Genomic DNA, 121,077 nt, shown 5'->3' with positions numbered 1-121,077 from the left:
TAGTTTTCTAGGATGTCTTCACATTTCATACTTAATTATCCAGTTTCTAAAGTGAAAAAGTCTTCAGTTCCTTAGCAGTGTTTGAAGTTAGATATGCAGGTGTTTGTACTGGGTGAGCCAGGACTAAAATTCTGTCTTGCCAAAATCAAAGGTATTGTATTTGCGTGAGTATTTAATGATACAAAAATTGTTCTTTATTAAAAAGCAAATCTCCTGAAATCCAGTTTGTTGGCCACAGAGAACTTGCTGCTTTTGTCTATCTGCAACATGCAGCTAAATCTGTAGTGCACTTAACAAGTGTGTTATCCTCTAATATATCTCTCTCCAAGGAAATAATATTTATTCGGTTTAACAGAAAACCAAACACCTGTGCAGGTATTACACAACATGTAATTTTTCAGATACCACCTTACAGGTACATATTTACAATCTACTCTAAATCTAAGAATTATGGTTTTTAATTTATATTATAAATTCTGTATCTTTATAGTAATGCTGCAGTGTATGTAAAAAAAATAATCCTCTTCAAAAACACATAAGACACCACTGCTGTCTGTAGTAGATTTTAACAGGCTACTAGTAATGTGTAGGGTCTTCTGTGTCCTGAGACCAAATCAGTACAAGGCTCCTACAATGTATGAAATGTGTGGAAGGTCCCATCGTACTGTGGATTTGAATTCAGGCACACCCATCAGCTGGATAATTCCCTCATGAACTTTTCTTACAGTTTCTTTGGTAGTTATACAGGTAAGCATTGAAGGATGATTTATAATTTATTTTATTACAGGATTCAGAAACAGTCCTTAGGGCTCACAGCATCTTTTACAAATGTTTAATATAATGTTTCATTGTGTATGAAAGAACTGACAGATCATCTGGTTTTATGTTGTTCTTGATTAAGTTTCCCATGTGGTCTGGAACATTTACCAATATTATTTCCCTTCCTTAAACTTTGCCAAAATGTAATGTTTGTGAAGGTTTTTAATCTCTTATGACTGAACTGCTATAGAAATGCAGAGTATGTGTTACTAATTCAGAGAGACAGAATACTTAAACTGTGTCTTCATACTTGATGCTCCTGCCTCTCAGTTGCAGAAAACATCCAACCATAATGTTACACTAATAGTGCCTTCATACCATAATTAATTCAGTTTAAAATTCACATTGTTTTTGATACATCACTTTGAGCTATCCCATGCTTTTAGTAACCTAAAAAAGTTAAATAAAGTTGCTTTGAAGTTGATTTAAGAGGTATTTTACAAGCTTCACTGGATTTTATGTAATAGATTATAAATATAAGCTAAGAATATATAACTGCAGTAAAGAGTTGTGAAAGCTATTTTTCTACACTTCCCTAGTCAGACCTGAATTTAGTACATATGCAGTAACCTCTGTTGTGCCTCTAGTCTTAATCAACTGAAACAAATACAAATGAAGACCACATTCAATAATGGATGAAGTGATGGCTACTTTATTTCTTCTATCAGAACTACCAGGAGCACATCAGTATTCGTTATATGATTCAACTGAAATGAACACACTGTATGAACTGTATCACTTTCATCCATGCACCTAATATCAGTCCAAACTGTAATGGCTTAGGCAACTAAAGCAAAATACACTAATAGGGACAGTGCCTTTGTCATCTGCTCTTCACTGTCACCTGCCTTTCTTTATCAGCTCAGCAAAGACCATCTTTGTGACCCACAGCTTTGCTGTCTAGTAAGTACCTGAGCATAATTCTTCCACTGGTTTAAAGGAGATATATCTACAAGGTAGAGGTAACCCAAAACCCACGCATTTTGTGATTTACCAGTCTGAAAACATTTGTCACTAATAAAAAATACCACTTCCTGTGTTTATTTCTCAGAAGCAATTAAAAAAAATTTGTCAAGTGGAAATTTTATAAGGAACAAGCAACAACAAAGTAGAGACAAGAAAATAGATGCATGTAAGTGGTGTTTGAGAACCATTCTCTCCTTTAATAAAAAGCAATTCTCACTGTAAAGTCTGCTTTTGAAATAATAATTAGTGAGAAAATACATCTGTCTGATGGTGTTAATAGCATCTCCCTTGAGATTTTGGGTCAGACCTACACATTGTATCACCATATCTTCACTGACTTGTGGTGGCATTGCAGCATTGTACAGCCACAAAAGGTTCATCCCAGAATTTCACAGAATCACAGAATTGTCTAGGTTGGAAAAGACCTTGAAGATCATCCAGTCCAACCATCAACCCAACAATGACAGTTCCCAACTACACCATATCCCTCTGTGCTATGTCAACCCGACTCTTAAACACCTCCAGGGATGGGGACTCCACCACTGCCCTGGGCAGCCCATTCCAACGCCTAACAACCCCTTCTGTAAAGAAATGCTTCCTAATATCCAGTCTAAACCTTCCCTGGCGCAACTTGAGGCCATTACCTCTTGTCCTGTCGCTTATTACTTGGTTAAAGAGACTCATCCCCAGCTCTCTGCAACCTCCTTTCAGGGAGTTGTAGAGGGCGATGAGGTCTCCCCTCAGCCTCCTCTTCTCCAGACTAAACAACCCCAGTTCCCTCAGCCGCTCCTCGTACGACATGTGCTCCAGACCCTTCACCAGCTTCGTTGCCCTTCTCTGGACACGCTCGAGTAATTCAATGTCCTTTTTGTAGTGAGGGGCCCAATTTATGTAAGTCTGTTTTGTTGCAGCAACATCCCACCCTCCTTCACGTGGAGAAGACAGAGAACTGGCATCACTATAGCTTAGAGCAACTGAAAAAATGTTGGAAAAAGGGAGTAGGAGATATGAAGACATGCCCTGACTGGAGACCTGGCAGGTGAAACAGTACCACCCATTGATTACACTGGCAGAGTTACCCCTGCAAACAGCCATTGTGCAGCTCAGTGCTGGTTTATTTCAGATGTAGGTAAAGACATGATGAGGAACTGCTTGAAAAGTCTTAGTTAAAAGCTATTCACATAGACACAGCATTTTGGTACTTGAGCCACTGCTCAAGGAAAGCATAGGTTGCCATCCTGTTAAGGAGATTACTTTTGAAATGTAAGTCACATATTTCCCTGTGGCTCTTCATCTTCCAATGGCGTATAGAAACACAAATTGGACAAATAGTTGGACTTGATAGCCTGTTGGCATGGTTTCTCTATCAGAAATAAATGTTTAAGAATTTTAAGATTTTTTTTTTCCCTTTTGGGAAGTGCTGTTGTGCTAAATCAAAAATTATCAGTTTTGACTAATGCTTTTGCTGGGAGGTTCCTAAAGTCAGGACAGAATGTGGACAAAACTCTTATAATAGGGATATCCCTTAGAAAAGCCAGTAGTCTGATGGTTGAAGTACTCCATTAAGAATAGTAAACTCAATTTCAATCCTTGTTCTGCTCAGTTCTGTGAAGAGAAGACCAGTAATCATTGGTCTTCTACATGCCCAGTGATTTTCAAGCCATTATATCATTTGAAGGTGAATGCACTCAATTTTTTTTCTTTTTATGAAACTGTCATGTCTGCAGCTAAAAATCTCTTTGAGCTCAGTTAATTTGATCTTGCTGACAAGAAGACAAAAAAAAAGGGATTTCCTTTGTTTGCATTTAAGTCTGAAAATTGGTGTCAAGGTGTGCTGGAGCATCCACTTCACACTTGTGCATTCACTCATTATGTTACCACTTCTGCCTTCCTACCTATGAGTTTCTTCTTGCTGGTGTCATTCAGCAATGCTTTTTCTACCTCTTGTTCTGCCTGACGGTTCTTCCCATGTTCTAGCCTATCTCCACTGGTGCTTTCCAGGCATTCTGCCTGCCCTTCTTTTATTTGCAATGCTCATTTTTGTCCTAGACATTTTAAATTTTTTTTTTACTTGAAGCCACCGATCTTCTTTTATACGAAACCCCAGTTCAACAATTTCATAGCTCCCATCTGCCCTTCCTCTGGACTGCATTTTCAAGTATTTTCCTTTTGAAGAACTACAGCTTTTGTCTTCACAGATATTTGGACACCCATTTCTAATTAAAACCAATGGGAGCTTGGCAAACCTGTAAGAATCCAGTCTAGTCACAAATAATCTGGAGGACAATATTTTTTATTAAGACTTTATTCCATATCTGGATTCAGCTCTGGTTCATTCCCTTGCCCCCCAGTATCTCTTCCAAATTATTTTAAACATGGTAAAAAGTCATCTTAAACCTTTAGCAGTATTTACCAGGATTGTCCAATACTGCTAAATACCCTAAAGGTAAATGTGACGTAGTTCTTTTTCAAAAATCTTAAAATCTAACTGTGAGCTATGTAGAAAAAATGTGTATGTGCATAGTTCTGCTCAGTCTGCCTAAACAGGTCAAACTGCTGAATTGAATCATTATGTATGACAAGTTACACCCACTTGTATTGAGGCAGACGTGGAAGGACATGTGTTTTCACAGGCTAAAAATGTATATAACTTAATGATTCTGAATAATTTAAAAGTTATCTAAATCTAAAAGCCAGCCAGTCCTGTTCCCTTGCATAGCTGTTATTCTGTCAACATCAATTATGCTCTACCTAGTATGGTGATACAGAACAATGATGCAGCTTTTACGCCAGTCCCATGGTTGTTCTCATCCACCATATGCTGGTATTCGTTTCTCAAAGCAGTTTCAGTGTACGTGAGCCAGATTCCTCCTGGAGGAGCCTAACTTTTCAGTTTCCCTTCAGACACATTCAAAGGCTTGAGGGGTCTGACCCACATGTGAACCACGCCACCACAAAGTCCTGCAGCATGTCTCTAACAAATGCCAATAAGAGGTTCTCAAGCAGGGCAGAGCTCTCAACCACTGGATCCATCTGATGTCCTAGAGAGCCAAATGCCATGGGAGCATTTGCCTCAGCTGCCAGCTCTCAACTCTTTCTTGAAACTCTGCTGATTCTTCCTCAGTCATTCACAGTCCTACTCCTTGTGCATAGTCCTTTCACATCTTTACCTCCCTTACTTCCCGTTACTCTTCCCCATTGCTGAACCCTTTATTTTTTTATTACCTTATTTTTACATTCTAGTTCAATCTCTTTAAGTTTCCTCCTGTGTAAAATGCCTTCCACTTCTCAGAAATCCACTAACATTACTTGTTAAACTGAAAGGGACAAAGGTATCACAAAAACAATAGGATAACTCAGCAGCAGTGCCAGGAGGTTGCTAACCTCAGGATTGCTACCAAATATAAGAGGATCACTGAGCAATAATTTATTAAATTTAAAGAAAAGCAGATCGTCTTCTCAAAGACATTGAACACTCCAGGGGTGTGTGTCCTGGGATGGGCACTGAATAGTGATGTGGATCCCCTCAACACTCTCTCACTTTGTGGGAACTCAAAAGGACCAAAGGACAGAGTAAGTTCACTGGAACCATTATTCAAACAAAAAGTGTTTCACAGATGGCCTTGAAGACTTTGATCACTGTTTTGCCCACAATGGACTTGTCTATGCAAACCTGGTTAGCCACTGATTAGTAGGAGTTGGGGGTTGCAAGACTCCACAAGGCAGTGGGTACCCTTTTGAACGCAAGAATGGATTCCAAAATATTGTGCAAGAAGGGTAAAGGAATGGAGCCAGCTCAGAGACACCTTCAAAAGGTGCACCTCCACATTTGAAAATTTCACACCCATTGCTGATTATCCCATATGTTATGATTATGCAGTTCCACAAGCCTGAGGTCACCTCCCATCCCCATGAACTTCCAGTCAACCATGGGCAAAGAAGCTGGAGCAGCAAGTTTTTCAGAAACACATTCTTCCATTGTTTCCTCAGTGACAAGGACATGCCTGAGGATCAGAAGCCACTTGGTTCATGGTGTCTTCCTAGCATTGCTGCTGCATGGGCTGCATTAAGTCTATTCTTCCCCATGTCTTTCCTGTAGTGTTGTTCAAACTTGGACAGAGGAGGTAGATCAGACAGCACAAGCCCTTGTGCCACCTGGAAATGGTACAAATAATATCATTTAAAATGCTTTCATATGCATTTTTTAATACTAGTGATAATAATAAGGGCGCTGGTGTGTTAATGCCATTGGCATGTTAAGTGAATGGAGAGGTTGGTGTTTCCAGAGGGACGCACAGAAAGGTTTGTAGGCTATCTTCCTTTCAGACAGTTTCAAACTACAAGTGTAATAGAGTGTGCAGCACTAGGCCAAATTATATCTCATCCAAAATAAACTCCCCAGATCAAGTACACTAGAGATATCAGAAGCCTGAACACTCACTATTTTCAATATATTCACCCTTTCCTGAATTACTTGCTAAAGTAGAGAGTAAACACACATCAAAAGTAGGTCATATGTAATAAATGTTTACACCACTAGAAAAAGACAGTTTTGCTGCAACAGAAAGCTATCCTGGAACATAAGCCTGTCTCTGGGCATATAATGCCATCATAAAAGTATGTCAAACTGAGGAAATGGGAGACTAGAAGAGATGGACTTCTATCTCTGGAAGTATCCCAGAATCTCAAAGAGAAAACAATATAGAGATGATTTCACCTAATCAAAGGAACTGAAATAAATAGATGACTACACATCAAGTGTCAGTTTCCAAACAATAAAAAATCTTCACAATATCACTGTCAGTCTGGGAACATTTGTTAGACTTGTTAGGCATGTGCAAAAATAAAGCATAGGAAAATCCTTTGTAAAGGTTCACAGACTGTCAGTGATCAAGACAGGGAATAGAACTGATTCAGCAAAGCATTTTATCATAAACCAACAGGACTAATATGTTTAGAGTCAGGCGCTTGCAGAAGTTTGCTAAACTGGGATAAGAAATTGATATAGATTCGTGAAGCATTTCTCTATACCATGGCTTCTCAGAGCTGTTTCCATTAGTACTCAAATGTGTTTACAAGCTTTATGACAAACACAGTCCTTGTTCTGAAGTTACAGATGGGAAAGGAAGATGATAGTTCTATCTGGTATAAGTTCAGTTTTGCACAGCATGCGAAGTGTACAAAATTCTTAACTTGAAACAAAATTGATCCGTACTTTTTTAAAAAATTGGCATGCCCAGTGAAATAGCAAATCAATTCTGAAATGCAAAGTAATACTTTGGGTACTCTGAAAACGTGAAAACATTTAAGGATGTTATAAATAACTTTAATTGGTGTCATTGTCCTTGGATAAACTGTATTGACACAAAGCTAAAGCCTATCCACACATATTTAATAAACTTAATATTTAAAGCATCATTCTGTGTTCTGTTCTTTTCAGTGAGGCAGTTGGATATTTATTTTTCATCATTTGTTGCTTTATAGCCACAATCCAAATCCTGCTATAAATAGTTTTCCTACAGTGTTAATCACTGACATTTTTGAGTGCCTCAAAAATGTTATGAATTCATCTGTATAGTAATTCCTGTAGTATGAAAATGATTGTTTGCAATTTGTTCGGTATTTTCACAGGTGACTACTAATTTTGTGTGCTCTACTTAAGATGGATATTTACCTGCAGTATTAACACTTTTCCTTCTGTTTTTTGTAGACTACCTAATGACACTATCAGCATAAAATTTTACAGTCTATTTTGTCTTTTTTATGAGTATGAATATTATTCAAAGCCCTTGCAAGTAGCTATACCTAGTACAATGTTAACAATGTTTACAGATTTTTAATTTCATGTATTTAACAGTATTTTGTCTTCAATCAGGTTTTGGTTATTGAAAAGATAAATTTCACAATGAAGAATAAAAAATACTTAAATTAGTATTTAAGTTTTGAGCTATATTATTCCTAATGCATTCTATCAAGCACAAAACTATAAAGGCAACTGATAAAAAGCAGGAATATTCCCTTAAGTAAATATATGTATAGATATAAATTCTTGTGGAGTATTACAAAGAAAACACAGCATAAAAGTTCATGTCTTTCTCCTGTAATAACCAAGTAAAAGAAAGTAGTAAAAATCAAGATCATCCAAGGGGTCCTTTTTCCTTCACTGTTGTATTAATTGTAAGACAAACAATACTTGCCTCCAAAGACAATTTTAATAGCTTCATCTGTTTTTAAAAACCAATGGCCAGCTCATGTTATCTTTTTTCTTATCTCTACTATAAACAGTATTTCTTATCCTGTAAAAAAGTCTATGGAGGGAGGTGAAATGGATTATTCCATGGTCAGATCAGCATTTCCCATTAATTTTATACCACTAAGAAAAAATAATAGCATAACAAAAACAGAGCTCTCACAAACATGAATAATGTTTTAAGCAGTGAAGAACAGAAAATCTACTTCTAAAATCTTTATGAAAATTTCACAATTTTATGCTGTATTATGGCAAATCTACAAAATTCTAATGTATTCCTAGGAAAAGAATGAATTTAAAAGTGATTAGCATGCTATGTACAGTAACATGCTATTATCTTCAGTTTGTCATACTGCCTTTAATCATCTCACATTCCTGTCTCCTATTAAATCATATTTATTTTTACTTCTAGACTCTGCGCTGGTCGTGCTTTGCATCCTATAGATCTAGGTAAAAGGTAAGAAGAAACTCTTCTTCTAAATATTGGGCAGCTTATAATTCTAACAATTTTTTTCATTTAAACTTCTCAGATTTTTCTTATTTCAGGTATATATTTGTATGGAAAAGTGTGGGGAAGAGCTTTCAGTTCTATTTGTCTCAAGCAACTGTTACTTACCATTTTTTTTATTATCAAGTTTATCAATATAAAGGTGTGAATGAGGAATGCTGGTTTTTTATAAGTAAAAAATGTTTATGAAAAGTATGTATTATGTGTATTAAATATGCACAATACTCTTCTTACTGCTTCAAGATGGCATTTTAAGTACATGAATTCTAAATTCACAATATTGTAAACATCTAGATGGGCATTTAAATTTAAAAAACCCCAAACTTTTGCCCATGAAGTGCTGTGATTTTTTTTTTATTCCTGCAGGACCTAGTAAAAACAAAGGGCAACATCTAGAAAAGAGGACTGTTAACATAATATTTGGGCCAATGACAGTAACTGATGTAGACAATACTTTAAAGAATGTGGCTACTTTTTTCAGTTTCTAAATGTAGAAAGAAGTCTAACTTTGGGTTCCTTTCTTTTTCATTTTCTAATCTACTTGTAACTTTTAATGTATTACCACGTAACTGCAGGAAAATTTGTTGGTTTCATATAATCAAAAATACTGGAAGAGGGATGTATGAAACCACATTTAACAGAAGACTCAGAGCTGAAAGAGGAATCAAAGCCAGTATTATTCATGCAATGATTGTTACAGATTTCATGACTAGAACCACTCTTCTCACGACAGGCACTGAGAGCAGTACTCTTGCTTTTCTTGTTCCTGTGATCTCCAGCAGCAGCAGCATCTCTGGCTTTAAGCCAAGATGCAAGGTCTGTGGATAAGCCAGTGCAATGGCCTGGCATGTCTCTCTAAATCAGCACAAGTGCTATTTAACACAGGTATGGGATCTATGAAGGAAGCTGAAGGGTCCTTCAAAGTTCTGCAGCCTGCCCCCTCTTCACACCAGCTTGTGTGTTACCATTACTCATGGTTCCACAGTTGTACAGTCCCACAGATGACAGCCAGGGCTGTATGATTCCTGCCTCTCCACCAGAAATTCCAGTATCAGTCTGCTACAGTTTAGAAAACAAAAAGTAATTAATACATTAAATAAAGGAATTTATTGCAGTTAAGGGTGTACTTGAATGAGTAAATATATGGGAGTTGGTTACACATGAACAAGCAGCTACTTGTTCAGCCACCAGTCTAAGTAGAGTTGATCTTGTACTGGTTGAAAAATTCAGTTACTTAGATTCTGGTGGGAGTATCTAGCAACGTCGCATTGGTATTATCCTTCGTAAGGTGTGCTGTTCTTACGCAGCAGCCCCGCTACTGAACCCCTGATTTTTACATTTCAAATCCAGATCTCAGATGTAGATTTAATAAAAATTTAGGAGGTAGAAGGAAGATCATATATACCAAACTCAGTCCTGCTGTTTGGGGCTCTCTAGGTCAGAAAAAACGTGGGTGTTTCCAGTCTTAATTACCACTAAAGGGCGATGAGCTCGCAGGGCCAGGCCCCAGCCTGGCGGTGCGGCCTGCGGCGTGCGGCCGGGTCGGAGGGCCCAGCCCAGCCCGGCCCGGCCCTGCCAGCCGGGGAGGCGGCCGGGCTCCGCGCAGCGGCAGCCGCCTCTCCTTGCCGCGGGGCAGGGGCCGGGGGAGGCCGGGTTACAGCGACGGGCCGCTACGGGGGGACGGCAGCGTCTGCCGGAGGGACGCGGCCCCATCCCCGGACCAGAGAGGCCAGAAAGTCTCCCCTGAGGGGAAAACAGCCCGAGCAGGGCGGGCACAGCTCGGGTACAGCCGCTGCGCGGGCCGGGCCAGGCCGGGCTTGGCTGCGCCGTGCCGGAGCGCAGAGCGCCTCCTCGCTGCCCGCTGAGGCGCGGAGGCCGGCGGAGCATGCGCGGAGCGGCGCGGGGGCGGGATGGTGGCGCCGCCGGCGGCGGGTCGGGAGAGCAGGTCGGTGGCGGAGCCGGGTGAGGGGGGAAGGCGAAGTGGGGCCTTCGGCCACCGAGCGCCGCGCCGTCCAGCCCGCAGTGGGCGGGGGGTGGCCGCAGCCGCCGCCCCATGAACGCCTCGGTGCCTCCTAGCAGCGCCCCGCGGTGCCGGGGGCGAGAGGCGGCGGCGGCGGCGGTGGTGCGGGCCGGGCCGCGCCGGGCGGGAGGAGGAGGAGAAAGAGGAAGAGGCAGCAGCATTAGCAGCGTTAGCGGTGTCTCTGATGCGCTGCGCCTCGTGCTTCCCCGCCAGGTGTTCTCCCTCTGGCTTCCCATGTCCTATTACCAGGAGGATTTCTTCAAAGAGTACCTCAAGATGATGGCGAATATTATCGTCCTGAACTTGCTCATTTGTATTTCTCTGGTGTTCTGGATCGTGTCTATGACTGCAAGTACGTACTACGGTGAGTCCAAAGGCCGGGGGCGGGGGAGAGGCCGGCACGGCATGGGGAGGGGCGAACTGAGCCCCCTGCCCTCCCCTCCCGCCCCTGCAGGCTAGAGATAGAGAATGGGAAGAGGGGTGTGCACAGCCCCTTCCGTCGTCAGTAGAGCTGAAAACCTCAGCAGTAGCTGATAATGGTTTAGAAAGTGTTAACAGCCACTGTACCCTTCTTTGCAGCTCTGCCCAGCGATCCCGTTGAACTTAATAGTATCCTTCGTGATTTGTCTCCCGGAAGAGGAGAGTGAAAGAAAGAGGGAGCTGCTAGAGGTCTTTCTGTATCAGGGGAAGTAGTGACAGCACGGGAGGAGCGCGTCAGCTTTCAAAACAGTTTTAGGAATGCACATGCAGTCTTTGAAGAGGGCATGCAACAAGAATTTCTTGGTCAAGGAACAGAGAAACAGGGGAAATGGTACAAGAAGAGAGGGATTCTCGGACATGGGTGTATACAGTCAGCTCTTGACAGCTCGGGCAGGCTGTGACTTAAATGTGTGCAGTTGCAGGGACAGTAGTACTTTTTGTGGTCTGTAATTTCAGTTCTAGGACCATCTTTACAGCAGTGTGCAAAAGCAGCAGTACTGCCTTCAGCATCAGTTCAAGCCTAGAAGAGGTTAACTGCTTTTCCAGGACAAGTAAGACCTGTCCTTAAGACCTCAGCCAGTTTCATGCAGGAAGAACTCCTTCTGTGTCATTGCAGTGTTGCTCAGAGTGCCTAGGGATGCACTGTGAACACCCTCAACTGCCTAGCATCACCCTGGATCCAGAAGAAGCTAGAATAAATATCCCACCAGTATAAACTGACTTTTGCAGTGGCAGCTGGATGTTTCTGCTCAGTGTTTTTCAGTGCTTTGGGTACTAGGATGGGATATTAGTTCTGGTACAGCATTAAATCTGTGTTGTCTGGACACTACTACTTTGGCTTGTAGAGAGATGGCAGACACAATAGAAGGTATGCAGAAGCAGGCTTTACAACCCTGTTTTGTTTGTGTCATTTAGATCTAGGCAAGTTAGATTTAAACACAACTTCGTTTGTGCATGTCTGATCTCTATAGGTACAGCTCTCTGGGTTTTTCTGCTAGTTAGGATATTCCAATCCTTGATGTCTAACCTGTTGAGAATTGACCGTGTAGAGTGGAGAGGCCTGATACGAAGTAAATCAGGATAGGGGCTGATACAAAGGAAGAGACTGCAGACAAATCCTCCTTTTTGTAGAGAATTATGATGGAACAAGAAGGACATAGGACTTTTGTCGTCCATTTGCCTGAGGCTATGGAAAGACCTTGGCTTGAGGAGGTGAATGAAGTGTATAGTGGGAGGCAGATAAGTTCAGCCCATGAAAGTGATTCAATTTAGTCCTTAACCATAAATATAAAAATACTACGAGTGTGCGTTTATTAATTTACAGTTTATAGTTCATAGTAATGCTTGGGCACCAGTGATGAAAACATTGATAAAATGGAAGTGTTAAAGAACCTGTAATAAACCAATAAATGTGTTCTATCTTAGTCTTAACTGCTTACATCTAGTAGTAATGTAGTACTAATACTTTTTTTTTTCCCCCCAAGGAAATACAAAGAGGTCAGTTTAAAAATGGCCTTAAAAAGGTGAAAATTCTGTTAACCAACCAAAAAGACCCCCTTTGTGTTCTGGTACTGCTCACACTCAAGTTAATACCAGGAACTTTCTTGGTTTGTGGTTAGCAATACCAGACTACAGCACTGGAGATTTCTTCATACATAGCTGGTGCTGCTTTTGAGTTTTTGAGTCAACCATTGGCTGCAAGACTCCCTTGCACACCTCCTACAGCATTGCAGCTTTTTAGTACTGTTCTGGTTTCAGGTGGGACAGAGTTAATTTTCTTCCTAGTAGCTGGTACAGTGCTGTGTTTTGGATTTAGTATGATAATAATGTTGATAACACACTGATGTTATAGTTGTTGCTAAGTAGTACTTATCCTAAGTCAAGGACTTTTCAGTTTCCCATGCTCTCTGCAAGCAGGTACACAAGAAGCTGTGAGGGAGCACGGCCAGGACAGCTGACCTGAACTAGCCAGAGGGATATTCCATACCACAGGGCGTCATGCTCAGTGTATAAACTGGGGGGAATTGGCAGGGGGGGTGCCAATTGCTGCTCAGGGACTGGCTGGGCATCAGTCAGTGGGTGGTGAGCAGTTGTACTGTGCATCACTTATCTTTCTTGGGTTTTATTTCTCTTTTTTGTTATTTTCCTTTTCATTACAATTATTACTATATCTTATTTTATTTCCATTTTTAAACTGCTCTTATCTCAACCCATGAGTTTTACTTTTTTTTCTTTTTCAATTCTCCTCCCCATCCCACTGGCAGCGGGATGGGGTGCAGGCGAGTGAGCAAGTGGCTGTGTGGTGCTTAGTTGCCAGTTGGGGTTAAACCACGAGAAGAACATGCAAGAGAGATTTTCATCTTGTGAATCTTTGTGCTTGCAATGACAAGTGTTTTATTGTGAAATGTGTTTGTCCTACTTTGCACCAAGGAGCCTGTATATCTGCAAAGCTCCAGGTACTGCTGACACAAAAGTTCTTGTTGAAAGCCATCAGGTTTAGTTTTCCAGCAAGACAAGCTGCTGTGCCTGTGTGAAATCTTTCTTCTGTGGGATTGAGACCTAATTAACGCTAGACTTGTGATGTCTTATATTTGTATAGTAGATATGATAAATAACTTCTCATGATTTTGTATGTTTTAGCTCAATACCTACATTAACTGTTGGCTTTACTTTTTAAAAGTTTGTGGGGTTTTTAAACAAAAAATGTCACTTAAAATCTTGCAGAGATAGTCATCAACTTAAAGTATATTTTTGAGAGCCTTACATTAAGTTCAAAAGAATCGATGTTTTAGAAGGCAGTCACACCACTTTCACCTAATAGACTGGCTTTCTTGTCATTTTTCTGGTAATGAAATTGTCAGAGTAAATAGTGTAGTTCAGGTTATAATCAATAGCTTTCTTGTCTCTCTGACTGCAAAAATGGAAGACTTTTAAACTATAGCATTAAGGAAGAATTTATTCTCAGACTTCTGGTTTTCAGTATTCTAGAAGATGTACTTCTGGTGTCTTTTGCAATTAAATTTGTGCCATCCAATTTAAAGTCAAAATGAGCTGATAGAATATAAAAGTTGTAAGAATCTTACTGCTAAGGCAGTATTTTGTTGAGTCAGTTTTATGATTAAAATAATATAGCTTTTAACTAGACAATAATGACTCCTTTATTAACTTTATTGACTGCTTTTAATAAGTGTTCTGAAATTTTAGAAGGAAGCAAATATGCTTAGGACATTCATAAATTGTCTCCTTAGAAGATAAGTTGCTATGGATACTAATGCTTTATGGAATGGTGTGGAATTATGACAGCTGGGTGGGATATTGTTTTCTTGTTCTGTGAGCTTGTTTAAATTCATATCATAGTGACTTGAATGACTAACTAAGGGTAACAAACTGGGAACTCAAGAAAAAGATTTTTAGAAGGTTCTGTAGATATTTTGATGAGAGAATAGCTTAATTTTTTTGTATTCAGTTTTGTCTGTAAAAGTAAACCATTTATAGTTTTGACATTTTGCCAGCATTTTTTTGTTTGCGAGTTGTTCAAGTGGTCTGTCTTGGCAGTTTAAATTTAATAATTGTCAGTGAAGAATATCATTAAAAGCCATCCTTTCTTGTAAAAAGTTCTGGGTTTGACTAATTTCTAGTTAAATATTTCAAAACATTCTAAGTTGGGTTTATTTTCTGAGTAACAAGGAGGATAACAGGTGAGCCATTTTTGCAGAGATGTTAATACTATACCTGAAATAATTTATATTCAGTTCCCAAAAAGCAGTATACTTTCCAAATACAGAAGCTTTGATTATATAGAATTGCTTTCGTAAGAAAGCAAGGAATCAATAGATTAAAACCATGCAATATATTGCAATTGCGATGTATTGCAATTGTTAGCTCTGTGAGAAAACCAGTAAGCTACAATCAGATATTTGAATAGCTGTAACACAGGAAGCTCAGTTTGATTAAATTATGTGGACCAATAAATAAAGAGGAAGCTCAGAGCTGTCTTGTTAATTTTGCTACCCCTAAACTCACATGTGCTGTTTACTTAGCAAATAGGTGAACCTAAAAATCCATACTAATGTTAAATCGCAAGGCAAGGCTTGAGTAATGTGGCAATTCTGTTGCAGCTGCTGCCACAGAACAAAAATCAGTGGAAAGATTCCCCCACTATGTGGGACACGTTCTCTCATAGAAAGGGAAGGGTATCTTCTAGGTTAAATATCTGTTTTCAGTCTATGCTGAATATACCATGCTATGAAGACAATAACTTCTCATGCAAACATGCAAATGAAAAGAAATTCTTGTCACTCCATATGTTTGGTTGCATTGTTCTAGATAAAATTGAGAAAAAATAACAGGGAGGACAGCAGAATGCAGAAATGGAAAAGGATTAGTCTGGAGAATCCTCAGAGAAGAAAACATTTTTGAGTAAATATGTATTGCAAGACATGAAATTGTTGGACGCAGCTTGACATGAAATTGTTGGATGCTTTTCAGCAAGTCTCTGCAATGCTCCAGACCAAATTGTGCAGGTAGTTGTCTATACTGCTGCCAGGTTGGGAGGAGACTGTGTGTGCATCCACATGCAGTGGAAAGGGACTATGCAAAGCAAAGAATAAGGAGTTTAAATCACCTGTGATTCTCAGCTAAGCCAAATTTTCTGTAGATTAGAGAAACAGACAGGATAAAGAAAACTGTACTATATTACTTCAGGTTCATTTGAGGATAAATACTCAGGTGGAAACCAGACTATATAACACCTGACTTGTATGTCACATGGCTTTCCTTAAATGCAAAATTTATAGTGTATGTTGTTCTTTCTTTAAAGTCATTTGGGGAACCCAGTGGTTTGCTGAAATTTCAGTTTCTTAAGTGTTCCCAGTTACCTTTGCACGTTTCTAGGACCAGCCCTTTTGGTGAAAAATTTAGGGTTAATAAAGTCATAAGAACATCCATTGTAAAGATAATGGATGTGTTCTCAGGTCCTGAAGGATGTAAATTCTTACTGAGTCATGGTGGAGAAAGGGACCCAAGAGCTTGGTTACCATGAATAAAGGCAATCAGATAGTAATGCAAAAAAAGATGATGATGAGAGCAGGGGGCAGAGGGGCAAATACGTGTTTTACACCACAGCTGTCTGCAATTGATAACGTTGCATGACTGAAGAGGTCAGTAGCCTGGTTCAGTACAAGCAGACTATTGGGGAAGGCAAATTACACCATCCAGGTTACTTAATATATTCTCCTCTTTTTTTGGAAATGAAACACCCTTCAGTCAGCCAAAAAAAATCAATAGATTGTTGGAAGTAGTAAAATCTTACTGTGTCTCTGCTGTGAGTACTGCATGCACTTGCAGTCACCCCATTTCAAAATGCTCATAGTAGAATTAGGGACGGGGAAGGCAGCAGGGATGATCAGAGCAGGTAACAGCATCCATCTGAAAAGGACTTATATAGGTAAAGATATTTCAGCATAGAAAGGGGACATCAATATAGGTCATGAATGGTAGGAAGAATGTGAGTAGGAAATCGTTATTCAGTAGGTGATAAAATTTAGCATATCTGGTGAAACTTGAGGCAGCAGAGTCTTTCTTGTTTGGCTTTTTGAAAGGCCTTTTTCAGTGCATCTGTAATCAGAATTCAGTTCTGTGGGTGGTTGTGGAGATGAAAATGATGACCGTGTTTTTAAAAATGGATTGGACAAATATATGGGGGATTTTAGAAATGCCCAACATAAAAGTTCCCACTAAAACAAGGAAGATCAGTCTGTATCTGTTCCTTGTACTCCTTTTCTTGCACATGTGGAGCTCACCACTGCCAGATGGGATTCTGAGTCAAACAGATGTTTGGCTTGATCCAGTTTGGAAGGCCTCATATTTTCAACCAAGTATAGTGTGGAAACAATCAGGACGTTTTGGATACCAACAAGAGGAGTGTTTCTTTGCTAAAACTGTGAAAGAAGGTCAAGCATCTAAACTTCCTTTCTCACATCAGTGTAAATTATCAGTGATGCTGTGATTAAACTGATAATTTGTTCACAGACCAGCAGAAGGATGGAATCAGTGTACAAAATAAATGTATATACGAACTGTAGGACTTCCTACTAGTTTTATTAGATAACATCAAGTATCACTGTAGCTCAGCTAAGCACTTAAATATATTACAGAAGATATAAGTTTTCCAAACTAGAATAAAAAGGATATGGTAATATTAAAGCTGTAGAAACATAGCCATTAGCTAGCTTATATGCCTGCTGACGTCTTCTCTCCACACAGACATGATACTACTTCTGAAGTCTTCTGTCAGCCAAGTAGCAGCAGTTCTTCTATTAACACAGTGTAAAATTCTAATTGATGGCGTAGACAACAAGTGACAACATTAGGTACATCCTAGGAATAACTCAGAATACACAAATGATGAAAAAAGTTGCCTGCTTTTCATAGCCAAAAGCTACCAAGCTAAAACTTTTGATGAACAAAAAATACTTTTCCTAAAAACTGGTATTTGGGATGGCTTGAAAAACGAGGTAAAGCTTCCAATACATTGTTCTAATTTTCCTTCCATTACAATGCTGAAAAGCATTAGTGACCAAAGACAGTGTTGTTCATTCCTTTTACTGCTGCCATATTTTCTGAAACTTCATCAAAAAAAGAATCATAATAAAAAATTCAGATTTGTTGTTGTAGTTACCAGCGAATCAGTCATGGCATAATCTATGAGGAAGCTCTTGCACTAATTTATTTAGTTAAAGTTGCTTTGCAGTCTCTTTACATGTTTTGTTAACTGGTTAGTTTGAATCTTACTCATATTTGAAACTGAATTCTATATAACTTACTGTGGATGTATGGGTTTGTTTTTTCTAAAACCTGAAATTATTTGTTCTATCCAAATCAGGTTTCAGCTGGTCTTAACATTTTGAATATTAATTTTTGAAGTTTATAAATCCCTTTTAGAATGGAAAATATCACCATGTTTATTTCTTGACACATTTGCTATTTCTTTGTAATTCATTTTAGTTAATTCACTGTATTTTCTTTTTTCTGTGAATGCTGAATAGAAAAATTGAGTAGATAATTGCAAATATTTTGGTGTTCCATTCATAAGAATTTATTTCTTATAAAGAGTAAAAAGTTTAATCTCTATTAAGATGAGATTTTAAATATATACTAGAAGATAATTACTTTTAAGATATAAAGGCATTAAAAAGGCTTGTAAGGATCATCTGTAACCATTTTATTTGATTTATCAGGTACTTTACGACCCATTTCTCCCTGGCGCTGGCTTTTTTCAGTCTTGGTTCCTCTAATGATTGCTACACAGGGTTTTAAGAAGAAGAGTCTTGATCACAGTGGTGCGTTGGGAGGTATGCTTTTTCTGAGACTATTCAGCTAAACATTTAATAAACTAAATTAAGGTCCTTTTTATTGTACATAATTTTCTTTTAAGACTTTCCTACCTAGTTCTATTATAATAAAAGTATAAATATAAGCATGTATACCTGAATTCATACTGATTTTTTTCTCACGCCTTTTTAAATAGTCTGTTTGTAATTAATTTGATTAATGTTGTCATTGGATTTATATAAACCTGTAAGATTGTTTTAAACTTCAGTACAGCAGTTAAATCACGTTTCTGTTTAACATATAGATTAATTCACATAGAGATAATGAAATGACAGAGGCAGTGATAAAGAAATACCATAAACCTGAGCCATGTCAGCAGCTTACCTGCCTGGTAGGAAAAACAGTAAAGGTAACATGGTTCTCCTTTCTGTAATATGAGCCGTTCTAGGCATTTTTTGCCTCCCAAAACCAAGAAGAAAATTAAATCTGCACTTCACTGCAAGCAAATGACTGTTTCAACAAAGTTTTTCTTGACCGTGTGAGAAAAAGCCCAACGTAGTGTACAGTAGCATTCCTTGGAATCTGATGCAAGATTTGCATGGGAGGTGATTCACCCTTGTCTTGTGACACTGTCTGAATTGGCAGTTGATGGAAAGAAACAGGACCTCAAATCCTTTCCTCCCATTTCACCCATTTTGGAAATCTTGTTCTGTTTGTGAGCTAAGGGAAGTATTTTCTAAATTTAAAAAAAAAAAAATCTTTGCTGCTATGTTTTTACCTCTTAACAGCTCTGCTAGCCAGTTTGTATTGTCGTTTGCTTGAACTGCAGCCAATTTTCTTCAGTCATGAAGAATTGTAATCTTATGGGGGGGCAGTGAGAATTAGACCTTCCCTGTGAAAGAGGAGATGATAAAGCAGCACATCTGGGAGCTCAAATACTTAAGAAAATTACAGAAAGACAAAGATGGCATAAAAATCGGCAATGGAAAAAGACAATTAAGAACATGAGGGAGTAGCAGCATCCGTTAAGATACGGAGGAGGGTTATCCAGGTTATCTTAGAGACCTTGGGGGATGAATTTGATGCCCAAACTGAAGATAAACTTGCTGATATAGCCACAGCTGTATATATGCTGCTTATACAAATAATCATATTCTTCAGGCAAAGTACTTAAATTTCTATTATATATCCTTTGGCTTTTTTTTTATGTTGTTGTTCTGTCTTTTATTTTTGGACAGTATTACTGATTTGTGGCAAGAGGTGGTCTTAAAAATCACATGCTTTAGTGGTAACAATAAAATTAGCAATTTAGCAATAAAATTTAAGAGAAAATGATAAAGTTAACTGATTTTTATTTTTTTTTCAGTCAAGATGTCTGGAATTCTCATACAGGCATTGGGCACTTCAGTAATTCTTTTACTGCATGATTGTGTTAGTTTTGTCATGAAGATAGTCTTCATATTCAAGAGATTCAAAATACTTAATTGCTTTGCAAAGCAGTCATTGTTACATGAAAGAACTTCATGTACTTTTTTTTGCTTCGTAGGATTGGTGGTTGGATTTATCCTCACAGTTGCAAATTACAGTTTCTTCACTTCTTTGTTTGTATTTTTTGTTACTTCTTCAAAACTTACTAAATGGAAAAAAGATACAAAGAAGCAAATAGATTCAGAATACAAAGAAGGTAAGCCATAACATTTTTATTCTTTCAGATCCCTTGTGGAGAAGAAATACTGTATATTCCTCTTTCTTTCAAAGGGTCAGATGAGATGTAACATCTGGAGTAGGGAACACTGCTGCCATGCCTCCCCTCCATTCCCACCCCTGTGAACATTAGCAAGGGACTTACCTTTTGCTTCTGTTCTATTTAATAAATTTCTATCTAGTTTCTGTTTTGAAAGTGTGTCTTTTTAAATTTGACTTCATATATATGTATTTTGCTTTTGTCTCATGCTGTTGTCTGTCAAGGTATTTTGCCTGAAAATACTAAAATTTAGTTTTTGTCACTTCAGGTGGACAGAGGAATTGGGTGCAAGTATTCTGTAACGGTGGTGTTCCTACTGAGCTGGCTGTCTTATACATGATAGAAAATGGGCCGGGTGAAATTCCTATCGACTTCTCAAAGCAGTACACAGCATCATGGATGTGCTTATCCCTTTTGGGAGCTTTGGCATGCTCTGCTGGTGATACATGGGCTTCGGAGATTGGTACTGTTATGAGTAAAAGCAAGCCAAGGTTGATAACAACCTGGGAGAAGGTTCCAGTAGGTAAGGTGTTACCTGTTCTACATGTTCTTAATATTTTGCTAATCTGTCTTGAATTATGCATCCAACTTGAAAAGTTCAAAAAAATCCCCAGAAAAACAAACATCAGAAATCTCCGATTAAAAAATGTTAGCAGCAATGCATTCTCTGAAATGTAAATATACTCAGTTGTGTTTCTGCTGCATCTCGTTGTCGAGCTACACCATTATAGCATCCAGGGAGCTAAAATCATTCTTAGTGAATGCTGTCGCTTCTCATCTCTGGCACTAGAAGTGTTTATATTGCCAATAATATAAAGAGTACAAGTTATCAAGTGATTTTTTCAGACATTAAAATTTTAATCAGTAGAAGAATATATATTTTTAATACAGATGCTACAAAAAATTAACTTCTTAACCAGATTGCTCATTTCCTTTAATATCTTACCAAGGGTGGGTAAAGCAAACCTTCTGTCTGTTCAACCTTGTCTAAACAGTGGATGACATTAAAGCAGTGTGTCTTTTTCAAGTCTTACTGGCATGTTGATCTGAGTTTAGATCTTGTGGGATAGGATTTAAATGCAGGGCATTTTTTTTTCTCTTAATAAGCATTCTTTAGATTTTTATTCAATGAGCTGTTAAACATCTTCCTTTCTATGGGTTTTGTTCTTTTAAATGTGCTGGTGAAATATGTCTTGGTATACTTTTGAAAGAGTCACTGCTTTAATAACAGGCATATCTCAAGCTGGGTTTTTTTGGCGGGGGCGGGGGGAGAAAATGTCTTTTTCTTATCCTGCCTCCCACACCTTACAGCAGACAAATACCAGGTGATACTGAGAGGTGTGCTATCTGTTTTTATTTAATTTTCTGCTACTGAATATTTCTAGGTAGCTAGCCTTAGAGACAGGAAAAGTAATAGGCTGTAACTGTACAGGTTAAGCTGCTCAGCAGCATAATGGGAATTGTAAATAAAAGCTCTGGTAGTGAAGCCTTTTGGATATAAGGGGGAAAGATCACTATGAACATAGTTTTGATTTCATGTAAAACGTGAACAAATACATGTCTTTAAGAAAAAGTTTGTAAATCAGCTTGGTTTTGTTTGATTTAGGTACTAATGGAGCAATTACTTTAGTGGGCCTGCTCTCAAGTTTGCTTGGGGGCATGGCAGTAGGTATAGCCTACTTTATAACTCAACTCATTTTCGTGACTGATCTGGAAATATCTGCTCCGCAATGGCCCATTATTGTGTTTGGTGCAGCATCTGGCTTACTGGGATCAATTGTTGATTCATATTTGGGAGCTACAATGCAATACAGTGGTAAGATTCTTCTTTTTTTTTTTTTCCTCTTTTTTTTTCTTTTTTTTTTTTTTTTCTCCTTACCCTCTCCTAATGCAACCTAAAAATGGACTTGAATTTCCAGAAGGGCTGAGGATGTGATTTTTAAATGGAAAAAATACAGAAGTAGCAACACTAAGGACAAAAGGAACCAAAGTGATGGACATGATAATGAAAGCAAGAGCAAGGGCAGTTGGCCCTTTTTCACTTTTTGATTTGTTTATCTTAAGTTCTGTCTTGTTGATGGCTGAACGAGACCAGAGATCTCCAACATGGTTACCTTGGAAAAAGCAATTGCTGCCCTCTCCTTTTCTATATATCTAATTATGGTAACATTTTATAAGAGAAAATGTCAGTTTAATTTTTATCCGTTCATTCAGATTAAGCTGTCACTGCAGAAGCTTCATTTCTAACTCTGAAGACTTAGCAAGTCTCAGCTTTAAGAATTAAATAAGAAAAGCTCCAGGAAAATGTGCACAGTGGTTTATGTTCTGTTTTTTTTTTTTTTTTTTTCACTGCTTAATAGAGTACTGTTTTCTATAAGTTAAGTTTATTACAAACTAGCTGTGACTTTTTTTTAAAATGGACTTTTTTTTTTTTAAATTGTTGGCTGGCTGATTCTAAGTGATTTCAGTATTTATTTACTCATTGCCCTTAAGGATCATTGTCTGTGAATAAACACTACAGACAACCTTTAGGCTAAACTGTAAACTTACCCTATGTTTAAAAATTGTTTAAAAACCTTATTTGATATTATTGTGTTTAAGAGCTGATTTATGGAGAGAACTTAAGTTTTCAGATTTTGTTGTCAGTGTATTTATTTGTTGGAAGTCAAGGTTTGAATGTGCAGATGAACTGCCTGAGAGATAAAAGTCCTTTAAATCTACCATCACAGTGAGAGCTGCAAACTGTTGTTGATGCTGTGGATTTGGCTTTCCAGCAGTTTTTATGCTCCCTGTAGTTCTGGGAAAGTCCAAAATATAATGGAGTGTTTAACCATTTAAGGAATTTTTAGATATTTCTGTACTGAAGAGGAAACACTTAAGCACTCAGACAATGTTTCATGCTCCTAGTGAGGCAGATGCATTAAGGGAACGTGGTAAACCGAGCTAATGCATGCCTACATTTAACAGCATCTATTTCTTCTTCACTTCAGATGTTCTTCCATGCTCAGCAACTTCCTTTGCTAGCTACAGCAGGGACAGTATGAGAGTTCCACAAATTATTTTTATAAATTCATAAGCACTGCTGGAGTTTGTATACTATATACACATATGTGCTAGGATGTGTATATATATGTTGTGATACAGATGAAATAGTGCTGCTCATGTGGTGCACACTGTTAGGTTTTGTATCCCTCCTTAGTTTAACCCACTTTTCCAATCCCTATTCAATATGGTCTCATAAGAAATACTCCAAACTCTCTGCAGTGTCTTGAAAAACAATAAATAAATATGGCAGTGGTAATAAAGAACTGTGTCTCTTTTTGCAAACATTATGCCACCACTGCTAATCCCTTCTGTCAGTGTTTTTTCTGTTGGTAATCTTCCTAGTTTTGGTTTATGTAATAGTCTGTGATACCCACTGTTACTACGAGGAAGTCCTTCCCTGTCCACACATTTATTAAGTAAAACTTTGTCTGCGCAGAATTAGATTCAAATTTTCCCATGTTACCAGTCTGAAGTTACACCTATTCTCTAAATAACAAAGCTAATGGAAAGAGTTACTGTTACTTTTCTCACTTGTTTATGCTCTGAATCTACACTTTGTGTGCATATGCATATATATGCATATATATTCACAAAAACTTATTCCCAGTTTTTTCTCTCAAGAAAATTTACGACTTTCTGAAACACAGCAAGTGTTGAGAGTTAAACTATCAGGCTTTCAAGTTTGATTTTTCTGTAGCATTACTCAAAGCTAGGTTTAAATGTGTGATTCAAAGGTAACAGCTATATACCCACCAAGCAGGATTGTTGTGTCGGGTTTTTTTAAGTTTTGTCTGAGGTGCTGAAAATTTTTTTTGTAATGAAGGAGCAGCTGAAAATGAAATTTCCATGTTGTGGGTATTAGCAGGTATTCAAATATAGAGAGAAGAATAATGTTAATGTAAAATGTACTGATTTGGTTTGGAATGTTTCTTTGTCAACCTTAAATGTGTGCATATGTACATACCCAGTTATACTTCACTACAGTAAGTTGGCATTAAAATCAAGCATGCTAGAATTTTATGCTTTTATCAGCATATAAAATAATGCAGCTGGACAAAACATGGGATAACGATGTGTGTAACAGCTAATAAAACACAGTGCTAGAGTACTGATAATACAGAGGTAAAGCAGGAAATGGCTTAAGTACTAGGAAAGAAATCCAGCTGCTGATAGTATAAAACTGCTGTGTAAATACAAATGATAAATTCAGTCTCTGTAAGGAGCTTGTTTTGTCAGATCAAGTTATAATGTTAGTTCCATAATTTTCCTTTGAAAAAAATATACATCATCTTGACAGGAAATACATGTTGCTAATCAGTTGTTTCTGTTCTGTTCAAAACAGCATCCTTTGCTTTAGAATGGCTTTTGGAACAGCTTTTTCCTCTCCTGATTTAGCTTGTTTCATTCCTTTCTTTGCTATGAAATTACATAAAGAGAGAAGTAGACCTGACAGAAGTGTAACTTCTCAAAAGAAGTAACTTCTAACGTAAAGTATTGCATTTATATCCCATTCTTTGAAGCTACCAGATGAAACTAACGGTAATTTAGTTTAGTTTGTTGGTGTCTTTTCTTACAGAGGTTTAACACCGTAATGGTAAACTAAATTTAGGAAGTTGCATATACTTGGTTACTAAGTTTCTTTTCAGCTTGGTTAGCTTTGTAAAATGAAGTCTTTATCTTTTTCCCAGGTTTTGACCAGAATATTGGCATGGTTGTCAACCACCAAACGAAAGACTCCAAGCACATATCTGGAAAACCTATATTAGACAACAACACAGTAAATCTTTTTTCTTCTATAATCATTGCCTTGGTGCTTCCAGGCGTGGCGTGGTTTTTCTGGCCCAGGGGTTGACATGGTTTAAGGTTTTCTGCATGTGATTCATTTATGTTCAGTCTTACTCAAAGACTCTGAAGACTTTTCTTCAAACTCTCTTGAAAAGAGGGATCTGAAACTTTCAGAGAGCCAAAGGACTTTCCATCTCAACTTAGTAAGGCTGTAAGCTTCGTATGGCAATTGGCATCTCTCAGGGCAAGGAAGGGGTTTTGTCAGTATGCTCTTGCTGCTCTTCAGATGGATGTAGATCATTGCCAAGTGAGGTGAAGCACTTCATTTATCCTCATGGAGCTGAAGGGTTGGTGTTTTATGTTCTTGCCAGTCCCCAGCATCTGGAAGGTCAAGAAGCTGGAAATAGAAGTCTAATCTACATCAATCCATGTGATGGAGCATTGTGGTTATTGTCCAAGCCAGAGACAAAGTATGCTGCAACTTTATGTAGGCAGTGGTAACATGGGTGAAATGGGTGAATTCTGATACCTCCCATAATCTACAGTACATAAGGTTTTATGGAAATATTTTTTTGGGGGTGGGGGGGAGGAGATAAGTAAGCCTTGTTGCCTATTCTGTATCCTGATACTATCTGCAATTCCCTGAGAATAGGGTTGGTAAAAGTGATTCTAGTACATAATGTTTGGAGCAAAAGAGTGAATTTAAAATAAAAACTCACTAGTTTTTCCAGTAAGAATAATAAATTTGTGGTTTTTTGACATCTTTTATTTCAAAACTAATAATATTTACGAAGATTGTCAATACTGTGGTACTTAGTAAATTATCTAAAATTAAAGATTACAATTGTGAATTCACATTCATGTCTTTAGAAATAGAACTTTTTTCTGTAAGCACAGAAGTGTTCCATAACGTTTAGCAAATTATACTCTTTGGTTCTTTCTCAGCAGTGGACGCATTTTCTATTTTGTTTGGGGTTGCTATTCGGAGACAATGGCCTCAGCCAAAGAAGCTACAGAGGTTATCCTTGTAGTGTATAGGGAAAGTCTCACTTCTAAACCATTTAAAAATGGGAATTCAACTTTTGGTGCTCAGGCTCCAATGTTAGGTAATTCCATCTTCCATCATTAATTTATAGAAGGGTGGAAGTGATTTAGCCAGCACAGATTGAGTTTAAACTTTAGAGATACACTCATAATAACCTGTCACTGTCAACATTCAGAAGGTGGGGCCCATACTGTTAACTTATAAAAAGCTTTTTCCTTTTAGAGATAGGCAAGTATTAAATATTTGATTTTTTTACAAATGTCTTGTTTGTATTGCCTGTCTTAATTCACTTGACTTGTGTATTATGTCACCTTCTATGCGAATATTCAAAAATTTTAACACCTTCTATGTCAAGTTTAGTCTTTTGAATTCATCACTGGAACTAGTTCCCTGTATATCCAATTACAAAGCTGAGATTTCAAAGCAGTAAAAGCTTTCTGAAAAGAACAAACTGTGTAGTTGCTGTATGTGTGTTCCTGTGGAAAGGCACAAAATTATAAAAGGAATATATGCACTTAAACTGTAACAATAAGCACTTGAGATTTTTATGCATTGTTTGGATTTATACTGCTTCTAAATAAACACTGGATTAGTCATCTTTTAAGACTTTTATTAATACTGTTGTGACTTCTAGAATTAAGAAAGACACAATTTTTGTAACACTTTTTCTTTCAATTAGATGCCTTATTTTTATATTCTTTTGTTTCCTGAAACAAAGTATACTTTTGAACACTGAAGTGGACATGGTCAGCTTTTCACTATTTAATATGGGTCTCATTTAAAAAACAGCTTGGCATAGTGAGAAGGCATCTGATTTTAAATTCATAGCAGCATGAAATGCTTTGATCTGTTATCATATGAATGAATGTGATCTGAATGAACTCCTGCAAGTAGGACCTTCAAAGGCCATTATTCAGAGCTTTTTATTTGTCATGTCTTAGTGATGACACTGAATTGCACTTGAAATTCCTGCTCATAAATATCCAGTATTTAGAAAGGTCTGAGCACTCTTGAACTCTAAAAAGGACGGTGTTAACTCTGGGTATAGTATATTGAGTGGAGTATAGCTTATGCAAATATTGTTACATTTAACTATATAGTGGCTGTAAAACTTTGGTTTTGGCAGGAGCAGTAGGGGATACAGGGAAGAAGTTACAGAATGTGACAAACTGCCTGAAAATTGGTGTGTTGTCACTAAGAGAAGTTCCTGAGCTCAGAGGAGCAGACAGGGGTACCACCTGTCTGTGTGCTACTTGGAGAGAGAGAAAATGCAGGAAGTAGAGGGCAAGTGATGAAGAGAGGAGCTAGGAGAAAACCAAATAAATTGATAGATTTGAAAGTGCAAAATAGGTCACTGCAGTAAGCAAATTTAATTTCATTCTTCAAGCACTCAGAATATTTGTTTTGCTTCAGAGCCATCGGTACCATTAGTGTATGAGGTAACTCTGTCACTGATATTCCTTTCATATTGAAATAGCACCAATATTTCCACAGCACCAGGAGGATACACTCGATATTTTTTTTTAGTTGAAGAGGTTACAGTAGCAAAGCATTGGTCTGCATTCTTGGCTTGATTTCTAGATGTGTTAGAAGTTCAAGTAAGAGCAGGATTATGACATAATTGTGTATGAGAAATCTTTAGGCAGGTCTTGCTTAGGCTTGATGTCTTGATCCTGAGTGTTGAAGTATACTGGTATCAGGGGTTTTTTTGTATTTCTATTTTGTTGTTAGAGCTGTGGATTGTCTTGGGTCTGTGCATGCTGCTGTTGAGTGGTCCATCATTGCAGATGTAAACCACAGTTCCCTGGGACAACAAATTAAAGTGGTATAAAAAATGAAGGGGTTATACTACCTCTCTTGGGTATTAAGAACTAGCTGATGTTCAAAAGACTGACTTTCTGACAATAAGGGCTGAAACCTCTTGAAATACTGTTGGTATTTTACAGAATCTGATTTGGACACTGGATAAATGTGTCAATAGATTGATGTATTAAAATCTGTTAGGATTGGGCATCTTAGATTTATAAGTAGGATTTGTTTTCCCTGTGTTTCCCCTAACAGTGCTTTGGTCCCCACTCAGCCTTTTTAAAAATTTCATTATCCAGCATTTTAAATTGCAGTAAGTCACTCTTCTTCAAGCAGGAGTTAACCTGTTTTACAGAAAGTTTATTCCCTTAAAGCTTTGTAGGTACATTACAATCTCTGCTTCTGGCAGAACTGGATGATAACTTTCAATTTAAATACTGCTTCTGTTGCAGGGCTGGGTGCAGCTCTCCCAATTATAGACCTGTTGCAATTTGTAAATTGGAGCAGGTACATGAATTCACTCAGACTGTGTTCCTAAGCCTGTAGCCACTTTCAGTAAAAATGCAAGTTCCAAATGAAGATAAAATATGGAAATGTGGAAATAAAGCTGCTGGGCAAATGGCAGCTTGTACTTGAATACTCCCAAGTTTGCAAAATCTGAGTCTAAGTAAAGAAATTCTACCAGGAAAGCATTTGTTCAGTAGCTTTTCTGGACTTTCATCCCCCAGGACAAAATCGGTCAATTTTAATATCTTGTCGCTACAGCCACTAACTAAATCATAGAACAGCCCAGGTTGGAAGGGACGTTGACAGATCATCTGGTCTAACCTTTTGTGGGAAAGGGAGCCTAGACGAGGTTATCAAGCACCCTGTCCAATTGCATCCTGAAAACCTCCAGTGATGGGGACTCTATCACATCCCTAAATGTCAGAGTTTTCCTTGAAATACAGTAAGGTGGATGCACGGGAAAGCGGAAGACCACAGTTATGTGAGTTCTGACCAGGAAACCTTCCCCCTGACTGATGGATAATATAAAGTAGTAATGTCATACACATTATCACTTTGAAAATATCTTTAGAATAAAATTTTCCTCCCTTAGCAGACCCTCTAGCAGGATAGTTTGCTCTGTGCTGCTCTGGGATTTGCTGTTTTAGAGCAGGTGCAAGTGCTGGTTCCTAATCCAGATGGTTGTCTGAAGAAGAGGAGACTGGGTTTAGCTGAAATGTGGAAGAACCAGTCTGACATGTTGAGGGAAGGGGTTTTGAAAAGGGGAAAGCCACCAATAGGGAAACAACTGCCAGTTTAAGGGAAGCTACCTGGTTGGACTTGAAGAGCCACCTGTGAAGCCCTGTAAAACTTGTTTGCACCTCTCTTGCCTGGTGGCTGCTTTTTTGTAGCTTTATTCAAACAAGCATAAAGCAGAATTAAACACTTCAATGCAATAACCATCCAAATTTGCCTTGGAGGTTCAAACCCACACCACTAGCAAGGATGACTGGTTTAAAAATGTGTGCGTGCATTTTGCAATTAGAGGAAACATCAGTAGAAAGCTGTAAGAAAAGCCTTCTGGTGCTCATTTGTTAATATCCTCTAGTAACTTCAGTAACTGGTTTTGTAAGGATTTTGCAATTGCAACCCTAGCTCCAAAGCTAAGAAGGTAGAAGGACATCATAAGAAATCATGTCAGCCCTAGGAAATGACATCATGTACATAATGCAGGAGCAGACACCTGCGCACAAATCTCTTGTTGCAAAGGCTGAGCTCTGCACCCCAACCTTCTGGTGCTGCAACTGTGGATAATTTCAATCTGGTTTTAATTCTCTTTTTCAATTAACCCAGTTACAGGCTTCATACAATCTCTTGAATTCCTAACATGTTTTTTGGATAAATTCATCAATCAGCCTCTACCCTTACACCCCAGCACACATACACATTTATAAAAGCTTTAAAATCCCCATGAAACAGCCCACAAGGCCACTTCTTATGAGTACTTGGCTGGTATCAGTCATAGGGGCAAGTGACTGTGCTCTGTTGTTTCTTGCTGAAGGGCTCTTGCTGCAGTGACTTCTTCAGATTTCAGCCCAGTACCAGAAAAACAATGACTTCTGTCACCCCAGTTTTTTTGTTACCATTACTCATTATACTGATATTTCATTATTCATTTGCTGCTTCCTAAATCCTGTAATCATTCCACTGTTGAAAGCTGTGCAATCAAACGCTCCCCCAAAGCAACGGTAGTTTCAGTCTGCCTTAAACTGCCAAATGCCTCTGGTTATGGTGCTCCCAATATAGGTGCATCATCTTGTTGTATCAAGCGTCTCCTCCTAATATAATTTAAAATGAAAAAATGAAAGGAGCAGGTCCATGATGCATTGGGATAAGAAGCATGAGCGTAACTTACCTCTGGAATTTTGGAAATCCTATGTCTTTTGGTAGGTCCCATAGAAAAACAAAGAAACAGGTGTAAGCATCTGACATTGCACTTGGTATCTGCCCAAGAGGCTCTATAGTTGATTTAACCTGTGCAAAGTTATGCTAGAAAAAAAGCACATACCAACCAAACCCTAAAAAGTGCCTGAAGCCATTGTCACAAGACAAAATGGAAGCATAATTTAATTCATTGTACTTAGAGTTTGAAGTTAAGTGAACAAAAATATTCTCACACTGGGTTGCCTGTAGATTTATGAGTAATAAACCACTTAGGTTCAGATAGGTTTGGTTTGGAGTGGGTTAACATATATTTCACTTGCATTCAGAACTCACCTGTAATAAAAATGTAGTCTAGATGTTAAGCTTAGAAGCCTTTCCTTTTCCTTTCTTATCTCTAATGAAGCCACTTTTTTACTATATATTTTGATTTTTTTCCCGCAATGGAAAGCTGCTAGTCATCTATCTTCCCTTACTGTTGTATGTGAGAAACTGTCTTCATTCTTAAGGTACAAAAAAGGCACAAGGACAGAGGCAAGGATAAACCCATGTGTAGTTTTGAAAACGCTTTGCCCAATTCTTCCTTGCAGATGTTTTGCACTAGAGTGCAGGTTCTATCTTGATTACAACGTGCCCCACTTACTGACTTGTACTCTTAAATCATACTTAAGCAAAGTGTTCTGCCTCCAGCCCTCCATGCAATCAAAGGAACGCAGGCCTTGCACAGTGCATGGCTTGAGTGAGCTTGTAATAGCATTTTTAGAAGGAGACTAAGGTCCAAATTCACAAAATACACAGGGCTTAATCTAAATATTCTCCAATCCAAAATGTTCTCCAACCCCATCTAGTGACTTTTGCCGCAAATGTCTTCCTTGTTAGAGAATGTCAGTATTTTCATAGCCAATAAATTATATTTCACTCCTGATATTTGGCACATTTAAAGATGTTGTATCTCAGACTTTTTCCCTGAATTCTTGGTTATTTTCACTGTAATAGGGCAGTGTTGTTACCCTATATTTTCTTGAGATTTTTGAGAATACTGCTTTTATTGAAAAAAGTAAACCTTCCATGTGCTCACATAATGCTTATGGTAAAAACTAAGTTACTGGTGCTACCAAACCATTATCTACCATAGGAGAAAAGTGAGTGCTTAAGAATTTAGTAAGTGGCCAAACTGAGAAGAAGAAACGAATGAATGAATGCAACAGCTTATTTCATATTAAGGAATTAACATATCATTTAATGGCAGCCTGAATTCCAGCAGCCACGTGTTAGTGTCGATATTCAGCATTTAAGGATTGTCCTGGAGAATGAAATGTGTTAACAATTAGCTGTTGCTGATATTTGTACATAGTGTTAACAGCAAAATCCCACTAGATATAATAGGCACTACTGTAAAGACTGCTTTTCGACACCTCTAATTTTCAAAAATTAGAACTGTCCAGAGCGTTCTCTTTGCTGAAGTTAAAATCCAACTTCTTTAAAAGCTTTTTAAAAATAATTTGTTTTATATGAAAGGGACTGTACATTTTAGATTAACAATTTTCTTCACACTGTTACTAGGGTAACATTTTGTTTAAAGGTTACTCATACTTTTTGTCCAAGAAGCAAACATTAAAAATGCAAGCCCAAAAGAATTTTTAAAGATTTAAATGAAGTTATTGAAAATTACTGTTAAAGCTGTGATACCACTTAAATTCCCTTGAATGATGTCTGTATGCACTTGCATACAGCAGTATGGTATTTAAGCTAGAAGATAAGAGGAAAAGGATTGTGTTGGTAATGTATATGTATCAGTCTATGCCCATGTCTTCATGGTATTTGCAAGTCCAAAAATACCACTTGCACATATGCCATTTTGGGGTTGTTGACCCTAGCTATTTGCAAATGTAATTATTAAAGGATTTTTTTAATTGTTAAATATCCTCTCCTCTTTATTTTCTGCCATTATCAGAAGAATCCAGTTCTCTTCATTCCAGTTTCCTTTATCTCTTTCTCTGTGTTACTGCTCCAGCTCCTGGACTGGAGTCCGCAGCTACTCTCTGATCCTCATGAATGTGAATTAGAGGAACCACAGAACAGTGATTCTTTTCATAGCAGCAGATGGATACAAAGTTGGTGTCTACTCTTCTGTGTATGGCATAGGACTGATCTGTTTTGTGCAATTATTTTTTTTTGCTAGTGAAAATAGTTATGTAAAAATACTATCTGATGTCCTCTGGGGCCTACAATGTCTCCCTTCCCATCCAGGTTTAGGGAAAAGTGAAATGTAAGGCAACAAAAGCTAGGGCTGAAAGTTGCAAAAAGCTGAGCTCCACTTCTGAATTAAGGATGCTGAGGAGTGCTAAGGTACCCTCGTCTGTGCAAGATTTTATGCAAAGAGATACCTTTAGATTTGAAGGCAATCCTAAAAAAATCAGCTCAGCGTCTTCCTCAGAATCGAAGCATCAGTCCTGTGTGACATATATCAGGACACAATTGAGACATATCTGCCCCAGGAAGTTTTATTTCTCTACCTAAGATCACCTAGAATAGGTTACTTCCCCTTTTTTTTCAGATAGAAAAGATGAAAAGTAGAAAAGTAAATTAGCTTTACCAAACCACCTGCACTTACGTTGTTTTGGTTTTAGTAAGAAATGGTCCACTTAGTAATTTTTGTAAAGACTTCTTGTGACAATGACAGCAATATTATCTCTACTGTGCTAAAGCAGTCTTAATTTGAAGTGTCACAGGTTGATTGAAGTTTTCAGCACAGTGTTTGTACCGTCTTTGCAGTTGATAACACTGTTGTAGTTTTGCTAAGGTTGGTGGCATCAGGCATTCCAGCACAGCTCTACTTCATCACTGTTTGACCCCGCTGAGTGGAGAGCAGTGAGATACTAGCCAGCAAAATGTTCAAGCCCACAGTTAATTTTAAACACAAGAGTAGTCTCACTGAAGTGTTAGTAATCGAGGGGTGTGTTATTGTTGTTTAAGCTGACTCTGAACAGCTTTGCTCCTCTGCTGTAGCAGATGGGCCCTGCTCATGCCAGTAAAGTTCACTAAGTGCATGCACGGTTGCAGGATTGAGTTAAATGGTTTTATCTTTGATGAATTGTGCTTAATCTTCAAACATAAAGTAACTAATTCAAGATGATTGGATTATTACTGCCATCAGTTCATATCCTCCCTACCCTGGCACTTATTTTCAGGCTCAGCAAAGTAAATTTAACGATAAGCGGCAATCTAGGACCTATCCTTAGCATTTCACAAATCTTGTGTGGTTTTTCAATCAGCTTGTTATTTTCATACAGCTATGCAAATGTACTCTGTCCTGCTACCTTAGCTCATCCTGTCCTCCATTTTGCATGAAAGAAAGCAAAATATTTTTCTTTTAAAAAGAAGAGAGTTATCAGCTGGTGTCTGTTGATAGAAGCACATCTTACTATGAAGGGAAGCATTTGTTTGCCTTGAATTTGCCATTTGATACACATAGTTTCTTCATCTGAAGATATTAATACATTTAAAATTTATTTGGACACAAAAATACATAAGCAGCCTGAAGGTTCAGACCCCAAACAACTTGCAGGCCTTTGATGGGAGCAGAAGTGATTTCCTGGTAAGAACATAACTACTAATACAGTAGGATTTCCAAAGTGGTTTGCCTCAGCGGAGTTCTACTATAGTATTAATGTTGCAGTAACACCACTGGAAGAATTTAAGCCATATTTCCATTATTGCTACAGGTCTGTGTGCTTCTTGTCCTGAGGGACTTGCCATTTAATTCTGCTTGATGAGAGGACTGTTTGAAAGTATTACAGCAACTCCCAAGCTAGGACTGGGACAGGAGGTCTGGGTTGACTTCTCCTATCAGGCTGAACTGGCAGGACCGGGGAGAGAAATCACTCTGCCCATCTTACAGTCTTCTGGTTCTATAATACCAAAGTATTCAATGGGAAGAGGAGGAGGGAAATCCTCCTACCTTCCTGATCCTCGAGAATTTTAATTTGCTTCTGTGAATTATCTGAACTCTTCTAGTTGTTGCAAATAGGTTTTGTCTCAGGTCCTGTGGCACCCGAAAGTAGAAGCCCAAAGTTGGCTACCTGAATACACCCCAATTTGCACAGACAAGCACTGTATTACATGGAATAGCCTCCCATAACCAAGAACTCTCTTGTGTAATTTACACAGAAGGAGTAGGCAGGAGGTGTAACCTGGCAGGTGGGTGTAACCTGGGACAATTTGGCTGTACTGATGTGAGGACCCAGCTAAACATGATACAAAATCAAGAGATTTTGTATAGTTCCTTGATAGCCTCTTTCCTCAATGCTGAATTTATTCTGCTATTTATAGGGACATGTCTGATACTATGACATATTGTTTTGCTGATTAAGGATACCAATTAAACTCAGACACCAGAGTGAAAAGAGTAGGCGTATTTTACTAGGCATAACTAAATAATGTAACAGAGTAATACAGAAAACATGCAGTAAGAAAAGACAGAATAGTGCACTTAAAGCAAACAAATAGGAAAATACAGGGTAATGCATCAAATCATTACTACCTGAGAGAATAGTGATTAAGAAAGATACATCACCACTTGCATACGTTACCATCATCCAGATCCGCAGACGCTGGGGAGCCCCGGTTACAGCGAGGATTTGGAGAGCCTGTCCCAGCAAGTGGGAAATCCTATGCGGTGCGTCCACCCGTAGGTGAGGCATCCAAAGTCACTGTGAGCGGGTCCAGCCTTATATACCCAAAAACCAGCAAGCCAGAATAACTGGCACCTTTGTTTTAAGCGGAAATATCTGGTTTCAATCTCACATTAGATTCCTCCAGAGCCTGGCCAGAGCTCACGGGAGAAGCTAAGGGAGTTTCCTGCTTATCTAGTTGATTTATGAGCAAGGTCACACATCAGGTCACAAGGCCAGACAACTGTCTATGTGGCCCTGTTATCTTGCCCACACACAAAGAAAGATAAAGATATATTCAGGATAGACATGTTTTATGATGTTTAAGCTACATCTTCCATACCTATTTCGCTAACGACTACATTCTGAGTCAGCAGCTTCAGCTCAGGGCCTGTTGTTCAGGCTTCAATACTTCCACTTTTTACATCAGAATAGGTGGTTTGTTATAACTTAGTACAATACCTACTAGCACAATGGTTATCAGTTATAAAATATACAGGATTCATCTGTAGGTCAACTCTGGCTTGGGCCTATTGTCCAAGACTTAGCACTTCACATATATGTGTTGTTGCAGTGAAAGTTCCTATGGAGTTTAGTGAAAAGAATAGAGGTTAGCACTATCTTCTAGATGACTTGCATGCTGGGTTACTACAGTCTGTTTCATTCATAAGTGTTCTGGTGAGCTAAAAGTTTAGAGTGTTGTTCATTTCTTTCTCCTCAACTTTTCTGCACTGGAGGTTGTACTGTAGCTTCATTTCACCACACTTCAGTGATGTCTGCTCATTTTATGTGCTGGTGAAGTTCCCGTATTTCGTACAGAAGCATAGATCAAAGATGACAAACAGCCAGGGAATGTTTAATGAAATGCATCACCTAAGAATCAGTCGTCCTCTTTTCAGTATTAACCTTTAGAGACTAGTTAACTTTGTTTTTACAAAATAAAGGCCATTTCCTGAAAAGCTCCATGAGACTATTTTTTCCTGTTGTTGCTCTGCCAAAATCACAAACTTTCCAGTTTTGCGAGCCCTATCTTACAGCTCTCGTTCCTAATCTGCTCAGACCCTTGACCTCCACCAGCAGCACCTCCTCTGCAGTGCTGCTTCCCAAAGCTCTCACACTGTAGGTACAGACATTGCTGCATTGAAGACGGGAAGGTCTATTCCACCTTTGGTCAAAGAAAACTGTCATGCACAGAACAATGCATAGAAAAGTGTGGAGAGTGAGTGAATTATAGAATATTTGTAGCATCGGAGAGACTGTCACTGTGTTGAAGTACATAAGCAATTGTTTTATGTTTCCTCATGGAATGAGTCAATTCAGAGACACAGGTAATTTCTGCCTTCACCTCTTAAAAAAGCTGTTTATACTGACAGATTATTTCCTTCATGTCTTCCTTTATGATGTTAACAGACTGTGGGGAAAAACAAGAAATTGCTCACATTTCCTTGGAGAATTCACAATTACAGCTCAGTGGAAGGAGAAGTGGAAAACTCGCCATCACCTATAACTTCAGACCTTTTTCTAGAACACCTCCATTGAAATAGGATCATTCTTCAACTCCTCCTGTCTCTTCCTTTAACAGTAGCAACAGCTGTTCTGTACGAAAATGAAGTAGGGATACGCCAGAATGGACCCTGAGCTGGTAACAAGGCACTAGCTTGTTACCTGTAATTCTTCTGGCCCAGCAATGTGTTTTCCTTCTCTACATTCCTGAGGCATGTATTGTTTCTTTGTCAAAGGCATGTAGCGACATCAGCTTTTCTACAAACCGTCAAATATACCATCAAATCAGAGCAGAAGTCTCAGCATCTCTCCTGGAAACTGGCCAGTGCTAAATGCCTCGAAGGAAGAATGAACCTGAAGTAAAGAGAATTGACGTGGACAATTGGGAGCTGACCTGAACGTAGTGGACATTTCTTAACTCACTTAGAGGCTGAATCTCCTGAAGCTTCAGAGTTCGTATCATTACTTCAGTCACTGCTGCACATCTGAGTTGCTCAGGAGTCAAGAAGTGAGAGTTGACAGAGCTGAGAGCTCAGAGGTGCCTGCTATATGGCATTTTAAAACTCCTATCATGCTTTCACCACCTGAAAGGTGAAGATGACTGAACCTAGCCTTATGCATGTTGCCCCTGGAGATTCACAACATTGCCCTTGCAGTTGTCCTTGTGCGGTAAGGACAAGGCAGATGAGAAAGTGCCACCATTTAAACTAACCTTTGCTGTTACATGGTACAAGAAAGCACAGAACAGCCGACAAAAAACCAAGTTCAGGCATCGTTAGTTGCTAAAGGCTCTCTTCAGCTTTTGTTTGAACTGGCACGCATATTTTAAATTAACATGTTGAAACCAGCTTGATTACAAAACATCAAGAATAAAATAAAGTTTTATTAGTATTAATCATGCTAGCCATGATTTCTCTGCCTTGACAGGTGAAGCTATTAAGCAGCTAGTTCTGTTCAGTCAGCAAAAGCTACTCTGTGAGAAAATTCAGGATTTGAATGTGATCCTGACAGGAACTTTCATTCTGAAGAAGTAGCATATAGTTCAAAGTGAATAACACATGCTCCACATCCCTCAAACTTGCAGCAAACAAACCGTCCTTCCATGCCTGCAATACTTCTTGAACTGAGCAAATGGGACTCCCACCAAGCATTGTGGGTTGGGGAGTGGAAAAGCTGACTCACTCATCCTGCCTCCTCCTGCTTGAGCAGGGCTTCTTTCGTTGCTGGAGACAGAGACTGGCAGCAGAGAAAACGTCCTTCTGGTCCCACACACCTTCCTTCACTTCTTCATGTTTTTATTTGTAGTAAGTACTGTTTAGTAAACGTTACCAAGCTCCCACCCCTGTTCTCATGGACAAAATGTATTAACCAAGGATGCAATGGTATTTTGAATCAAAGTGCTTGTAAAGAGGACTTGGAAAAATGGATTTCCCCCAGAGGGTTTGTTTTTTTTTTTTTTCTGGATCTTGGCCATTCTAGTTGGCAAAACATGTTGTTTGCTAGAAATCTGTTAATAAATCTGTGTTTTGTTTGTTTGGTTTTTTTTCAATGAACAGTGCAATATGTCTCGTAGCCATCAGTGTCTCCACAAGGGAACAACAAAACTACAAAAAGACTGCAGAGAATCCCTACCCATGGATTCACTCATATAAAAAAATGTAGTTCACAGGAGAACCACTGTTTATGGTCTTACTAGTTGCTTTTTCTGAAGTATATACAACTGTCACAGAGGCCCTCAAAATAGATGAGGCAGGTACTCAAAATGAGATTTATTCTTATCAAAATTGTTTAGCAAAATTGTTGTTGTTAGACAAACAAATTAGTAAACTACAAGTTTGGATGCCTGCCAAACGGAACTACTACTACACAGCCGACTTAAGAATTTCTAAGCTTTAGAACTATGACCCAAAATGCACACTCACTCACTCAACAACGTGAGGGCTCTCAACCTCAAGGAGTTATCTTGGGAGGCATCTCAATCCAAGTGGACAGTCCCCAACTGCAGACCCACTGCTCCAAGGAGGACTTCCAACTCAATTTGCCCTCTGGCAGGACTCCATTTATACCCTAGTCAAACCTGGTCTGTGGTCAAAGATACAGTCATGTTTGTCCTCATTGGCTGAGGGTCTTAGCTTTCAATCAAAGTCTGGGTCTAACAATAGCCAGTTGTGCAAACTCGTTGTGACCAAAATCAGCAGATGTTGTGCTTACCCAAGTCAGACCAAAGACAGCAGATATTTACCAGAACTAGCAGATATTTTTATATTTCTGGAGACCAGAGTCAACAGAAGATTTTATATTTCATCAGAGTTAGCTAATATTGTGGCTCAACGGTCTTTCCATCAGGTGGGTGCACCTGCCACACTAACATCTTACACAAACTGGTTTACTCCTTTATATAGCTTCAGGTAGAGCTTCAGATGAAGGACATGAGATGATCATGCTTTTCGGATAAAACATGAGCTTCTTGTTCCCCCTCATCTACTGATAAAGTAGTGCAACCTAGCTGGCTGAGCAAGCTTTTGGGATGTTAGCAGGGCTTAGTGAAACACTCACCAGGTTGAGGAGAATATAATTATTCCTTCACAGTGTACTCCAAGTAACCCAATTACAAGCAGTCTCCAATTCTCACTTTACAAAGAAAGATCTTAGGGGTAAAAACCCCCTGCTAAGCGCAGGGCATTGATCGTGGCTCCACCATCTCTGTGCCAGTCCTGTCCACAGCCCTACAGCAGTCCCTGAGTCAGCACGTTTCCTGGCACCTCGTAGGTCACCAGATCATCTCAAATTAAGATGATTCATCCCTTTTCAACCCAAGATTTTTAGTGTCATAACTCCTCATGGGATATTTGCATATATCCTAAGTCTGGCAAATACTGTTGTGCATTTGCTTTTTGTTTTCTTTTTAAACTTGTGTCCATTGCAAACTTGAAGAATTATGCTCACACAGAAGTATAACGTTCAGAAAAATATTTTGTGTGGGGAAAGAAAAGCACATGATTAAACAATGTAACAAGGAAGCATTCAGCTGTTTAATGATGCTAATGATTAATGACATCTGAACCTGTAGTTTACTAATGTTTGTCTAACAACGTTTAATGATGGCTAACTGCCACCTCAAGCTTCTGTATAAATTCACCTGCAGACTATATGTCCTAATGGTACAATACCATCAGGATTATCTACAGACTAGGGAAGACAAGTCTTCTAGAAGTGCTCACTGAATGGGACACAAAGAATCTGTTTGGAGGTTTATCACCTCAGACCTTTCCTGTGAAGTTACCATGAGCCTACAAAGTGTCAAAGGGCTCACTCCAGAAGTAAGTTTCAAAGTGAGCAGTTTACCAGAAAAACAAACACTGAAGATTTGTATGATTTGTCCTCAGAAAGCTGTATCGAGCAAACTGGGTTGAGGCCCAAGACCTCAACCTGGGTTGAGAGATGTTTTGTAGTACTGGAATGAGGACCATTACTATAGGGTAAAAATAAAATATAAACCCCAAAGCAGAACACAGAGAAAAGGGGTATGGGAAGCCATGACAGTCCCATACCACTAGCTGTGACTTCATCTTCATTGTGGTAATGACATATTTTATATCTCCAGCACTAAAGACTGCTATCCTTGGCTCCAGACCTGTTCTCTGTGGCTTTAGTTTCAGGCCCAAAGAGTCTGTAAAACCCACCCCTGCAGGTGGGGATGCAGCCTCAGGCACGCACCCAGCAGAGGGAGGGGGCAGGTGCCACCCCATGCAGGTGACAGCCACAGTAGAGCAGGCTGGTGCCCACAGCAACCCCTCTTACCCCCTGCCCCACTCCAGGGAAGTGCCTCCCCCATGTCCCGCCGGGCTGAGGCCACTGGCCACCATGCTGCCACAGCTGGGAAGGTGTGGGAAACAGCCAAGCGGCCACCCCTGAAGGACATCTTGCTTCACAGCGGCAAAGTTTCTGCTGGCTGGATGTGCAAACCTGCCACAGGGGATGTTTTTTACTGATTAACTAAGAAACCACTTGATATAAATAATGGCTTTCTAAAGGGGCTCCCACTTGAAGAGACATATGTTGTTATTTGAATGACTATAATGAGTTTAATCTTACCCTTAATCTCATTTTTTATATACACAACTATCCTGGTTGCAGCTGGGACAGCATGAATTTTCTTTCTAGTAGCTGGTACAGTGCTGTGTTTTGGATTTACTGTGAGAATAGTGTTGATAACACACTGATGTTGTTGCTAAGTAGTGCTTATCCTAAGTCAAGGATTTTTCAGTTTCCCATGCTCTCTGCAAGCAGGTACACAAGAAGCTGTGAGGGAGCACGGCCAGGACAGCTGACCCGAACTGGCCAAAGGGATATTCCATACCGTAGGACATCATGCTCAGTGTATAAACTGCGGGGAGTTGGCTGGGGGCTGGATCACTGCTCAGGCATCGGTCAGCGGGTGCTAAGCAATTGCATTGTGCATCACTTGTCTTTTCTTGGGTTTTATTTATCTCTTTTTGTTATCTTCCTTTTCATTAAAATTATTATTATTTATTATTATTATTACTATTGTTATTATTATATTTTATTCTGTTTTAGTTATTAAACTGTTCTTATCTCAACCCACAAGTTTTACTTTTTTTCAAATATCCTCCCCATCCCACTGGGAGAGGGGAAGAGTGAGCGAGAGGCTGCATGGTTAACCTGCATGGCTCAGGTTAAACCATGACAACAACATATATACATATAATAGAAAATTACATATACATATATATCTCTCCATATATACATGCACACAGTGTATATACACCGCTTTTCTTACTCTCCACAGGCTAGCTAACCCAGTGCTGGCAGACAGCTTCCTCTGGGATACAATGCAACAGCAACTTGGTGTAGTGCTCTCACTCACGGGCAGATGGAGGATTTTGCCTAGAAACACATCACTGCTGTCACTTGTTACAATGTGGTTCTCAAAAACATAATCCTAATCTAATCGGGCAACCAGGAACCCGGCGGGACTGCTCATGTTAATCATCTCCTCACTTAGCACAGGAGATTTCTTGTTTCCTGCAGAACTGAAATGACAGGTGTAACCCCTCCAGCCCTTTACACTGCTCTGGAGTATCAGCTGCTTCAGGCGTGGGGGCAGGAGTCGTACTTAAGCTTTTTTCTGGACAAAAAATGAAACCAGTATTTCTATCACTACAGCTCTCCATCAGGCTCCCCATCAACCTTCAAGCAAAGCTGCCAGAAGATGAGGAATCGTTTGCTTCACTTGGTAGTTTGTCCTGGCTTTAAAACTTGTGTTTCATTTTGAATATGAATGTGTTTGGCTTTGGATTCCTGCTATTAGTTCCTTCCTTGTGCCTGTCCCTGCTACAGCATTGATGAGCTGACCAAAGTGAGCCCTTTCCTGCTCTCTGCCCTATTTTTAAACTGCATGTCAAATTCCAATATCAGTTTTATCAATGCTGTACACTGAGATAAAGTCATCTCTTTGTTACTTCCTTATTTCATATCCAGGAATTACTTCAGCCCTTTTGCTGCAGTCATATACTGAGATACTTGTTAGGTTTTGACTCTCATATGCTTTACATTGCCTAAGAGTTATCACTTTTATATCCTTTACAATGTTCCTACTTTTCAGGAGATAGCTTTTCACACAGTTCTTGCTGGCTACCTTATTCTTATCACTGTTTATCACACTGACAGTGCCACATCACTTCAAGCTTGATTAGCACTGATTTTGTATTTACTTTCCAGGCCATTTAGGAAACCCAAGAAGCCCCAAAGGAAACGTAAGTTTTCAAAGATGATTGTCTCACCAACAACTACTTTGAACTGCTCGTCCAGTTCTTGACGCACTGAATCTGTGCTTTATTGCATTATAAAGTAATTTTTTTTCCTGATCATTAACATGTGCTGCTAAATAAAGCACCTTAAAAAATTAGTACAGCCATGACATTATCTTCTAACAGCCAAGCCTGTAATCTCATCTCAGGTTTCTCTGATGAGACCTACTTTTCCATTAGACTTTGTTGACTGGCACACATAATATTTGAATGCTTCATTTAATTGTTAGCTGTTCTTTTGTGTCATTGCTTTTCTTTGTGTCACCATCTGCTCCTCCCCACAGCTGAAGGTACGAATGCCATGAAGATGGGTGTATCAAGGCCTATGTGTGTACAGAAGGCCATACAAGCCTATGCGCAACAGGCAATTATCATTACCAAAGTCAGTGTGCGAACGGGCTGGTTGCTGTTATACAGATGATCTGGAGGAAGATACATAGTTGATTAAGTAAGCTTCCCATGATCCAAAGCAGACTGGTTTTGCTCAGAGAAGCTCATTCCTTTCCTCACCCATGTGATTATCACTGCTTAACTGCAGCCCAGTAGCACTGAAATGGGTGGGCTTTACCATGACCCTGAGAAACTCTGTTAGCACCCATGCTTCCTTTCCATGTTCCCATTCCAGCTATAGGACCTCTTGGAAAATTTTTTGGCTGGTCAGCCAGTAAGTACAAAACCTTTCTTTTATTATTACTGCTGTGACTGACCTGCAGTCAACACACCGCAAGATCTCAGCGGGGATCAGCTTGCACATCACTCTCAGGCAGAGCAGAGTCTGAGGGAACCAACGGTGCTGCTGACTTCCCCATCTTCTCCTGCACCATGGAGCAGAAACTTACTCTGGTGGAAAGTTTCATTCTTGATACACCCCAGGAAGTAAACACAAACCTGCTTGTGTATTTGAAACCATTGGTATGATTGTCTAAACAAGGCTTGTCAAGGACTGATATTAGTCTAAGCAGTTTATGATTGCAAGAGTTCCATTTTTACTTATTTAATTTTGACATACTCTTACCAGTTCTGCCTTCCTCTGGAATTTCCCTTGTCTGCTAGCATGTGTTTAAAATGAGCACTTCTGCTTTTTTTAATGTTTTCATTCTTATTCATGTATCTAGTAAACAGACTTTTTAGTGAGGGAGGTATTGGCTTTTGTAACTTTGGCACTTTAAAACCTATTAACTTTATAAGCAGTGGGTTTACCCCCCACTGTTTGGCTGCCCTGCTCATATTCTGACTGTCATTATCTTAAATGACTACTAATTACTTTCTACTTCCCCATCTTCCCTCTCTGTTTTTAAACTTAATTTCTGCTCCTACTCATCCAGGTAGGGCACTTAGCAAAAGTTACCTCTTTACCTTTCTTTTTTATATTATGGAATTGTGATTTTGCTAGTTGTACAAGCTCTTCATAGAGGAGTCCTAAGTATGATTTTCACTTTTCTTTGTAAGCAAAAAGTTTTCTTCCTTTGTGAAATCAGCTTGTTAGCTAGTAGTGTAATCAGACCCGGAACACCTCTCCTATCAAGACAGGCTGAGAGAGTTGCGGTTGTTCAGCCGGGAGAAGAGAAGGCTCTGGGGAGACCTTATTGCAGTTTTCAATACTTAAAGGGGGCTTATAAGAAAGATAGGGAGAGACTTTTTAGTAGAGCCTGTTGTGATAGGAGAAAGGGTAATGGTTTTAAACTAAAAGAGGGTAGATTCAGATGAGATATAAGGAAGAAATTTTTTACAGTGAGGGTGGTGAAATGCTGGAACAGGTTGCCCAGAGAGGTGATAGATGCCCCATCCCTGGAAACATTCAAGGTCAGGTCAGACAGGGCTCTGAGCAACCTGATCTAGTGGAAGGTGTCCCTGCTCATTGCAGGGTGTTAGACTAGATGACTTTTAAAGGTCCCTTCCAACCCAAACTACTCTATGATGCTATAATTCTGCTAACTGGTTATGTTCTCTTTTATGCCCATATTTATGTCCCTGATTTCTAGGAAACCATCTCCAATGCCATGATTCTTTTTAAGCATTAAGTCCAAAGCATGACTGCCTCATGCTGTGTGTTCTACTGTTTGTTCTAAGAAATGGATGATGAGGCATTCCTGAAATTCAGCTGATAGTTCATAGCTGGTCTCCAGGTTCTCTCATACAGACTTTCTAAATGGACTGTCACAACATTGCAACTCAGGGAGAAAAGGAAAGTTTACAGCCTTTGGAAGAAGGGACTAGCCACTCACAGTGATTACAAAGAGGCTGTGAGGCTATGCAGGGCAGAAATCAGGAGGTCTAAAGCCCAGCTAGAAATTAATCTGGCTTCAGCAATCAAGGACAACAAGAAATGTTTCTGTAAGTATGTCAACAGCAAAAGAAAGACCAGGGAGAGTATCCATCCCCTACTGGATGCGGGAGGAAACATGGTAACAAGTGATGAGGAGAAGGCTGAGGTCCTTAATGCCTTCTTTGCCTCAGTCTTTAATAACAAGACTAGTTGTATTGAGAGAATCCAGCCTCCTCAGCCAGAGGACAGAGACTGGGAGAACAACCCCCCCACAATCCAGGAGACAGTCAGTGACCTACTGCATCATGTAGACACACACAAGTCTATGGGACCAGATGAGATACACCCGAGGGTGCTGAAGGAGCTGGCTGGGGTGCTCGCCAAGCCGCTTTCCATCATTTACCAGCAGTCCTGGCTGACCGGGGAGGTCCCGACAGATTGGAAATTGGCCAATGTGACGCCCATATATAAGAAGGGTCGGAAGGATGATCCAGGAAATTGAATTAGTCGAGCGTGTCCAGAGAAGGGCAACGAAGCTGGTGAAGGGTCTGGAGCACATGTCGTACGAGGAGCGGCTGAGGGAACTGGGGTTGTTTAGTCTGGAGAAGAGGAGGCTGAGGGGAGACCTCATCGCCCTCTACAACTACCTGAAAGGAGGTTGCAGAGAGCTGGGGATGAGTCTCTTTAACCAAGTAATGAGCGATAAGACAAGAGGTAATGGCCTCAAGTTGCGCCAGGGAAGGTTTAGACTGGATATTAGGAAGCATTTCTTTACAGAACGGGTTGTTAGGCGTTGGAATGGGCTGCCCAGGGAGGTGGTTGAGTCCCCATCTCTGGAGGTGTTTAAGAGTAGGGTCGACATAGCGCTGGGGCATATGGTGTAGTTGGAAACTGCCAATGCTAGGTTAACGGTTGGACTAGATGGTCTTCAAGGTCCTTTCCAACCTATATGATTCTGTGATTCTGTGAACATTTCCTCTCCTTCTCAAGTGTATGGGCAGAATACAGACAAGTTTCTATGAAGAAACTCAGACTAATTTTCTGGTTTGGTGGTCTTTTATTGATCCCCAGCAATGTCCCTTTCTTGGGGTTTACCAGTTAAAATGATGCATACAAGGTTCTCCATGTCTGAGTTATTAATTTTGATACAAGTTACAGTGTCTTCAAAACAAGTTATAGCGTCCCATGTGTACTTTTTCACTATTTTTATGCTTGTTAAATAGAATATAGCACATTAATTTTATATTGCAGCTGTTCAGATTGTCCATGCAAGCTTCAAAAATGTTACTCATAGCACATTTCTTCTCATTAGTGATTTTTTTTTTTCTCTTGCTCCTTTCTTGCTGTTAATAGAAATACAAAACAATGTAGATGCCCTTGCAATGTATTTATTCTCTTAGTACTCTCTTCTGATTTCACCTTGGTTGCCAACCGGGAGGACTAATCCTCATAAACAAAACCTTCAGACCACCTGCTGGAATGTGGACGAGTACTCCACAAAGCCCCAACATTGCATTTGTAGCAGCTGAGGCCCCAACAACTCATAGTGTGTATCTTCTTCTGCGGCCTCTCCCCAGAAGAAAGGGGCTGCCACCATGGTGCTCTACGCTGGCTCTGAGCCCCAGTAGCCAAACCTCCCGGAGTGGGGCAGTTCTCAGGGTCCCCACACAGGGCTGAAGAGTGGGATTGTGGTTTATCACTGAAAGGAGTTACACCATCATTGGTCTCTTCCTCACTGCTTTGAGATTCTGTGTAGCTTCCATCGGTTGCCAATCTATTTGTTTTAATGTGTCGATGAAGAGAAATTTCCCTGTCTTCCAGCCCTGGGGAATCTTCCTGTTACATGCTGCATTTCTGTCCCAAAATAAGTAGTCCAACAGATTCTGTCTTCATGGTCTTTGCTGCAAGTTCTGAATAACCAAAATTCACATTAAAGGCCCCTGGGAAATGAAATGGTGTGAGAGAATAGTTACAGTCAGTCAAACCTGGGAATAGTTGGACTGAAGTTATGTCATTCTGACAAAGGGCCTTCTTGTGGATGACTACATTTGCCCATCTTTTACATCTTAAATGTTTTATTTCCTATAATAAATATGGCACATCTGCACATCCTTTTGAGTAACCTTGTCAGAGAACACAAGAATTATTATTATTATTATTATTATTATAGCTTAATTATTAATACAGCAAGAACTGCAGCAACTTACATGGGTGGCTTTAAAAACATACACACTAATCAGTCAAGCATATTCAAGATAATGGCCAAATTTTCCAAAACTGAGGCACCTGGAGAAAAATTTTAGGTATGAGAGCAAGAACTTAAAAGAGAGAAGGGGGAGAAGCTGAGGAAAAAGTTTTACTTCCTCCTCATTCTTAGCTCAAATCATTCCCCCTCCTTTTCTTCTTTTCCTAGGGAATGGCAGAATTGCAATAAATTAATAAAACATTTACTCAACTGCTTCTTGAGTCTTTTGTTCTTCCCCCCCCCCCCGATTTCCAGCGTCTCTCTTTCTCTGAACATGCCGATGCATCTATGCATCACTCTGTCTTGCCCTCAGTTTCGCTCTTGCTTTTGCCCAGGTGTTCCTTTGCTAAAGGGTTTGAGGGATGTTCATTCCAGGGAAAGCAGAAGACTGAACAGAATATTTAGAGCCTGAGCAGAGCCTTTGCTCCTGCAAGTGAAAACACGAAGAGCAGGGGGTGGAGCAGCATGCTGCTTGCTGTTCTCAGGAGCGTCCAGGATGCTGCTTGACTGTGAGGGGATCTATCAGGATCGCACGGGGATGGTATTTGGCATTGCCATATGTGCCACAGTGTATATATGAAAAAGATAATGCAAAGTGGCAAAGTATTCAGAACTGCTTATCCCGAGGGGGAATTACATTTACAGATCATTCTGCCCCAACATGGAGAATTTAATTTTCAAAAAATAATCATATTTTTCTTTACAAGAATAAATAACAGTTGTCCCTTGCTGGCATTGTTTCTTAGCTAAAAAGCAGTTTCTATGTTTTACTTGTTTCTCCAAATTAGAAACAAATTTCATGCTGCACAAAGCCTCCAAGGACATTGATGAACCTGTCAAGTTCAACCCCACGGGTACATGGAGGCTCTCAGCCAGTGAGGTAGTGGGTAAAACATGTTCAGAAAAGGCCCTCTGGGTCAAGGTTCTTTCTGAATTATTTGTTCTTTTCTCTTCAGGTTCATATGCTTCGCTCTTCATCTTTATTGTTCATCTTCAGAACCTGAATAGTAATTTTTCTTTTTGGAACACACCGCACCTTTTTACTACATTGACATTTCTTAACACGTGCTTACTGAATTATAATGATTTAAGCAACCTGAAGTATTGATCTCAGCCTAGATAAATATACCTACTGTGTTTTTGATGGGTAGGTTGATGTTACCTGTGATTGATTGTCATTTGGTAGAGCAGTGTTCACTGTCTCTCTGTCTAGACTGGGTGTCTGTATCAGTCATGTCAGAAGCACAAATACACACATTTCATTCTGAGCATCTCTTTCCTGCCAGTACTAAGACTATATTACTAACTTCATTTTAAGTGGTTTTTTTTGTTGTTGTGATTTTTTCCCCTGTTCTGATTTTTTGATTTTATGGACATCTATACAGTTTCAAGGAGTCACTTGATCTTATACACTGTACATGATTTGGCTGAGATTTCGTACTCTTTCTTTTCCAAGTAAATCTGATAAAATCAGAGCATTTTACTGCAGCTATGACAAATTATGCCCAGAAATATTCTCCAAGGGAAAAAATGCAAATATAAGACTGACACTGTCTGCAAAACAACTGCGACCTTTATAAATTAGAGGAAACTCATAATTATCCCAGAAATCAGTTGCGTGTTGTCAATGGCATGGGAGGCGTTCATGCTGTTGTAGGTTTGACTGAGTATCTCGTCTGTACAGTTACTACATGCACTTAAGTTTATACTGGAATTAAGACATCTAATATTTTTATAAGGAGATCTAATAATGCAAGCTGAAAGAACCACAATTTTCACTTTCAGAGATGACACTGTGAAGTAAAATGCTTGAGTAAAGTCTTACCAAGAATGACAAAAGGTAATGGCAATGGGTACAATAGTGCAATTTGGTTTGGTATAACAACATGCAGGGTACTGTAGTTTCTTTGTGAAATAGAAAATATGTCTCAAAAGGCATTTCTCATGCAGATGTAATCAGCAACATAGTTAAAACAGAAGATCTGTAAAAGTATTTTTAGGAAGCTATGTAAAAAGGGGAAGTACACCAAATTAAATGAAAAAGAAGCATTATTTTCTCAAATAAGATGAAATAAAATAAACACTTCCCAAATTAAATTAACACTATTAAAATAAAAGTAACTTGATAACTATCGCAGATAGCTAAACCTGCAGATTTTCATGTCATATGTATCAGATTACAGTGAAAGTGACACTTAAGGTAGCTCTGACAGAATTTTCTGTTCTCAGACAGATCGGCTTTTTCACTTAGCACTGGTGGCTGAAGGTTTGGAAGGTACAGGACTACAGGACTACAAGAAAACCAGTAATCACAGGTTCCAGATGAGAGAGAGGAAAACAGAAATGATGGAATACGCAGCAGCCTACTGTCAGTAAGAAGATGCATCTTCTGACTCTGCACCACAGCAGAGGATTCTTGGAGAAACAGTCTGCCAGAATTGAGCTTCAGTTGTTGTCTTATGCTTTGCTGTGCCCTCTGTGAGAAAAACAATGCTCACAGTTATGCTGTCAGGTTCATTCAGCACATGGACTTCACATAGGGTGTCTCTCCTGTAGCCCTTTTCAAACCTTCAGCTCTCTTTCTCACTGGGAGATAGTCTATATTTCCATCACAGCATTCAGTATAATACTACACTTGACTTAAGAGTGATGAAAAATCACCCATGCAGAAAGAACCCTTTTAATCAGTAAGATGTAACTGATACCATTTCTGTTCAAAGGAGAACTGAAAAGTACAAATCAGGTGTATTCTTCAGTACAATCTTCTGCATTTATAATGTACGTAGAACCTGCTTTTGTTGAAAACAGTAAAAAGCTAGAAGAACAGGAAGTTTTTTTGCCAACAGTTTTCAAGACAGCCTTCCACACAGCCCTGTCTCAGCAGATGCATTTGTCACAAGTTACCCAGGAAAGTCTCAACCTGCTGGGCCCTGCAAGCAGCTTGAGCTCATGAGCATTGATTTCCACTGTCTCTGACAACCTTAATCCCAACCTGATCTAACTTCCTTTTTCTGAAAGAATAAACAACATGCCAGTTTTGCTGCCTGTACACAGAAGTCATGACTAACAGAAGCCAGCATTGCTTTCCAGCAAGACAGTATTTTTATAGTAACCTGCTGAAACCTCTTATGTGTTAATAAACTGAGTATTTATTTAAAGAAACAATACTGCTGAAGACTGTGTCTGCATTGATTTTTTACCTTGTCCCATTTTCTTTATTTACATCTGGATAAAATAAAAAGGTTTACTTTATTTACATCTGAAGAAAATAAAAACAATCCTTTTTGTATGTGAATGTAATATTGTTCAGTAACAAGGCTTCTTGCTTCAGGAAATTTGATCTTTGTTCTCCTGGACACATTCTCTGTTCTATATAATTTCTTATACAGCAGAGCATTAATACTATCTGACAAAGGAAATTGCAGTATGATGCCTTTTCATAAGAATTATTTTTCTTACCACTAAATGATCACTAGAGGGAAGTTATGCTGCAGATGTTTGGATTCGTTTGTGAGGATTGCTTTTATTTAAGGAATGATACCCAGTTTTATAAGGCAGTTATCTAGTTCTTGAGTGCATGAAACACTAACAGACCCCTACAATCAAGGAATTCAACAGAATAACACTTTTCTTGTGCCTTTTTCATCGCCTGCTCCCATACCTCCATTTTAAAGCATTTTATTATGGACTTTTTTTTGCAAACATTTAGAGACTCTTATAACTTAGTTCACATGGATAGGGCCACTGAACATGAAACAGAACCCATGCTTGTGATATTTATAATTTGTTTGTTAGAGGTTTTGGCGTCCTGCTCACAGGGAGATGTTTGGTAATATATTAGGGATATGGTGTAGCTGGGAACTGTCAATGTTAGGTTAATGGTTGGACTGGGTAATCTTCAAGGTCTTTTCCAACCTAGACGATTCTGTGATTTGTTACATCAGAAAGCCTTAATATGACATTTAAAAGTGAAGTCATATGTGCATATAAATCACAGAATCATAGAATGGTTTCGGTTGGAAGCGACCTTAAAGATCATCTAGTTCCAACCCCCCTGCCATGGACAGGGACACCTTCCACTAGATCAGGTTGCTCAAAGCCCCGTCCAACCTGGCCTTGGACACTGCCAGGGAGGGGGCAGCCACAACTTCTCCAGGCAACCTGTGCCAGTGTCTCACCACCCTCACAGGAAAGAATTTCTTCCGAATATCTAATCTAAATCTTGCATGGGTTTCCATCTCTACCGACGGTTTATTTCTAGATATGGTAAAGCTATTTGTTACGCTCGGGCCTGGAGCGTCACCTCCTCAGCGCTCTGCCTCGTGGCTCCCCCCTCATTACGTGTTTTGGGGACAGGCGGGTATTTTTACAAACCGCGCGGGGACAGACCCGAGGAGGAGCTCCCTCCCACCCCGCGGCGGACCTCTGCAAGCGGCTGCCTTCGCCCCAGCCGCCGCGCCGGCTGCCCTTTACGGGCAACGGAAAAACCCAGCCGCTGTCGGGAGGTGACTCACCCGCCTTCCCCCGGCCCCGCAGCCCGGCCTGCCCCTCCCTGAGGAGGCCGCCACCCGCAGGGCCGCCGGCGGGCGCGCACACCCACGCCCACGCCCACACCCACACCTAACTGACGCCGCTGCCCCCGCGGGAGCACACCGACGCCGGCCGGCCCCGGCGCTGCCCGCCGCCCCGCCGGGGCGGCCTCTGGAGGAGGGGCCGCCGCCCGCCCCGCCCCTCCCCTCCCCTCCGCGGCTCTTGGGCGGGGCCTCTCGCCGCCGTTGCGTCCACCCCTCCCATTGGCGGCGGCGGTCCCGCGTGACCCAGCGCCGCGTGACGTAGGAGGAAGAAGACGCCATTAGGGGGAGCGGGGCTGTCGGCCGCGGGGAACGTTGTTGGCTCTTGGCGTCTTTCCCCCGGTCTCCATCCCCCGGGGCCTCGGCGGTGCTTTCTTATCTCATCCCCGCTCCCGCCCCGCGAGTCCCCCTTCCGCTCCCCCGCGGGTCCCCGTCCCGGCGGGCGGCGGCGCCCCGCGGCCGCGGTGCGGACCGTTGATGTGAGGCGGCGGCGGCCCGGCTCGGCTCGGCGGCGGGGCGCGGATGGCGGCGGGGGCCGGCGCGGCGGCCGGCGGCCGCAGCTTCTCCTTTAAGGTGGTGCTGCTCGGGGAGGGCTGCGTGGGGAAAACCTCCCTGGTGCTGCGCTACTGCGAGAACAAGTTCAACGACAAGCACATCACCACCCTGCAGGTGCGGGCCGCGCCGGACCGGGGACGGGCGGAGTGGTGGGGGGGTCCATGCTCTTCTCCCCTTCCCTTGCGCACCCCCTCGGAGCGCTGGCCGGTGCCAGCCCTGTCCTGCGTCGCCCTGGGGCGCTTCCTGGCCTGCCTCTTCCGCCGTGGTGGTGGGGAGTGTTGCTCCGCAAGCCCGCACTAGGGTTTTAGTTCTCGTTGTCTTGTTTGCGGTTTAACGGTGGCCGGAGTCACCACTGCCGGTCTTTAAATGGTGGGTGCTCCCTGCCGAGTTTGCTGGAAGCTAATTTTCGGGTTCTTTCTACGCTTTGGACTTACGCTTTCAGTTTCTGGGGCCTTGTTTCTATTCTGAATACTAGCTGCTCGTTGTTTCCAGTTACCTATATGAATGTCTTAATTTGAATTTTGGAAAGTATGATTTGACAATAATGCTGTTATTGTAATCATTGGTAGTGGACTGATGACTAATTGTTTCATATGTGCTGCATTTCTGTTAATTATAGCCTTCCTCACATTCTGGAATCTTAACACTTGAGCTACCTAAATACTATGGTTTAAAGAGAACAAAATGGCTTATGAGATTAAGGCTTATGATTTAATAACAGAAAAGATTCTTAAGGCCTACTTGCTTGTCACATTGTCTCCCTGAATTTTGGCCTGATTCTCAGTAGTACCTTCTGCGAATTTATAAAGAGCTAAACAGTGATGTTTCACTTATGAAATGTGACAGGGTGTCTGCTTGAAAGTAATGGGGTCTTACTATCTGTTAGTGCTGAATGGTATGTATGCCATGGTACAAAATAAAATGCGTATATTGTACATGGTCTCAGAAAATATGTTTTAAACTTCATGTTGTGGGTGGTATGTTAAGTTTTCTGGGATGTCTCTGCTTGCTTAACCAGTGTATTTGCAATTACACTAGTTGCACAGCATCTTCCTTAACAGTTGGGAGCATGTATATGAAAGTGTGGTTTTAGCACTGTAATGCATGCTGCTCTTAATTTTTTTTTTGTAAAGAAACAAACCATGCCACCATGTGGGCTGCTAGTGGGTTTTGAACTACTTTTGAGGTTCTGTGAATAAATAGTGTATGAGGTTCTACAGAATAAATTGTAGGTGGTGCCAAAAAAGAGCCTTAGGGTAGCTGTCCACTATTCCTGTGCATTTAGGGGTAAATGCTTGTAGGTTGGGTATCTCAGAAGTATTTAATAGTGAGACTTTACCTTAAAACCAAAGAAACATTAGAGATGCACTAGAAATGTCACTGTGAATGTTTTATAAACCGATACTGTTGTTTCAATTTTGCTATAAGGAGCTGAAAAGACCACGTTTTAAACTTCATTACCCTCTGCTCGTACTCTGCTGTTGGATTAATCTATTGCTAGGTTTACTAGGCACAGTATAGTATTTATGGCAAGCTTACTGTAGCTCTGATTGTCATAGAGGTAATTGATACTTGCTATGCTACAGAAATTATTAGTAGCTTGTAGGTGTCAGAGCTGCAGCTGAAGTGTAGCATGGAACAAACAATCATTTGAAGTGCCTTGAAATAATTGTGTATAGCTGAATTCTGATATCCCATGTAGAAAGAGAAGAGCTGAGTAGTTTGTCATGTGATGCAGCTCTGGTTTTGTTTTTTGTTAATCATGTTCTTTAAATTTGTAGTGGAAAACCTAAAATTAGAAGCAAAAAGTGAGTTGGAATACACAGGTCACAAGTGTCATAAAATGGGCCTTTAAATGGCTCCAAAATGTTGACAGGAAAATGTCTCTAGATATAATGGCTTGCGAGCTTTTGGCTTTGACTCTCTGGAAGGGGGTGTGTGTGCTTGTAGAAGACTGGAAGCACATGCTCACACTTGATATACTGAGATTTTGTTTCTCCACTGTGATTAGGTTTCTGATTGCTACCTGTATCTTTTAACTGTCTACACTGTTTCTCATTTGCTTTTCTGTTCCCAGTCTCCTTAGCTGCTTATACATCTTATTTATTGTAAAATACAGTGTCAGTTGTTGTTGAATCTTACTGTACATCATGTGTACTTGTGAACTATTATCTTTATTGTTGTTTTTCTACATCTTACACTTCTAGAAGAAAGTTTTAGTAAGTTCTTCCACTAGCAAATTGAAACATCCGTTAAAATAAGGAGAAACTAGGATATCTGATTAAGCAATGAAGTGACACTTTTGGAAAACATATTTTTTTTATATTAAAGGCTTAATCTGATAAGGTGGCTTTGTTTCATGGTGTCGGTTCAGAGTATTGCACCAAATTACTTTTGTTCCAATAAAGCCAAAATTAGATAAATACTTAGCTCCTGATCCAGCAAAGGAGCCACAGAGATGAATCATACGAAAAGATTACTAGATACTGAGACAAGAGGGTCTCCATCCACAGGAATCTCTGATTTAGAAAAAAGTACTGCATAGTGCTGTATTCCAATATAATTGCAACAAAAAGGGTGGTGAGACTGTAGTCTTCTGGAAACTTCATTTAGTGATGTTGACTGGTGCTGCCTGCAGTGTGAGCCCAGTGATGGGAAGGAGCGCAGGAAGTGTTTAAATTGGTCAGTGTGAATCTCTTATCTGATGTGTATCTATGCTTTCCTGTGTGAATTCAAACACTCAAGTATTATTTTATTGTGAAGTTAACCTGTGTACACCCAAATAGGAGACTTCCTTTTATGCTAGTAACAGAAGGCTTTTAGTGAAAGGGAACTGTTCTCTTTCCTCCATGCCCCCTTCTCTAAATGCTAGCTAGAGGGAAATGGTGAACTGAAACTTCCTTTGAGGTTAGGAGGCTGTTGGGATGGTTGCTGTAGTTACCTTAGCTTCAAGTCATGTACTTAAGATATTGATGACCTGTGAATTGAAATTAAGGTAGCCACTGATTCACAAAAGAAAACATTTATCTAGAATAATGTGAAAAAGCTGATGCAGAAAAGGTAGGGGGTTTTGCAAGCAATGACTACAATCTATAACCTTTTGTCAGACCTGGTGGGACAGTTAGAATTGGTTCCCATTGATTGAAATATCAAGGTCAGTGTTCTTATCTTGATAAAGTAATTCTAAGCTATAAATTGATGCCAACTGAACTGCACTAGAATTACTCCAATAATAAACCTACTGTCAAACTTTTTTTTTTAAATTGGGTAGACCCTTTCTGTTAGTTACTCAAGATAAATACAACTTTTGTGTACTGATCTCAAATGAGTGGAGAACTGCAAAATATCCATCCCAAGAGAACTGCCGATGTGCTAATCATACTATACAGATCCTGGTTGCTTTGCTGGACTTGTGTAACCTGGAAAAGCTATCTTGACTGTCTAAGATAGCTGGGGGCGGGGAGGGGAAGACAATGCAAGAAGGTTCAGTGTTATATGCAGTGTTCATATGCCTGGCTTGCCTCTGTTGAAGATGAAGCTGTCAAGAGGCAGGTGACATACACTGGCTTTTATTCAGTGACTTTGAAGAGAACCTTTTCCAGCTGGGGTCTTCCTTGTGTTCTACTCAGGTCCCTTTATCAGCTCCTAACAGGGCCTGATGGACATGTGAAACTGAGCCCTTAGAAGAAAGAATTAAATGAAAGAAAAGATTTCACACAGGCACATAAAGAGAATGGAATTTTAGGTCTTATAATTGCATTATCCTTTTCTTCTAAGTGTGTAAGTATTCTTCAGACCAGTCATAAGACACTAGAGTCAAAATACCAAAATTAGTAGCTTACTTCAAAGAGTTGTTGACATTACTTACGTTTGAATTAACTGTGGTCCTATATATTTGTGGGTTTTTGAAAGTCCTAGCAAAAATTGTCATAGTAATGAAAATAACATAGAAAGGAATTACTCATTCTAAGTTGAGTCACAACTCAGACTTAAACCTGTAGTACTCAATTTGGTAAATTCTTGGGAGATTGAAAGAAATGTTGAATCCTCTTCTGTGTGTAATTACCTAACACTGTCTAGCCTGTACTGATTACAAAGGCTTTGACACTCTTGGCAGCTGATTTTTTTTCCCTAAACTATGTCAAAACAGTAGTTAAGGGTCTTCTTTCCATGTTGGGTTCTTCCCTCCCCTCCCCACCCCCCCCAGTTCAGAAAACTGTATAGTCCTGGTGTTCATGTGGTTACTTTTTTGCTCTCCAACTTCAGAATGAGTGAAGAGTAGCAACCTTGCTCTTCCATGAGACAAATGAAACTTAAAGGGATGCTGGGGGGGTGGGGGGTGTTAAAAGGTAGATATTGGGTGGTTTGTCTTTGGCATGTTTGCCACTGTGGCTGTAAAATGCATTTTACTGGTGGTAAATATGCCAAATTTACTCATACCTATTAATTCAACAATGGAGCCTGCTAACAGTATTCTTCAAGTATATGAACACAGTGAAGAAGGAAGCATTTAATCTGTAATTTAGTATTGACGGTTTATTGCAAAATGTTCATAAAGCCTTTCTGCTCGTTACTAACCATGACTATCTCAAATACCAGGTTCCAATCTTGTTATCAGGCAAGCTTTTTAGACAAACTTGCTTGTAATCAGGGTATCTGGTATAGGATATTGTCTCTGCTTTTTTGGTTAGGGGCCTAAGACTGTAGGTAGACTAAAACTTAATTAGTACAAATTCATCAAGTCTTAATACAGAGACCAAGTACAATAGCCCAGTGCTAAATACCCTTCCCGCAGTCTCCTGTGATTTTGGGTTTTTTAGGAAATACTAAAAGCCTTACTTGAATGTATGGGTCTCTTAATACTTTGGTATATAGGAAAGGAAATACTATACTCTTACTTCTAAAAGGCAGTATTACTCTCAGAAGCTGTAGTGACCTGAAGGACTGGTGATACTTAAGCAGAACTAAGTCTACTTTAATGTTTGCTCTGTCAGATGTCTGTGCTATTAATTGGGCCGATGTGTAAAGCCATGATGATAAAACTTCATGGATACTGAGTTCTGTGGTTTTTTTAAATACAAATCCTGTTTCTGTGAAGGGTTTTCTGCCTTTTGGTTTAGAAATGTGGTTCTCAAAGATTTATGTGAAATACATATCACCTGAGCAGACTTGATTGTCAGTGTTGTGACAAAAGCAAACAGTGCTCAGAAGAGCTTTTCCTTTGAGATTTACAGTAGAGTATCAAGTACAGCAGATCAATAAAATACTATCAGATTGTGCCTGACCATACCTTCTTTTAATATGGCCCAAGTGTCAGTGAATTAAAACTTCTGAAGTAATCTCTAAGCTTTTGGCTTTTAAACTCTGGTGTAGTAGAATAAATTATGATATGAAAACTAGACACTGATCAGATAATCCTTTGGGACAGCTGGCCGAAAGCCATAAACTACTTTATGCAGAGTTTTTGATTAAAGAATTAAAGTTTTCCTGACATTTAAGATTTGCTACTCTGCTGTCAAGCTGTTTGTTACAAGTTGGCTAGAGTGTTAAGTACTTTTAACATGCTGTCTGGAACTTTTCCTGAAGTTGACTTAAGCCACTTCACTGTAGACTGAAGGGGTAGCATTAATGCTTTAGTTTTGTTGAATACAAAGGTGATAATCATTAGTTCCTTGCCATCTGCTCTTGGAAAGTTTCTGAGTGTTTTTCTTTCCTCAGGTCTGTCTTTATCTGTTCTGTTTATCAGACTTTGTGGAAAGCTTTTGGGGAAAGGTACAGTTTACTTCAAATAAGAAAAGTTTCTTGAATCATCTTACCTCAGGTCATATAAATGCTGGAGTTGGTGTTAGGAAAGTAGCTAAGAGCAGGAGCTGCCCTAGCGGTTGAGTGTTGGATGATTTGAACTGAAATACAGGCAGCACTCTAGAGGGGCACTTTCATGGCAGTTTAGGCTGATGTAAATTGAACTACCATGATCTCCTCCTACATGCATGCTGGTTGCTTGGGTAGTTAAGTTAAGCAGCAAGCTGGTTCAAGCAGCTGATCTGGCCTGTGACACTTCCCACATAAACATGAATTTTAGTTAGTTCAATGCCTGGTCAGTGCTCATACAGAGAGCTGATGTTAAACTGCTACAGTTCAGCCTGAAATAATCTGGGATGAACGTGTTGTGAAATTCCACTGAGTACGTGTTTGTATCCAAATGCAGGTTGAGGTGAAGCTGAAAGGAAAACTGAGTTTAAGGCAAAAGACAGAAGTTAACCCTTGGCAACTGAATTGTCTGGTGTTTAACCTGTCACTGCTAGTCTTCAGAATGGGGGGAGCAGCTTCCTAATGTATCAACTCCTTCAGACCCTGTTCTAGCCTATTAAATTTGTATTAAATTATACCCCTTTTTAGCCACCAAATTATACACTTGGTAACAGAGGTGGTGTTTGAAAATGTGGATCATACAGGCTTGGAGAAGAACAGACGTACTCTTGAATTACTGAAATTAGACTAACCTTGCAATATGTTCTGATCCTGTAAAATGTTTTCAAAATATAATGTAATGGAATTCTTAGAGCAGCTCGTATTCTGAGGCTTTTCCTATCCTGCTGCTTGCTTTCCTTTTGTGTGTTAGCTGAGAAGCATATCACTGAGCATTCAGGAACAGTATCTGGAAAAAACCAGACCAACAAACAACTGAAATGAACCACATGACTGCCCCCCAAAAAACCCCTCAAAACAGATGGGGAGAGTTGTGGGCTTACTTCAGTAAAAAAAGGGAAAAGATACAGACAAGGGAACTTGCATATTACTATTCTGAGACTTCTAGTGATAAATTAAAACTATTTTATTTTTTTCTAGTAGCTCGCTAATAGTGAACTATTTTGACTAATTTTTGCAAATTAAAAATCCTGTTAGGCTGGTTCCTACCCAAACTTCATGTACTCTTGTGAAATGTTTGGAGTTCAGTTTAGACTTAATCAGTGTTGTGAATTCAGACTCTTTCCACACAGCTGTCTTATCCTTCCCAAATTGTTCAAAACAACAGTAAAAAAATGTAGTAAATGATTGGCTTAAACCAAATTTATTTAGAACAGACTTTTGGCAAACTGTAGTGAAATGACTAACTGGTTTAGTATTGACTCAGCCTTCTGGCTTAAAGAGTATTTTGATCCAGAAATCTGTCTCTTATTGATTCAGATGTTTTTATTAGTAAATTAATTTGAAGTCAAATGAGACATTTGTGTGTAAAACTCAATTCTAATCTGTTTTGCTTTCCAGGCATCTTTTCTTACAAAGAAGCTAAATATTGGTGGGAAAAGAGTAAACCTTGCAATATGGGTATGTTTACTTTTCTACCTTCTTTCCCCAAGCTAAATAGAATACTTTAAGAAAAATTACTTCGGTTTGCTAGAACTCAAATGTCTGGCACTTCTGAATAAAGTAAAATTTCAAAATGTTTGGAGTTTCTTGAAGTATTGTTTGCTTTGTCTTAAGTGCTAACAAGTTTATTTTAAATGCAGGATACAGCTGGTCAAGAAAGATTTCATGCATTGGGGCCGATCTACTACAGGGATTCTAATGGCGCTATTCTAGTATATGATATAACAGATGAAGACTCTTTTCAGAAGGTACTGGACAGATTTTTACCTCTATACGAGATGTAAACTGATTGAAAGATAATCTGGAATATTGAGTGTAAATGGGAATCTTCTGGTTTTGGCAATAGCAATACATATTACACCTGCAAATTTAGACCATATAATGGAAGTATACGCGTTATTACTATTCTTTTGAAGGCTGACTTTTTCAGTCTACTGCAGTTCTAGCAGGGTTATTCAAAGAACAACAGAGAAATAGATGTACGAGTTACCTGTGATAGGCTATAAACATAAACCAGTACTGTTGTGGTAGTATGCGATACTGATCTCTACTGAATAAACCAAATTACTAAAAGATATTAAGTGACATGACCTTTTACAGATCTGAGAACTCTGAAATTGTAATGTTTCCACTATCATGTATTGCTTTCTCAGTGATAATAGAAATTTGTACTTCAAATCTTCATCACAACCTAAAATTTGATGGCTAATTACTTTATAGCAGTATTAGTTGATCAGTCTGAGTAGGTGAGTTTTTTCCAACCCTGTGTCAAATCAGTGCTGTGACTTTATAGTATGTTCCAGATGAAAACTGGTGACACTCTTTTTTCCTAAGTGAGTTTGTCTCAGATTAGTTTGTGGCAAACTCTGTAGGATTTCTCTGTAGAGGGGTAAGAAATTGTGGTTGTATGGGCAAGGCTTGATTTAACAGTGATAGAAGTAGTATAAGGCTATAGTTCCACAACAGTTTAAGTAATTTAAATAGTCTGATGTGGCAAGTAAAGCACTTAGCTAGCAGTCAAACTCTTGCCCACCATCTGCAGAATTGTGATGACTTGTGAGTACTACTTCAACTTGTGCTTTTTAATGCTGAGCCCTACTTAATAAAATTCTGTGATACCAAAAACCCTAAATTCTCAGGAAAAAGAGGGAAGGTTAATCTGCAGAAGTTATTGCATAACTATGTCTATCATGCATCCTAACTATTTTTAGGTTCTTGAAGTGATTGCTTCTCTTCACGACTTAAATTCCATTAGACCTAAATTCCATTAGCAGTCCCCAAATGCAGTGATCATACAATTTAAAAGCATGACAACAGAATTGATAACAGCTACCTTACCATCAGTTGACTTGACACTCTTGTCCCATCTGTTCTCTCAGGAAACAAACATCTGTTTATAATCTAACCTGAACAAGTCAGTTCAGGTACTTCTACCTTTAAAGTACCATTTGTGATCTGTCAGTAAGTGCCTGTTGATAAAAGATCTCATGCCTGACCTAAAGTGGCCAATGCAGTGAACTTGTTCTTTGGAGTGGGGCTAACACAAGTGTGGTGAGTTATATTTCTGGAGTAATTGAATAATTTTATCGAAATCACTTGCTCTTAATTTCAACTGTGAACTAAAAACCTGCTGAACAGGAGCCATGTGTAGCTATCTAAATAATATTTTGTCCACTTTTGTTGTTCTAAATGTGTTTGTTTCAAGTTCAGAGTAAACAGTTAATGAAGGAAATGGGTCAGTTCCGCAGTGCCTAAGCTAGTAGTATATCAAGAGAAATTAAACTTACTTCTGTTTTTTTGCAGGTAAAAAACTGGGTTAAGGAATTAAGAAAAATGTTGGGAAATGAAATCTGTTTATGTATAGTAGGTAAGTCCTCTTCTTAACATGTGATTCTAATGACAGAATCAGAAATGTTTCTTTTGATTAATAGCATCTTCCAGACACTGCTTTCACAGCTTGTATATGTGGAAGGGCATAATTTAATATTTAAAATTCAGTTGGAGCTTGAAGTTTCAGAGGATCACATTGAGGAAAATAAGAGTTAGTTTCAAAAAGTTATTTAATGACACACTGTGTCAGAAGTGCGTGGTACAGACACCTGCAGACAGTGGTTTAACAAAGAAACATAAACCTCAAATGTGTATTATCCTGTGTTTTTTACTGTTCTCAGTGTCATAGACTGCGTGCTTGTCTGTCTTCATAATCAAGTGCTTGGAGAGGTAGAATGAGTCTTAAAGCTTGAATATTTCAATGCAAACAGAATGCAACAAATACTGCGTTTAGAATTAAAATCGATCTAGTGATTAAAACACTTTCAGGAGGATAGATGTCTGGATATTCTACAAAAATTACCTCTGCAGCACAGATAAGTGCTAATAAATTAGAAAAGAAAAGCAGAAGGCTGAATCGGTGGCTTATATGGAGATATTTAGCTATCCTGATCTCTCTACAGAAGTAGAACCACTTCTTCATTGCCTGTAAGTGCTTGAGTGAAAGGGGATTCTTAAATCATATTGTTGTGCTCCAAACTGAGACCTGCGTAAGAGCTGGTCTTTACAGGGACAGCTTGTGAGAAAATGATGGGGTACAGTGATTACATGACAGCTTGCTTTTGGGTAATTTTGGAGTACAAAGACTTGAAAGATCAACTTGTTTCCAACAGGTAACAAAATAGACTTGGAAAAAGAGAGACATGTTTCAGTGCAAGAAGCAGAAACGTAAGTCACACCAATTATTAATAGAAACAGTCATTGCCGAATTATGCTGGAGTAATAAACTTGTGATGCTGTTAACAACTGGCAGGCATAAACCAGCAGTGCCTAGCTGGCTGCTGTGTTAAGTGTTCTGTTTAGTATCTGAGTCCTGGAATGTCCTTACTGACCAAAGTGTAACTTGAGAGTTGTACATAATTAAAGTCAACATTTGAAGTTGAAATGCATTTCTAGATATGAGATTTTTTCATTTCATCTACCTTTTCACCAGTCATGTTGGTTTTAACCACATCATTCCCTTTTTGCCTTAAATCAGCATGTGTAGATTAACTCTGAACTTGGAATAAAACCTCTTGTGATAATCTTTTTTGCTTCATGTAAAGTGGCTTAGAAAGATTGAGTCCTTGAGTACAATGAAGTTTTGTATCTGCATTCCTACAGGTATGCTGAATCTGTTGGAGCAAAACATTATCATACTTCAGCTAAACAGAACAAAGGAATTGAAGAACTTTTTCTTGACCTTTGTAAAAGTAGGTATTAGTTTGTTGGTAAAGAGCTCGGTAACAAAATGCTCAAGGCTTCAGAATACTTAAAACTGTATAGAAAAGCTTTAATGTAAACTATTACTAAGAACTTACTTCATTTGAGTCTACTTCAAGCCACCTGTGTACTGTAACATCTATGGAAGCTTGATGTATGGATGCTTACAATATTGCAAATTGATGTTTTACTCCAGAAATGTCTTTTTGTCATTTGTTGGAGTACTGACTCCTGTTTCATTCAGCATGTGTAAATAGTAACCTCAAATCAAACTTCATGTGACTGGCCTCACTATTGCCTGCTTCAAACTCTGTATTTCAACCTCTTTCAAAAATCTTTTTAAATTGTGTCAATTACAAATCATAAATTTGAAGTTGTAATGTTGCAAATTTTACATAAAGATCATGGAATGTAGGATAAAAACACAGGGAAGTTGTCCTATTCATTGTGTTCTTACGACACAAGAATTTAAGTAAAACTTCACCTGCATGTCTGAAGAGCAGGTTGGAGGTTTTTTGGAGGGTGGGGTGGTATGTGAGGTTTCTTATTTGTTTTCTTTTTTAACAGAATGTTCTTGATATGGGTGGGTAAATGTAGCTTTTGAAGTACTAACTCCAGAACATCTGAGCATCTAAGGTCTCCCTTAGTCAACAGGAGCTGCTGGATGTTTGGTGCTTTAGGAAGAAGATTTAAGTATGTTCTTGCAGCTATGCTGTGTGATACCTGGGTACTTATTTCTGCATAATAAGTAGGAGAACCAGTCTTGCTGAACTTTGTGTATGTAACTCAAATAGATTAAGATCTTAGTCCTGTGTAAAAATGCAGTGGAATGTCATCTAATAAATTTCTTCCTTTACAGGAATGATAGAAACTGCTCAAGTGGATGAAAGAGCAAGAGGCAATGGTTCCAGTCAGTCAGGAATAGCAAGGCGAGGTGTACAGATCATTGACGATGAGCCACAAGTACAGAGCAGTGGAGGGTGCTGTTCTTCTGGATAATTATAAAACTGTGCATCACTGCCCTCTCGATATGAAGACTGCCATATTCCAAGTCACGCATTCTTTACCAATGGAGTAATAGAATTAACAGTATTTAAAAATAATCACATGTAATACTGCAGAGACCTTAAGTGCTAAACTAGTGGCGTCTGTGACCAGAGAATTGGCATTTTCTACAGTGGTTAACAAAGCAATTACCAATGGCCTTTTTACATATTTTTCTTTAATGAGGAATAATATGCATGTAGAAAAGACCTACTTAAAGGCTTCATTTATATTCTTTTAAATCAGATCATTATTTAATAACTTATATACATTGTTGTTGGAATGGTATACATTTTTGCAGCTCTTTGTATTTTGTGGTAGATTGAATTGTATCACTTCTAAAATGCAAATTGATTTTTTTTTAAATTAGCAGATATCTGAAGTAATATTTTTGCAGGGCCTCCACAAGCCTATAACTGTCGACTACTTTGATATATTCTGTTCATCCTGTATGCCAAGCTGGTAAAATACATTGTAAATTACATATTAAATATTTTATCTGCTTTTACAATTGCAGGTGCAGAAATATGTACATCAGTCTTGTCAGTGATTGTGAAGTGAATAAGTCAGTGAAAGATGCAAGCTTTTCATGTGTACTGTTGAATTGCTCATTCTGTTCCCCCTACCTGAAAAGAGTTTTTTTGGTGCATTCATAGCTGCAGCATTTTTTAAGCATTTTTTGGCAAGCAGCAGTATTTAGAGTACCCCTTTAGTGGGAAGAGAATGTTTCCTTAGATTGCTGTTTAACATTGAGGTGTTTGACTCCCAGCTAAAACAGTTGGCGCATGCGTATGTCTTGCCTCTGTAGTTACTTTGGCCTCTTGGAATATTCCCAGAAAGTCAAAGCAACTTTAGCCCTCATATATCTGGTAGCCAGAAAACCAGATGCATGGGAAACTCTTAAGCTGCATTAATACATTTGTGTCCCAGGACAGCATTATAAACTATTAATAATTTTTTTCCCCTGTATTGTAGGACTTGAGTGAACAAATGAATTGGCATTAACTAGAAGTGATTCTGATTTGGAGTGATTAAATGGAAGCTATGAAACTTGCCAGATGTAATTATTACTTTGGGGATGCTAGACAGAACTGAACTTACTCCTGACTTTCGTAAAGTGTTTTGAAGCCCACTTAAGGTTTGGGAGGAGGGTTTTCAGAAAAAGTGTATAAACTACTATCACAAAGGAACAGAAATGGTGGTAGCTGAAACTTCAACATGTTCTGTGCTCTGACTTTTTTTACTTAAGTTGTCATGCTTGGAAAAACAGTAAAGGTGATGTCTATGACAAAATAGAATATTCCTTGGCCTTCCTTTTTCTGAAGGGTAGTATTAGTATTGCATATGAATGCATTGAATGGTGTGGTATGCACAAAAGCAGTAGTAGTAACTAAGCAGTCTGAGAGAAGTGTGCAGTGTTCAATCTGATTTTTATTGTCTCTGAAATAATAGATGGCTTTGAGACAGACTGGCCCTGGTGCATTTTTTGCTTTTCTGCCTAAACTGTGATATAGATAGCTTAAGAGAAAGTATCATTGCTGTGCTTTTCTGACACGATTGTGTGCATGATGGACAAAGGTGATCTCTTCATGCTGATGAAGATAAAGTTTCTTGACTGCACAGAGTTTTGATGTGAATCTAAAATTCATGATTATATGTTTGTGAATATATAGCAACACCATTAAGTTAACATTATGATATTATATTTAACTTAACGGTGAGCTTTGCCAAATTTGAAAAACAGGTCAGTTTGAAATTAACCCAGTACCCTCAAATACCTACAGTTAGATGAAAATCAGTCTTGTGAGTGATACAATATTGATACGAGGAGTGAAATCGGCAAGATTCTGTTTAAGACAGGAATCTCTTCATAATAGGAGTTCCAGATTCTTTGATTCAAATTCATTTTCTGCAGAGATGGAAAAAAACAACCAAACAATCCAACCTCAACTAGACTTGAGAAGCAGATGACTCATGAGCGTTTACCTACACCAGAGCATATGCGTTCTCTCAAGAGCAGAGCTTTCTGTCTTCTGTTGAAGCAGACAGATGCAATTCTAATCTGAAAATACTAGGTGTTTACCCAAGAGAATGTTATGTTTGACTACTTTGAAGTAGAAGCAGTATGTAGAATGTATCTTTCTGCCTGCACCTAAAGAATTTTTCTGTTAGTGTAGTCTGTGGTAGGGGCATTATGTGTGGCTTCTGTCTATTACAAAACTTACAAAGCCATGTTGATACTAACTGGTAAGCCTCTTACAAAATGAAAACTATTACTGTTGAAAACTTCGGTGGTGTTAAGGAAGCCTGCAGTTTTGTATGACTAAAAAGGTTCTGGTTGCTATTAGCAAAATACTTTCTAAAATATATTCAGAAGTTACTTTTCTTGCTTAAGCTACAGCATGAAAAATACTCTCTGGAAACCTTCCTGTCTAAGATGCAGTTTGGTTGGATTTTATGGAATTTAAAGCCTCTGCTTAGCAGGGTGTCATTATATTACCTTACAAAAGTATAGCTTCATGAAGTCAGGGAAGTTGGTTTCCAAGACACAAGCAAAAATATGGGTTGTTTAGACTGATTAACATTGTTAGCAGACAAAATACATCAGTTCCAGGAAAAAGCATCTTTATTGAAGATATCTAGAGTGTTCTTTGCATTAAATATATAGGAAAGCACAGGTTTTCTATATTTGAGCAGAATCTTACTCAAGTAACCTGGTATTACTACTGTGTGGCTTGGTTTTCAAGAGTCTTGCATTTGCTGGAATCTATTTAGATTGCCTGGTTTGTATGTCTTAAAACTTTTCTTGTTGTTAACTTCTGTTGCTGAAAACAAGTAAGCTATTTTTCTTTCTTCTGAGAAGAGTGCAAGAGAACAACTATGTCTGTCTTTAGAAAGTACTTCTATTGTGGGATAGATAGAACTAGCCAGACACCTGCTACAGCACGTAAGTCATTGAGCATACTTCCTCAGAGTAAATCTTGACAAAGATTACTCATACACTATAATAATAAAGGTCTAACTTACTACAAATACCTTTCTAAACCAACTTTAAGTACTTGCTCACAGTCTTGCTGCTGCTGCTATGATTACTTGAGCTACCTATGAAACTTGATCACTTACTGAAATAAAATCTAACAAACCAAAGTCCAAATGCTTTAATGCAGCAGTATGTATCTCTTAAGTTATTTTTGAACACTGTCTTATTGCATTTAGACTATAGTTCAGAAGTTATGAAAAATCAAATGGACTGATTCAGACAGGGGCACATTAATAAATTCACATGTGTAGTACTTGGAGATGAGTGTACCTAGCTGTAAATATTGGGAGTAATGACTTCATCTGGTTTGCAGTGAACTCGCATATCGTTCCAAGATGGGGTCATCCAATGTCTGGATGACCTGTATTGGCTGGTCTCTTGAAGCAGTCAAGTGATTAACTGTTGCCTTGATTACATGCTTTTCTTCAGTGTTCACACATTGTTGACAGGCATTCTTACGACCACATTAAAAAGTACCTCTTAGCCCTTTTTATCCTGCCACTTTTATTCTAGGTGTTTAACTTGTATCTCTGCCTACAGCTCTTGAAGAACCTAGTAATTCCATTTCTACTTGAGATTCCAAGCCAGATGAAAAAAGTTTTGCAAAAAGGTATGAGGTCAAAGAAGGTGGTTGGAGCTCAAATGGAGTTCTCTGAAAATGTTGGATGCTGTCAGAAAAAGCAGTTTAAAGAAGGTAAGAGGAACGGGAGTTTTGCTTCAGGACAAGTAAGGTCAGGAATCTCAACAAGCTGAAAGTAGTTAAGTGTTATAAATGGTAGAGTATGGGAATAAGAGTTGGAGCCAGCCACCTCTTATTTTTGATGGTTTTTGTGAAAGGAGAAGTAGAAAAAGACAAGTGGGAAGAACTGAAGGTGCTGGTAAAACTGAAGGTGCTGGTATGGGCTGCTGAGTGAGGTGCTGAGTTAACCATTTCTTGGTGGAGTTGCTAGCGTGTCCTTTTGGCAGTGGTAGTTGCCTAGTTCAGGACTTTCCTAAGGTTACTTCCTAGGTTGTTTTCACTTCGGTGAATTACCACTTTTGCTTCACTAAAGATAATACAACTAACTGAACAGTCTGTCAGACACAATACTAACCTACTTAAAACTTGATTATAATATGTTAATTTATGAGCTATTTACAGTTAACTGACTTTGTTAATCTTAATTTGCATCAAGCCTTAGGAATTTTTTTCCTGACAAGTCAGGAAAGTGTATCTTGCAGTGAGGATAACTTTCATTACAGTTGTGTCAAGAAGCTGCAGATGAATACTGAGATCCTTGGCTCTAGCTGCTGCACAAGCTCAACAAAGACAACCCTAAAACTAACTCTCTTTTAATGGTGCTGAGCACTTGCTCATGCTACTCTTTGGGGAATTCTGCTCAACACCAGCATTTTTCCTTTATTTAGGACAAAGTTGTGCATCTTGGTGATGTAGCCCTTTGAGTTTAGGTTTTTTCTACCAGATAACCGTGTATACTCATCCCTCTTGCATTTGTGGAACTGTCATTGCCCGCTCTATTGAGCAGAATGAGATGGAGAAACTGTTTTGGGAGTTATGGAGAATCTGCAATGTTTCTTGTCTTGAAATGGCTTGAAAAGTGAGAATCTATGAAACTGTCACCACTATGACAAAGGTATTAGTCTGTCCAAAATAATTGAAAATATTTTGGCTTGGAGAAAGTCTTATTCTAATCTTACAAAAATGATAAATTGCTTTACTTCAAAATCAAAATTTATTTCAAGCTGATCTCTTTCAATTCTTAATTTTTTCCCAAGACTTAAGTTTACCAAACTTGGCCAAAACCTTCAATTGACTGCCGTGTTCTACAGCCCTAAAATAATGTCAGTGACTGTAGGGAGGAGTTGTGTACTCATTCATATTCCACTGGACAGTTTGGAGCTTTGATTGTATTTATTCAATACCAGGATGTTGAAAGATAGACTGCAAAAATAATTGTTTCCATCTATTTCCACTCCTTTGTGCACTTGGGCAAGCAGCATGACCTGATGCAGCTGCAGAGTGAATGTGAAAAGAGGGCTTCTGTCCCTCTCTTCCTGTTTGTTGGCTGCACTGATTGTCATTGTTAATGAATTACTACTACAGGAAACATACGTGTTCTCTGCTTGCTTCTCTAGCTCTTCTAGACAGTGATAGGTACTACAGCAGTAATACCCAGTTCTCCTCAGTTTGAGAACATTGGTGGTTTTTTTTTTTCCAAGAGGAGCTTATTTCTCAGCAAATCTTTCTTTTTTTCAGTGTATCTAGTCTCACTAATCTCTTGCAAGGGGTTTTAATACTTTATGATAGGTCACCCAGAAGCAATGCAGTTTGAAAATATGACAACAAAGAATGGTGAGTAGCAGTATTGCAACAATCTTCTCCAGCAATTGTTATATCCTGCCTCCAAACCAGTGAAGACAGAATACTGGAAGTTTAATGGTGAGTCCTTGTTACCTCTGGTACCTGACTCCTGACTCTTGAATATTGGACTTAAAAGAAATCCAAGTTGAGAGGATTGGAGAGAGCAAGGACTACTTTCTCATCTGTTGCCAAGTAGTTGATATCCTGTGACACATCCAAACTCATGTAACATATCTTTTGAGGTGTTGAAACTGTTATATTGCAGACCCTTTTTCAAGCTATCACTCCATTCCGAAAGGTCAACAAATTTGGGATTCACAGTGGAAGAGAACAAGTAGTTTCTCTTTTCAGAACAGGAAACTTAAACTGCTTTATCAGGCTTTTCTTAATGGAAAGAGAATAGGAAAGCACTTGATACATAAAGATTTAAGTGCTGTCAGTGCTATTTGATCATTATAATCATTGTCTTACTGGATTTTTCTCATTAGATAAGCTCACTGAACTTACCAGGCTCAATAAAATAGAATACTTTTCTTTGAACCAGGAGAAAATGTTAGCAGGGTGAAAGCCAACACTGAAAAGGACACAGCATTTTTAATATCTGTTAACTTGATGTTGTCAAATGTTGTAGGAATATGCTATTTGGCATTTGTGGATAAATGAAATTTTGAAAAAAAAAAAAACCAAAAAACATTTTAAAACAGTATTTAGCAGAGGCTTCACAAACCTTAAGTTTCCCAGTGCATTGCTGCAGCTGGAGTTCTTAAATATGTCTTAAGACTATTTTATATACCAGTGCATTTACATGAAGATAGTTCTGTGATAAGTTAATTCCAAATGATCAGTCAGCTAGGGAAACAAGAACTTTAGCATGACTGTTATTCTATCAATGCCAAATATTAGAAGTGAAAATGCATGTAAGTGGAAATGGATCAATAGAAAGGGGAAAAAATGTGTACTGAAAACAGAGCTGGAAGTTCTTATTACTGTTATATCTGAAAATTGTTGTCTTACTAAAATATAAGTCATAGAATTTGTAACCTGATGAACAATCTGTAATAAAGTGACCCTGAAAATTACTGGAGGTTGGGGGCAGTGGCCTGGCTTACAAAGACATTTGGTAAAAACTGAGACGGCAGTATGTTACAAATACAGTAACAAATTTCTGAACCCATCTGAGTATGATGTGATGAAAGATGGCTTTAAGGTGTCAAACCAGGCTGAGTGAGGTTGCTCTGCATTATGCTAGCATATACCCCGGAGACAGTAGTGTGAGCAGGAACCCATCAAAATGCAGCTTTGATTCTTAAAACTGGGCTTTGGCAGTCTAGAACAGTTCATGAAGAAGAAGCAGTTGCTGTTGAACCACATTTGCCAGTTTAATGGTAGCCCCAGGCATGCTGCTTGTATGCTAAAGGAGCAGCAAAACCAAGTCAAACATGGAACCAAGGCTCAAGGCTGGGAATTTTCCAGCAATTACGTGTTTGTATCCTACTGATGTCCTACTTCCACAGTGAATGTTTGTGTGCACTTCCTTAGTGAAAAATGCTGTTCAGCTGATGCTGTGGAGTTGAACTGAATGGACATTATGAGTGAAAACAGCAAGCAACAGGAAAAGCGGGGCAAGATAAGAGGAGTTTGCACAGTTCCTGCTCTGGCTGTTCTTAGCCCTTTCACTTGCCTTTTTAAAAAGTCTAGCTATATCCTACTATCTTTGTCAGAAAGTGTATTTTCTATTTGAGAATTTTTTGGCCAAGAAACTAAAATCTTACAAGCTATTTAGAGTAAATGTAGTTCCTTCAAAGATTGTCTTTCCAAAGTCTGTCAGCATCTCTTTAAAGGGACTACATTAAATGGTGAAGATCAAGTGTGCTGCTTGCAGTTACACCCTGGAGTTGGAGTCCGATGGTGAATGTTTTAAATAGCAAGAGGCAGCAGAGTATCCAATACACCTCTGATGGCCAGTCTACTCTCGTGTTGGTTTGTGATGTGGAGTAATTGCAAAACAATCCTCAACTGTAAGATGTGCCCATACTGGTTAGAGAAGTTGGTTTGAGGCTTAAAATGACACTAAATTGTACTTTGAAGCCTTCAAGGAATCTTGACCATCCTTTCAGTATGTGAATACTAGGCACCATGGGACACCGTTTCTTTTTCAGGGACTTGGGGATTTTGCCTTGTATGGGAAATGGAGTGATCAGACTCTGAAGTGGATTGTGATGGTATGTTAAGAGAAGGAAGGAAGTATTGTGTTAGTAACCCTGACCCATCCTTAGCATTGCTTTTTGCATGGCTGGGATGAAATACAGCATTGACTGCCCCCACCATAAAACAATTGCTTCACTAGTTTCCTGCTCTTTCCAGGAAATGTTGCCTGTTAGTGGTGGTGTAATGCATATGTGAAGTGATGGGGTTACTACTGTTGGTCTTAGCTTTCTGTGTTCCTAGCTCTGGCAGTACTAGTCTGTGCCAGTCGGCAAACAACAGATCAGTTTCTGTTTAGTCATCACTCTCGGATAGCTTCCAACTACTCTCTGTGGAGGCTGATGCAATCATGAATCTCTTGTTGCATGACAAATGTGGAGCACTTCATGTTGCTCTGCTTCTTTTATATTTGAAAAAATTTCTTGTCCCACTGAGAGAACAAAGCTATTGTAAACTTGTGATCAATTGTACCAACTGTAATGTTTTCTTATGACAAATCTTGTATGTTTGGGGCTGTTTCATATTCTGGGATTCTATTAATACTTAATATGCATAGATTAAAAAATACCAGGTTCACAGACAGGAACTCAGAGCTGTGGTCATGGGTATACAAGATGTGACATAGTGCAAATACTTGAAGAAAGCTCCTCATCCAGTGTACTAGCTTGATGTCTTGTTACATCTCCATGCCTTCACACTCTAAATACAAATAAATGCTGCTGGGGAATGGGATTTCCTTCCTTCTAATTTCAGTCTGTGTGTACTTAATTTCTTTGTCTCTATCCTTGCCTAACCTTGCGGCAGAAGGCAGCCAAGCGTGGAATGTTACTATACCTGCATGCTCTGCTTGTGCAGGTTAGATTTTTTTGTTTTCTTAAAGGAACAACAGAAAGCCTATCATATCTTCATTTCTCAGTTTCTACATTGAGGTAGAGATAACTAGTAAGTAGAGAAAATCCAAACTGGTCCCAGAGGCTACATTTTTTACTGGCAAATAAATTAGGCCAGGGTGCATAAGGAGCTCTGGCCTCGAGAACAACTGGCACAGTACAGCTTTCATCTAGGTAAAGTCCTCTTCTGCCCATTAAATCATATTTACGTGCTGCCTGCTTGGAGTGGCTGTGCTGTGTCCCATGCTGCATCTAGGTATTAGTCTGAGAAACTTTAAATGGTATGGGCCATATATAAAAGAGCATGCTAATGATTACACAGCAAGGCTGACTGTAGGTCAGTACCCCAGGCTTACTTAATTGAATGAAGAATTGAACTGAATCAGCCAGAGCCTGATTTCCACCCCCTGCTCTCCTAATTGTGGAGTGGGACAGAAGGATTTTTCTTTTACCTTTTCCTCTTGTATGTGGAAAACAAGAGCATGTGACAAATCCTGGGATACCTCCTTTACTGTCTATAATATAATTCACGCTGAGGTCTGGTACCTCTTAGAATACAAGGAACTCAAGAGAAGCCTGATCTGCAGCTTTCTCCTGGTGTCCTGCTGCACCCAGAGTCCAGGAAAACACCACATTTACTGTTGGCTCTCATAATCTGACAGACTGGATTAGCCTAGAAAAACTGTGGGTTGCATCTGTCCAAGCAAGGCTTGGAATATATTGATTTCCTGTGATCAGAAAAAAATGTCAAAGGGGAAGATATTTTGGCACTGTTTATCATTGTTTCTCTGCTGTGGGGTTTTTGTTTGTACAAATTAAGCCTGTGATGGAAGGACTTGACAGAATCCGCACTTGTCATGTGCGGTCCAGGTTTTCATGTGGTTGAGCATGTGGGCAGCTGACACTTTTGAATACAGGAATGGATCTTGGAACTCTGCTGAAATAGCTGTGTGAACAATAGCAGCTGCTGCTGCTCTTGGCATAGCAATAATAGCTACGCTTGCAGCTGTGACAGCAACAGAAACTGCAGGAAAGCCAGGAACAATTTCTGGTTGTGCACTTGATGCTGGCTGGGGTGCTGTGACTGCCTTTATGTGGCAGAAGATGCCTTATAGAGCAATTGGCTGCTTAAAATCCAATGAAGAGTAAGCCACCAAGCTGAAGATGCCCTTCTCCATAGATTCCCATCTGTGTAGTGTGCAAAGGGTTGGACTTAAGCATATTGCTGCAGCCTGCCCCATTGTTTTCTTAACGGGTTTATGGGGAAGAGAGAGGAACCTGCTAGCAATATGTCAGCCTATGGAACTTATGTTGTGCAACATTCAGTTTGTAAACTGAAATAATGTAATGCACTGTATTGGTATGACCTGGACTGGGAGGCCAGGGAGTCATAAAGGTTTCATGATCCCCTCAGGTTAAATTAAGGTGAAATGACACCAAATGACCTATTAAAATGTTTTACTTGCAGTAGAAACAACTTAAACTGGGAAAAGGATAGTAAGTGATGTGGTCTCTTATTGATAAATCTATAAGAAAAAAAGAGGGAGTCAATCCAGATCACCACCCCAGGTTCTAGCATTCTCTCAGGTCTGGTAATCTTGGGTGGGTGCACACCCAGCAGAGTTTTCTATTGCTTTTTAAGTTCATCTTATTGGCTGTTTTGCATACTAGACAGAGGCAGGTAATCCATGAACTCATTAGCATGAGAGGTAAGGAAAAGGTGGAGCATGGGTTCTGTGCATGTGTTGAGGGGGAATGGGGTGCTTTAATCCTTTTGTCCAATTGAGCTGGTGGTCGTGATCTCCCCCTGTCACCTTTATCTTTCCCCCAGTTTTTGATTATTGGGCAATTATCCAGCCTTTGACTCCATCTGGTGCTGGGTGTTTCTCTTAAGAGTCTTTTAGCTCTTCTGCAAGGGTACAGTTGTTAGCAAGGCCTACATAATTTATCAAGCTCCTAAATTAAAGTGCAGGCATTAACCTGAGCATATGGTTTTACTCAATGTGTCCCCACTTTGAGGCTTATCTAGGGAACGTGGCAATATAACCGCAAGGGAGTGGAACTGTGCACCCTTTGATGCACTCTGCGCTCCCTAGGCTGATAGTTTGTTCCTTAGACTAAACACAAAGGCCACAACTTGTCCTTGAGATTTTCTGTGTCAATGAATGTTTGATGCATTAACTCCTTCAGTTCCTCATAACCATTACAGGCTGGGGACTGACTGGCTGGAGAGCAGCTTTGCACGGAAGGCTCCGAGTGTCCTGGTGCACAAGCTGGTGGTGAGCCAGCAAAGTTGGCCAGTGGCACCCTGGGCTGCATCAGGAAGAGCACTGCCAGCAGGCTGGGGAAGGTGATCCTTCCCCTCAGTGCTGGTGAGAGACTTCTGGAGTGCTGGGTGTAGTGCTGGGCTCCCCAGTACAACAAACATGGACATCCTGGAGCGAGGCCGGTGAAGGGCTATCAAAGATGATTAGGAGACTGGACCATCTGTCATATGAAGAGAGGCTGACAGAGCTGGGACTGTTCAGTCTTGAGAAGGCTCAGAGGATCTTGTCAACATTTAAAAATGTTATGAGAAGGAGTAAAGAAGGTAGAGCTGGTCTTTTCAGTGGTGTCCCGTGAAAAGGCAAAACAAAATGGGCACAAACTGAAATACAAGAAATTCTATTTAAGCATAAGAAAAATATTTTTCACTCCAAAGGTGACCAAATGCTGGGCACAGCTTGACTCTACCCTTGGAGATGCTCAAAACTCAAACTGGACAAGGGCCTGAGCAATCTGCTCTGGGCAGGAGGGTTGGACTAGACAATTTCTAAAGCTTCCTGCCAACTTCAACTTTCCTGTGATCCTGTGATTTTGCAACCTGATAGCAAAGAGTCATTTTGCTCTCCATCTTGAATGATAGGCTCATTTTTATGCAATGATAGTTTGTGAAAGAACGAGAAGATTGGGCAACTATCTAGAAGGTGGTCACGCATCTCATGGAGTAAATTGGTCTGTGGGACTGAGATCTCTCTGAAACACTCCTGTTGTCTTGACAGTGAGACAAGTGGCAACTGGCATGCTGAGAGCAGCACAGCAAGACTGGGAGACCCAGGAAGAGTCCTGTAGGACCTGTTGATCATTCACTGAAGAACCTTAGAGCAGAAACTCCTTTCCTATGTTTGGTGGAAGGAGAAGGGAACTACACTGAGCACATGTCTCTCAAAGGAAAGTTTCAGTGTGAAGCCTGAGAAGTCTCAAGTTTGATTTTAAGGCACCTCTGAGAGAAGACTTATCTGTGAAACAAAAAGAACATGCCTGGTTGTTGTGTGAAAAATACCACTTAGAATTAATTTCAAACTCAGGGGTGCAATTCAGTGGGATTGATACCTGTGTTTGGGCGTAATGGATGATTCCCAAGGATTGGAGTGGTCCTAAGGCCAGATAAGAAACAAATGTATTGAATTTTAATGCTTTAAATAAATGACAAAAGTTTAAGGCTTTACACACGTACTTTGGTACTGCGTATGCCAGTGATGTTTTCCAACAAAACGTTATTACCTTTGGAAATGTTTTAAATGATGTCCAGCAGTAGTACAAATGGGATTTATCTTTTAATTCTTTACTTAGTTGACAGCTCATTCAGGTAATGCTGTGCTGCTCCCTGATCTGGTTGTACAAGAGTGCAAGCTTTTTATCTCAGGCTTGTTTCACAGACACTGAAGGCTATCTCTTCCCCTGTTACGGTGCTTCTTGAGAAATTCTTGGGAATCAAAGCTTTAAAATATCTTTAGTTAAAGATAAATGTTATGTTTCTAACCACTTTTCCATTGGTATACAAAGTTTCTCTGTAAAGCTATCTTTCAGAGTCACTTATGTGTTGCTTTTGCAGTGTACCTGTATATTCGGAAAACGATGGGCCTATCTGCATGTATATTTTCAAGTCTATGTTTGAAGACGGCGAGAGCTGCTTTTCCTTATTCTAATCTCTTTTGAACTGCATGTTGAGTAGAGCTGGGCACAACTCAAGATCCAAAGGTCAGGAATGTTTTAAACATAAGGTTTTAGGTCATTTTTCTTCTGTGGTTTTTGCTCAAGGCTTATCCAGAACTCCATGATGCTTCTATAAGCATTCAGGCTTCTTTGAGCATCAGGAATGTTCAAGTATTTGATGGTCAATGATTTTTAAAAAGCTGCACCTTTCTTCTATCTCTTTTCTCCAAGTCTAGTCCCCAAAGCTCCAGCTGCTGCTTCTCTTAAAGAATAATGGAGGATAGTTTTGTCTCTTTGATCAGGTTCTGAGCTGTAACTCCCTAATACAAACAGTGATTACCTTAGCACAGGTCTGGCAACAATAACCAGTCCTAACAAATTATATGATCTTTATCTAGATTAAAATGTTTAAGAAAATCAGTCTATAAATAATACACTATTTCCTGGGTATTTTCACAACTCCATCTCTCTCAAAAATTTATTCTGAGTTTCTCTGTGTTAGCCTGTCCCCTGCGAAGTGATCCTTTTCTCCCATCCTTCTTCTGAAGTAGCACTTCTGACATTATTTTGAATCATAGTTCCATGTTTGGCAAAGCAGCTCTGATTTTGCGTATAGATACATAAACCCATTGTGTTAAACCCCTTCTTCCCTCACTAGGGGTGTACAGTAGCTGTTCCTCACTTGCTCACATCTTATGTGGAGTCTGCATCTTGGTGTTCTCCAATTCCCACTCAGTGTTTCTGTTCTCATTGGGTGACCATACAACCTAATACAGGAATGCTTGAAACTTAAGGGAAAATGCACAGAGGACCACAGGTTAGCTTTCAGTGAGCCTACAGATACACTGTAATTAACTGTTAATTAGCATGTTTTTAGCAATAAAAACACTGAAAGAAGAAACTTTTAGTAGTGGTAGTATTCCCATAGTACCTTAATCTCATAAAGGAACAAGATCCTGCTGTGCAAGATTCTTTAGCTTGGTCTCTAACTCAGGTAAATAAGCAAATTTGAATGGCAGTCTCTTGAACTGTCTTTCCCTTAAATTACCAGATTTGTTGAAAAGCAGCCATTAACCCTCATTTAGGTCAGGAATACACAAGATTTTTCAACCATCCTCAGTGGAGAAAATGGAAAGCACTTATCTTGCTCAGGACAGGATCTTCTGTGAGCACGTCTCTAACCACCACACACTGGTTTTGGTGTCTCTTTCAGTCCTTCAGCTGAGAATCGCACTTCTCAGCTGATTGCAGGGTGCCTCTGCAGTTGTGTTACTGAGTCAGCCAAGAGGTCATGCACAAAGCAAAAGTGACCCTGAGCAACCTGACCCAACTACTAAGTTTGTCCTGCTCTGAGGAGTGAGGTGGACCAGATGATGTATAAATGTTCCTTCCAACCTAAATTATTTTATGATCATATAAAAAATAAGGACTTCATCCCGTCCCACTGACAATCAAAGAATAGGTAAGAAACAACACATGAGTGCAGACACACAGAATAGACAAGGAAACAATGAGACAATGTATTGGTCAGCAGCATCAGTGGTGATTTTAGTTCATCATCTACTAGATACCAGTTTTGGGGGTACCTTTTCTAGCAAAAGGGAGAATGGGATTCAAAGAAGAATAGTGAGACAGCTTGATGCACTTCTAAGGGAGTTTTTGCCCTCCAGGAAGGTCAGCTTGAAGAAAAAGTCTTCCATGCAACTTCTTGTGTGAAAATTTTACAAATAATAGGCAGAGTCTAGCACTGAGTTGACTTGATGTGGAAGCTGGACCTTTGGCAGTGAGAGTCAGAGGTAATCGTCCTCAGAATGAGGAAGGGTATTTTACACTGGGCCTTAGAGAAGGGTGAGAGTTGGTAGATGGACAGGAAGAGCTAGATGAGAGGGCTAAAGTAATATGGGCTAAATGAATGATCTTTGCAAGAGCGTTCTGCGGGAGTCTGAACAGATCAAAATGGTGTCGGTCACTGCCAGCAAACAGAATGTTACAAGAAAAAAATGTTTAGCTGTGTGGATAGACAGGAAAAGCTATGCTTTGGTGCTATTGTACAAGCAAAATCTGCAAGGGAGCTAGCTATAATGTGAAAGAGAGAATCCAGAGAGATATCTAAGACTAAGGCATCAACCAGGCTGTAGGCTGTGGAGACAGGTTGATATTGAAGAGGAATGGGTGCCAAGAGAGCCTGGAGGGAGACAGAACCATCTTGTCCATTAGTTGCCTGTTTAATTTGGATAAGGATTAATAGCTGTAGTAGAAATAAAGCAGTGAGACATGAGATAAATCTGTATTTATTAACACAACTACCTACAAAGAGAAGGAAGCTTTGATTGAATATGCTAATGATCAAGTCCAAGAGAGGAGAACTGGAAGGTGGCAGTCATGCTAGTGAAGAGAGCAGACTTCAAGGAGTTTGTTGTAGACTGTGATACATGCTAACAAAACAGATGGGAATCTTAATTCTGAGCTTCTCCTAAGACAGGAACTTCAAAAGAAACCTTGACAGTTTCAGTGGAGGGCCAAAATGAGTATGCAATGGAGCTAAGTGAAGGAAGTCCCCAGTGTTAATTGGAGACTTCAGGGAGCTGAGAGATGAAAAGGAAGTGGAGAGAGGAATGGGATTACATGTAGGTGTTTAACTAATGTATTATATTGTAAGGGGAAAGAAATAAAGGAAAACTGTAAGAAAGGGAAAGGATGAAAATGAACACGTGGGAGACCAAACGAGATGAAACCAGTGTGGGTATGGAAGATGACAGTGACAATTTCACCACTCAGAGCAATTCATTTATGGTAATGCATTTTTAATGTGTAGCAGCCTTCTTTGTATTCACCATAACACCCAGCTGTGCTCTTAATAAATTCAAAGAAAGGGACCGCCAGAGCTATGATGTCCATTTTTGCTATGCCCATACAGCTTTCCAGACCTAGGTATTACTACAAGGACTTGTGTTCTGATTGCGGTTTTATTTTCTCATCATTATGCATGTTTATTTACAGAGAGTCATAACAGGCTCTTGCAATTCTGAAGCAAATCAGTATTTGTCTTGAGAAATGTAAATCTGTTTTTCTATAAAAAGTACAGTATGGGTGTTAATATAGCCAAATGAGTTTTTGATATGAGAAGTCAGAAGTGAATTATGCCATTTTATGGTGGAGCCCAAAAAAATAATTATCTTTGCTCCTTCAGAGTAGCAAATCACTTCCCTGTGGGCATCTCATTGATCTGTTTCAAATAAACAATATTTGGGGATACACTATTTGCTCAAAGTATTTTAAGGTGTTGGAACATGGCAAATGTCTCAAAACCCATTGTTATTTATGGCTCTTAGCACGATCAAATGTTGCAGACATTAAGTGAAAGGTAATTTTAAGTAATACCATACATGATATGCTTTTCCAGGTAACGAAGACCAATCAAAACCTGTTGACAGCTACAGACTTATTTCAGACTTTACAAATCTGTACATGTATGAATGCTGAATATTTGCTAACACTGATGAGATTGTAATTAAGATTTGGCTTTATCCCGTGAGTAATATGAATGTGTTGAAAGCCATCATCTTGAGAGTGGTGTACTTTTTACTAACAGTAAAAATTTGGTCCATGAATATTAGAGCACCTTAATGGTGTCTACGGGTCAGCATTTCCTTTATATTTACATTGTGCAACAGCAGGAAGGGAAACAACTAGAGAGAATACTCTGTATTTTATACCACATTTTCAACAGTCCTCAAATTGTAATTACACTCTCAGGTGGCTCAGAAAAAGCTTTCAGGGTGAGGAAAAAAAAAATCCCCTCTTTTTCTCCTTACTGCCATACTTGCAGCATCTAGCTGGGTCACTCTTGCTCCCATCGCTGTGGAGGCTGGCCGGGGCCCCACGCCGGCACGTCCCCGGCGCACGGGCGGGCGCGTTGGCTGTTCTGCAGTGCCTCTGCTGGATAACTGTCTCACTGGTGCCTTATCCTTCACTGTCCCCTTCCTCCCACAACCCTCTTTTAAACCTCTGGAGGGGGGATAACGGGCAGCGCGACGCCCAGCTAAGGACGGGCCAGGGCCGGGCCGCGGGGCCTGCCCGCCCAGCCCAGGGGCAGGCCGCTTCCCCGCGGCTGGGCACCGGCCAGTTTCGCAGGGCGCTGCGAGCGAGGGATTCAAAATGAGCGAAAAGACCAAGGAAAAAGACCGCAGCCTTTGGGAAAAAGACATACCAAAACCAACCGCCATTTTCTCCACTTTCCCGGCGGCGCCCTGGCAGGAGGAGAGGCCGCCTCTCACCGGCTCCCCGCCCCCGTGGCCGGAGCCCCGCCCCGCGCTGGCCCGGCCGTTCCGCGGGGGCCGTCGCGCCTTTCCCAGCCCCGTCTCCGCCCCGGTGCGCCTGCGCCGCCCTCTCGGCCGCGGAGGGGCTGACGGGGGTTGTTGTGGAGCGGCCGGGAAGCACGTGAAGAGCGCAACGTCATCATAAACACTCGTAGGCAACATGGCGGCGCCTCCGAGCGGCAAGGTAACGGGGGTGGGCTGGGCCTGGGTCCTGCGCGGGTGGCGATGGCCGCCGTCCTCTCCTCACCTCTCCTCTCCTCTCGGGGGTCCCCGCTGTGTGCAGCGCTGGGGTCGCCCCAGTTGGCGGGAGCCGTGGGAGGAGGCGGCCGGGCCTCTGCGTGGCCGGGCGGCGACCTTTCCTACCCGCGGTGCGCGGGTACGGCGTCTCCTCAGCGGCCCGCGGGGCCCGGGCCCACCCCTCCGGACTTGGGCCGTCCCGCCCTGGGGCGGGCCTGGCGGTGGCGGGGGGCCGCGGGCCGCGGGTCGCGGCTGGGGGGTGGGACTTGGGCCCTGTCCGGAGCGGGCGCGGCGGCACGTCGCAGCGCCCGCCGCCCGGCCCGGCCCGCGGCCCACGCCGGCCCAGCTCGGCTCCGGCCTGCGCGGAGCGCCGGTCCCGGTGTTGGAAGAGGCCGCTCTCCGCCGGAGACGGGCAGCCCCGGCGCCAGGGGTTGGCCTCCGCAGAGCGGGCGCTGAGGAACGGGGCTTGTCCCGCCTACGTGGCCGCGTGGCCCAGAGGTGTTCGTTGACGTTACTGGCCTTTCTGCTGGCCTGCGCGCTGAGAGTGTGCGAGTGCCGGCCCCCGGGCGGATACAGAGCCTTGTCAGTCGGGTAATTGGGTAATGTAAAGATTTTTACATGCTGCCGATCGTTGCCGAGTATTCTTGAATGAAACAGTAGAGCTTGCCAAGGATTCAAATGTCTGTCCTGGTTTGAGGTCACAGGAGGGAAGGTATTGGCAACCCTCTCTGCTTCCCTCCTCCCTCACCAATAGATTCGAGATGTGTCTGTATGGTTTTACTGTAGAAATATTTTTATTCCATGACTCTGTCTTCTGAGAGTGTTACTTTGCAATGCAGGGCTCCCAAGCACCTGGATCCCTTTCTGACTATATGTAACTAGGGTTAGAGTATTCAGTTTCACTTTTCCAGTATATGGCAGCTGATGATTATTTCAGCTCACGCTGATCTCAGTATAAGAGAACATGTAATTAGCCATGTCTGCGCTTCTCGGAGTGTGCTGAGGAGTGCATTTAGCTAGTGGGAAAATTCAGTAGAGATCTTGCTTGTGCCAGTTTACCATATCCATTTCAACCAGAACTGGTGGAGCAGGCAATTTGTTCACCTGGAGTTGTTACAACTTTTTTTTAAGTTCTTTACTGTTGTTAGGTGCTGTAAATGTAAAGATAGCTACACTGTCCTCCCAGCTGTTTCTAGCTATGCACATCCAGTTTTTATGTGTACAGAGAAAAGTTAACTCTTCTGGTTTTGTCCAGTTTAAGCTCAATCCAGAGTTTACTGGATGATGGTAAATATTTTCATTTTGTGGCTTTTCTTTTTCCACCCACCTTCACATCAGGATCTTCTTGAGGAAGTTTCTTCTGAAAGCAGCTATATTATCATAATTTATATAGAGACTAAAACTATTGTGGATAAGTTATTTGCTATGTATTCATTGTTCCTCTAAAAAAAACTTTGTTTGCCTTAGACTGTATCTCTAAGACGTTGCAAAACTTGCTTTCAGTTATTCCACATCCACAGTACTAATGCAACTTGTTAACACAACTTCTAATTCATTAACAATCTTTGTGGTGTCTTTTTTGTTAGAGAGAAAAAATAACAGTTGTGTTTTCTCAAACTTCATGATGTGTGCTGGGTGGGTTTGAAGTTTCACTGTTCTCACTAGGAGCAGCTCCATCCTTCTCTAGATCTCCCCACCTGTGTGTTGCACTTCTGCTTGATTAGAGACTGTACTCATTTGATCTCTCAGTGATTTGATTTAGCAAGCTGAAATAATATGTAAAGTTCTACTTATTTTTGGCTGGGTTAGTTTTCTCTTGGTCTAGGGAGCACATTAGATCACAGATGGTTCCTTTGGTCGGCAGCAGGATTTTAGAAGGGCTCACAAACTAGTGAAACTTCACTCCAGATGGAATAAACACAGTGTAAGTTGGTACAGACCCAGCATTCTCACTTAAGGTATTTTGCACTTTGGTGTGTTTTCAAACTATGGGTGTCCTAAATTAATTACACTTTTCCTTCTGGCTGTGCGGTGTTGTAATGAGGTGTTTCAGGTGATAGGTTTCTGAAAGAGCAGTAAGCATTAGTTTGTGGGGTGCTTTAGTCTCTCTTATCACATGAAAGCAATGTGTTTTAATGTATATGTTCTTTTCTGCAAAATATTGTGCAAAGTAATTCCCATGGAATGAACATGGCAATATATTAAGCAGCTGGGATAGCCTGCGTTCTCTCAGCTTTCATGAAATCTGGTTTCAGCAAGCCATATAAGGTTGTGGTTTCTATTATACTTTTACCCTGTTTGCCTTCCCCTTCTCTATCACATTTTTTTAATTTCCTAGACATTGTTAATATCAGTAGACTCACAGCTTGGTTATTTCATATTGTCTCTGGTTTCTGCTCTATACATTAGTGGGCTATGAGTTATAAATTTGGTTACCTCATGTACTACTTTACTTGGATTTTTGTCCTTTTTGTTTTTTCTAACTCTTTCATATCTCAGAAGGTTCTTTTCAGTGTTTTTCTGAACATGGTTAACTTGATTCTGGAAAACTTAATGCTGTTGAGTTCTGGAGTCATGACTCAGTCTTTATTAATGACAATCTGCACTAGAACAGTGTGATCTTCATTTTTTTGCGCTTTGTTAGAGTTGCCAGTTTTTTCTGCCAGTAACTTGGCAGTAAGGTCTCATTTTCAGTGCTTTATGCACGCTTTCAGACTTTATGCATGAAAGCACATATATTTTCTCTCTTTTTGTTGCTTAGCAAGTGGCAGTTTGTTTTCCTTATTTTGGAGAACTGACTCTGGACTCACCCTTATAACAGAAAACCACGTTAGAAAATGAGGCAAAAAGTTGTGTGTGGGGAGAATTACAAACTTCAATTTTAGTGTATGGACTGTTATTACACCTGGACAGTAACAATTTTTGCTTTATTCTCTTGGAGTTCAGAGTATCTTCAGCACACGGGCTGTTAGATCTTTCTCAAGTTACCAATTGACACATGGGCTGTCAGAGAAATTATTTTTCACTTGCCTGTGCCCTTGGTCTTGAAGTTAAAGCTTCAGAGCTTTCACTGGCTAAACGTGTGAGCTTCAGGTCTAAGCTCAGATGTTTGGCCAGTTCAGCAACTAGAAGTGTTTGACTAGCACTGTAGCTACTACTAAACAATAGTGTTATAAATGCTGTAGTGTTGGGGATGGGGTGTGTGTTTGCTGTTGAGGGTTTTATTTTTATAGCCAGGACCAGCAAAGAGATTTAAAATATGGTCTGTTAAAATTAACTTTGCATCCTTCAGGTAGTTTGCTGGCACAGATACAGTGGATTATTTTAGATGTATATATATTCTGTGGTGTAGGCAGTGTCTTGCTGCACCTCCTACTAGTTAAATTTGGGGGCACAGAGACTCCTATATTATGCATTGTTGTGCCATTTTATTAACCACTTGACTTAAAAATCGTCATTATAACTTCTTCAGCCTTTTTCATCAGCTGCGTACAGAATCATAATTCTTCCTGAATATATTGTACTTCATAGGTTTTCTTTGTGAACAGAAGCCTTTACCTGCCTTCGCCTCTTTTGAATTTAGTTAAGTTTTTTTATGCTTGAATGCAAAGCAGTTCGCTGATAACTCTGAAATTTCTGTGTATTCTTCCTGTTTTCTGTTCATTAAGGATTTCTCTTGCAGAAGTGTTCACAGTAGAAATAGTGTGTTGCCACCTCAAGGTTTTATTTTTGGTACCCTGAAGAGACTCGTATTTTCACTGATATCCCACTATTGTTGCATAAGTCGAAGAAATACTTTGTGGTTCAGGAACTCTTCGGTGCACTTCAACAGAACTTGAAAAACTTACTGTTGTCAAGCAGGAAACCTTTCTTATGTGTAGTTCCTGGTGTTGCGAGCTTTCTCATATTTGTCACAACATGAAAAATATTTGTTGGATTCCCCCCTGCTCCCCTTAGAAACTTGGTGTTTGTAAGACTTTTACTCTTTTAAGACTAGCAGGACATGAAGTTTTAGTGTCATAGGATAAAGGTTGAGCTGTAGGCTCAGCAAACAAAAGACATATAAGATTATGGCTTTATATTTTTACTAAAATTCAAATGCCAGAAGTTGTAGCATATCTTCTGTGGAGCAGATCACATGTTGGTCAAGTAATGTTAGCTCGATGCTTTGCAGAGCACTCCAGTGTGCTGGTATCTGGTCATTGAAAGCAGACTATTGATGTAGGTAGGTACTTGTGACATGTCCAGTGGCAGTTTTAACAGCGGATGTGTGAATAAGCTCTGGGGAAACCTCAGCTATTCCAGAGAGGGAGATGGAAATGAAAGCAACATGATGCAGATTTTAAAATCCAGTTATAGTTCTTCTAACTTAAAGCACAGCTCTAAACTAAGTTACTTTCTTTTGTGGTTGTAAGGTCTCTCAGGACAACCAATGCCTAAATTGAATTTATTTTATTGGTCTGGAGTTGTTTCCTTACTGTGCTGCATGTTTTCTGTTTACCTTCTGTCAGAATCTGAAAATAAGATGCTGCACAGCTGCTATATCTGTTGTTAATGTTTGCGGACAGACCCATTTTTTCTTAATTTGTAGTCTGTGGAGCATACAGACTTTCTTAGTCAGTCACTTTCTGAGCATGCCTGCTTGCTGCTTTAACTGTTGAATCCACAGTGAGGATCCACCTGATTCTCTAATATGAGGCAAAAAGGAAGTAACTGCTATTGAAAAGTTGTTAGAATCAGGATTTGCACGGGGCCATAATTAGTTGATGACTCCAGAGCAGTGGCTGATTCACTGTAGAAGTGCTGCAAGCTGCGTCTGTCATGAGAAGCTGGATGGCAACTTGACAGAGCAGTGCTGGTCCCGAGCTGTACTCTCTGACAGAAAAGGAGAGTGAGATGGATAAGAACACAGGGAGAGAGTATGAAGTGTCTGAAGGATGGGGCTAACTAACTAGCTGAGAGAGTTGCAGTGCTGCTTCATTCTCTCAAATGTCCTGCGTTTGGCAGGTTGTTAGCATGTGACAGGGGTAAGAACAAGTGTATATGGTATGAATAGTCAGTGCACGTGACATCAGCTAGTACTTAGGTGCCCAGCACAGGCAGGGTGGGAAATATATGGGGGAGGAGGGCAGGACCACCCTGTTCTGTGGTAGCCCGGGATCCTAGCTCTCCTTTTTTGTTGCCTTCACCCCCTTGTCTTTATGTGCAGTGTTGTCGTCTTTCACTAGCAAGTAGCACAGGGCCATAAATTGCCATCAAATGGCAAGCATTTGATCCCAAAACTTTGCTTGTGTTCTTGCATATATTGTGATTGTTGATGTATGAGGTATGCTGAAGTCTGCCTGCTCATGTATGCCCTGGCAATAAAAAGCTACAAACATTGCCTCTTGACTGCTCATTGTAAGCAGTGCAATGAGCTGGAGATACAAATTGTCCATGATGTGTCCTTAGAGTATTAAGAATGATAGAATTTATTTCTGAGAAAATGTTACTGGGACAACCGTGGGACTTCAGAAAGTTATTTTCTGCTGGACATGGAATATAAATACTTGAACAGTTAGTTTTCCAGAACCTTAACTAGCATATGCCATGACATGTAAACTGAGCCTACGTCCAGTGGCTTTCCTTTGTTTTTTATAGTAGGTGGGTAGACAACTATGGTTTCATGCAGTTTTCCTGAATTTTGTGCTGTGGTTCCCTGTTTTTACAGACCCTGTGTCAGTATATGAGATAGAATAGCTGCTGTCTCTGTGTAGCACAGCGCTTTAATGACTGATTAGAATGAATTGTGAATTTGCTTTTGACTTCCGTAGCACCTATGGGGAAAAAAAAAAAAAAACCCAACAAAACAGGTCAAGGTGGCTTAGCAGCATTTAGAAACTCTTGCATCAATTTCTATCTTTTGTAGGATTCTGAATCAAATAGGCAACGGATCTAGTTTTCATTCTATAGAACTGGAACAATAAACATGGTGTAAGTCATGCTTGCAGATGGCAAGTGTGGTCTTGCTTGACAAGCGGGAAAGACCTATGAACATAAGCTTCTCGGGTACATATTATTTAAAACTTAAAATTTTAAGTAAGTTTGTTAAAAAGTAATACTTAAATCATACAAACTTTTTCTCTACTTTCTCAATCATTTATAGAAAAAAGTTGTCTACTGAGTGCTTTTACAGTGATAAATTTCCTTAGGTAGTCATGCTTATGATTTGAAGCCTTCAGGGAACTTAAGGATGCCACAGATGGATAAATCTGGGAACTGTTTTGCTTAGAACTAGCTTTAAACTAGTAAGATGGCTGAAAACCTTTTGAGTAATTCTGATACATGTACAGCTAGCTACAAGACAGGATTAAAATTTGAGTAATTTTCAAAGTTCTTGAGCTCCTGTCAAGATTACATCTTCATTTGCTTTGGTTGTGTTGGTGTGTGCTTTTGACAAACACTCTTCTGTTCTTTTTTCATTTGTGTTTTTGTTGTGGGACCGGCTGGGTCTGGCTTTCATGTATGTAATAACATCTAAACCTGAGGAACATGCATGTCTGTGGACAGTTCAACAGATGTTTGTAAATAGGTATAGAAGAAAACAAACCAACCATTGTTTAAATCTGTAGTTAGGCCTTTCATGGCTGGACAACTTCTTTAGCTGCAAGCGTCTAAGCAACATACACTGCTTTTTTTCCCTAGGGTTCTATTTCCATGACCAGTGGGTTGACTGTGCAGAGCACAGGATTCTTACTGGGTGGATGGGTGGAAGGGCTATAATATCGGGGTGAGCAATACTTTGGGTTTTGATAAAAATCCTAGTGACATGGCAACTTACTTAGTCACCTGTGGTGTGCACTTATTAACATGGAACTTGTCTTTTTTTCATAATGGGTTTATTGATGTTGTGTAGACCTAGAAGAAGAGCGATGGCTCTACTCATGAAAATTAAGGATTGAGCTTGACTTTACCTACTTCTCACCTTTGAAAAAGAGACCAATAATGAATAGTACAAAACCAAGGTGAGCCAGTAGCGTGTTTTCCTGTCTCTTAATACAAGAAGCATAATTGAACAGATGACGTTCTTTAAAACTCTTGAATTCTTTCACACAGTGGATAATGTGGCCTTTCTATATCACAGACGTCCATTATTGAAGGCAAAAAGTTATCAAGGTTTAAAGGAGAGTGGGTTGCTTTCCTATGTAGGGTGTGTTGACAGGTAATACTGATGCAGCTTTTGGTTGGATTTGGGGAGGGGTATAGTTAATTTAACTGCTAGTAAGGGGGAAACGGTCTCATTGTCCTGCCCTGCTCATATCTGGTTCGTTCTACTGTCTACATACGTACCAGGATCTCACTACATAGATTTTGCGTTCACACCTTACACAAGTCCTTAGTGTTTTAATGATGCTTCTGATCGTCCTCCAACATTTGCTGTTCTCCCACATGTTATTTCAAGATACTCATTTTACATGTCCTGCAGTAACCTACTGTTTAGGCAAGCAGCAGCATATGCTGCTATTGCCTGGTTTTGAAATGTCTGTTTTCCTGGCTGCTTGAGAGGTCCATGCGTGCTGACTGACCAGGCATTTGCCTGACTGTTGGGCTGCGGAGGCGCCTTTGGGCCACATGGTGTGTGGGGTTGAGATGTACAGTGTTACAGCAGTTGTCTACTGATGGATGGTTTTTTATTCAAATTTAACTATTGGTATACTGTCTTTCAGTTTGATACTTTCCTTAGTACTTATTACTTGTATGTGTAATTTAATGTTACTTTCCCTCTTTGAATTGGCTAATAGCTTGCTGGTGGTATAATACCAGAAAACAAAAATCTATCACAAACTACATTTTACTGTAAGGTGCTATAAGAATACTTAGTAGCATTTTTGAATTTTCAACTTGCTAAGAACATTGTGTGAAATATAGTCTGCCCAGTGTAGCTGATCTTCAGGTGCTACCACTATAAAACCATATTCTCAAAACCAGCTTATTCAAATTCAGTTATGGAGTTATCTTACAAAGTACTGCTGAACAGAGCAGCTTAATATTTCAGATAATTCAAAGATGGTAACTTCCAAAATGTTTCGCAGTGTTAAAGCACTTCCTAGATAATACTTTGTAAGATTAATGGTATACCTTTCTTCAAATTAGTTACGTTATTATATCGTCTAGACTCTCATCTACGTGTGACAACATTTTTCTTTGATGATACTAAAAAAATTGCACTTTTAATGCTCAGTTGTATGAAATACTGTATAACAGTTGGAAAAAATAACTGCAAGATTGTATCTCTTGTTGGATAAGAACAAATCCCAGAAGCTTGGAGAAGTTTTTCTCTTGAGTAACAGTAGGAGGGAAATAAGCTGCATTGTGGTAACTCCACTGTTTTACAGATGCCCTCCAAACTTTTGAGCATGCTCTTGCTTCTTTGGTTTTATCACCTATTTTGGTGGAGCACGGGGCAGGGACCTGGATCTGTTATGAAAAGCAATGTAGAATTTTTCAGTTGCGTGACAACTGTGGCATTGGGAACATGTTTTCTTCTGTGTGTTGTGGTTTAAACCCGGCTGGCAACCAAAAGCCACGCAGCCACTTGCTCACCCTCCCCCACCCCTGGGGAACGGGGGGGAGAGTTGGAGGGGTAAGGTAGACTCATAGATTGAGATAAAAACAATTTAATAATTGAAATAAAATTAAAACAATAATAATAATAGTATTAATAGAAAATACAAACGGGTAATGCACACACAGTGTGATTGCTCACCACCTGTTGACCAGTGCCCAGCCCATTCCTGGCTAGTGATCCCAGAGAAGAGACAATCCTGAAACCACAATCCTGGAAGCTGGAGTGAGCTTCCCGATCAACTTTCATGTATATACTGAGGATGACATTATACGATACGGAATATTCCATTGGCGAGTTCGGGTCCGTTGCTTTGGCTGTGCTCCCTCCCAGCTTCTTGTGTCCCTATGCACTAGCATGGGAAGCTGAAAAGTCCTTGATTTCTTAGCAGCAACTAAAACCATGAGTACATTATCAATATTCTTCTCATATCAAATCCCATACTGAATCCAAACCACAGCACTATTCTAGCTACTAAGGAGGAAAAAAACCCTAGCTGTACCCCAGCTGAAACCAGGACACAGTGAAGGGAGACATTTGTCCTTCTGAGATGAATGAATAGAAAATAATAAAAACAATTATTAAATTGCATACCTTTTAGGTTGAGAAGGTATACTTTGTGATACTAACATTATTGATGGACAGCTGCTTCTACCAGTATAACTCTGATGCAAATAGTTTCTTCTGGAACAGGTGTCCCAATGATTGATCACTTTGGTTTATACTTCTGACTAGTTGTGGTGATAGATCAGGTCCAAATAGCTAGAAGATAAAATTCAAATAAATTCCAAAGTTGCCTTGTTTAAATAGGGACTGAATTTAAAAAGAGGTATTGGTAGAAATAGAGGGATGATCTTCTTTGATAGAAAAAGCTGTAATAGAGAAGAAGGATAGCTTTGAGAAAAAGACTGTAACAGAGAAGAGGAAAGAAGGCTTCCAGTATTTGAAAGGTAACTTCATGCTAATAATCCTTCAAGAGGGAGGTTATACTAAGTGACCTCTAGAGGTTTCTTCCAAGTGATATTTCTGTGATTAAACGGGACACTTGAGAAATTTGTTGCTTGTGTAAAGGGAAGAGAAATTTAAGTAGTAAATCTACACAGAAAGGACGAGTTAACTGAATTTCATTGCTGTTTTTAAGCTCTGTATTCTTGTCTGGCTAGTTAAGCTAAACTTCTAGTTTACTGACCTGATGCAAATATGATGATTTTAAAAACCTGAAAAGCGGGTAAGTTGAGAAAAAGAGATAATTATATTTCTCTGATGTTAAAATATCATATGTGTCTCTGATTAGTTAAGAATTATTAGGTTTTGCTTTTAAAAATATGTATTTCTTAAGGCAGTGTTTGCAGCCTGGTTTAAAAATTAACATGGTTGTTAAAATTTTACTGTTACTATTTGACATATTTCACTTACACAAAATCTAAGTTAGGGACTTTTCACTCATTTAGAGAGTGGTTTAAAACTGTTTACATTGTTTATAGAGTTGTTTTAAGAGTGTGTGTAGCTTTAAAGAAGCCTGCTGAATTTTGACAGATGAGTTCTCTTTTTTTTTTTTTTTTTTAAAGCATGATCAGAACACTGAAGAGTTTTATAAATGCTTAAATGCAAAAGTTACGTGGGCAGTGTGTACTCCTGCAAGCCTTTCATCTGACTGTCACATATTCTACCTTTGAAATGGAACCTTTGCCATTCACCCTGAATGTAGGATTGGGCCATTATTTAATCTAAAGCTGCAATTTTTTTATTTCTGTGGAGTTCATCTGTTGTACACTAGACTGCCCAGTTTTAATTTAAATTAAGGTTATAATGTCAACATGCTTAAATGGCAAGTGGAGGAAAAGCAGGCCATGTAAGAAAGCCTTTTAATGTTTTAAAAGCTGTGTGGTATTTCCATATGAACCTTTGCCTGCTGATTTGAAAAGTACTACATACTGAATGCATTTTTGTGATTTACTGGTGAAGTATTAATAGTATGTTGCTTAGAGAGTTAAGTTTAACAAGTTCCATTTTCTATTGTTTCTTGATTTAAGTGAAAGTCTGAGATCTTGAGGGTAGGGAGGAAGGAAAGGTAACAAAGCCCCTAACAAGGTAGAGGTGTTCACTTCAACTTACATAGGTGAGTCAAAATGATGACGAGTACCACAGGAAAGAGAAACAATTTTAAAATCTTGTTTCTTTTTATTTCAATACCCATTTTGTTATAGGTTTTATATGAGCAAGAAGGAGTTTTCATTCATTCATCCTGCGGCAAAAATGATGACCAGGACAGCTTAATATCAGGAGTATTACGTGTCATAGAAAAGGTATTTGCATAATACAGTTATGGAAACTTCATATATTTGTTGGCAAAGCATATAATGTGTTTGGCAAGTCTTAAATGTCTTTTTAAATATAGGATTTTGTAAATGAACAAACATCACATAATGTTTCACATCGTCTGCATCATTTATATATACGTGTAAGTTGTACCACAATTATACCGTGAGCAAATAGGGAGGTGTGTACTTTGTTGTGTAGTATTGAAATTTTTTATGATTGTATTGTAGGAAAATGAAGTAATAGTAGACTGGAGACCACTGGATGATACTTTGGATACTTCTAATATCCTCTGTGCTGGAAAGGTATATTTGTTAGTTATCGGTGTTCTCCATTCTGTTTCTCCAGAGATTTTATTTTGTGTTAATTTATGCATAGGTGATCTCATAACTGGATGCAAAATCTATTTATGTGATTATCGTTGTTATTAATAGCTACGTGTAGGAATTATATTTATGGACTTCAGCCCAGTTCAGGTTATTTGGATACATGCGTAGGTGACTGTATTTAGTTTTTACTTGGTTCATATATAAAATAGAAGGGGACTATCTGTATGAATAGTAAAGACCAAATGAGTGTAAGCGTATCATGATGACCAGTCCCCCTGCATCTACTATGTTGTAGTCTGATGATTCACTCTTCATAATTAGACTCAAAACAGAGAGGTGTACTGTTCTAATGCAAAATAAAAATAGAAGTCTATGGGGGTTCCAAGATGTAGTCATATGTGGTATTTAAGCAGTGTTAAGGGGATGTGACTAAAGAAGAAGTATTTAAGTTTTACATTTAAATAAAAAATTTGTTATGTTGGTGGTGTCTGTAAGAGAGGCTAGGTTATTTTAGTACCATGTTGAATTTATTAAGTAAAACTTCTTTTCTTAGTATTAGTCATAAATCTAAATTTCCTGTGTTGAACTGTATCAGGTTTCTTAGGATTTAATAGTACAGATTCTTTTAATCTGTGAAAATTAAGATACTTATTCTTTTTGTTGAATCTGAGAAACTAGCTCAATTTTCATGCCTTGTGTCTTTTGATAGTCGCTCTTTTTTTTTTTTTTTTTTAACTCAGGATTCCAGTTCTGTTGTGGAGTGGACTCAAACTCCTAAAGAAAAATGTTCCCGAGGAGCAGACCGTCCAAGCAGTTATGAAGCAGAATGGGACATGGTCACCACAGTCTCCTTTAAAAAGAAACCTCATTCAAATGGAGGTACTTAGAAAATAATTGTGGGGTTTTTTGTTTTGTTTTTTCCTCATGGTAACTTGTAACTGAAGAATTGCCTTTTAGATGAGTAAAATGGATTTTGTAAGGAATTGAAAAGATGGGAGTTGTTTGTGGTAAGAGGTGAATCTCTGGGTGTGGAAAAAATTCAGAATGGAATAGCTGCCGTCTGCCTCCAATCTATTTTTTTTCTTTAAATTACTAGAGAATTCTATTGAAAATAAATGCTAAATCTAACTTCTTGCTGTGACGATCATTAGATGATGTCACAGTTTTATCTGCATTAGCCTCTTGCATTCTTTTATACAAATGGAATTTGAACTAGATGTTGTGTTAGAAAGGAAAATGAAAAAAATAAGTGGTTTACTAAAATGCCTTTCCATACTGCAACAGCAGGGGGAGATGGAATGTACAGTTATGTGGTACATAGGTCTTTTTTTATATGATGTCCTTCAGCAAAATAATTTTATAGTTACATCATTTTTGTAACAGTGTCTCAGTAGAGATGTTGTGGAAAAAAAAAAAAGTGGAGGAGAAAGGACAATGATTCTCAAGTCATCTTTTTTTTTTTCTCTGATTCTCCCCTAGTATTTATCTTTATAATACTTGTTTTCCCTGTATTATTTCTCAGCCTATAACTGGGGACCATTGTGCTTGTTTCATCATATCTGTGATGGTTTTAAATGTCATGTATGAGTGCAGGGTTTGGATTTAAGATTATGAATGGTTTAGGGTAAAGCACAGTCCTTGCTTCTAGAGTACTGTGAGAGTTTTTAGTGCTATCGTGATACAAAGCTAAAACCAGCATCTCTGTCTGGCATAGGGTGGTTTATTACATCAGTGGTTTGTATTGATCTTTCATCTTCAGGCGTTGGAGTACATCTTCATCCAAAGAAAGGAGTGTCAGTGAGCACTACTGACTTGCATTATGCCCTTCACCACTTCTTGTCCCAGTTGCTGTAATTTGATGGGGATGGGCCAGGGGGCGTGCCAGATTCCCTCCAGGCATGCTGGCAATTTTGTGTCCTCTGGTGAAGTAAAATGTAATCCCTCCTCTTGGAATGTATACAGTCATGCCCAGGGTACATACATGCTTGCACAGCCTGGGAGAGGGTGATGGATGGGGAGACTTTGAATTGCTTCACCCTTATCGTGGTAGCAGTCTTGCAACACATGGCTAATACTGTGTGCAATATATGGCCTCCAGTATTGTAGTGTATATCACATTTAGTTTGTTTAAGTAGTACTGCACGGTGGGGATGCTGGTGGGATTCAGCTTGCTGAAATTTGGTGCAGCAATTAAACATTTAACTGCTGGATCACTTAAACTGTAGGCAGAGCTTTAGGGGAGCAGCCTAATGGACTTCCTCATTATTTTAGAAGTCTGTAGAAGATGAGGAAGCACAAAGAGAAATCCAAGAGTAGTAGTTACAGTAGTTATGGTACACATTTTATTATCAGAACCAATGCTGGGTTTTGTGATTTGGGGTTTTTTTAGGAACAGTGACAGATACAATGCATTTGTAATTGCTAACACTAGAAGTCAAACTAAAATCATGTGGTAATTTTGTTTTTAAGATGCTACAACTCATGCAAATGGAGAAAGCAAGTGGTCCTTCCTGTTCAGTTTGACAGATCTGAAATCAATCAAACAAAACAAAGAAGGCATGGGATGGTCTTATTTGGTGTTCTGTCTGAAGGATGATGTGAAGCTTCCAGCTCTTCACTTTCATCATGGAGATAGCAAACTATTGATTAAATGCCTTGAAAAGCATGTTGTGCTAAATGAGTAAGTATCAGACAACTCTTAGTTCTGATTTAAAATATGGATTATTGTTTACTTTTTAAATTCTGTAATGAATTTCAGATTAATGCTTCCTGATGTATTTTCTCTTCCCTTGTTTATTGGTAGAATCAAGTTTCAAGGTGTCTGAAACTGTAATTTCACATACACATTGGGATGTAGACTGAAGTTTTAAAATTGTGGATCTATTAATGAAATAGTTTAGAATTGGTTGAAGTGTTATTAGCTCTGTAATACGTCAGTAGCTCCCTCTAGCGGGTACAGAAGCTTCTCATCAATGCTCAGTGTAAAGTCAAATCCTTCATGAACCACTTCTCTCAAGATGTGGTGTTGGAGTCGGTGATAAGCAGAAGTCAACTGCTTGGAGAAAGTAGCATGGTCAGTGTGACCTGTTGGTGAAATGGTACTGGCTGTAGCATTGTATGCAAGCTTTTTAAGGGGAAAATTCAAGACCAATGGAGAGGCTATTAGGGGGACAAGATAAAGGTGTAAGATGTTCCTGGTACAACTGTAGATTAGGAAATCCTGGATAACAACTTCATCTTAAATCCTGAGGTTTTTTTTTCTATGTTCCCTTCGAGTTCTTCCTTAAACCTCCTTTCATTTCTTTTTGTAATTTCCCTACTTCTGCAGGCACAGGGGATTATTGTTGGCCTGCCATCCCCTTGCCTCCCTCCCCTCCTCCCCCACAATGAAATTTTTCCTTTTTGAGCGTAGTGTTCTGTGTTTACTTATTTGTGGATATTTTTGGATTAGTTGCTGTTAGGCTAGGGCAGATTTTTGAGGCAACCGATGTAGAAAACACCAGAAAAACACCTGTGTTGTATGGTGAGTTGCTGAAAGCCTTATAGTCCATCTATGTGATCTGTTGCCTGTGTACTGCAGCAATTTATTTCAAATTTTCGAACTAATTCCCATAATGTATTTAACAACAGGACCAAGTTCTAAGGAGGCATAGAGAGAGTACATTTGACAGTGTAGCAAACTGGTTTGCATTGACTTAATCAAAACTTTGTTCTTGTGATTAACTGTCAACTAGAAACTTTAAAATTTTAGATGAATATTTTCCCTTATGCCTTCTTTCCAGATAGTCCACTTGAGGCTTTAACAAAAGCCATCTAAAACTGATGAGTTAATGCTGCTGGTTTTTTATTTAAAAAGCTTATTATTTGAATATATATATGTGTATCTCTGTGCAATAAGCAACAAGACAGTTGATAACTAAAATGCAGTACTGCAACTACAGATCTGTAGCTATGCTTGCATTAATTTTTTTGGAGTTCCGTGTATTTAATGTTGAGACACCTAGACCAAGCTTATTTTATATTTCATATTTTTGCTCAAAAGCGTAAAATATTTACAGGAAGATAATGCTCTGCTATGTAACAAGTTATTTCGGTTTTTTATATTCAGGAAATTTTTTGTATCTTTTGACTTCACAGTTGAAAATTTTTTTAAAAGAAACAGGTACCTGAACTAACATGCTGGAATACCTTAGACCATGTTATGAAGTTGGACAGTTAACCTCCTGTAAGTCAGACATCTAGGTTCTGTCCAGCATTTAGTTGTCAGTTTGTTACTGTGCATAATGTAGACAGTTTGTGTTACTAACAGGCATTATTTCCGGTTTTGATGAGTCATGTGCTGCAAATAATTATACTTCACATTGCTATGTAAAAGTAGTGCTTATTGGCGAGTCACTGAATGAAAATGAAATAGGTAGTGATTTTGGTTCCTGTTTCAAACAGTGTGTCTTTCAGATAGCTTGCAGTGAGTGAGTGGGCACTTAATTTATTTGATCTAGTGGATTCTTAGTTCTTGTCCTTTCTAGCCTCTTGCCAGGTGATGTGGCATTCCTCTTGGGACAGTGCAAAACAGTAGCTGTCAGAGGGGGAAGAAGCTCTACGAAGAGAGGCAGTCATGTCCTCGTGTCTGTTTTGAAAAGAAGGCAGTGGTGTAGGATTTGTGCAGTCTGACCCAGTAGCTGTGCACTGGGATGTCCAGGAATGCTTACCAGATGGAGTTCCCTGCTAAAGTAAGACAGGGAAACTTGTGATGTTCAAACATTCTGGATGTGCTGAGCTGCATAGTATTGCTACCTTAAATAGTTCTAAGTGTTGATGAATGCAACAGCAGATACTTTAGGAACTTTAAAGCAGAAAGTTGAGGCAGCTATGGAAATTAAAATTGAATGAAGTTAAGCATTGAGCTGAGCAGGAACTTCCAGTTTTAGTTTTCTTACTTAGATTCTTCTCTTCCAGTTAAGGTCTGCTTCTGGCACCAAATTCTTTTCTGTGTTCTAGTCATGAATTGTGATGATTTTTTTATTCTTAAGGAAAGAGAAAAGAACAAATATGCTGCATAAGTTGTGGAAATGGCAGATTTCAGTCTGTACATTTCTCTTTCCTAATGGTTATTTATGCTTTGGTACATGATGTATCTAAGCTCACAACCTCTTTTAGGAAAAGATGTTTACTCAGCTTTCTGGATGCCACAAGGAAATACTTGGCAGCATAATTACTTGTTATCCCAACCTCTAGTTTATAATACATGGGATCTTGATGTTAAGGCAGAAAGTTTAGCTTTTCTTTAAAATATCTTTCATAGGTATTTTTTCCCTCTATTCCTGTAACCTCAAAAGTTTTTGCCCTTCTCTAACACCATTTCTTATAAAATGTCACGTCATTGCTGAAATCAGTGTGTGTGAAGTGGCTAAACTTGAACAAAATGTTTGTAATTTGTTGCTTTAAAGATTATGTGCTTCCTGGTTTGGTGGCACCAGTCTAATATTGAGAAAACACAGTGTGTACAGACGACACTTTCTAACTTGCAAGATTTTGAGTAAGTGTAATAAAGTGACTAGCTCACAAATTTGTTTTGAAGATTACTCAAGTAGCTGCTGATACCCAACTGGCTGTCCAGAGAGAATGTTTAATTAAAATGGAGATATGGTATAAAGTTTTTGTTCTTTTAGTTAAGGAAAACATAATACATGACTCAGCCTTTGCCCTTGTACTGGTTTTTAACAAAAGCCAAGTGAGCTTCATTAACCGTTGCTGCCTCAAAACTATGACTGTGGTATCTGGCTGTCTCAAAATGAGATCTCTTGTTGCATTTCATATCCGTCAGTGTTAACAGTGTTCTGTCCTGTTGGAATGGAAGAGAGATAAGGCATATTAAAGTTCTTATCTTTGACTTTAATAACACGGTAGGTGATGCAGGTGCTAATAAAAATAAAAGTAATTTTTCTTTCAAAGACTAGAAGTAGTGGATTTAAACTTTGGGAGAGAGCAGTAGAGAGGTATCTTTATAAATGTGTGTGATGTATGAGAGTCAGATGGCAAAGTGCTTGGCTTTCTTCTGCTTAGCTACCAACTCTGAGGCTTGAAAGTCAGCCTGGCTTCTGGGCTGTTTTCTGTCACATACTGAGCTGCAAATTGGTGGTTCAGGAGCTGGTTAATGAATTGATGGGGTAGCTGTGCTGGAGGAGGGGAGAAGATGGGATGTTGCAGGAGAGGGAGTGAGAGCAAAAGGACAGATTAAATACTAGGAGCAGCACAGTTCCACTGTCTTCGTTGTTACTGTTTTCTTATGCCTGTGCAAGCCTTCAGAGAAGCAAATGTTACATTGAAGAATGAGAGTGTACAAATACAGTGAGTTAGGCCAGATCAGGTTTGTGTTCACTTAGCTGTTGGAGTCTCCACAGGAATACATTTGCAGGGCTGTACTGAGATGGTTCTGTTTCACAATACGATGGCTATGGTGTTTTTTAAGCTCCTATCAGTATAAATCTTAGAATATTTCTGACAGTAGCTGTTGTAATACTGTTGGTTAGAAATTTGTTAATGTGCTTTCATATATTGAAAAGCAGTTTGTATTCCTTTATGTAATGTTTTACAGGGTGTCATAATATAAGATTTACTAATTGGTAGACAGAATTCCTTAACTGTATGTGGTGACACAGGCTCTTTTCACTTCCCCTGTTATGTTAAGGGAGTGTCAGTGTATATTGTGTTGAGGTTGACCATGTCTCACTAAACTTTCTTTGCTGTGTCACCTCTTTTTTTTTTGTCCGTTTTCACATACAGAAAACTATAGTTGAAGAAAACTTTATTTACATGTGGGTGACAAAAGGTACCTTCCAGAGTAATTTCTCAAAAAATTTTCAAAAGCATGATGATTTTTTTCAGAGAATGAAAGAGTACAATTCAGAATGAGTATGATGATGATGACTAGTATTTTGAAAAATTAAAGTCCTGTTTTGTAGTGTGTTAGCTTGTGAACTTGTGCCAAGAACTAAGAGTGATCTTGCATCAAACCTGTCTTCTTTGCACAAAACCTGAAATGTGACTTTAAAAACCAATAAACATTCTAAAATATTTTCAGGGAAAACTGGTGGTACTTATAGAAACCCTTTTTAAATTTTATTGCAGATCTCCACAGGATAAACGGATTCTTCTTGTGAATTCTCAGAACAAGTCTCTGTCCCAATCTTTTGAAAATCTCTTTGATGAACCATCATATGGCTTATTACAAGTACGTATTATCTTTGAATTTTTTATTCTGAAGACCTTTATTAAAAAACCCCTCTCTACCGTGTCACACAAATATTCCCTGAATCATTGCCATTGTAGAAGCATTGATTGTATCCTAAAACAAATGCTTACTGTAGAAAGTACACTTACTTATCAGTTGCTTTCTGTGTTCTAATAATTCTTAACTTCCCCATGGTACCATTTCAAACCTATTCATGTTAATGTTGTCTGTGATTCTATACATTTGGGTACAGATAATTTTAGAAAGGGGAAGAACGAAAAATTTTAGGAGTTACCAAAACATATTAATTAGGATTTTCTAAATTTTCCTCAACTAAATATTCTTTTCCTTAATATTTTCTGACACTTTGGAAGGGATGCTGGAAATAGAGCAGCAAAGAGCACAATATTGCCTAAAAGAGGTGTGTTTTTTATGCTAAAACTGCTTATCATTTGGTGGGGTTTGTGGACTTGTGAAAGTCAGCAGCAAAATTTCCAGTTACTTGAATGAGGCCAGAGTTTTGACCTACTGATTTCTTTAATTAAAGAAAAACTTTGAGTGAATTACATTAGTTTCTGGACTTAGTTGTTAAATCAAGTTTTGTGTGAGATTCCTAGCAGAGTACGTGATGATTCAAGATGTGTTTTTTCTATTAAGGTAGAGAAGCAAGTAATAAGGAAGATGTTTTGTGGCATTAATCACTGGAAAGTAAAACTTCTATATGTAGGTCAAGCTTACTAAGCACACTGCTATCCAATCTTTCAAATCAATCAGTAGTATTATCGTAATACTTAAGATATCTTTTTTAAATCATATAGTGAATGTACTGTATGAAACTACTGATACATGAAACTCCAGTGACTTTGAGACCTACACTACCTTTCCTGTTGTTTTGCTTTCTTTGAGTACAAGAATTCCAAATAATCTGTGGTTTTTTGTATGTTACTTGTTTTCCTTGTTATAACACAGAAATTGAAGAAAGATCCATACACAGTAACAATGGGAAGATTTTCCAAAGTCACAAACTATATTTTTGACAGTTTCCGTTTAAGTGACCCTTCAAGTCAAAGGCGTCCACCATCAGAAATGGCAGACTTTCTCAATGATGCTATTCCAGGGCTGAAGATAAACCAGCAGGAAGAACCAGGATTTGAAGTCATTACACGAGTGAGTGTGTAAATGAATATGATACAGATGCATTGATTCTTATTATGCACACCTTTAAAGGCAAGGTAGGACTTGAAGCTCAGTGAGTTACACTGTTTATGTTTGGCGATTGTGGCGTATGCTGCCCTACCATTTGTTCATGAGAGTAAGATCATCAGCCTCTTCTAGAAAATGTTGTTTTTATGCGTGCCAATATGAATTTTGCTTTGCAAGTAAGTTCGTCAGTACTGGAATGGTGATTATCATTATCTTAGGCTCACTACCCTGAAAAGTGACCCGTTTCATGTTTAGTGTTTCTTCTGTGGTCAGATAGAGCTATGTTAAGTAAAAGTGGGGTATGCAGGTTAACGACCAACTTTCTTGGCTAATCACTTTAACATTTTGGTTTGATTTACGAGGGCCAAAAATTAAAACAAAGTATTTAATAGGATGATTAATGTCTAGGTTGTATAAGTGTACAGATTTATGTATGACTTGAACCAAAGCTAGAATGAACTTGTAATGGGATTATGAATCACTTTGGGCTCCTGTTGGTGTCTTACAGATAGGTAGAAGTTTATTTTTAAATGCTTGTGACTACTGTCTAAGGCTGACATGTTTTTAGAGTGTTAAACTGTTTTGAATGTTATTTTTTACTTGAGTTCAAAATAGTGTTAATATCTTAGCAGTAGCTGTATGAACTATGTAATTCTAAGAATTTACTGCTTAGCACTTAATTGGTTAATTTATCAGTGAGAAAAAGTATAACAAATGCTACATACTGAAAACAACACTGATCTGTATGTCTTAATCTGGCAAATGCCTTAGACTTCTAAAGAGTTGAAACACAAATTGACTTGGTGGTTGCCATCATCAGAATATTTTTAGAAAGTAAGGAGTTGCTGTCTGCTGATTTCTGCTGTGTTTAAACATGCAGTTTGGGAATTGAGAGAGACTAACCACAAACCGTGAAACTTTGGTGGGTGTTAGGAGTTCTGAAAGCACATACAATCTTGGCTTTTTTTTTTTTTAAGGAGTGATGTACTTAAATTGATCTTTCAGTCACACTGTGCGGTCTGTGGGGGCATGGCATCTCTGAACCCAAGTCATTTTTCAGTTCTCTCTTAAGATGCACTAATGTGTATCAGGAATGTGCTTTTGCAGTGAAGTTCCCTATTGTCCTTGTTTGCTGTATTGCACGTACCTAATACACTTCCAGTTGCATAGAGGCTTTTAGACTATGGGGAGCTAGCTCAGGTATTTGTGAGGGTAGAAGGTTATTTAAGACACACACATAGATCCTCCTCTAAAATCTGAAATATTGACGTCTGTACCCAGATCTTCAGCACAGAGTGTCTTGCTCTAAAGATCTGCTTGTGTTGGTCCACACTACTTGCTAACATGGTCACAGCCTTAGATCCTTAGTTGCTAACTGAGGTATTCACATGTGAAAATGTAATTGCACTGAATATAAGAAACTGGCAGCCGTAGTACTGTTTGTGCAGTTGTTTAAAACTACTGAAGCACTTCACTGGGATTCATAAAACGTATTTGCATGTTTTTCAGATTGATCTAGGAAAACAGCCTGAAGTTAGTAGAAGAGAGCCTGTGTCAGCTGAAGAATGGGCTAAGAATATGGATTCTGAAGGAAGAATTTTAAATGTCGACTACATAAAGCAATTGATATTCAAAGGGGTAACTTGTTTTTCTAAAGTCAGCAAGACCTATGGCTTGATTCTGGTTGCCTCTTTCTTTCCTTCCCAAACCATGTTTATGCTGTTTTCAGTATACTTGTAATGCTTCATGCAGGACTTTGAGCATGAGACAGTCAGTATTATTGGAGAAGCTTCATAAAGCATGATTTCATGCTAATCAAATACCTCAGCAGTCTTGCAAACAGACAAGGTGCTCTACAAGGGGAGAGATCGTGTGGTGTCTGGTTTAAGTGAATGAGTTGAAAACACAAAGGCTTACATGATAAAGAAGAGAAATCAAAGTGCCTTTCAGGAGAACACCAGTGCTTCAGTGTTAGGGTATCGGGTTTATTATTTTCTTTTTGAGGGTTTTTTCTTACCCTTCTCCAACAAAAGCTTCTCTTCTTTGCCCAGCAGTTTGCCTGGATTTGGCCTTCATCAGAGCAGTCCTAAACACTTTTTCTGATATTTTTTATTGGACTGAGGGTTTTTCCAATATGAATGTGAATTTAGTCTCAGTGATGGAAATTTTGAAAGCTTTAGTTATGTCCTGTAGCTGTTCTACCTAATGTTACTTTAGTATTTCTTTTTTTTGGTGGGAATCCAGCTGCCTTAATGCATTCTCTGTGTACCTGTTTATGCATGTTTGCAAACATGCAGTCTTGCATTCTTGGAGTGTGAGCAGAAGTAGAGGATGATAACATTGATATTACCTTTTCTTTAAAGACCTATGCATAATAAGTAATGTACTGTGAAGGGGGTAGAGTGGAACTGAGGGCCTTTTCAGTTTTTGTGACTGTTCTTTAATATACCTGTGCCTGAGGTGCCCAATTAAGGACACTTCTGCAATGAGAATTACTACAATCCTTTTCTTCCAGTAGCCCATTACCCTGTCATTTCTGTTCTCCGTTGCCAGAGGAGTGAGCACTTGGTGTTATTTATGACTCAAGATACCAATAACTTCCAGTACATTAAGTGCAGATGCTCATTAAAGAAAAAAAAGAAAAAAGTTAAAATGCCTCTCTTAAACTGTTTGCCTGTTACTGGAAAAGTTCCAGTTGCTACTTGTTTTTGCAGTGGTTGATGCTATTTGCTGCACCATCTTCCTTGCCTTAATCTAATGGTAAATGAAGAAATATAGTGAGGAATCAAGCTGGCCTTGGTCTGGTAAACTGGGGAATCTGACAGCAAAAGTGCCTTATTTTCATGACTATACTGCTGGGGTTGAAAGAAACTCTTTTGATGAGAGTGGGATATGATTCACCTAGTACATTTGTCATCTACAAATGATGAGCATTACTTACAAAGATTTCTGACAAGTGGTGTCCTTGAATGGATGCTAGTATTTTTAATTGCTTGGAAGATTCATCTGCATGTTGGCCATGTCTTGTTAGATGAAAATATTTATTAAAAATAAATAAATAAATAGAAGTCTAGTCCTCAAGATCAGTTTGTGGTGAGACCAGAAGTTTGGCAGTTAAACAGCAGGATATTTAAATATATAAGTTTTAAAGGTACTTTTTTGCATTTTAAAGCTTCTCTGATGCCCAGAAGGTTATGATTTCCAGCAGTGAAGCAAAAAGATAGGAAGAAAAATCTTTTGTAGAGTTTCTTTTTTATCCTGTGAGGATGAATCCAGTGCTTCTGCACTTTTCTGTTTAAGCATATTCTCTTCCTCCTGTTTCCTTCAAGTGTGATACCTAGTTAGCAGATAAGATTTGGCTTCAGCGTAAAAATAAGCTTCCTTAAAAGAGAATTTTTATAAGTTGTTACTTTAAGAAGTGTTGTATCACTATAGGAACATTTCCTCACAAAATTGAGATAATATTTTTGTTAATGTTTCATATCCATTTTTCCCTAGGGTCTCTGCCATACTTTAAGAAAAGAGGCATGGAAATTTCTTTTGGGGTATTTTCCTTGGAATAGCACTAAAGAAGAAAGAGCACATCTACAAAAAAGGAAAACGTGAGTACAGTGGGGGTTTTGTTACAAAATAAATTTAAAAGCTGCTTTTTTCTTAAGGCATATAGCGATGTAGAAAGCATTTTGGAAGCTTGAAGGACAGCTGCTAAGGATTGTTGAATGCAAAGAAGCGTGTGAGATGTTCTTAAAAATGATTGTTATACTAAAGTAAAAATATATAAACAAGGATGGTGTTATCCCATTATGACAAAGAACAAATGGAATGAATGAATGCTTAAATAAAAAAGGAAGAGATTTAATAATTGAGCATGTTTTGGTTTCAAAATTATCTTTCTTCTGCAGGGATGAATATTTCAGGATGAAACTGCAGTGGAAATCTGTCAGTGAGGAACAGGAAAAACGAAACTCAAGATTAAGAGATTACCGGAGTCTTATAGGTAAGTTTAGATTTAGAAACATACCTAAGTGTACAAATTCACACACTTTTACAATTCAGTATGAAGTTGAAAAAATGTAACCTTTTGAGTAACCTACGTGAAGAATCACTAAGAACATGTTGCTGTTTTCAGAGGTGTCTAAACTTTGTTATATACTCAATACTAAAACTCTCTTAACCAGAGTAATAATTCAGAGCTTTATGTGTTAGTGTTACAGAATGGCTGGATTTAACTTCCTTTACTTAATACCAAAAGGCTCTTTATTTCATTATGTAATTTCACTGGGAGTGTCATTAAAATAGTGATGTAGAATAAAAATCTGAAAATGTGTTCTGTTTATATTTTAAAATTTCTTACAGGGATTTGTATATGTGCATTCTGACTTGAGGGTTTTTATACCTACTTTTAAAAATTTCATCAAGTTCTGCTATTAGCAGTTTGTATCCTTTGTATCCTGTATCTCTTTGGTAGTGAGATTCGGGCACCAATGTTTGGGTTTGCTAAAGTTATTTCAGGAGACAGGATAAGATTTTTGTGTTATTCTGCAATATGGACTAAACTTATTTCAGCCAGTTATTCAACAGGCAAGCTGAAAGGTTTAAGAAAGTTTAATTTTAGTAGATTAGTAAACTTCCTTTTTAGAGAGTATGTGTGTTAACAGGAAGAAAAAAATACTCGGAGTTCAGAAGAGGCTGAAGTTTTGTCTCTGTTGAAGCAGTTCTATTCCTTTTTAAGTGTTTAAAATGTAAATGGCAATATTAGGTTTATGTTGCAAATAGGTCCAAAACTACAAAATACTCCTTTTATTGAAGTGCACTCAAAATTTTACTTATTTCAATACATCAATCTTGAATTTCACATTATTAAACAGTATACTGTGTGCTTGGTGTGTTTGAGGCATGAAAACTGCGTGTTGAAACAGGCAGTTTCAGCTCACTATGAGTTACAGGAACTTGTTAAACTGAATTTATAAGCATGCTGCTGTGAACTACAACAGTGTCTTTGAGCTGATCATGTGGTAACTCTCCTACTATGGCTTATGCTGCATTGCATAAGTATAAACGGCATTGCATAGCTGACTCACATAAAATTGTTCTTAATCCCTGTAAGTGTTAAAACATTTTCACTGAATTATAATCAGGAATTTTTCCATAAAAAGTATTAACAAAAAATAAGGCAAAAAGCTTTGAAATCTGTCTATACACAAATCCTTTTATTGCAGACAGGAAGGATTTTCTTTCTTTTAAAATATTATTCATTTTGAAATGACATTCAGTTATGCAGTTGTCTTAAGCACTTCAAAGCTTTGTGACAGTGTTTGAGGAAAAAAGCAGCTTAAACACTCTGAATTCATTTGATGCTGGCTTTGTAGAACTTGTTTTGAAAATGTTTTTAAATCTGGACTGTTTTCTTAGAAAAAGATGTAAACAGGACAGATAGAACAAATAAATTCTACGAAGGTGAAGATAATCCAGGATTGATTTTACTTCATGATATTTTGATGACCTATTGCATGTATGACTTTGACTTAGGTAAGTTGTGTTCCTCTGAATGTAAAAACCTTTTAAGTTTCTGATATGTGGCTTTGTTTGTGTTAAAGCCTGTTAATACACCTGAACTTGTATTGATTACAATGCTTTTTGTAAATGTCAAGATTTATATTTTAATAATGTAGATAACTTTGTTCACTTTCTCATCCTATTTCTTCCTCTCTTCTATCTGATGATTATCACAGGCATCTGAATTCGTCAGCTGAGGTGGGATTGGGAATGAAGTGGCACTTTGTCTTCACCATAGCCTTACTGTTGTGTTTTTGATTGGTTTTTTTGTTGTTGTTGGGTTTGTTTGGGGTTTTTGGGTGAGTTTTTGTTTTTTTTTTTTTAGAATTAATGCAAGTTTACTTTTCGGAGTTTTAAATGGGTTTAGGTCTTTGGAACTTGAGTGTAATATCCATTTTTAAGACTGATATATCAATAAAAATGATAAACCAGCTGCCACTGCTGTAATTAAAGTTCAGCATGCTGAACCAGCTGTTTGTAAACATGAGTGTTCTTATGAATACTTTAAAAGCTGGTTCTTGAGGAGTACACTTAACAGTCTGTCAAAAATTACACTTTAGTGTATGCATCTGTTGCAGAAGGAAGAGCGTATAATGTCTTGTGTTAATCACAGTGTATATGAGATGTCTAAGCCATTGCTTTTGTTAATTGCATTGGAAGAGATGGAGGGAAAAGATAATTCTAGCTGGTTCCTCCCTCCACCCCTGGCATGACATTTGGCTGTTGTCTACTTGGGTGGGTTTTTTTGTATTTAGTCTCAGAAAAGTGTTGGGATTCTAAAAGCCCACTTTGTGCCAGATTTTGAAGGCAAAAAGTAGGAATGAATCTTTAATCACTGGTAAACTTGCTGCAGAGTTGGAGTACTTGCCAGCTTTTGTTCTTTCTGTCAAGTCTCTAGAGAGACTTGATCTTTGGCTTGAAAAACAAGGGAAAAACTAAAACTGGTAGAGACTGTTTAAACATGTAGGTCTGTTTCACATCTTTCCACCTTCAATCCTCATTAATGCACAGTGACATATAAGCGAAGTTAAAGCACATTCACCACCCACTCTATTAAAAACATTGTTTAGATGGCTTAAATGTATGCAGTGGGTAAGTTCTGTTTTATAAACAAGCAAGAATAATGGAAATATAGTACATTTGATATTGTATCTGTGTAAGGCTCCTAAGCTACTTAGATATTGGTACAAAACTGCTCTTAATCCTTCGTCAGCAGCTGTGTAGAGGTCTGAATAATGCCACAAACTGCTGGACAGGGGAGGGGACAGAACAGCTGTTAATACAACATTTTTCTGAATGAATTCCTCAAGTCTGCATTAATGAGACTGGTTTTATTCTTTAAGAGACTTTTAAACTGTCTTGAACAGAACTTTCTCAGGATGTATTTTAAATTGGCTATAGTATTAAATGTTTAGGGAATAATTTTTTCTTTTGACCTTTTAAATATTTACCCATTTTCTGTTCCTTGTTCTGTTTTTCTTCTGATAAGAAGCAGGCTCTATATTTTCAGTCATTGACTCCAATCCTCTTTTTCAGTTATTCAGTTACAATTACATCATTAAGAAATGGAATCAGCCAAGCTTGAGTCTGAGGAATGTCATGTCAAACCAATAACTGATGATAGACGTACACATAAATCATGTTCTCCCTTACTTAGGGAGGTAGATAGGCTGATTTGAGCATCCGTGGTAAGGTAGTTGGAAGAGTTGGGAAGAAGGGCTCTAAAAATCCTTGTCCTCTATTCTTCTTAATTGGGCTGTTAATTACAAATGAGGAAGCTGGAAGAAGCATTAGAAAGCTATAAACTCTTGAAAATGTTTTGTATACCACTAAATTTTCTAGCTATTTGTAAAAATGATATGCTCTAAAAATGGCTGTTTTATTCTCCAGTTAAATGTAAGCTTTTCTTATAAGGCATGTGAGTACTTTTTAGGGCATATGAACTTGATTCACCGTTTCTGGGCACAGAAACCTAAAGGCAGTTTCCTGAATCAGGTCTAGATACGTGTTTCTTTCATGCTTCTCATAAGCAATACTTTGTTGTTAATAGCCTTCTGTAGTTTGATAGGTAGTAGTCTTTGTTGTTGTTGGCTGCTTGCTTACATAGGTGGTCTTAGGCTTTAAAGTATTTAAAATACCATCCAAGCAGAACAGTCTCTACTTCCCTAAATAGAGGAATCCTTAAAGGATATTCAGTGCCGGAAAAAAGAAACGTTAAGTGTGAAATTTTCTTTGTAAAAGCTATTGCACCATATGTTTTCCTGGAATTGAAACTCAACATCTCTTCAAATCTATTTGAAAAGAAAATCTTCAGTTGGCGAGGGGGGAGTGGGAAGACGTTAAAAGATTTTAAAGTATGGAAGAAAGCAACCACTTACAGGTGGAGAGGAAAATAAATATGAGTCTGTATTTGTGATGGTGCAAGTTTATATATTTAATCATTTAAAAAATATCAATACATGCTTCTGAGCTCTAAATTGGAACTTTTTTTACTAAAAATTTATTCTGGTGCCAGCTCAGTTTGCACGTATTTTAACAACTACAAAAACAACACATTTGTTTTATGTTCTTTTTAGACTGGCAGAAACTGCTGTTAAATCTTGTTAGATCTGCTGGATGTTGGTTATTATTAATACAAAAATGCCTTTACTGGTGGTTGAGTTGGAAAATGATAGTATCTGCACAAACTTGGAATGCAAACATTTGTTTCACTCGGTCATTCAACATACTTGAAAAAGTACTGTGTAACTGCTGAGTTTAAATTCCTATTTGACTTTTTTTTCCCCTTTTTCTCTATCAAGGTTATGTCCAGGGAATGAGTGACTTGCTTTCACCTCTCTTGTATGTTATGGAGAATGAAGTAGATGCCTTTTGGTGCTTTGTATCATACATGGATCAAATGGTAAAATAAGGCTTTTTTAACCCATGTAAACAGATAAGCTATGGATAGCATTTGGGATTAATTTTAATTTATAAATTTCATCGGGTTTTTTTGAATTCTTTTGAAGCAATCATCTTATGTTTGAAGTCAATATGTTTTTTCTGATTGATACAGGTTATGGTGGGTTTGTGATACTATTACTGTGCAGTACAGACAAATTCAGCTTTTTGGAGATTCTGAAGTAACTTAGAGCCATCACAGACAAATCTGTATTAATTGGGAGTCCTCTAGCAGGATTTTGTTCATGATAATGGTTCCCTGTCATACTTACCTTTTGGGATTTGTTAAATGCAATTTAGACTTTCCACAAATTGAAGCTTTTATGAATTGTGCATGTGGCAAAACAATGTGACTGGTATGAGAATACAAAAAAAGTTGTCGTCCTGCTTTGAGTGCAGTGGTGCTGCTTGGAGGTACAGAGCATAGGCTCTGTATTACATACATATATATTACATATTACAATTACATATAAATATTACATATTACATACATACACAGTTCACTGCTTTAGTTAAACTTTTCAGTAAAAGGCAGACATTTCATTAGATAGAAGTACAGTTAAATATCCATCCATATGTTAAATACCTAAAAAGATGAGAACCACTGTAGCAATAACAGAACTTTTTTTAAAAATTAAAAATAGCTGTAAATCTCAAAATTATAATTGTGTTAATAAAAATGACCGTGCTAATATTTTATTCCATCTAGCATCAGAATTTTGAAGAACAGATGCAGGGTATGAAGACACAACTAATTCAGCTGAGTACTTTGCTTCGTTTACTAGACAGTGGATTTTGCAGTTATTTAGGTAGGTGTATTATTCATGCACAATAACTAAAAGAACTTGCTGCATTCTGTGTGCATTGATATCCTTATGAGTCTTTAAACTTAATTTCTAATTAGTAATGCCTAAAAGATTTCAATAATTCCTCCATGCCTATTGAAAAACAGGGTCATCTTGTTGCTGATTTTAAAAATATGCCATCCTCTGGCAAATACCTTTGATTCTGAAAAGGGGCTACCATCTTAAAAATCAATGGTATGACTGTGTAGCTGTAAAGTGTGGGTTGTTGTTCCCTCCACCCCCCCCATTGTCTTGACCAAGTTTGGTGTTTATGAAATGTAACACTCTTATTCCTAGAATCTCAAGACTCAGGCTACCTTTATTTTTGCTTCCGATGGCTTCTTATCAGATTTAAAAGGGAATTTAGCTTTCAAGATATTCTTCGACTCTGGGAGGTAAGAAGACATTTCATCACACAAACTCCAGCAGTCTTTGGACTTTAGAACAAAAAGCATGGATCATTCTGCAAAGTGATTAATACTCTAATAGATTTTTTTTTTTTTAACTGATTCAGTGCAGTGAGGTGAGGACATATTAGCATGTGTTATATCTTTATAGCCAAAACAACAACTTGGGAAGTTAATGAAAAAATACTTACTTACAAGAGTTGGTGGGGATAAATTGGCTTTTTCAAAAAGGTTTGGACAGGATCCTTCAGATGAGGCTGTTAAGTGAAAGTAGGAAGTGGAGAGTATCAGTTAACTTTTAACGGAAAAGAGCTTATGCTAGAAGAAATACCATTTGTCTGTGTGCCTGATCAGTTCCTTGATGTTGGTAGTACTTTATAGATTAAGTGGAATGAAGCACTGGCAGGATAGTTTTTGTGTTAGCCAAAACCATAAAGAGGATGATGTCAGAAGATCCAGTTAATTTTGGTGGTAAGGCCTCATGATGCCAAATAACATAATGTAAAACATCAAAATGTGAAGGTTCTGATAAGTCCAGGTTAATGAGATCTTTTTGATTTAGGTGATTTTGGGATTAGATGGAGTAATTAAGATGAACTCAAGTTTTTGTTGAACACTTTAATTCTTCAATTCAAGAAGACTTGAGACCTGTGTCACCAGTACAGGTTTATTCTCTAAGATGCATTTAACAACAGCACAGTATCCACTGAAAACTCCCAAACGAGGATAAATGTTCAGATGACTAGAAGGAGTATTTTCTAGGAGATAACATTATGTATAGTGCTGGGGAACAGAAGGGTAATGAAAAGAACGGGTCTGAGATGCATAAAATTTCTACTGTAATGAAAAATAATGCTGTTTCTGGTATAATGAAAAGTAATGTTGATGCTTTTATTCACTTTTTCCACTAATGAAAAAGGAGTCACATAAAGAGGAGGACCAGTATGTAAAACTGTCTAAAGTAAATATTTTTTAGCTTTTTATCATCAGTTGGTGGAATTTGCTATCACAGTGTATTGAGGAGATATTTTAACTGAAGAGGACTAAAAAGTTTATGAATAACATTCATAAATAAGGGAACCAAAATGTATAAAACCAAAAGAATTCTCTTATTCCAAGGTATAAATGATAATGATTTTGTAGGGGAAAAAAAATCACCCATCTTGTTTTCCCCCCTTAGTGTTATGTTGTCTTCTCAGTATTTTTTAAAGACTAATTTTTCTTTTTAAATTGATGACAACAGTATTTTTATTTATAGTTTATAGTCCCAAGTTAGCGTGGTTTTTATCATCTCTGCTTTAATGTGTGTATGTGCGTGCATACAGAAAAGAAACACTGTATTTCTAAGTCTTAAGTATATTTTTTCTGTCTTACGAAGATGATGGAAACCTATTGATATATGATAGTCTTATAGGTTCCTTCTAGCACATCATAATGTATGTTTATTGCAGGTATTCAATTTCTTTGCAAGGAGATATGGAATGGAAAAGGGGATATCCTGTTTTCCTTTTTAAAATTAAGGCCCTATGTTTTTATGTGAAAGCTAGTGTCACCTTTGTCACAGCTGAGGTCCAGTTTACAACAGTGTTTGTTTTTGTTTTCTTCTTTTCCTGTTCATAGCTATGCAGTTTCATTGGCATCAGTGGAGTGTATATGTGGGATTTACAAAGGCAAGTTATAGGCACAGCAGACCGTTTTCCCAGTTGTAATCAGCAGAGAGAAATGAACTGCTTTCAGGGTATTTCAGTCTGAGCAAAAATTTCAGTCTGACCAAAATTCATGTACTGTTTTGTAATAGCATGTGAATTGAGGGAACCCATTTGAAGGCGATGTTACCCTGTGATGTATTCACTTGCAGAGGGTGGAATGGGAGGAAGGGGAGGTGCCATCTGAGATTCCAGTCCTAATTTCCAGGACTTCTGGGGCTTTTTCTGTCTAATCTATGAATTTCAGCGTGTTCTTTTGTATCTCCATTTCTGTCCTCTGAGTTGCCTGAATCATTAAGGTAGCATCAGATACTTTTTCCTTGTTCCCACTGGCTTCATGTCTTCCAGTGTTTCAAGAAAAGGAATGAAGAAGATTCTTCACTAGTCTGGTTATCAGACATTCACTTTAGAGATGGGAGATACCAATCCTCATCAGCTGCAGTAGAGGCTAAAACCAAGCCCTCCCACTTACTGAGCAAGAGCCGTAATAATCAAATTGTGGTAGAAAATGTGGGTGGTTATGGTACAGCAGCATGTGTGAGGCAGTGCATGCGCTAGAGGGGTGGCATTCTACCTTCAGTGGATAAGTTGAGACAAATGATGTGATGGCAGTTATTTGCAATGCTATCCTTTCCACAGAAATATGAATGCAGGTTAAACTGTTCTGTCTGTGAGCGGGATTATTTGCAGTACATCTTAGCACTGTCTCTCAAATTCAACCCAGATGGACAGCACACTGAGCCACTGCTTAGAGGTCCCAAAATTGAGAGCAGTTCAGTCCCTCCTTCACACTGGAGGGACAGACAGTATTACCTAGTAATTTCAGCCAGCTTTTAATCTTTCCTTTGCACAGTGAGCCGCTTCATTCTCAAGATGGTGTAGGAAGACTGGGTAGAAAAGAATCCCAGAAGAAAAATCCTGTTACAGAATTGCACAGCTAATATACAGTTACCTCCAGGGTTATGCTAGTACAACTCACGTAGTAAAACCAGAATGACCTAGTGATAAATTACATATATGCTAGTATTGGTTACAAATATTAATGGATGCTGAGGTAGCACTAGAACAAATGAGTCCTTACTTGCATAGCTTTATCAGAAAGAAATAGGAGGAAAAGAGTTATCGCACTTAAGTGGTATATTTTTATATTCTTAATTTAAATGCTGTTTTTCTTTAATCCTTTTCCAAGCACTTCGTGATGCTGCTTTTACATACATAAGCTTAAGTGCATGCTCTGCTCCAGACTTTGAAAGGTGTATCAAAAATGTTAACAAGAAGTATGGATTTTTTTGCAGCTGGTATTAGCTAGTGACAGCTGCTGATTTTCCTCAGAGAGGAGAGAATGTCTGTAAACATCCTTGTTGATATTTCTGGGGTTTTTTCCACTCTTGAAGCTAGATCCAGCTTCCACTGAAGTTACAGCTTGAAGCAAATACTACTTAAAGTAGATATTCCAGTACGATAGCATTAAATTGTAGATATGAAAGTTAAATATTCTGTTAATGCCTGTAAAAAGCTAATCTATATTTTGGTTCAGTTACCCCTATATCCTGCATTGTCATGTTTCCTCATCTATGTTCTGGAGTAGATGTAATGCCAAGAGGCAGCCTCTTGTCTGATGTACTTCATTAGTTATTGTTGTAGATAGTTCAGAGTATGCATACCATGAGAATTTGGGTGTACTGGAAATGTGTAAGCAGTAGTTTGCTCTCTTTATGTGCAAGCTTGGTGTTGAACCAAATCCATGTACAGCTTCCTTTTTATGAAGTAGGAGTAAAAAAAAAAAAAAAGGTAGTATGTAGACAGACTGTACTTGGTAGACTATGGACATTTTCATGTGATTGTTATTGTTTATCAGCCTATTTACATTCCAGGTCTCTTTCTGGAGTGAGAGAGTGCTTTAACAGAGTACTGGATACCTGAAAAAGATAAAAATTTTAATTCTGGACTGAGTGAATTGAATCTTAATTGAAACATTCAAGATTAATTGCACTTTGTTTTAGGTGAACTTGGTTTGGCTATCTTTTAGATTTATGCAATTCTGTTTACGGGCTAGATGCACTAGTGATAAATGTTCAAGTATAAGTAAGCTCTTGTTGAGCTTCAAGGGTGTGTACTATGAATAATGAAGCAAGAAAATTGTAGTAATTAAGACACAATCTTGATGAGCCTGCTTTTTTTTCCCTTTTTTGAGAGTAAACCCATTGATTTAAATCCATTGATTTAAATCCCTTTGTCTGTTTGTCAGAGTAATTAATGCAAACAATTTTTTTCTTTTTTTTTGTTGTCAAAACTGTTCTCCAGCTTTCTGCCCACCACACACATTCTCTTCAAATACCTTTTTTTTTTTTAAGATTTGAACATGCTAAAATAGGTTATTAATGCTGAGATTGCACATTTTGGTCCCAGTGAACTTGAGAATGATTATCTGTGACCTCTGTGGGATCAAAAGCCAACGTGTCTTCAGTCAGAAAGTAATACCCACCCACCCCAACACCTACATGCACACGTCTTTGGGCTTTTGTAGTGGGGGGACTGGGAACAACTTTATCACCTTATTTATAACTGTTAGAACCTTTTAGAGGGATTGCTGAACATGACATACTTCTACCAATTCACACTTAATGCAGACACACTAAGCCACACAAATAATTTGTCAGTTTTAATTACTTCTGCGTAGTTAGTAATTTTGAGTAGGAGAATTTCACATGAGCTGAGGCAGAACACACACATTCACAAGACGGCAAGCTCAGGCAGCTTAATAGCATGATAGCGGACAGCCTGGTAGACACAGAAGTCTTAAAGAACCAGCTGGGCATTTGGTGACTCATACTTGCATCTGTCACTAGTTGGCTAAAAGAAAAATTGCAAATAATTGTACAAATACTTAGTTGCCTTCAAAAATACTTTATTATTAGATAAGCCGCTCGGGTTGAGGTCTTACTTTCCAAGAATGTCCTTTCTTTTCAGAGGAAAAGCATAAGCATTTCAGAAGTGGTTTTCCTATTTTAACAGGTCATGTGGACAGAATTGCCTTGCCAGAATTTTCATCTTCTCCTTTGCTGTGCTATCTTAGAATCTGAAAAACAACAAATAATGGACAAACACTATGGCTTTAATGAAATATTAAAGGTACTAAATTCTTATGCATTATCTAAATACTAGCTAACGTTTTTGAGTTAATGCAATATGTTTGTATTTCATGGGGGGGGAGGGGAGGAAGAGGTGTGTACTGTCTTGTGAAGGGTTAAACGTGAACTGAATGTCTGTCCTCCGTGCTTTCAAAATGGTTTATTTGGTGTCTGTTTAGTGATAATATCATTATCCAATGGAAAACTGTTCTCCCCTTTAGACTACCACTTACTGTGTTTAATCTTAATTTTTGCTTTTTCTTCTGTAATCTTACTTGTTATCTCTTTGAAAATGTGAGCTGGGAGTACCTAGGAGGGCTAGGTAGTTTGTCACATTTAGAAGTACCATGGATTCCTCTTGCAGATCTTGGGTACTGGTGAAAAGCAGCTGTTGCATACTACATCTTTCAGTACCCATTTGCCAAAGCAAATAAGAGTATGTTTAGCACTTCATAGCTTAAGGGTCAAGCTTATAAGGTGGTACTTATTAGCAGTGCAGTACAGTATTTTACAATAAAGTGTATTTACCATTTATCACACTTACTATTCTTTGTGAATATATTTTCAGCATATCAATGAACTGTCTATGAAAATTGACGTGGAATATATACTCTGCAAAGCAGAAGCAATTTCTATGCAGATGATGAATTGCAAGGTAAAGATATTTTGAATATATCTACCGTGAGCATTTATAGACAGTAAAAGTATGCAGTTGGCTGTAATTGTACATGTATGACTTGTGAAATAGTTGACTAAATGCCTGGCTATGATGAAGGATGTGCTGTATCTAGACAGCACCTATTTTCTAAAAGTCTATAAGCAAGAGTGATTAATTTTATAGGGTAATATTGTTCACTGGGGGAAAGCTGGATTGTGCCTTTTGGTCATGATTTCTTAACTCTTACTAAATAACCTCAGTACAAGTAATTTGATGTTCAGTGTGCTTGAGGAAGATGAGGTGAAAGGTGCACTGCACTGAAAGCATACCGGACTTAGGCAGAAACTGATGGTTCATTCAATAAAACTAATTTCAATAGCACGAAGTGTAATTGTAGTAGTTGTTCAGACTTTTATTTTTGTAATGAGAATTATATTGTTAATCAGGAATTGAATCCTTAGCCTGTCCTCTCTGCCGTCTTTTTGAAAAGCAGATACAGAAAAAAGTAACTTTAATGGAACTGATGCTGAGAGATGCTTTCAGTATAGCTAAATTCAAATGAAAAATTACTTGCGGGAGTGGGGCGGAGGTCAGTTTATGACGGGGACGGGACACGGATGACCTTTTTGTTGACTTTTTCCATTTAATTACAGTGATTTTTAATGTTTATATTTTTCCCTTCCTCCTTTCTAGGAATTGCCTCAAGCAGTTAGTGAGATCCTGGGGATAGAAAGCAGTTCTGTAACACCAGATTCAGATACTGGAGAGGATGAAAGTGGAGCTGCGTTGAGTTGTCCTACGTCGTCATACCAGAGTATCTCAACACCTGTAACTGCTGCCAATGGAACAAGAGACAGCACTCAACAGATGTCTGAAACGCAGAGCTTGACACCTGCGTAATTACAGTTGGTTAAATTGAAGAAAGACTTTTACTGAGCACGTTTTTTCAAGCACTTGAGAGATGGATATTTAAATTCGGTGTTGATTAAGCTTTAAGGTTGGAAAGAAAATCTGTACTGTAATGCTCTTGCATTAAAGCTTTACAACATGACTCAACTATTTTTGTAGTTTCTTCTACCAAAATAGCCTTTTGTTTTCAATAACATTCCTTAATATTTTTGTAGCCAAGTGCATTTTCTTTTTGCTGGTGAACTGGAAATGGATGGTGATTAAGAATGAATTTGAAAACTATGCAGTTGCTGAGCTTTCACACATACTGATCTAAGACAGTGTGAGCTCTTTGATTTGAGCAGATTCACAACAGGCCAGCTGAAGCTGCTGTACAAAATTTTCAAGCTGAAGAGATGCTGATGTGTTAAAGAAGGATTGTTTTGTAAATGAATGGGTTTCTCTATCTCAAATGTTTACAAAAATACTTCTAAGTATTTGTTGCTGGTTGAATGTAGATTTGAAATGGACATTTATACTTAACACAGTTTAATGTCCAAATACTGAATTTTGTGTAACTGGGAGCGGATGAACAGTATATTTTTACATTAACATACCTTCACTTTATATATAAATATTTACACACATACACACACTATATACACAAATGTTTGTGAATACTAAAAAGGATAGTCATATTTTCAATATCTGAATAAATTTGACTGTTCATTCGTATGAATCAGTTTGACCAAATTAATGCACAGCTCCAACTTGGGCTCTTTTTCAAAACTTTTCTAACAGAAGGTAACTTGCATGTGAATATATTCAGTCCTACACTTGAGGTAATTTTGCAATTGATTTCTTGCAAACTTTACTAATGTTTATCTTTGCTAATATATTAACAGATCAATTAACTACTTACACTGTTTTTATGCCAAGATTATTTGGAGAACTAATAAGCAGGTTATAAAAAAAAAAAACAAACCACAAACCAAAATAGTAATCACAATTAACATCAATGCATTTTTTTGTATACATAAAAGGCAGTGTGAATTTATTCCATGCCATGCTGATGTCCTTGACATTATGTGAAATTTAACATAACTGATTCAGTGTATTCATTATTTGGTAACTATTGTACATATATAAAATAAAAATCAAAGCTGATTTAGTGTTTTTAATTAAATCATATTTAGAGAAAAAAGTCTAGTTGTCTGGTTGTTGATATAAGAACATAAGATAGAAGGGGATAGCTAACAATGGTTAGTTCCTTGGTTGTTATATATTTTGTGAGTAATGAAGAGCACAGGGAATACTTGTTTATTACAGAAGGGAACATGCTCTTCATCTCTAGGCTGTTGTTGTGTGGGATATGGCAGAGCTTTCTTTTCTTCTGGAGCAGTTTACTTTTACAAATGTTATTTGTACCATCTAAAGCAAATACAAGTAATATAAAAAGGCTTTAACAGATAAATCAAGTTGTTACAATAATTTGAGACCCGATTAAACTTCTCTCACCGGTTATAAACAAACACTGGAGAGCGGAATCGGTATAGATTTTGTTTTTAATATCGTCAATGTGTTGTTATCTCTCATCAGTTAATAAGAGTCGTCTTATGTGGTGAAAGTCCACAGCTCAGCGCATTTATAGCCTTTCATTTCCTGTCCAGGAAATTACTGTAAAGCATCATGCTTTTGTTCACTACTGAGCATTGTGCTTCTTGGCAGTTCATTTAATGTGGCATAGAATACATAAAGGCATTAGAACTTAGGTAATCAACACTTTAGTTCAGAGATACTAAGCAAGTTAGTTTCAGTATTTTTGGAGCATCTAGTTCACTTTGAAGTGTACTTGCAAAATGTTTTTGTCAAAAATTATGTTAAATTGAAACTATGGAAGTGGGGAGGGAAATGTCTAAAACTGATAAATGCAATGGGCGAGTCTATCAATTAACTATGCATGGTTCTGAGTTATTCAGGATATGGAGCCACAAAAAAATATATGTAACATTAAGATTTTGAAGAAAATCATAATTGACTGAACATGAATATTCAAATGCTTGGGAAAAGCATATTTAAGTGCAATTATGTCATTTCTTAGAGTTAGAGCTATGGCTGCTAAGAAATGCTATCAGCCCTTAAAGTTTGCCTTTCCTTTTTGGGTATAATTGTTGATCTTTGCCTTTGTATTAAGCACTCAGATGTCAAGGATGAGAAGGCTGCTCCTGAATTAAGTGAGCAGCTGCTGTGGAAGGCTTGGAGTAGGTAGGCTTGTTCTGCTTGCCAACAATAAGATCAAATGCCCTTTGCAGTGTTCTTTATCTGTAGTTTCCTTCCTGCTGACAGGCAGCCTTGCAAAGAGCTGCAATCAAGAGGAACCTCACCCTCCACCAAACTATTCCTGACTGTTAGGGATGGATTTAGTCTAAGCTGAGACTACAAACACTGTGAGAGGCCTTAATCAGTATCACGATGGCTGAAAAAATGCCATGGGTTGGATGTTCTGGATGCGTAATTATGTATTTCTTTTGTACGTGAATGATTTAGATGGCTTAGAATTAACAAATATGAATTATCTGAATGCATTTTTGGTTAGAGTTGTCAGGCTATAAAAGAGGCAATACTTCTTTAGTTCCTGCAAGCCTGTTTTGTTGTGGGTTTTTTTTTTAAATATTTGACTTAATTATCTTTTGGGGGTGAGCGTTTAAAACCTCATACTTCTCAATCATAGCAGTATTTTAGTGTTATGTGTTCCACAGTAAAAATGACATTTATGTTGGTCTCTCCATTTCCTTTATTCTGCCTGTTTGGGCAATTTTGTTTGTTTTAAAAGTGCATTCTTGAGGGCTTTTTCTTCCGTTTGAGGGCAAGAGGATAGCTTACAAAAAGGAGAGTCAGCTGAAGCTTCTTGGAAGCTTGGACCAGTGTGAATGTTTCCAGAATGATTTTCATACTGAGAGGTTAAAAAAGACTATAAAAGGATGATGCTACGCTTAATTGCCCATAGTACTCAGTTAACGCTTCAGCTGTACTGACATTTAGCAAATGTGTGCCTGCATCTATAATGACTGTGTTTGCATCCAGTGAACACAGTAGCCAGTGGCCTTCAAACCCATGTCAGGTGTGGAGGTTTTGTATTCATTGTTGTGGGTAATCTTAAAGAACATAAAGGCTACATATATGTTCTAACAGGTCCTGATTTCTTTAAGAACCAGATGTGGAAATACTTGTGATGTTGATTGTATTAGCAACATTTTTGGTTTGATCTGTAGTTTAATTAAAATTAAGGTGTTGGTGTTCAGTGAGCCCAGTTTTGCCACTAACAGGTTTTTTCTTAAAACATTTGCAGTTTTCTAGTGGACAAATTTAAGATGCTGATGGTGCCTCTTCAATTATTCTCTTTAGATTTTCCTCACATATTAGTCTATAAAATTCTTTAGCCCCAGTCAGCCAAAGCAGTGAGGAATCAGATTCCTCACTACTTTCAAATATATTCTTGAGCACCCAATCAAGACTCCACTGCTGAAACTTTTCAGAAAGCCATAAAAGGTATCCTAGCTTTCACTTTTTGAGATGTTTTAGTTCAAAATAAGTGAGACACTTTTCCCTCGCTTTTAAAAATAATTTTGTGTTACAGGACTCTAGACTAATTTGAAAAAAGATTTTACTGTAAATGGTAGAATTTGGACTGTGAACAAGATTTAGTACCACTGGCATGATTCATGCATCCTAGCGTGATGCAAATGAAGCCTTACCAAGTTTGGGATTGAAAATCTACATTCTCCTCAAACTGTTCCTTGTTAGACAACAGAAATGACAATGCTGTAGATGTTAGAGAAATTTTAAAAGTGCATCTGCAATTTGATTCACGTTACAAATGAGATTGGAAAAAAGTAATGTAAGTGGGCTGCGCGGAGGAGTAATAATTTTTTTAGGAAATGTGTTAACTATTCCTCAGTCAATATTCCTGTACAGATGTGACTTAAAACTGAAGTTTGGTCCATGGGCAGTAGAAAAGTGGCTGGTAACCTGATTTTGTCTGTGGCTGGCTAAATATCTTAAAATTCATTTTTTAAATCTCTTGACTGTTTTCTGAACATTTCTAGTCAGTGGAAATGTGGAAGAACTGTGGCAGAGACATCAGTGCTTGTTCTAATGAAATTCCATGAGCTGCTAGCTCAATAGTTGACATGACTATATAAGCATTGATAAGGTGATGAGACACAGATACATAACTGAGCACTTAACAGACAGATTTCATATTTGTGTGCTATTATATTTGATTTAAAGATGCTTTCAAATGGTTTTTTTATGGTGTTAAAAGATGAGTTGTGCTTCATGTTTAGTGGGACTTGAAAATGTCTGCTATTCAATTAAGTAATGTTATTGCAGTGCAGACCTTGTATAAATTAAGTTTGAATTTAATTTTTCATTCAAGTGGGGATTTTAATCTTAAACATTTTTGAGAGAATGTGTGCTATTTTTTCATGTTAAATTGCTATATCTTTGGCACAAATTGAATTTTCTGATAAATTGCAAACAAAAAATGCATTGTAGGATGTCACTTTTTGCCTCATTCAAAATGAATTTCACAACTGAATCAGACATATTTCAAGCTGTCCATGTAATTCAAATAAATGAAGTCTTCTAGACGGGTTATGTTTTGAAGGAATTCGATTATAGTATGTATTTT

At 38.7% G+C, this 121,077-nt stretch overlaps 3 protein-coding genes and 1 long non-coding RNA gene across 6 annotated transcripts; 3 read left to right on the top strand and 1 right to left on the bottom strand.

The window, feature by feature from the left end:
* Positions 1–8,473: 8,473 nt before the first annotated feature.
* On the top strand, positions 8,474–26,598 carry TMEM19 (transmembrane protein 19). Of its 3 annotated transcripts, none has more exons than XM_074827235.1 (7): positions 8,474–8,492; positions 10,777–10,927; positions 18,282–18,395; positions 19,922–20,059; positions 20,388–20,642; positions 21,726–21,935; positions 24,853–26,598. In XM_074827235.1, exons 2-7 carry the CDS (start codon positions 10,798–10,800, stop codon positions 25,014–25,016), a joined length of 1,011 nt encoding a protein of 336 aa, XP_074683336.1. In that variant the 5' UTR covers positions 8,474–8,492; positions 10,777–10,797; the 3' UTR covers positions 25,017–26,598. The 3 variants fall into 3 exon arrangements, with proteins under 3 accessions (XP_074683336.1, XP_074683334.1, XP_074683333.1); XM_074827233.1 differs by lacking the exon at positions 8,474–8,492 and adding an exon at positions 10,415–10,488; XM_074827232.1 differs by lacking the exon at positions 8,474–8,492 and having other exon boundaries at positions 10,530–10,927.
* Positions 17,109–18,857, bottom strand: LOC141924559 (uncharacterized). The gene is made up of 2 exons (XR_012623573.1): positions 18,760–18,857; positions 17,109–17,421 (listed from the first exon to the last, which is right to left on the bottom strand). It is a non-coding gene; the product is annotated as an uncharacterized LOC141924559 (long non-coding RNA).
* Positions 26,599–51,580: 24,982 nt separating the features above from the next.
* Positions 51,581–71,892, top strand: RAB21 (RAB21, member RAS oncogene family). Its single transcript, XM_074827231.1, has 7 exons — positions 51,581–51,985; positions 59,141–59,200; positions 59,383–59,490; positions 61,046–61,109; positions 61,906–61,960; positions 62,396–62,484; positions 63,354–71,892. The coding sequence occupies exons 1-7, from the start codon at positions 51,839–51,841 to the stop codon at positions 63,491–63,493; spliced, it is 663 nt and encodes a 220-aa protein (XP_074683332.1). The 5' UTR covers positions 51,581–51,838; the 3' UTR covers positions 63,494–71,892.
* Positions 71,893–80,344: 8,452 nt separating this feature from the next.
* On the top strand, positions 80,345–116,547 carry TBC1D15 (TBC1 domain family member 15). Its single transcript, XM_074827230.1, has 17 exons — positions 80,345–80,513; positions 91,379–91,477; positions 91,721–91,795; positions 92,560–92,698; positions 94,289–94,499; positions 98,948–99,050; positions 100,020–100,217; positions 101,763–101,891; positions 103,752–103,855; positions 104,156–104,250; positions 105,666–105,782; positions 108,611–108,711; positions 109,459–109,558; positions 109,892–109,989; positions 114,723–114,839; positions 115,407–115,493; positions 116,190–116,547. The coding sequence occupies exons 1-17, from the start codon at positions 80,490–80,492 to the stop codon at positions 116,394–116,396; spliced, it is 2,004 nt and encodes a 667-aa protein (XP_074683331.1). The 5' UTR covers positions 80,345–80,489; the 3' UTR covers positions 116,397–116,547.
* The last annotated feature ends 4,530 nt before the right edge of the window (positions 116,548–121,077 follow it).

The sequence above is a fragment of the Strix aluco genome, chromosome 5, assembly GCF_031877795.1.
Source record: "Strix aluco isolate bStrAlu1 chromosome 5, bStrAlu1.hap1, whole genome shotgun sequence".
NCBI lineage: Eukaryota > Metazoa > Chordata > Aves > Strigiformes > Strigidae > Strix > Strix aluco.
Note: the sequence above shows the minus strand (reverse complement) of the source record. Positions and strands in the feature narration are given on the sequence as shown.

What these genes read in the sequence shown, in the direction of transcription:
- TMEM19 (XM_074827232.1), top strand. Translation starts at nt 10,597, where the DNA reads ATGAACGCCTCGGTGCCTCCTAGCAGCGCCCCGCGGTGCCGGGGGCGA. An exon ending in TCACAGTGGTGCGTTGGGAG is followed by an intron (nt 18,396 to 19,921) that starts GTATGCTTTTTC and finishes TTTGCTTCGTAG; the next exon opens with GATTGGTGGTTGGATTTATC. An exon ending in CTGGGAGAAGGTTCCAGTAG is followed by an intron (nt 20,643 to 21,725) that starts GTAAGGTGTTAC and finishes TGTTTGATTTAG; the next exon opens with GTACTAATGGAGCAATTACT.
- RAB21 (XM_074827231.1), top strand. Translation starts at nt 51,839, where the DNA reads ATGGCGGCGGGGGCCGGCGCGGCGGCCGGCGGCCGCAGCTTCTCCTTT. An exon ending in AATCTGTTTATGTATAGTAG is followed by an intron (nt 61,110 to 61,905) that starts GTAAGTCCTCTT and finishes TGTTTCCAACAG; the next exon opens with GTAACAAAATAGACTTGGAA. An exon ending in TCAGTGCAAGAAGCAGAAAC is followed by an intron (nt 61,961 to 62,395) that starts GTAAGTCACACC and finishes GCATTCCTACAG; the next exon opens with GTATGCTGAATCTGTTGGAG.
- TBC1D15 (XM_074827230.1), top strand. Translation starts at nt 80,490, where the DNA reads ATGGCGGCGCCTCCGAGCGGCAAG. An exon ending in AAGCATGTTGTGCTAAATGA is followed by an intron (nt 94,500 to 98,947) that starts GTAAGTATCAGA and finishes ATTTTATTGCAG; the next exon opens with ATCTCCACAGGATAAACGGA. An exon ending in ATATTCTTCGACTCTGGGAG is followed by an intron (nt 109,990 to 114,722) that starts GTAAGAAGACAT and finishes CTATTTTAACAG; the next exon opens with GTCATGTGGACAGAATTGCC.